This window comes from Ovis canadensis, chromosome 14 (assembly GCF_042477335.2).
Source record: "Ovis canadensis isolate MfBH-ARS-UI-01 breed Bighorn chromosome 14, ARS-UI_OviCan_v2, whole genome shotgun sequence".
NCBI classification, from domain to species: domain Eukaryota; kingdom Metazoa; phylum Chordata; class Mammalia; order Artiodactyla; family Bovidae; genus Ovis; species Ovis canadensis.
The window spans coordinates 63,146,000-63,247,378 of record NC_091258.1 but is presented as its reverse complement, the minus strand read 5'-3'; the positions used below and the strand labels follow the sequence as shown (position 1 = coordinate 63,247,378).

Genomic DNA, 101,379 nt, shown 5'->3' with positions numbered 1-101,379 from the left:
AACAGAGGGCATGCAATGGCCAGCATGGTCTGAGGTGACCTGGCTAATGAGTGGAGAATTGAGATTCACACTCTGGGTCCCTGGCTCTTGAACCTAAACTCTTCACACAGCTCCTTTCTGTCCCCGAGACAGAGTTTAAAATGAAGATGAAGTTCATGTCTTGTAACTAACCAATCTCAAGTGTATAACAAGGTGGCACTTGGTTCATTCACCGTCATCTAGTTTCAAACATTTTCCTCACCCAGAGGAAAACCTGGTACCCCTTAGTAGTCATTCCCCATTTTCCCTTGTGCTCAACCCCTGGCAAAACCAAATGCTTGCTGTCTCCATGAACTTGCTATTCTGCACATTTCATATAAACGGATCATACAATGTGTGTTCCTTCGTGTCTGGATTCTTTCACTTAGTGTGGTGTTTTTGAGGTACATCCATGTTGTAGACCATGGGTTACACAGAGCGGTCCTCTTTCTTATTTATCTTCCTGCTTCTCCCGCCTCCCTCCTCCCATGAAGGACCTCAGCCCACGGCCGCTGAGCTGTGTGGCTCTATACAAGGGTCTTGGATTCCCTGACAACCCCCCTCCAATGCCCCAAGCTGCAAATAAACGTCAGAAGCCTGACATCCCTGGGTCCGGTGGTGATCCCTGCCAGCTTACAGATAACTCATTGATTGTCAGATCACTGGAGATCGTTCCAGAAGGTGAGAACTGCTTCATCTCAATGCTTGTTCCTTGAGGGAAAACCTATTGTCTTGTTTAACACTCTACTGCGGAGAAGGCAATGGCACCCCACTCCAGTACTCTTCCCTGGAAAATCCCATGGGTGGGGGAGCCTGGTAGGCTGCATTCCATGGTGTCGCTAAGAGTCGGACACGACTGAGCAACTTCACTTTCACTTTTCACTTTCATGCATCGGAGAAGGAAATGGCAACCCACTCCAGTGTTCTTGCCTGGAGAATCCCAGGGACGGGGGAGCCTGATGGGCTGCCGTCTATGGGGTCGCACAGAGTTGGACACAACTGAAGCGACTTAGCAGCAGCAGCAGCAGCAGCAACACTCTACCGTCAGCACATGAGGCAGTGTGTGGTAGGTGACAGGTATCTACAATATTTGCTGATGGATGAATGAAAAAAGCAATGAACCCCTAAACCCAGACCACACGGAGTTAGGTCTTCCATCAGACCCCGCCTCCTCCTCTACACCTCACGCTTCACAGATGCGCAGTCACAGCCCTGTCTCCAGTGGGCACAGGACGCCCGCTTCTGCTGGCCAGCTAAGCCTAATCTCTTATGTTGCAATGCCACTCACTGATAAAATGTCTGAGAGCCACCCTTGTAGGGCCCCCAACCTAAGTGCAGCCTCCACAAGTTCCTTCAGCTGGCACCACCCCTCTTCCGTGGGGGATGTACTCTCTGTTCAATGGCATCGCCCACCAAGACAACTCCAGTCCATCAGAGGCCCTTGGGGAGCTGGCTTGGGATCTGCTGAGATGATAAAACCTCGTGGCCTCTGCAACCCCTGCAAACTTTGGGCTCTCTGTTGTCTCTGGAAAGTTAGCAGGAGTTCTGCCAAGGCAGGATCCTGGTACAACCTCCACACCCATCGGACAAAGTAACAAAGAACAGAGACACCTAAATTTTTAGAGGAACATCGGACGGAAGGCAGGCATGGACCATGGCTCTCTCTGCCATCCTGCGCCTCATTCTCTTCATTGGCCTCCTGCTCCTCTGGGGTGCCCTGCCTCCCAGGGCTGCCTTCCAGCTGGACCCTGGCCTCTGCCCTTCCCGGGAAACGTTTTGCAAATGAACCCCAAGGATTTACTCAAGTTATTGCAGGCGATGAGATGGAAGGGGCACCAGGAGGTGGAAAGCAAGAGGTGGGGTGAATGGGAAACAGCTCCCAGTTAGCAAGGGAGCTGGGAAAGGCAGGTCAACTTTGGATGGGATTCCCCAGACTCCCTTGGGAGCTGTCTTCTTCCAGCCATGATCTGGCCCTAGATATGGGATAGAGAAGTTAATAGAATTCCTATGAGGAGTGGAGGATGGGTTGAGTGAAGAGAGAAGTACTTTTTTTTAAATTAAAATAGTTTATTGGAGCATAGTTGATTTACACTCTTGTGTTAGTCTCAGATGTACAGAGAAGTGATTCAGCTAAACATATATATTCACTCTTTTCAAATTCTTTGCCCATATAGGTTATTACAGAATATTGAGTAGAGTTCCCTGCTGTATAGAGGTCCTTGTTGATTATCTGTTTTATATTAATATATAGATGGGTATGTATGTTAACCTCAAACTCCTAATTTATCCTGTCCCACCTCCCTGCCTTATATTTTCTTCTCAGTAACCATAAACTGCAGGTGACACTCCGCAGAAAGAGAGAGGCAGTGGAACTTCCCTCAGCAAAGCCGAGGGGTCCCGAGGAGAGGTGAGCCTGCTGCCCGCCAACCCAGCCCCTCAGCGAGCAAGAGACAATCAGACACGACAGGTGTTCCGTCTGAGCAGTTCTGCTTTATTGCCAGAAACTCTTGGTTTATATAAGGCAAGCAGGGGGGTTTTGTGAGGAACTTTCCATAGTTGCACCATGTTAAAAGTCAAATCGTCAGGTACCATAGTTGCACCAATCACGTTAAAGGTCAAATCGTAATATGCCATAGTTGCACCAATCATGTTAAAGGTCAAATCGTCATGCGCCTTCATTATAACAGGAGTCTATGGTGATCACACGCTGTCCACGTGCACAGAAATCAAGAGAGCCAATCAAAAACTTTAACATAGACCATGCCCCTCTCTCTTCCCCAAGGCGCCATCTTAGTTTCCCACTGCAAAGCTAACCCATCTTTTTTAAGGTTTCCCATTTAGGGCCCCACAATAAACTTGTTTTCTACATCTGTGACTCTGTTTCTGTTTTGGAAATAAGTTCATTTGTATCATTAAAAAAAACTGTATTCCACATATTGACAACATCGTAAGATACTTGTTCTCTTTCTTACTTCACTTTGTAAGTGAATAATCTAGATAATGGATAATCTAGGTCCATCCATGTTGCTGCAAATGGCATTATTTTGTTCTTTTTTATGACTAAGTAATATTTCACTCTATACATACACCATATCTTCTTACCCAAGCCTCTGTCAATGGACAAGTACGTTGCTTCTTCTTCTTCCTTATTTCGAATAGTGCTGCAATCAATATTAGGGTTCAAGAGTCTTTTCTTTTTTAAAAAATACTTTTAACACAGTTCCCAGTACAGTTTAATAACAAGTGCCAAATGGGTTTTCAAAACGTAGTCATAGTAAGGATAGATAATGATCATTAGTACTTTGGAAGGTGCAGTGAAAGAGTTGCTCCTTAAGGCCTTCTTTTTTTAAATAAATTTTTAAATTTTTGGTCGAGCTGAGTCTTGAGGCTGCTTGTGGGCTCTCTAGTTGCAGAGAGCAGGGGCTCCTCTCTGGCTCAGGTGTGTGGGCTCCACGTTGTGCGGGCTTCTCTTGTTGAGGGGAACAGGCTCTGGGCACGTGGACTTCAGTGGTTGTGGTGCATGGACTTGGCTGCTCTGTAGCTTGTGGGATCCTCTCGGTCCAGGGGTCAAACCCGTGTCCCCTGCAGCGGCAGGAGGATTCTTATCCACTGTACCACAGGGAAGTCCTGTCTTGTTTCTCTAATCACTGTATGTTGGAGTCTAGTTGATTTGGAATGCTTTGTTAGTTTCTGCTGGCTAGCAAAGTGGATCAATTATACATGTAGATGTATCCCCTCTTTTTATGGGCTTCCCTGATGGCTCAGACAGTGAAGAATCCGTCTGCAATGTGGGAGACCCAGGTTCAATCCCTGGGTTGAGAGATCCCCTGGAGAAGGGAATGGCAATCCACTCCAATATTCTTGCCTGGAAAATCCCAGAGACAGAGGAGCCTGGTGGGCTACAGTCCATGGGATCACAAATAGCTGGACATGACTCAGTGACTAACACACACACACTCTAAGATTCTTTTCTCATATAAGTCACTGTAGAGTATTGAGTAGAGTTCCCTGTGGTGTTCAGTAAATTTTTATTAGTTATCTATTTGATGTATATTAATGTACATGTGTTAATCCCAGTCTCCCAAGTAATCTCTCCCTTCTTTTATCCTTGGTTACCGTAAGTTTGTTTTTTGTGTTTGTGACCATTTCTGTTTCACAATTTTAATTACTTTTTTATTGGAGTATAGTTGATTTCTGATGGCGTGTTGGTTTCTGGTGCAGCAAAGTGAGTCAGCCACACACGCACATATATACCCACTCTCTTTTAGGCTCCATCCCCACATAGGTCATTACAGAGAACTGAGCAGACTTCTCTGTGTTATGCAGTAAGTTCTCATCAGTTACCTATTTTGTATATTAGCCTGAGTATATGTCAAACGAGTCTCCCAAGTTACCCTTCCCCACTTTCCCTCTAGGTAAATAAGTTTGTTTTCTACATCTGTGACTCAATTACTGTTTCTAGATAGGCTTTCTGGTACCATTTTTTTAGACTCCACGTATATGTGACACCACATATTTGCCTTTTCCATCTGCCTTCCTTCACTCGGTTTGCCAGGCCCACGTCCATCTGTGTCAGTGCAAACGGCGTCACTTCATTCTCTTTCATGCTGGGTGATTGTCCATTGGATATATGGGCCACACCTTTTTATCCACTCCTCTATCGATGGACATTTAGGTTGCTTCCACGTCCTGGCTTTTGTAAATAGTGCTGCGATGAGCACTGGGGTGCATGTATCTTTTTGAATTATGGTTTTCTCCAGACATATGCCTAGGAGTGGGATGGCTGGGTCACACGGAAATGATTTTTAGTATTTTTGAGGAACGTCCATTCTATTCTCTATGGTGGCTGCATCATGGTGGCTACACCAACAGTGTAGCAGGGTTTCCTTTCGAGAGAGAGATTCTGATAGACTTGAGACTTTGAGCTGTGGTCCTGTGTGGGTTGAAAAGGAGAGATTCCATAGCTTGGATGTGGGGAGTCTCTGTAATTCTTAAAAGCAAAGCTGGGGTGGGGGGGCTCTTGGAAAAGCCAAGAGAGGAGGATGCTGGGGGTCAGGTGATATATGTGAGGCTCGGAGAAGACCACAGAGTTCCAGCCTCTGCTCTTCCCTGATGGGGCTGCAGCCTGCAGGGTAGGCTAGCTGGGAGGTGTGACGCAGGGGTGAGGTGGAGAGCCTTCTCTTGAGTCAGAGCGTGAAACCTGGACTCTGCCCCCACAGCTGCGAGAGAAATACGGGGATGTCTTTACCGTCTACCTGGGGTCTAGGCCTGCTGTCATCCTGTGGGGGTATGAGGCGATGAGGGAGGCCCTGGTGGATCAGGCTGTGGCGTTCTCTGGCCGAGGGCACGTCGCCATCACTGACCCTGTCTTCCAGGGAACAGGTGAGTGGGGGGACGAGGATGAGGATTAGGGAGAGAGGGAGGGACTATCCCATGTGCCTTCAAAACCTTCCCTCCATGCCCCACCATCGGGTGTGGGTTTGCCAGTGGAATATCTTGGAAGGTTCTACAGCAATTCTCTGTGACCACAATGAAGGACTTGGGATGGGGAAGCGGAGTATTGAGGAAGGAATCAAGGAGGGGCTCAACGTCTGGTGGAGGAGCTGGGTGAGTGCGGGCTGGGTGGAGGTGGGGATGAGATGGGGTGAGAGAGAGCAGGAGAGAGAGATGCAGAGACAGGTTCAGGAATAGAGAGAAGGGATAGACAGGAATAAACAGAAAAACAGAAGATGGTAGAGAGAGAGAGACAAAGTGAGACCAGCAGAGGCAGAGAGAGAAACAGGCAGAGAAAGCAGCCAGAAGCACAAGAGACCAGAGGCAGAGAGAAAACAAGAGACAGAGAGATGCTGAGGCCACTGAATGAATGAGTGAGTCCGGGAGCAGAAGCTGCAAGAAAAAGCCGTACAAAGATAAAGGTAGAGAGATACAGAGTCAGAGGAACATGGAATGCCAGTGAGGTCAAGGAGAGGGGCCATGAGGGTAGATGGGGAGTTGGAGAGAGAACAGAGGAGAAGGGGTGAGCCTGGAATAAAGAGTCAAAGATAAGACCAGAGAAAATCAGCCCAAGACAGAGAGCAAGAAAAACTACAAGAGACACAGAGTGGACATTCTGGGGAGACAGAGGAACAATGAAAGCAAAGAAGAAAAGAGGAAAACCATCAAACAAGCTACGCTGGCACCAGTCAGGTCAGTCTCCTAGAAGGACACTGCAGGGGACCCCCACGACAGACCTCTCCTCCTCAGGGGCTCATCTGGATCCCCACTTCCTCTTTAACTCCATCACTGCAAACACCATCTCCTCCATTGTCTTCAACGAGCACTTTAATTACCAGGACCCTCAATTATTACAGCTCCTACATTTAATGAAGAGGGCTCTGTCATTGTCAGCTCCTTCTATAGCCAGGTGAGGCTAAAGATTCCATGGTGGGCCAGGAATCAGGGTGGGTAGACCCTGGGAAGAGGTCAGATGATTTCTGTCCTGATCACCAAAGGCAGAAGGCATCGAGAGATCAGTTTCATGTGCGCACTCCAAGCCCTGACCCCTCCCAGGTGAAGCCATCCGTCAGTCTGGGTGTCAGAATCAGGCCTTGGACAAGGATGGGCTTCAAGAGAAGAAACCTCAGCAGATGAGACAGTGACTGGGGCTGGATGCAGAGGTCCATGCAACAGTGTGTGTGTGTGTGTGTGTGTGTGTGTGTGTGTGAGTGTGCTCAGATGGGAGCCACACCCTCCAAGTCTGCAGGGTAAATAATAGCCTTTGGATGTTGCTATATGTGCAGCTCAGAACATCAACACTCACAGAACCAGTCCAGCGAGTATAATGGGTTCTGGGGCCTTGTCTGCCACCCTGTAGGAATTTGAAATCTCCCCGGCATCTTGAAAACACTTTCCTGGCACACACACGTGCTTGTACAGCATGATCCAAGAGGTGAAAGATTTATCACTGAGAACATGGAGAGGCGCCAGAAGACGCTGGATCCCAGTTGCCCTAAGGACTTCAAGGATTCCTTTCTGCTTCACATGGACAAGGCAAGACCTGGCCCAGATGGGCGCTGGGGATGGGAAATGGAGTGATGGAAACCGTACTGACATTGAACTAATATCTTTGGGTGTGATTACATGTTTTTTAAATGTTGAAATATTTCCCTAAGGATTAAAAGAAAGCCACGATCCACAGTCCCCCACCGTTTTTTCCTATGCCTCCCCAAGCCTTCCTCCCAGCAGCCTTTAAAGAGCTGGTAATTAAGCAGTTAACATGTGTCCAGTAAGCTTTCTCTGAGACACAGCTCCCTTCTTCCCCAGTTCTGACAGTCAAGTCTGTTCTGATTGGTCAGGCTACTCATATATTCAGACTGATAGAGACCAATGTCTGTTCTGATTGGTCGGGCATGTGCCATGTGCTGTGCTGTGTTTAGTGGCTTGTCGTGTCCAACACTTTGTGACTCCATGGACTGCAGCCCACCAGGCTCTCTGTCCATGGGGCTTCTCCAGGCAAGAATACTGGAGTGGGTTGCCATGCCCTCCTCCAGCGGGAATCTTCCCAACCCAGGCCTCCAGCATCGCAGGCAGATTCTCTACCAGCTGAGCCACCAGGGAAGCCCAGGAATACTGGAGTGGGGAGCCTATCCCTTCTTCAGGGGATCTTCCCTACCCAGGAACCCAAGTGGGCTCTCCTGCATTGCAGGCAGATTCTTTACCAGCTGAGCTACCAGGGAAGCTTGGCAAGTGCCATACCAGTTGTTAAATGTCTTCATTCGCATCCCTGGAATGTCAGCTGCAAGGGCCAAACAGGAGTGCAACGACACCCAAAGACAGGAAAACAACAACACAAGAACAACAATGTTAGCAATTGAAACTCTACATTCATTGGGCTGGAAAGTAAAAGTGTTAGTCGTTCAGTTGTGTACAACTCTTTGTGATCCCATGGACTGTAGCCTGCCAGGCTCCTCAGATTGGAATTCTCCAGGCAAGAATATTGGAGTGTGTTGCCATTTCCTTCTCCAGAGGATCTTCCTGACCCAGGGGTCAAACCCGGGTCTCCTGCATTGCAGGCAGATTTTTTACCATCTGAGTTACTAGGGAAGCCCATTGAGCTTATTATACATTATATCACGACAACCCACGTGATGAACTAAGCACATAGAATTTTTATTTCTTGCACAAAGATACACAGTTAGTACATGGTAGGACCTGAGTTTGAAATCCAGAGCTTTGGCTCCAGAGCTCACCCTCTTAGTATCTTATAGGCCTTGGCCAGAGAAAAACAGATCAGGAAAAAGAAGGACGGGCACAGAGGAACATGGTGCTGGTACAGAGGGAGGAAGACCCTAAAAAGTGAAATCTTTGCAAGGCGAGACCTTAGGAAGTGCCCATCGCTGTCTCTCAGAGCGCTCAGATCCTGAGAGTGAGTTTCACCAGAAAAATCTCCTTAACGCGGTGCTCTCACTGCTCATTGCTGGCACAGAGACCTCCAGCGCCACTCTCAGCTATGGGTTTCTACTCCTTCTTAAAAATCCCGATGTCTTCAGGTGAGCTGGGCTTATGGGAGGTGGCGACGATGGAGGGGTGAGTGTCCCTGAGGCCGTACGGGAAGGTGGTTGTCTGATGGGCTAAGACAGATAACTTTTGTCCTGGGTAGTCTGAAAAATAAAAAATCACTTCTATTGGGACTTATAATAAAAGCACAAAACATTTGAAGTGGATTTTGCCAGTCTATGAAAGTACATGGGTTTTGAGTTTGACCAAAAAACTTGACTTTTTGAAGTATATTGCCCATTTCAGTTCAATTCAGTTCAGTCGCCCAGTCATGTCCGACTCTTTGCGACCCCATGAATTGCAGCACGCCAGGCCTCTCTGTTCATCACCAACTCCTGGAGTTCACTCAGAGTCGCGTCCATTGAGTCAGTGATGCCATCCAGCCATCTCATCCTCTGTCATCCCCTTCTCCTCCTGCCCCCAATCCCTCCCAGCATCAGAGTCTTTTCCAATGAGTCAACTCTTCACATGAGGTGGCCAGAGTACTGGAGTTTCAGCTTTAGCATCATTCCTTCCAAAGAAATCCCAAGGCTGATCACCTTCAGAATGGATTGGTTGGATCTCCTTGCAGTCCAAGGGACTCTCAAGAGTCTTCTCCAACACCACAGTTCAAAACCATCAATTCTTCAAAGCTCAGCCTTCTTCACAGTCCAACTCTCACATCCATACATGACCATTGGAAAAACCGTAGCCTTGACTAGATGGACCTTTGTTGGAAAAGTAATGTCTCTGCTTTTCAATATGCTGTCTAGGTTGGTCATAACATTTCTTCCAAGGAGTAGCATCTTTTAATTTCATGGCTGCAGTCATCATCTGCAGCGATTTTGAGCCCCCCAAAATAAAGTCTGATACTATTTCCACTGTTTCCCCATCTATTTGCCATGAAGTGATGGGACCAGATGCCATGATCTTCATTTTCTGAATGTTGAGCTTTTAGCCAACTTTTTCACTCTCCACTTTCACTTTCATCAAAAGGCTTTTTAGTTCCTTTTCACTTCCTGCCATAAGGGTGGTGTCATCTGCATATCTGAGGTTATTGATATTTCTCCCGGCAATCTTGATTTCAGCTTGTGTTTCTTCCAGTCCAGCGTTTCTCATGATGTACTCTGCATAGAAGTTAAATAAGCAGGGTGACAATATACAGCCTTGATGTACTCCTTTTCCTATCTGGAGCCAGTCTGTTTCAGTCTGTAAATTGCCCTTTTCCTAGTCTGTAAATTGCCCATTTACAACTAATTAAAGAGCCTCTCTGTTCAAGTTAATGGTCTGCAGATCTGACTTGGAGATGCTCTCACCTGGTCAGACATGTTATTTCCCAAGAATGAATTTAAGGCCAGAGTGGGGAGTGACATATATAAAATTACATAGCATGTGAGTGGGACAAAAAGAGATGACACCCGTTTTACCTGCAACTCATTTTTAGCTGAAAAGAAAAAAAACACATCCTGAAGTGTTGAATGAATTTCCACCCACCCATCTTTATCCAAGTTATCCTCATGTTGTAACTAGAGTGGAAACACCACACAAGACTTCCCTCAAAGAAGCTTCTAACTTCCTTTTTGATGCTTTCATTAAGAAGGAATGGTAGCTTAACATCTTTAGTAAAGAATTTACAAGATCCTCCCATCAGGCTGCAGGTCATTTTTAGGTCACTTGGTTGAGTCCACTGGTATGAATATTTATCGACATACCCTCCTCCCACCCTAACCATTCTCAGAGGAAGTCCAGGCAGAAATCGACAGAGTAATGGTGCACCCCGTCTCCCAGCACTGGAAGAGCGGGTAAATATGCCTTATACAGATGCCGTCATCCGTGAGATTCTGAGATCCAGTGACTCTGTCCCACTTGGCCTACCCGACTCTGCCATCAGGGACACTCGCTTCCGGGGATATTATCTCCCAAATGTGAGACCAGAAGGGCCAGAGAATATTGGTTGGAAGGTGCTGGCCACCCCCAGTCTTATGGTTCATGTCTGGTTCGTGACTATAAGAAGAATTCTTATTTCCAGATTTTTGTGGGAGGGAGGGAGATTTTAAAAAGAGAAAAGTCCTCTCCCTTTTGTTCTTTTTTTTTTTTTCCTTAACCTTTACAAAATGTTACATTTGCTGAAAAAAGTACCATGTACTTATTGAAACTTGTTATACAGCTGACTGGTTTTATAATCTGTGTTCTAATCTCTCCTTTGTATGAACCCATATGTTTATATATACCTATATACACAATGATTGGGCCCTACTGCATCTGTTACTGTGCAATTTATGTGCCCAGCGTTCATGTCACCTTCCCCTCTGGTCTTTATGTCCATACCGATACAATTTGCAATTTGTGTGTGTGGCTTTCATTTTGAAATATAACCATACTCTGTAGATATGAACAGTATCAAATTGCCCAGTGAACAGCACTGACCCGATTATATTCAGGCCCCAGTCCTGGAGTCAGCTTCCTACAGGGCTCTGTTGAGTCAGATGTGAACCTTTCCGTCGACGGATCATAAAGAAGACCCGGGGTCTTGGGGAGGAGGAATCAGGGTGGTTGGTGAGGATACCTGGAGGGATGGGACACTATTGACCAAATAGGGCAGAATGGTTTCAACATTCCTGCCACCAACTGTAGAGCCACACAGCAGGTGAAGCTCCTTATCTGCTGAGGATTCAGCCGCTCTTTGTTGATGGCCATTTGGGCCCGTTTGTCTTTGACGTCCTCTTAGGGCATTCCTGTGTACTCCATCCTGAGTTCTGCCCTCCATGACCCACGCCACTTTGAGAAGCCAGATGCCCTCTACCCTGGCTGCTTCCTGGATGCGCAGGGCAAGTTCAAGAAGCCACAAGTCTTCATTCCATTCTCCATAAGTCAGTCATGCTCTCTCTCCCCCGTGGGCATGTCTGCTCACTCCCACTCTGCATGTGACTCCCTCTCTTGATCCAGCTCCAAGCCCTGTGTGAACAGTTTGGGAAACGATGAGGAGTCTAAAGGGAAGAGAAAGCAAGACATCTTCAGAGATAAGAATAGTGTGAGGGGGAAGGATAGGGATGAGGTATGATGGGGAAGGAAGACGGAGACTCAGTCAGCGATGGAGATAAAGTGAGAGGCAGAGAGACATGCTTGCACACAGAGAACAGGCAAACCAAGGGTCCAGTGCTGAGCACCTGCCAGGCGGCGAGAATGGGGAAAGGCGTTTACAACTTTCCTTTCAAGATTAAATAACGACATTTCTCTCATTTTCATACAAAAAGTGAAGTATGAAGTAAAGGTGAAAATCATCCGTAATTCACCACTAAACCTGACCTATTAGTACTACAGAGGATGGCCTTTACTGGTTCTATTAATATTTGCTCACACACAAAGGTAGGTGGTGGGTAGGTAAATAGATAATAGGTAGGTAACTTAATTAAAAATAACAGGAAAGGAAGGGATCAGAAAGGAAGAAAAAGAAAGAAAACTCCTTAATTTGTTTCTTGTTAGCTGGTTTCATATTTAAAAATACAAGCAAGACTAGAGTGAGATATATGAGACACTTAAGGCACAGAAATGTGAGGAATATTCAGTCCTAGGTTAACCCTGATTCAATATGCATTCCTAGGGTTATTCTGTATTCATCACTTATGAAATAATTCAGTTTTAGCCACTGACTTGAAATTCATCATATTTGAAGTGGTTATCCTCCTCAGGTCTATTTCTGTTTTGGAGTTCTTTTTTTTTTCTTTGGTTATAATCCATATTCACACTGATTTTCCAATCTGTCTTTTTCAGCTATATCATATTCTTTGAATTATTAATATTATACTTGTACATATATTTTAGTGTTTTCTAGGGGACATTACTCTTCCTTTTTTTGTTTGTAACACATTTTATTTTTCTTGAGTGTATTTTAGAATTATTTTGTCAAAGTCCCAAAATATCCCACTGGGATTCTACTAGGATTAATCTAAATTTGTATTTTGATTCTGATGCTTTGCCAAATCTCCATTTTTGATAGTAATGGTTTAGTCGCTAAGTCATATCTGACTCTTGTGACCCTATGGACTGTAGCCTGCAAGGCTCCTCTGTCCATGGGATTCTCCCGGCAAGAAGACCAGAGTGGATTGCCATGTCATTCTCCAGATCTTCCCGACCCAGAACCCAGGGATCTAACAGGTGTCTCTTATGTTTCCTGCATTGGCAGACGGATTCTTTACCATGAGCACCACCTGAAGCCCATTTTTGATATGTCCTAAGCAGCAGCAGCAGCATAAAAGGCAGTGTGTTCATTTCGTCCTTGTACCACTGGTGGCATCTTGAACTTTTCTAAAACTAGGTTTTGCATATTTTTTGCTAAATTTATTCCTAAGAAATACGGGAGAAGATTTTGGCTACTGTTTGTAGGACCTCTTTGTCAGCTCAGCTGTGGGCTGCTGTAACAAAATGCCATAGACGGGGTGGCTTAAACAAAAGAAATTTATTTTCTCACAGTTCTGGAAGCCACAAGTCTGCGATCAGGGAGCCAGCATGGTCAGGTTCTGGTGCGGTCTCTTCCTGGTTTGCACATGGCCGCTACCTTGCTGTGGACTCGCATGCAGCCTGGGGACCATGGACTCACTTCTTCTAAGAACGCTCTCCTCTCAGGGACCCCACCCTAATGAACTAATTTAAATTACCTAATTACCTCCCAGATTCCTTCTTAAAATACCACGGTGGGCATCAGGACTGCAACATATAAATTTTGGGAGCACAGGCTTCAGTCCAGAGCACTCTTCTAAAGGCATTTCAAATTGTTTTACTAAGTATATCAGAAATCCACTCATCTTTTCGGGTGTGTATTTCTGTCATAATTGAACAAATTCCCTACATTACTTTTATACCTAACAATGTTTCATTTTATTCTCTTGGATTTTCCTAATAACTGATGTTAGCAGCTGTAAATGATGATATTTTGACTTAATTGTTTCTTATGTTAAGGTCACATGTCATGTTTTCCCTAATATCGAGGACTAGCACTTCTGGAATCATGTGAAGGAACAGCATTGATAGTAAGCAATCTTGTCCCAGTCCTACCTTTAAGGAGAATATTTTTATTTTCTCTATGAAGCTGAATGCTGGCTATTGCCTATTCCAGATATTTTACGGCTACTCTACCATATATTTTTCTCAACTGTAAGTCTAACTAAGGAAATGTTTTTTTCTCCCTATTTTACAGTAAATTCTTTTTAAATTTTTAACCAAGATATTACACTGAGTATTCTCAATAATCTTTTCAGCTCTTGTCAAGAGGATCAAATTGTCTTCCTCCTTTGATCGCTTAAAAAATAGTCGCTGTCTCAGTGTTGAATGATTCTCTGTTGTCAAAGTGGAACAGGAGAGGGTGGCTGGGTGGGCAGTTTACTTGCTCAAGGCCGGGTAGGAAGTCATGTTCTGTAGAGGTCAGGGTGGGGCTAGGTTGTAATAAAAAATCTGAACATCTCAAGAACTTAAAAGGTTATTATTTTCCTGCTCATGCAACATGCCCATCCCTGACCATAACAGTCATGAAATGGGGGCTAATGGGGACTCTTTCCTGATATATGAAGAAACAGGGGAAAATGCATGACATGCACAAGTTTAGACCTCATTTCACCAGATGAAGGAAATCCCATCCAAGTTCGATGTGGCAGAGAAGTTTATGGACCAAGAAATGTACTGGGAATACTTAATGAACGAACAGTAGTGAACTTTGCCACACACACAAGGCAGCTCTCTGGGCTCCTTTCCTTCCCACGAGACTGTGGGTCAACAAGATGCAGATGAAACTCTTGCTCAACCCAGGAACATGCTGGTCCTTCTGTTGGTTACTCCAGTGGACACAGCCTGTGTTGAAGTCGGTCGAGGATATTCAGGGCTCCACCTACATGGTGGACCCATTGGTGATAGTTGACCCCGTGTGGCAGGACGATGTGAGGAGTGGTCATGAGAGTCAGAAAAATGGGTGTAAAGGTGGGCAGGGTGTTATTTAAAGTCTCTGTCAATCATGATGTGAGCATGACTAGACAGTACCTCCATGGGTTGGGGTGTAGGGATTGCGTCTGGGAGGCTGACTCTGTTGACTGCTGATGGTGGGCAGGACCAGGGGGCTGGCAGGAGGGTCAAAATGACCAGAAGAGTGCGGACACTCAGAAGCTTAGAGCAAGGACTGCGTATCCACTGAGCAGAGTAGGTCAGTATTTGATCAGCCAAGTCCCTGCCTACCCCAGGGTAGGCCAGAGGTTTCAGCTCCCTTCTGCCCCTCTCTGGGAAGGTCCTCTGGAGGAGGAAATGGCAACCCACTCCAGTACTCTTCCCTGGAAAATCCCATGGACCGAGGACGGTGGGGTTGTGAAGAGTTGGACACAACTTAGCAACTAACCATCACCAACATAGAATCAGAAGTACTTACATGTAAATCTATGTAAATGAACATGCAAATATCCTTAGATTTTCATGGTGGGGCAACCAAGTGCTCTGCAGGGCTCCCCTCCTTGACACTCTCCCTTACACCCACAGGAAAATGCCTCTGTCTGGGTGAGAGTTTGGCCCGCTCCCAGCCCTTCCTCATCTTTACCTCCTTGCTGCAGAACTTCTCCTTGGGGTCTCACAAGGCCCCTGAGGACATTGACCTTGCACCAAGGGTGAATGGGCTGGGGTGCCAGGGTCTAGCCCCTGCAGGATCCGGGGGAACCCTCAGGAGAAATGGCATCGGCGAATGATTTAGAGAGAGACATTGAGAAAGCGAAGATCATTGCATCCAGTCCCATCACTTCATGGGAAATAGATTGGAAACAGTGGAAACAGTGTCAGACTTTATTTTTTTGGGCTCCAAAACCACTGCAGATGGTGACTGCAGCCATGAAACTAAAAGACGCTTACTCTGTGGAAGAAAAGTTATGACCAACCTAGATAGCATATTGAAAAGCAGAGACATTACTTTGCCAACTAAGGTCTGTCTAGTCAAGGCTATGGTTTTTCCAGTAGTCATGCATGGATGTGAGAGTTGGACTGTGAAGAAGGCTGAGCGCCGAAGAATTGATGCTTTTGAACTGTGGTGTTGGAGAAGACTCTTGAGAGTCCCTTGGACTGCAAGGAGATCCAACCAGTCCATTCTGAAGGAGATCAACCCTGGGATTTCTTTGGAAGAAATGATGCCGAAGCTGAAACTCCAGTACTTTGGCCACCTCATGCGAAGTGTTGACTCATTGGAAAAGACTCTGATGCTGGGAGGGATTGGGGGCAGGAGAAGAAGGGGACGACAGAGGATGAGGTGGCTGGATGGCATCACTGACTTGATGGACATGAATCCGAGTGAACTCCAGGAGTTGGTGATGAACAGAGAGGCCTGGTGTGCTGCGATTCATGGGGTCGCAAAGAGTTGGACACAACTGAGCGACGGAACTGAACTGAACTGAATTGAAAGAAAGAATGTTGAAGATAAGAAAATAGAGGAGAGAAAGAGGCTGATATTCCTTTGTTTACACAGAAAGCCAGTAAAGCCCTGAGACAAGGAGCTTGCTCTGTTCACAGAGGCCACAGGTGCCCTCCTGGTCTCCTGAGGGAGTGAAGACGCAGAACACCTTCCCGTTCAGGTCTTAGAAACCCAGGCAGATAAGTGAACACAGAGAGCCTCTATGCTCCAAGAGATCAGCCTGAAAAAGAGAGTAACAGAGAGAACGCAAGAAAGAAAAAAGAAAGACACAGGGTGACCAAGCTTCGGTGAGCAAGGCCCGTTACTTTATTTTCCTTTGATCATTATGTAGTGGCCTTCTTTGTCTTTTTTCACACCCTTTGTTTTAAAGTCTATTTTATCGGATATGAGTATTGCCACTCCTGCTTTCTTTTGGTCTCTATTTGCATGGTATATCTTTTTCCAGCCCTTCACTTTCAGTCTGTATGTGTCCCTTGTTTTGAGGTGGGTCTCTTGTATGCAGCATATAGAGGGGTCTTGTTTTTGTATCCATTCAGCCAGTCTTTGCCTTTTGGTTGGGGCGTTCAACCCATTTACGTTTAAGGTAATTATTGATAAGTATGATCCCGTTACCATTTACTTTATTGTTTTGGGTTCGGGTTTATACACCCTTTTTGTGTTTCCTGTCTAGAGAATATCCTTTAGAATTTGTTGGAGAGCTGGTTTGGTGGTGCTGAATTCTCTCAGCTTTTGCTTGTCTGTAAAGCTTTTGATTTCTTCTTCATATTTGAATGAGATCCTTGCTGGGTACAGTAATCTGGGCTGTAGGTTATTGTCTTTCATCACTTTGAGTATGTCTTGCCATTCCCTCCTGGCCTGAAGAGTTTCTATTGAAAGATCAGCTGTTATCCTTATGGGAATCCCCTTGTGTGTTATTTGTTGTGTTTCCCTTGCTGCTTTTAATATTTGTTCTCTGTGTTTGATCTTTGTAAATTTGATTAATATGTGTCTTGGGGTGTTTCACCTTGGGTTTATCCTATTTGGAACTCTCTGTGTTTCTTGGACTTGGGTGATTATTTCCTTCCCCATTTTAGGGAAGTTTTCAACTATTATCTCCTCAAGGATTTTCTCATGATCTTTCTTTCTGTCTTCTTCTTCTGGGACTCCTATAATTCGAATGTTGGAGCGTTTCATGTTGTCCTGGAGGTCTCTGAGATTGTCCTCATTTCTTTTAATTCGTTTTTCTTGTTTCCTCTCTGATTCATTTATTTCTACCATTCTATCTTCTATTTCACTAATCCTATCTTCTGCCTCCGTTATTCTACTATTTGTTGCCTCCAGAGTGTTTCTGATCTCATTTATTGCGTTATTCATTATATTTTGACTCTTTTTTATTTCTTCTAGGTCCTTGTTAAACCTTTCTTGCATCTTCTCAATCCTTGTCTCTAGGCTATTTATCTGTGATTCCATTTTGATTTCAAGATTTTGGATCATTTTCACTATCAATATTCAGAATTCTTTCTCAGGTAGATTCCCTACCTCTTCCTCTTTTGTTTGGTTTGGTGGGCAACACTCCTGTTCCTTTACCTGCTGAGTATTCCTCTGTCTCTTCATCTTGGTTATATTGCTGCGTTTGGGGTGGCCTTTTTATGTTCTGGGAATTTGTGGAGTTCTCTTTATTATGGAGCTTCCTCACTGTGGGTGGGGTTGTATCAGTGGCTTGTCTAGGTTTCCTGGTTAGGGAGGCTTGTGTTGGAGTTCTGGTGGGTGGAGCTGGGTTTCTTCTCTCTGGAGTGCAGTGGAGTGACCAGTAATGGGTTATGAGACATCAAAGGTTTTGGAATAATTTTGAGCTGCCTGTATATTGAAGCTCAGGGGAGTGTTCCTGTGTTGCTGGAGAATTTGAGTGGTATGTCTTGTTTCAGAACTTGTTGGCCCTTGGGTGGAGCTTGGTTTCAGTGTAGGTATGAAGGCATTTGATGAGCTCCTATTGCTTAATGTTCCCTGAATTCAAGAGTTCTCTAATGTTTTCAGGCTTTGGATTTAAGCCTCCTGCTTCTGGTTTCCAGTTTTATTTTTATAGTAGGCTCTAGACTTCTCCATCTATACAGCACCAATGATAAAACATCTAGGTTAAAGATGAAAAGTTTCTCCACATTGAGGGACACTCAGAGAGGTTCACTGAGTTACAAGGAGAAGAGAAGATGGAGGGGGTAGTTAGAGGTAACTGGAATGAGATGCGGTGAGATCAAAAGAGGAGAGAGCAAGCTAGCCAGTAGTCACTTCCTTATGTGCACTCTATAGTCTGGACCGCTCAGAGGTATTTACGGAGTTATATGGGGAAGAGGAGAGGGAGGAAGTAGACAGAGGTGACCAGGAGGATAAGAGAGAGGAATGAGAAGGGAGAGACAAATCCTGCCAGTAACCAGTTCCTTAGGTATTCTCCACCATCTGGAACACACAGAGATTCACAGAGTTGGATAGAGAAGAGATGGGGGAGAAAAGAGACAGAGGCCACCTGGTGGAGAAAAAGGAGAGTCCAAAGGAGGAGATAGTGGTCAAGCCAGTAATCTTGCTCTCAGGTAAACTTGGGTAGTGAAGTTTGGGTTTTTAAATGTACAAAATTGACAACAAAAACCTAAGAGCAAAGATTAAAAATCTAGAGTAGAGGTTGGATTTTCAAAAATACAATATTAAAGAAAAGAAGCAGAAGGAAAAAGGAAGAAAGAAAAAAAAACAAGAATTATTAAAAACAAACAAACAAAAAACAAAAAACAAACAAAAAAACAAACAAACAAAAAACCACCAACAACCATCCAAAGACTATATATGGTGTTTGCCTTAAAAAACAAAAAAAAAAAGTCTTTTTTTTAAATAGTAATAGTAGGTTATAGAAATAAAAGTTAGAGGAGAAATAGAAGACTTAACAATTAAAAAAAAGTTAGAAAAAAACACAAAAATACAAAAAAACCAAAACAAAACAAAAAGGAATGATTTTAAAAATAGTAAAAATATTTCTGGCCCTTCTCTGATGTTATGGGCCATGTGGGATTACTTCCAAGGTGGTTCCCTCTGTTTAACTTCTTCTTTATGCTGGTTTTTTAGGCTCACTAGTTCAGTCGCGCTGTGGGGAGGGGGGATGCTGCAAACAAATAGCACTGTCGTGTGCACACAGTTTCTCAGCCCCGCTTGACCTGTCCCTTCTCGCGGCGCACAAACCGCTCCGGCTCTACGATGCTCAGCCGGGAACCGTCTGGGGCCGGCCCTAGGCTGCGTGCACTTCCCCGGTCCAAGCCGCTCAGGTTCGGTGCTCAGGCAGCCCTCAGAGGCACAGATTTGGCTGGGACTGCGCTTTGTGCCCTTCCCAGGTCCGAGTAGCTCAGGAGTTTGGCGAGCGCGATCGCCGCGGCTTGTCACCTTTTCTGCCGCTGCTGCTCAGCTTTCTGGGTGGACCGCTGGTGCACCCCGTGAGGCAGATGGTGACTGTCCAGCACCCCCAGAAGTCTTAGCAAAGAAGCCTGCTTGCAGTTAGGTAAGTAAAGTCTCTCTGGGTCTGCAATTGCCCCTTTCCAGTCCTTACGGCTCTGGCTGCCTGTCCCCGGCGGGGGATGGTCTGCAGCCGGCTTTTTCTGTTCCGTCCTTTGTTCTGTGCTCGGTCCTGGCAGTGTCTTATGTTCGAGCTTTTCGCGTGGTAGCTGTCCCACAGTCTGGCTTGCTAGCCCCAGTTAGATCGTTCTGGTTGCGCGTGGGGCGTTCCTGCCCGATTCTTACAAAGCACTGCAGCCCGCGCCTCCCGCGCGTCCCTGCCCTGCCCCCACTTCCCAATGGCGGATGCAGGCGTCTGTGCTGCTTTTCCGCTGGGGGAGTTACTGTTGGGCTTGTAATCTCTTGGTTTTAATTATTTATTTATTTTTCCCCTCCTGTTATGTTGCCCTCTGTGTTTCTAAGGCTCACCACAGACTCAACAGGGAGAGTGTTTCCTGGTGTTTGGAAACCTCTCTTCTTAAAATTCCGTTCCCGGGACGGGCTTCCCTTCCCGGACGGAGCTCCCTCCCCACCTCCTTTGTCTCCTTTTTCATCTTTTATATTTTTTCCTACCTGTTTTTGAAGACAATGGTCTGCTTTTCTGGTTGCCTGATGTCCTCTGCCAGCCTACAGAAGTTGTTTTGTGGAGTTTGCTCGGTGTTGAAATGTTCTTTTGAGGAATTTGTGAGGGAGAGAGTGGTCTTCCCGTCCTATTCCTCCGCCATCTCCGTTACTTTATTTTCAAAAGGGACTTTTATACCTTCACTTGTACATAGAGGGAAATGAAAGATGCAAGGTCATGCAGAGTCAGCCCAAACACTCCAGCAGTTTTGCCCTTATTGAAGCCAGTATTTTTTCTGCATACCTTTCCCACAAATGATGTTGTGTAGATTATCTTCTGGCCTTGGAGGCCTGTGGACATTATATGACCCTCTTTTGATAAAGGCTGCTCAACCAGAAAACTGATTTTCCCTCAAAGTGTTTTTTCTTTATATTTCTAATCTATGTCAGCCTCAGAAAATGCTAAACAGAGTTACATTTCTCATGGAGCAAAAGTGCAGTGAGTTACAAGAACCAATTAGCTCAAAGATCTGATGTGGTTCATTTCAAGGCTACACTTGTTTTTCTTACATTCCAACTATGTTAACTAATGCACTCCCAGGTGCACAGTGGATAAGAGATATGGGAACTTAGCAACAAGCATTGGCCCAATAATGAAATCTTACCCCAGCACTACTCTAATAACTTTTAACTCTTTGAGAGGCTCTATGTTTTAGGCTTCCCATGCCTCTCACAGCTGGGAGGCTGTGAACAATCATATGTGTAGCTGCAAGAGTCTGGATAAACCTGCCAAGCAAGCTAGAATGCTAACAGAGGGGATTTGATTTGAAATATTCCTCTCATGTCCAGGAGACTTTTTAGCTAGAGCCCTAAGTTGATTTTCTCCAGAGAAAGGTGGTCAGGGATAGCCCCCTGTTAATGTCAGGAGAGTTGGTGAAAGCCACAAAATAGTAAGACAGACAGATTCTGGTTTTGGGGTAGATGCTCAAGCTGGTCTAGGGAGCCCCTCGAGTCCTGAAGCCTTGCTTATCAGGTCTCTTCTGCATGACTTTGTCATGGCTGGGATGGCCCGTGCTGGCTCCTGGCACTGGGGAGACTGCCCCCTGTGTTCCAGGTCAGCTTCCTGCCCTGTAGGGAAGGGGGAAGGCAAGAAGAGGCTCAGATCCCCTCTGAGTCCTTGCATGCAGCCCCTCTCTCTGTCCAGAATTAATGTGTGCAGGCTCCTGACTCCTCCCTGTTCACTCTCTCCTGTGGAAAGTCCCTTCTGTGGTCTCTCCATCATTCAGCCTGCTGTAGTCACCACTCATCCCCAGATGGCTTGTATTGTTGACTGAGGATATTTCAGGATCAAGAAATACCTGCAATATATTAGTGTTACCACCCTGCTAGCACAGTCTGGATAACTGAAGCCACAGAGGACGACAAGATTTAGACCCAAGCTTACCCAGAGCAGCAGCAGCAGCACGAGGTTCACTGCCTCCCCTCCTTGTCTCATTTACTCTGCTCACCCTTCCCCTCCTCCTATCTCCTTGAACTGAAATGGCTGGTTCAGCTCTCAGTGCTGTTTTCCTGTGTGACTTCAAAATATCTCCCTCCCCTCTCTGATTTTATCCTTTAAAACCGGTGAGACCAAAATAAAGTTCTGTTCTCTTTGGCCAATAGCTGTCTGTGCTTCCTTTGCTCTCTCGCTCTCTTTTGGGTAAATTCACATATCTTGACATTAACTATAACAATTTTAAGGTGTACACTTCAACGGTATTTAGTACAATCATGTTGTGTAACCATCAATTCTATCTATTCCAAAACATTTTCATAAAAAACTCCATGCCATTAAGATGTCAATTCCCATTCTCTCCTCCAATTGATCCCTGATAACCACAACTATGTTTTTGGCTTTTATTTTTCAGATGAATTGATCAGTTCTGGAAATTTCATATAAATGGTATCATACATGAAGTGATTTTTTCGGCTTTTTCATTTAGCTTAATGTTTTCAAGGTTCATTCACATTTTAGCAGGTATCAGTACTTCATTTCCTTCATGGCTGAATAGTATTGTGTTATATGGAAATACCACTTTTATGTATTCCTTCATCAGTGGATTGATGTTTGTTTCCACATTTTGGCTATTGTGAATAGAGTTGCTAGGAACATTCATGTACACGCTGCCCCATTTTTGTTTCACTCTTTATTGGGGTAATAGAAGGGAGGTGTTCTTCTATTTTTTTTTTCCAGCAAGGCTTTACTGGGACTCCTCCTGCATATGGGGAACTGGGAACAAGTAACAGGTTCCCTTGATGAACTGCTGACTAAGGGGGTGAGCTTGTTCCTTATATGGGGTAAGGGTAGGGGTGTGTCCAGGGGTTAGGTTGTAGGGTTGGTTTAGGTGGTTTTCCAACCCCTCTGGTGAGAGTTGGATCATAAAGAAGGCTGAGGGCTGAAGAATTGATTCTATTGAATTCTGGCACTAGAGAAGACTCTTGAGAGTCCCTTGGACAGCAGGGAAATCAAACCAGTCAATCCTAAGGGAGTGAAGTGAAAGTCACTCAGTTGTGTCCAACTTTTTGTGACCCCATGGGTCGCATTCCATGGGTATACATTCCATGGAATTCTCCAGCCCAGAATACTGGAGTGGGTAGCCTTTCCCTTCTCCAGGGGATCTTCCCAACGCAGGGATCGAACCCAGGTCTCCTGCATTGCAGGGGATTCGTTACTGGCTGAGCCACAAGGGAAACCCAAGAATACTGGAATGGGTAGCCTATCCCTTTTCTAGTGGATCTCCCCGACCCAGGAATCAAACTGGGGTCTCCTGCATTGCAGGTGGATTATTTACCAACTGAGCTATCATGGAAGCCCAATCCTAAGGGAAATCAACCCTGAATATTCATTGGAAGGACTGATGTTGAAGCTCCAATACTTTGGCCACTTGATGCGAAGAGCCAACTCATTGGAAAAGACCCTGATGCTGGGAAAGATTGAGGGCAAGAGGAGAAGGGGGTGTAAGAGGATGAGATGGTTAGATAGTATCATCAACTCCATGGACATGAGTTTGAGCAAACTCCCAGATAGTGAAAGACAGGGAAACCTGGTGTGGTGCAGTTCATGGGGTTGCAAAGAGTCAGACATGACTTGGTGACTGAACAACAAATAGTTTGCATTTTGTTGCTGGAGGAGAGGTGTGCCCAGGTGCAAGCCCTGAGGTGAAGCATCCCAGATCCCAGGTCGTCCTCATCTCCCCTGACACACTCTAAACTGTTGTTCTTAATGGGTCAGGGATTGACTGTCTCCTCTTCTGAAATTTCTTCCTTCTGGAGAGACCCTAGCCTTCCCTAGCTGTGTAGAATCCCTTACTGAGTATTCTAGGACCTGTAGGGACCTGGACCACTCTGCTGGAATGGGTTGATTTCCTTGAGTCATCATGAGGTTTAGTTCCAACTATTGGAGCCTAGAAGACACAAACTTAACCAAACCTTTAAACAAACAGGGGCTGAAAAGGAGAAGAACAACAATACCCTTGAAGGGTCTAGAAAGGAAAGGAACCACATTAACATTGGAAGGGCTTCCTTAACTGTTGACCAGATGGGGAGGCAATGTCACCCCTTTCAAGAAGCCACTCTGCTTTGGTATATATTTTTGTTAATCTCGAGATTCAAGTTTAATATGTTTCTCTATTTTTATAATGGAAGTTCTGGACCTATTGGTCCCAGATGTCCTTACTGGACCAAAAATTCTTAGTCATAGGTTGACCACAGTAGGGTAGATAACAGAGCGTGAGACATACGTAGTATGAATCTGTATGACTGGGGAAAAAAAGGGTTTAAGAAAACGAAAACCTCCTGCCAGCAAGTTTGTTAAACCTCATAGGATACTAGAGAACAAAATAGAGAATCAGTTTTTAATTTTCTATCCTATATTAAATAATAGGATTGGTGGTTGTTTGTCTGCTGAAGCCTAGCAGCTTGTTGTCAAATTTTCTCCATGTTTGTTTCCACTGATATCTGGGTCGGGAAGATCCTCTGGAAAAGGATATGGCAACCATTCCAGTATGCTTGCCTGGGAAATCCCATGGATAGAGGAGCCTGGAAGGCTGCAGTCCATGGGGTCTCAAAGAGTTGGACTCGTCTCAGCAACTACACACACACACACACACACACATCTTTAATGGTCATCAGGTCTGTGGCTGTTTTCTTTGCCTCCCGATTTGCCCTGTTTTTTGTTCCCCTGGGTAATTTGTGAATTTTCCTTTTGGTGCCCACAGCAGGGAATAACTACTAGAAGTTTTGGCTCTTGATCCCTTTCTATGAGCTGTAAAATCACAGGTCCATATTTTACAGGGGAATTTTTTGCATATAAAAGTCCTCTTTCTTTTCAGATAGTAATGGACATGAGTTTGGGTGAACTCCGGGAGTTGGTGATGGACAGGGAGTCCTGGCGTGCTGCGATTCATGGGGTCACAAAGAGTCGGACACGACTGAGCAACTGAACTGAACTGAACTGATGTCTTTAAAAAAAAATTCTCCTGAGGACTTCCCTGGTGGTCCAGTGGTTAAGACTCTGTGCTTCCACTGCAGGGTGCCGGTTCAATCCATGGTCAAGGAACTAACATCCCATACAAAATTTTCTCCCAGATTATAAAGCAACATGCTCCTCTTTTAAGGCAAAATAATAGGGACTTCCTTGGTGGTCCATTGGTTTAGAATCCACCTGCCAATGCAGGAGACATGCATTCAATCCCTGTTCTGGGAAGATTCTTATGCCTTGGGGCAACGAAGGCGGTGTGCCACAAGCGACCACTGAAGCCAAGTTCCTGGAACCCGTGCTGCACAACAAGAGAAGCCACCACAATGAGAAGCCTGAGCACCGCAACCAGAGTAGCCCCAACTTCCCGCAACTAGAGAAAAGTTGGTGCACAGCATGGAAGACCCAGCACCACCAAAAATAAATAAAGAAATAATAAAAATAAAACAGAGTAATAAAGCTTCTCTTTCTCAACTAACCTGGAAATACCTCTGTGGTACATTAAGCCAAAAGGTAAACTTGCGAAAAGTCTGACTGGCTGTTGTTCTCAACTGGGAGTGCGGGCCAGAGTCACATGAATGAATGTCACAAATACAAATTCCCGTGACCTCCTAGCGGACAGTCAGATCTGGAAAAGCTGGAAGGACGTTCAGGTGAGTATTTGCACAAGGCCAACACAGGGTTTCATTTTTCTCCTCTCACAGGGAATCAAAAGTCTGGAAGGAGATCTGCCAAACAGTTAACCATGGTTATCTCTAGGACAGGTGAAGGAGGAGTTTTACCTCAGACTTTATACAATTTTGCTTTTTGTGTGTGTGTGTACAATTGTTGACAAGTTAGGTATTATATTTCTCTGTAAGCCAAATACAGAGATATGCTCTTAAATACATAAATCATCTTAAGTAGTCAGCAAATTTATCCTGTGTAACCATTATGTTATCAACATCTGACTCAGCAAAGAAGATGCTAGAGGTGGAAAGAGACAGAGAGAGGGGCAGGGCAGAGGGTGGATGAGAAGGAGACACAGGGAGATGAGGAGAGGTGGAAAGGAGAGGAAGAGAGGCAGGGCAGAGACCAACAAAAAGACATGAGGAGAGGCGGAAAGATGCAGAAAGAGAAAAATGTGAGAATAAGAGATCAAAGGAGACACAGAAGCAGTGAGTGAGGAACTCAGAGACACCGAGACACAGAGGGAAACACAGACATAGAGAGACGGAGACAGAGACAGAGAGATGGAGAGGGAGACAGAGGGAGACAGAGATCTCTTGTGAAGGTTCTGGGGGCCAGGAGGGCTGCCCTCCCTGTGACCTGCTAGCTCAGCCCCGGGAGGACCTCATGGCCCCTTCTCTTTCGCAGTGGTTCAAGCTCTACTCTGGCTTCTTGAAGTTCCTTCCTGGCGCTCACAGGCAAGTCTACAAAAACCTGCAGGAAGTCAACGCCTTCATCGACCACAGTGTGGAGAAGATCCGTGAAACCCTGGACCCCAATGTGCCCCCCTACTTCCACCCTGCTCCTCCCAGACTTCATCGACTCCTACCTGCTCTGCTTGGATACAGCGGGATTCAGGAGAGGCAATGGGGGGGCGAGAGGGGAGGAGAAAAAGACGCGGGGTGAGAAGGGAGGAGAAAGGAGTAGAAGAATCGGGTGAGGGGAGATTCTGAAGGGGAAAAACATTAGCAGCTGGTGAAGAGTTACAGAGGCAGAAAGAAGCTGAGAGAGGAAGGGGGACAAATACACCGAAGAGATGGAGAGACGGATTGAAACCAAGCAAGGCTGAGGCGGGAGAGAGATGGTTGAGCACAGAGGAAAGGAAAAAGGGCCAGACGACGTGAGACCCAGAAAGAGGTGGAGGAACCCAGAGACATGTATGTGCAGCAGGGCCCCAGTCTCTCCTGATGTGAACCTTGCGCTCCTGGACCCAGGAGAAGTCCAACCCCAACAGCAAGTGCCAAGAGCGCAACCTCATCATCACTGCTCTGTCGCTCTTCTTCCCTGGCCCTGAGACCACCAGCACCACACTCCGCTATGGATTCCTGTTCATAGTCATATACCTCCACATTGCAGGTGGGCGGAGGGGGGACAGCCACTTGGGGGAGGGGCGTTCTGACCCCTCTGGGGGCTGCAGAAATGGGTCTAGTGGTCTTCTGTGAACCAGAAAGTCAGTGTTCCCCTCTTATACCAGGAGCACTGTAGGGTTTCCTTCCCTCTTTGGCCGTACCCTATAGCAAGAGAATCATATTTTCCCCACCAGGGATTGAACCCATGCCCCCTGCGTTGGAAGCTCAAAGGCTGAACTACTGGACCACCAGGGAAGTCCTGGAGCACTGTAGGTTCTGAATGACTCCAAAACTAAGCCAGCCTAATTGGTGGATGAATGAATGAAGAGTCTGCCAATGTGGGGAGTTCCTTGGTGGTCCAGTGGTTAGGACTCAGTGCTTTCATTGTCTTGGCCCCAGGTTCAATCCCTGGCAGAGGAACTAAGATCCTGGAAGCAGAACAGCAAGGCTAAAAAGAGAGAGAAGCTGTCAATGTCTTTTTCTCCATCACTTAAGGATGGACCCATCCATTTATCCATCTGTCTATTCTTTCATTCATCAGTTAAACTAATTCAACATCAGATTCTTTCATCTATGATTCATCTAAGGACATGAACTTCCATTCTTTATTTGGGTAAATTGATTCCTCTGTTGACCTTTTAAAATAATTATTCACTGAATGAATTGTCATCGATACATTGGTCCCTTTATTCATTTATTCATCCACATAGTTTTCTAAAACTAGGTAGCATACCTTAATCCTTCTGTCATCCAGTTTTTCAATTCATCCTTCGTCCAATCTTTCTTTTGATTTATGTACTTAGCAATTGACTCCTTTATTCACCCTTTGTTTATATATCTATTATTCAATCCATCTAACCACCCACTTATTCCTCTTATTTATTCCTTTAAAACAATTCATTCACTTTATTCTTCCATAAATTTAACCATCCACCATTCATGTGGTTTACTGGTTAATCATGTTCATTTATTTATTTGTCTATGGATCATTAATTAATAAATGACTAATTAATTGATCTTTGATAAGGAAATATATCCATTCATTAACATTCTTCTATTCATCAGTCTTTCCATTTATGAATTGACCCACTGCTTGACTGATTGATGTATTCGTTTATTTTTCCAATTGTTTGTGGGTTAATTCACTGATCTGTTTTATTATTATATTCCTGAGGACCTAGCACATTGGCACATCTATAATATGCGCATGATAAATCTTAGTTCTTCTTAGAGGAGGAGTTTCAACAGGTTCATACCTTGAGTTCTCAGTCTGAAATTCTGAGCAAAACTGGGCTGCACATGTGTGTGCACGCTTGCCTGTGCATGTTGGGAGTGTATCCATAGCATTCATTAGATATCAACGGGTGAGAAATCTTACAGTTTTCCCACTTCGCCTCCTGCCACAAGCTCGTTACTCAGAGGGGTGTCAATGATCTAACAATCTCCTATAGGTTTTTCTGGTTTCATTGGCCTGGAAATGAATGGGCCAATGTTCTGTGTTCCAACATAGAAAGCAGTGTTCCTGGAGAAATGTCTCTATAAACAAGGTTCATTGGTCCCACGCTTCTGTGCAGAGAGAATCCACAAGGAGATTGATCAGGTGATGGGCTCATATCGCCCTCCAGCCCTGGATGACAGAGCCCAAATGCCACACACGGATGCAGTCATCTATGAGATTCAGAGATTTGCAGACCTCATCCCCATTTGCGTGTCCCACATGGTCACTAAAGACGCTCTTTTCCGAGGGTACATCCTCCCGAGGGTACAGCACCTTACTGGGCTCCCATATCTCCTTTGTGTGAGCCTCCTACAACAACTCTTTTGGTGGATCGCTCATTCTTGTTTCATTATGTCTGGGGGTGGGTTGGAGAGGAAATGGAAGTATCTTTAATCTTGTGACACTCCCCTCAGGGCACAGCAGTCTATTCCATCCTGAGCTCTGCTCTCCATGATCCGGGTTACTTTGAAAAACCAGATGCCTTTAACCCTGACCACTTTCTGTTTGCTTGTGTTTGTTTCTTAAATTTTTGGGCCACTCTGTGGGGCATAAGGGATCTTGGTTCCCTGACTAGGGATTGAACTGGCGCCCCCTGCATTGGAAGTATAGAGTCTTAACCGCCAACGTGGTCCCCCTGACCACATTCAGGATGCCAATAAAAGTAGGCTGGACCTTCATTCCAGGGTACAGGTGCCATGGTCTCCTTGAGACAAACAGAGGTCTTAGTTCATGGGGCAGTTAGCTTACACCAGTTGCTTTACCTGTATTCACCCATCTCACCTTCACTACAAGCCTAGAGGGGGCTAGAGAAGTGAGATCACATCCAAAGGCACATCTTGGGAAGATAGACCTTGGGCAATTATTTTTAACCTCTTGATTGGTGGGTTGCCATTTTCTCCTCCAGGGTATCTTCCAGACACAAGGATCGAACCTGCGTCTCTTCTGCATTGGGCAGGCACATTCTTTATCACTGAGCCACCTGGGAAGCTCCACACACATTGGTATCAAATATCTGTTGAGCACTATGCTGATCCCAAATATTTTATTGGGGTTTAAGGGTAGTGCAGCAGATAAGTCACACAGAAGCACAGTTTTTGCCCCAGGAAATTTACAGTCCAGTAGGGAAGATGAGCATAAGTCATGGTCACAAAATAACATAATTAAATGACTGCTTGCAATATGCTTAAAACTGCTTGGCTAAAGTACGTGCTCAGAGGGCAACTCTTTTTTTTTTAACTTTTCATTTTTTTAATAATAATTTTCTTTCTTTCTTTCTTTTTTTGGCCACGCTGGGTCTTCTGTTGATGGCCAGGCTTTTCTCCAGTTGCAGCGAGCAGGGGATAGCTGCAGTACTTGAGTTTCTCATCGTGGTGGCTTCTCTTGTTGCAGACCATGGGCTCTAAAGTGCATGGGCTTCAGTAGTTGCAGCACAGTGGGCTCAGTAGCTGTGGCTCCTGGGCCCTGGAGCACCAGCTCAGCAGTTGTGGTGCATGGGCATTGTTGCTCCGAGGCACGCGGGATTGTCCCACATCAAGGATCGAACCCATGTCTCCTGTGCTGGCAGGCAGATTCTTTACCAGTGAGCCACTAGGAAAGCCCAAGGGCAACTCTTTTTCAGATAATTAATCGTAATTATGAAAAGTGCTCTAAAGCTGGCTTTGGGAACATAAAATAGGAAATACTTACTCCCCCTGGTGGGTCGGTGAAGGAAAGCTTACCTGAAGCAGGGGCTTCTAAGCTATGACATCATGGGGGAGTATCAGCCAGCCACCGGAAGGCGTGTTCCTTCAGAAGGAGAAGCAAGGGCAGAGCCTGTAGGTGGACACGGCATGGCTCATCTTAGAAAGCAGAACTCTGGAAGACCCGGTTACAGAAGTTGTGTCCGACTCTGCGACCCCATGGACTATAGGCTACCAGTCTTCTCCGGCCGTCCATGAAATTTTCCAGGCAAGAATACTGGAGTGGGTTGTCATTTCCTTCTCCAGAAGATAGCAGTGAAGAGCTCAGCTGGCGGGGCCTTGACACGGGGAGGAGTCTGGATGTGTCCTGCCTGCCAGGGAGGGGTTGGAGGGGGGGGCTGTTTGGGGGGGGGAGTCGGGAGGATCTTGACCTGCTCTGGCTTCTCTCTCTCCCCATTCTCCACTCTTTGACCCCATCCCTTGAGAAAATTCCAATGCCCAGAGTCCTTCTTCTTGGGGAGAAAGGTAGACCCCAGCATCATGTCCCTAATCTGGAATTGCACAGGTGACTTCAGTGACCTGGGACTCCTAGCTTCTTGCAATGCAATGGCCTCTTCCCTCATTTCATCTTCATGAGAGTCAGGCAACACGTGGGGTGGGGGAGCTGAGGGCCAATTTCTCCATCCATGAGTCCTTTCTGAAGTTTAGAGAATGACAGATGTGGCAACTAAACAGACACAGACAGATAAGGACAAAGAGGTGAGGAACACAGAGAAAGACAGGAGAGATGATGGCAGAAAGAGAGTGAATGTGAGATAATAGAAGAAGGTGGAGGGTGAAGTGAAGCAAAGTGAAAGTCGCTCAGTCGTGTCTGACTCTTTGTGACCAGTCCATGGAATTCTCCAGGCCAGAATACTGGAGTGGGTAGCCTTTCCCTTCTCCAGGGGATTTTTCCAACCGAGGGATCGAACCCAGGTCTCCTGCATTGCAGGCAAATTCTTAACCGGCTGAGCCACAGGGGAAGCCCAAGATGGAAGGTGGAGGAGGGATAAAAGGTAGGGAAACAGAGTAAGACAGAGAGAGGAAAAGAGAAAGTGATATAAGGAGCAATGAAGAAACACTGACCGAGAGAAGAGGGAACTACACAGGAATACTGAAAAATGAGAGAGCACTGCAGAGAGGATCAGACCTGGACAGACAGACAAAGGGAGTTAAACAAGATTCGCAAGGACAAGGAAGAGGAACAAGGAAGAGAAAAAGAGAAGACAGACAGAGGAACAGTGCCTGGCAGGAAGTATAGCCATATAAAAATACTGCGGAGATCGCCATGGGCAGAGAGAAAGAGCCAAAGGGTGTCCAGTTGCAAAGCCCCAGGGATGGGGAGGACCGACTGGGAGGAAGCAGAAGTCAGGCTGTTTTGGGAGAGCCTGGTTGCAGAACCAGTTACTGGAGATGAATCAGCTGGGAGCTCCATTCCGAATATTCATAAGCTTTTGTATCCTAACCTGTAAATGTGCCTAGAAGATGTGGGTTAAGTGTAACTTGAAAAATTTTAACAAGCACTAACTTCTTCACCTTCACAATAGCCCTGCAAGATAGGTGCTGTTCTTCGCACGTTAGGCATGGCAGGCATCAAAAATGTCAAGTCCGAAATACGCACCTGCCTATATGTGGAGGCTTCCCAGGTGGCACAGTGGTAAAGAATCAGCCTGCAAATGCAGGAGATACGAGGGATGCAGGTTTATCCCTGGGTTGGGAAGATCCCCTGGAGTAGAAAATGCAACCTGCCATTTTCTTTTTTTCTAAAATTAATTTATTTTATGGAGGCTAATTACTTTACAATATTGTAGTGGTTTTTGCCATACATTGACATGAATCAGCCATGGGTGTATCTATGTTCCCCTTCCTGAACCCCCCTCCCACCTCCCTCCCCATCCTACCCCTTAGGGTCATCCCAGTGCACCAGCCCTGAGCACCCTGTCTCATGCATTGAACCTGGCGATCTGTTTCACATATGATAATATACATGTTTCAATGTTATTCTCTCAAATCATCTCACCCTCGCCTTCTCCCACAGAGTCCAAAAGTCTGTTTTTTACATCTGTGTCTCTTCTGTTGTCTCACATATAAGGTCATCGTTACTATCTTTCTAAATTCCATATATGCGCATTAATACGCTGTATTGGTGTTTTTCTTTCTGACTTACCTCACTCTGTATAATAGGCTCCAGTTTCATCTACCTCATTAGAACTGATTCAAATGCACTGTTGTTTTTTTTTTTACATTTTTTTTAGTTTTTTATTTTTTTTAATTTTAAAATCTTTAATTCTTACATGCATTCCCAAACATGAACCCCCCTCTCACCTCCCTCCCCATAACATCTCTGTGGGTCATCCCCATGCACCAGCCCCAAGCATGCTGTATCCTGCATCAGACATAGACTGGTGATTCAATTCTTACATGATAGTATACATGTTGGAATGCCATTCTCCCAAATCATCCCACCCTAAACGCACTCTTTTTAATAGCTGAGTAATATTCCATTGTATATATGTGCCACAGCTTTCTTATCCATTCATCTGCTGATGGACATCTAGGTGGCTTCCATGTCCTGGCTATTATAAACAGTGCTGCAATGAACACTGGGGTACACATCTTTTTAAATTCTGATTTCCTTGGTGTGTATGCCCAGCAGTGGGTTGCTGAGTAATATGGCAGTTCTATTTCCAGTTTTTTAAGGAACCTCCACGCTGTTCTCCATAGTTGCTGTGCTAGTTTCCATTCCCACCAACAGTGTGAGAGGGTTCCCTTTTCTCCACACCCTCTCCAGAATTTATTGTTTGTAGAGTTTTGGATAGCAGCCATTCTGACCGGTGTGAGATAGTACCTCATTGCGATTTTAATTTGCATTTCTCTGATAATGGGTAATGTTGAGCATCTTTTCATGTGCTTGTTAGCCATCTATATGTCTTCTTTGGAGAAATATCTGTTTAGTTCTTTGGCCCATTTTTTGATCGGGTTGTTTATTTTTGTGGAATTGAGCTGCACGAGCTGCTTGTATATTTTTGAGATTAATTCTTTGTCAGTTGCTTCGTTTGCTATTATTTTCTCCCATTCTGAAGGCTGTCTTTTCACCTTGCTTATAGTTTCCTTCGTAGTGCAAAAGCTTTTAAGTTTAATTAGGTCCCATTTGTTTATTTTTGCTTTTATTTCCATTACTCTGGGAGGTGGGTCATAGAGGACCCTGCTGTGATTTATGTCAGAGAGTGTTTTGCCTATGTTTTCCTCTAGGACTTTTATAGTTTCTGGTCTTATGTTTAGATCTTTAATCCATTATGAGTTTATTTGCTGGGGTCCTTTTAATGGACCGGGACCTGGTGGTCCAGAGGCGACGATAAGAGAGTGAAAGAGAGAAAGAGGCTGAGACTCCCTGGTTTATGCAGAAAACCAATAAAGTCCTTGACACAGGACTTGCGTCTCTCACGAAGGCACCGGGCACCCTCTCAAGGGTGGGATGGTGAAGGCACAGGGCGCCTTTTAGAGAGAGTCTTAGAAGCCCGGGCAGGAGAGTGAGGCAAGACAGGTCTCTGCGTTCTAAGGAATCAGCCAAAGAGAGTCAGAGAGAGAGAGAAAGAAAGAAAGAAAGAAAGACATGGGGACCCAAGCTCTGATGGAGCAAAGGTGCTTTAATGATTTCTCTGTGAGTATATAAAGGTTGTGGTACAAGAAGTTTCTTTCGTCAATGATAAAGATCAGAAAATCAAACGTACAGTAACCGTTACCAAGGGAACAAGGGATGATGATGGTCACAAGGTCAGGAGACAATTCGTATCTCAAGAAAAGGGATCAAAACTAAGCAGTTTTGTCATAAAGAGAATGTTTACTAAAGGAGATTCAAGCCTGTCTCACACAATGACCCCCGTTCCTGGGAGCAGCATGCTGTTCCACTTAAAAAGAAACAAAGAACTTGTGAGAAACAGCACGAGGAATCCTCCTGTTAAACATTCCCAGACATTTATTTTTGTATATGGTGTTAGAAAGTGTTCTAGTTTCATTCTTTTACAAGTGGTTGACCAGTTTTCCCAGCACCACTTGTTAAATAGATTGTCTTTTCTCCATTGTATATTCTTGCCTCGTTTGTCAAAGATAAGGTGTCCATAGGTGGGTGGATTTATCTCTGGGCTTTCTATTTTGTCCCATTGATCTATATTTGTGTCTTTGTGCCAGTACCATACTGTCTTGATGACTGTAGCTTTATAGTATAGTCTGAAGTCAGGCAGCAACCTGCCACTTTCTAATGATATTCATGCCTGGAAATGAAATGGTATTCATGCCTGGAAAATCCCATGGAGAGAGGAGCTTAGTGGGCTACAGTCCATGGAGTTGTGAAGAGTTGGACATGACAGAGAATAAGCACACACACCTATGTGCAGGCAGATGTGTGTGCATGCACAGGCACACACACACACACACACACACACACACAAGCAGCAATATCTTGTTATATTCTGTGGGGCCGCAGAACTCTTTGGAAATTGAACAGAAGCTACAAACTCTGTCCTGGAAAAATGAGCAAGGTACATCACCCAATGACTTGCAACTGCTTTCAAAGGATTTGGGAGTCCTCTACCAGTCTACTGTAACTGGAAGTTAAAGGCTAATCCCATACAAATCTATGGCAATGGACAGAGATGTCTGGGCTTTGGGGTGTGACAGGGCAAAGAACATGCATGCATCCTGTGCCCACATTGTGAACTTCTGTTCTGTGCTAGTGAAGGCATTGCTTGCACAGACTTATTCCTCTTCTTCACCATCACCCTCCAGAACTTCTCTGTGGCCAGTCCCATGACCTCTGAGGACATTGACCAAACTCCCCAGGAGAGTGGAGTGGGCAGAGTGTCCCCAGTCTACAAGATCCAGTTCCTGCACCATCAAAGGAAGGAAGGTGATCAAGGATACCAGGGTCATGTGTGTTCCCACTTCTGCAGAGAGTGGCTGCTGGACTCTCTCCCTGTCTTCCTGCCTCTGAGGAGCCTGTGCTGTGATTCAACATCCCTCCTCTCCATGGATGACACCTCCATGGCGAAATCCCATCTACATCTCCCCTCCTTCTGTCTTTCTGCAACTTGGCTCAGGATCTCTCTGCACTTCTGTCTCCAAGGCTACAGCTCACCCTGAGTGACTTCTCCCCTCTTGAGAATAGCCACAGCCTCCCTTTCTCAGCTCCTTGGGCTCCATGATCTGTGCATCCATGAGTTCACTTGAGTCCTTTCAGTAGCCGCATGCAGTGGATAAAGTGATCATGCCCATCATACAGATGAGTAAACAGAGGCCATGCAATGGCCAGCTTGGTCCAAGGTCACCTGGCTAGTGATTGGAGAAGTGAGATTCACACTCTGGGTCCCTGGCTCTTGAACTCAAACTCTTTACACAACTCCTTTCTGTCCCCAAGATAGAGTTTAAAATGAAGATGAAGTTCACATCTGGTAACAAACCAGTTTAAAGTGTATAATGAGGCGGCATTTAGTTCATTCACAATCCTGGCCATCACCAGCCCTATCTAGTTCCAAACATTTTCATCACCCAGAAGAAGACCCAGTACCCATTAGTAGTCAATTCCCATTTGCCCTTGCGCTCAGCCCTTGACAGCACCAAATGCTTACTATCTCCATGGATTTGCTATTTTGCACATTTCATATAAGTAGATCATGTGGTCTTTCATGTCTGGCTTCTTTCACTTAGTGTGGTGTTTTTGTGGTACATTGACATTGTAGACCATAGGGGTACACAGAGTGGACCCCCCACTTATTCATCTTCCTGCCTCTCCCACATCCTTCCATCCATGAAGGCCCCATCAGCCCATGCCCCCTGAGCTGTGTAGCTCTATATAGAGATCTTGAGTCCCTGTCAGTTCAGTTCAGTCGCTCAGTCGTGTCTGACTCTTTGTGGCCTCATGGACTGCAGCATGCCAAGCTTCCCTGTCCATCATCAACTCCCGGAGCTTACTCAAACTCATATCCATTGAGTCAGTGATGCCATCCAACCATCTCATCCTGTATTGTCCCCTTCTCCTCCTGCCTTCAGTCTTTCTTATCATCAGGGTCTTTTCCAGTGAGTTAGTTCTTTGCATCAGGTGGCCAGAGTATTGGAGCTTTAGCTTCAGCATCAGTCCTTCCAATGAATATTCAGGACTGATTTCCTTTAGGATTGACTGGTTTGACCTCCTTGCCTATATTTCCCTCCTAATGCCCTGCCACCCAAATAATCTGAAGCCTGACATCTCTGGGGTAGGTGATGATCCCTGCCAGCTTAGCTGTGAACCATTTATTGTCAGGTCACTAAAGAGCCTTGAAAAAGTGAGAATTCTCTTTCACACCTCCACGCCTGTTCCTTGAGGGAAAACCTGTTGTCTTGGTCATCACTCTACTCTCAGGACCTAGAGAAGTGTGTAACAGATGACAAGCATCTAAAATATTTACTGAGTGGGCTTCCATGGTGATCCAGTGGCTAAGATTCTATGCTTCCACTCTAGGGGACTGGGTTACCCCCCTGGCTGGGGAAAATCCCACATGCCATGATGTGTGGCAAAATAACATAAGGTAAAATAAAATAAAATTTTCCATGGGGAAAAAATGAATGAGTCAAGAAACCCATTGGGGCTTCCCTGGTCCCTCAGTGGTAAAAGAATCTGCCTCCCAATGCAGGAGACGTGGGTTTGATCCCTGGTCCAAGGAGATCCCACAATCTTCTTGGTGGAGTGATAAGCCTGTGCATTGCCGCTATTGAGACTCTGTTCTAGAGCCCAGGAGCTTCGACTACTGAACCCACGTATCGCTGCTACTGAAGCCTGCATGCCTCGAACCCAAGCTCCCCAACAAGAGAGGACACTGCAGTGAGACCCCTGCACTGCCACCTCCGCTCCTCAGCCCTTGCCCCTGCTCTCTGCAACTAGAGGAAAGAAGTGCAGCAACGGATCCAGCACGGCCAAAAATAAATAAATAAAAAAAATCATATATGTAAAAAAATACAACCCTCCCAACCCAGACCACACGGAGTTAGGTCTCCCATCAGATCCCACCTCCTCCTCCACACCTCACTCTTCACAGATGCCCATCCTCAGCGGGCACAGGACACCCCACTTCTGCTGGCCAGCTAACCTCCGTCCCTCATGATGCAATGCCACAAACCCATAAAACTGTCTGAGAACTGTCCTTGTGATGCCACCACCCTGTACCCAGCCTCCACACGTTTCTGGAGCTGACACCCCCTCCCACCACCTTGGGGGATGTGCTCCCCGTTCAAGGGCATCACCCACCAAGACACCTCCAGCCCGTCAGGGGCCCCTGAGTAGCTGGCTTAGGATCCGCTGAGATGATAAACTTCATGGCCTCTGCAGCCCCTGCAAACTTTGGGCTCCCTCTTGTCTCTGGAGAGTTAGCAGGAGCTCTGCCAAGGTAGGATCCTGGTACACCTTCCCCACTCATAGGGCAAAATAACAAACAGTGAAGCAGACTGCCTTTAAGAGAGACAGCAGGATCGAAGGTAGGCACGGACCGTGGCTCTCTCCACCATCCTGCTCCTCATTCTCTTCATTGGCCTCCTGCTCCTCTGGGGCCCCGCTGCCTCCCGGGTCCACCTTCCCCACCTCCCCCGGGACCCTGGCCTCTGCCCTTCCTGGGAAATGTCTTGCAAATGGACCACAAGGGCTTCCTCAAGTCATTGCAGGCAGTGAGATGGAAAGGGCAGGTGGGGGGCGGGAGGAAAAGGAGGTGGGTGGATGGGAAACAGCTCAGAGGCAGCAAGGGAGCTGAGGGTCAAGTTCGGGTGTGACTTCCCAGACCCCCTTGGGGACTGTCTTCTTCCAGCCGTGGTCTGGCCCTAGATACACAATAGAGAAGCTACCAGGATTCTTATGAGAAGGAGTGAAGGCAAGGTTGGGTGGAGAGAGAAATTAAAAAAGAAAATTTCTTTTAATTATTTATTTTTGTTTGGAGGATAACTGGTTTACAATATTGTATTGATTTTATTTTAAAAATTTATTGAAGTAGAGTTGATTTATAGTGTTCCATTAGTCAGGTGTACAGAAAAGTGATCCAGTTTTATATATATATATATATGTATATATATATATATATATACACACACACACATATATTTATTCTTTTTCGATTCTTTATCCGTATAGATTATTACAGAATACTGAGTCGAGTTCCCTGTATTACACAAGGAGGTCTTTGTTGATGATCTACTTTGTATATAATAGTGTATATGGATGTATTTTTTAGTGTGTGTATATTAATCCCAAGCTTCTAATTTATCCCACCCCACCACCCATGTTTCCTCTTCAGTAACCATACATTTGTTTTCTACATCTGTGACTCTGTTACTGTTTGTAAATAAGTTCATTTGTATGATTTGTTAAAAAAAACTAGATTCTATATGAGTGCTATTATACATTTGTCTTTCTTTGTCTAACTTCACTTACTATGATAATCTCTAGGTTCAACCATGTTGTTGCAAATGGCATTATTTCTTTTTTCTTAATGGCTGGGTAATATTCCACTGTATATAAGTAATATATTTTCTTTACCAATCCTCCATCAATACACATTTAGGTTACTTCCCTGTCTTGGCTATTGCAAATATTGCTGCAATCACATTGGGGCTCATGTATCTTGTTCTTTTTTTTTTTTTAAAGACTTTTAATATAGTCCCCAGTACAGTTTAATAATACATGCCAAATGAGTGTTGAAAAGTAGTCATAATAAAGATAGATGACAGTAATTATCAATACTTTGAATGGTCTGGTGGAAGAACTCGTCCTTAATGCCACTGCTGCTGCTGCTGCTAAGTCACCAGTCGTGTCCGACTCTGTACGACCCCATAGACAGCAGCCCACCAGGCTCCCCCGTCCCTGGGATTCTTCAGGCAAGAACACTGGAGTGGGTTGCCTCTTGTGCAGTATTTTGTAATTAATTTTTATTGAAGTATAATTGATTTATAATGTTGTGTTAGTTTCTGCTGTACAGCAAAATGAATCACTTACGCATACACATATATCCACTCTTTTTAAGATTTTTTTCCAAATAGATTAGGTTATTATGGAGTATTGAGTAAAGTTTCCTGTACTCTATAGTAGTTTCTTATTAGTTATCTATTTTTTATACTAGTGTGTATATGTTATATTTTATTGAGTATAGTTGACTTACAATGTTTCAGGTGCACAGCAAAGTGATTCAATTATACAGATACACATATACTGCTTTTGAAATTATTTTTCATCATTGGTTATTACAAAATATTGACTATAGTTCCCTATGCTATACAGTAAACTTTTGTTGCTTCTTGCAATCTATTTTTTTTTTTTTGGACCACACTATACATACAGTTTTTAATCTTTGTTTTTCATTTAACATTATATTGTAAATGTTTTCTCTGACATAAAATATTCTTTAAAAAATAATTTCTAGTGGCAAAACAGCTCATACAATCTTTACTTAAATTTTCAGTTAAACAGCTATTTAACCTATGTAGCTAAGGATCTCTTTATCAGATCTAGAGTCAGAACAGGTCTGAGTAAGCTTTCATTTCTGGCTTTTCCATATTAACTGCAAGAAGACTGCAGGGCACCACCAGGGGTCAGTGCAGAGCTGCCTAGCATGTCTTGATGCAAACAAACTGGTTTACAGAATTCACAGTAACAAATCCTATCTATTAGATCAGAGGACTGTTCACATGAGTAACCAAGTTCCCTTCTCGAGCAGGCTTCCTTAGTACAAGACTACTCATGTCAGAAATGATCACATTTCTCCAAATTCATCTATATTCAACATTCACAAAACAGAGCTATTTTATAAACCAAGGTCTATGAACGCAAGACAGAGTTTTTCACCTGCTTGGTATGAGATCATCTGTGCATAAAATACTTGGGCTGACTATTTTATACGTTTGTTTTGAAAGTCAAATAAATAAAATATGAAAGTATCTTGTAAATTAGGACGTGGCATTTAAACTTTATGTTACCCTGTTTTAATGATATGCTATTCAGATATTTAGATGAGTTATCTCCTATAAAAACTAAAAATCCCAGGTAGTACCACCATTATGAAATGAGGTATAAGAGCACATGCCTTGGCACCACAATGGATTATTTAATTGATTTTCTTCCCCCAGGCTTCACTCTCCAGCTGTTGAAGTCATCATGGAATTAGTAATCTGTTTTTCCTAGAAAGTGAAGCTATCACTTAGAGCCAATTTGGTTTTAGTTCTTTCCCATCCTAATTTACCTAAGGCTCCTTCAGGAAAATTACACTGAGCTCAGAACTGCCTTAACCAACTTATAAGAAGGTGAATAACAGGGACCAAAAAGCTACTCCAGGCCCCACATACTTGACGGGCTCCAGCACAGGTGGTTGGCACTCCTGGTGTGTCTAAACCTAGAAGTGACTCTTTGGAGCAAAAGGCACCATGACTCCTATTTCCCATCTGGCCAGGCTCCTGACTCAGCTCTTCACCCTTCTTTCTGTTCTCATTTCCTTTCCAGTTCCCAGTGCCCCATCATCCAACTGGCATCAGGGATCAAGAGGGGCCAGAGTCAGAGTCAGGCATTCTGGGCATCAGACAGCTTTCAAAACCAGCATGGTGTTTCTTTTCCTGAGTGCAGCCCACTGATAGGTTCACTCAGCAGTGAAAGCACTCAGGACACAGAGGGACCTGGACAAAGCAAGGCCTCGGAGTCCCTTACATTGGCACCCTTTGTTCTAGAGCCTTAAGCTCTCTGGCAGAAGAAGGATACAGAGGCCACAGGAAGAGAACAAGGATGCGTGCACAGCAGTTCACATTGCCCTCGGACAGCTCCAGGAGAAAGAGATCCTGTGTCTTCTCCCTGAGGTCCAATGTCTTAGAGCAGATCCAGCACAAGGCATCAGTTGAACAGCTTGTAAGTACAGTTCCTGGTACACAGTAGGTGTTTGATTGATATTAGGTATGTGAAAGAATGAGATTCTAGACCAGCACTAGAACACAAAGCACCTGGAGGGAGTCACGTGTCTATGGTCAATCAAAAAAATACAGTCTTGGGACTGGAGTACTGGAACTAAGCCCACAGACTTAAAGTCAAGAGGGTCCCACCAACTGGACACAAACCCAGGAAAACTCAAGTCACACAACAGCAGGGCAGCTATTCGGTCAATAATTACTGTTATCATTGAAGAGTAGTTTCTAGTACATGGGCCCTCAGGGCGCCTACGGTTTCCACAAGGGCCGGATTCCTGAGATCAGAGCTTGACTAGCTGACTGGCCACACCCCCCACATCGAGAAGGACGCGGGGGACTCACCGAGGAGGGCCCAGACACCAGCAGAGCTGACAGAGAGGCTTCACGGACATGTAGCGAGTCAGCTGACCGCAAAACCGCAGGTCTATGCTTGCTAACCGGCTAGGCAAACCAGCCCCCCACCCCCGATCTGCTTGAGTCTCAGGGGACCCTGCAGAAGCTTGTGCTACAGAATAGGCTGCCTGGGGGCTCGTACAGTCTGGCTACTCAATGTTGTCATAGACATGGATCACGTCATCGTGGTTGCCGAGCGCCTGGATGAGATGGGCAGCCTGCTCCAGGTCGGGGTCAGCCAGCCGCACCTTTGTGTTGGGGATGAACTCTAGCGTACAGGACACAGAACATAGGCCCAAGGAGTCCAGTTTCTTCCTCACTTGATGCAGTGAAGAGGCATCACAAATAAACTAGGGACAAAGCAAAGTCAGGAGGTAAGGAGCCAGGAGATAACACGACAAAGCTGGACAGAAGTCTGTAAACACCTGCATGAAATTCCCGAAATGTATCACTGGGTTTAAGTCTTCACTGGCAGAAACAGAGTGTTCAGGCTTCTGAATCCTTCTCGTCCTCAGGAGAGTAAGTCCTATCCAGTATTCACTTAATAAATTATCTGTGCAATATGTGAGCTCTTTATTTCACCTGTCCCCCAGACAGAAGAGACTGAGAGAAGAATACTTAACACGTCTATCAGGGCCCTCTCAGAAGTCCACCAGACACCATGGCTACTACTCACTTTAAAAATGTTCTTTTCCTCTTCGTCTTCGATCTCCTTGACATCCTCAGCTCCTGCTTCTATTGCCAGCTCCAGGGCATGCTCTAAGGTCACAGGTTTCTTCTCTCTGTCCTCCTCTCCAACCACAATCACCCCCCTTTTTGTCAAAGGAGTGCCGAGCTCCTTCGGCCATCATTCCCCTACCCATTCTTGTTCAGGATATGTTTGATGTCCGAGTGGCACTTGGAACTACTGTTAGATAACGCCTCAATGAGAAGAGAAGAGCCACCGGGGCCTCGGCCCTCATACAACAAATACATGTCCTTGGTTTTCTCCATTTTCAGCGCTGCCTCAATTGTTGACTTGGGCATGTGCTTGCTGCGACACACTTCTAGGATGCTGGCCAGGTTGCTGTTGAGCTCAGGGTTGGCGCCTCCTTCTTTAACCGCTAAGCGAATGCTCAAGCTGAGCTTGGAGAAGATGCAACTCCTTTCTGCGTCTTTGGGACCCTTGATGTGCCGGACTTTGGACCACTTGTTGTGTCCCGCGGGGACTTCGGCCGTGAGGTGCAGCGTCCGACCCCCAGCGGCGCTACAGCACGGGGGCTCAGGCTGGAAGGCCAGGGCGGCGCACAGAAGAGCCACCCGGACCCTGGGGCCTCGAGGCCACAAGCACTGGGCAGCGACCCTGCTCAAGCTGATAACAGCCCAAGTTGCCATCGGCTCCGACTCTGGGCCAAGGTCAGTCTGCCACCGAAACGAGCCCGTCCAGAGCCGGTAGCCTCCTCTGCCCGTCACCGGAGACCCAAAGGCTCAGGCCCGCCCAGGACAGTGAGAATGCCCAGGACAGCGAGAACGCCAAGGACGCCGCATTGTCCCCCGCAATCTATTTTTTAATTAGAAATCTAGCATTCTATTCATACTAAGTCAAACAAGTAGAATCAAAATGCCATAATTTTTTAGCTTAGGCAAAAAGTCACAAGTTTTCAAAAACATATATATTATACATATTATACAGATATACATATACATACAAAAGCTTTTCTACTACACTTGATAAGCTTTGAGAAAAAAGATTAAAAAGGAGATGCAGAAATTGAAGAACATAAATGAAATGAAATGGGAGCACTGGATATGAAATAGAAAAAGTGAAACAAATTAGATAAAAGTAGATCATCATAGAGTCCAGTTGTTTTTAAACATGACTGCTCATTAGAAGCATTTATCTAGAGTAGTGTGTATATGTTAATCCTAGTCTCAATTTATCCCTCCCACCCATTATTCCTTGGTAAACATATGTTTGTTTTCTATATCTGTGACTCTATTTTTGTTTTTCAATTTTAATTAGTTTTTTTGAAGTACAGTTGATTTGTACAATGTTGTATTAGTTTCTGCTGTACAGCAAATTGAATCAGCCATATATATACATATGTCCACCCTCTTTTAAACTGCAATGTCATATAGGTCATTACCAAGTATTCAGTAGAGTTCCCTGTGCTATACAGTGTGTTCTTATAAGTTATCTATTTTGTATCTGTTGTTGTTCAGTTGCCAAATAGTGTCTGACTCTGCGACCCCATGGACTGCAGCATGCCAGGCCTCCCTGTCCCTCATTATCTCCTGGAGTTTGCCCAAGTTCATGCCCATTGAATCAGTGATGCATCCAACCATCTCATCTTTTGCCACCCTCTTCTTATTTTGCCATTGATCTTTCCCATCATCAGGGTCTCTTCCAATGAATTGGCTCTTTGCGTCAGGTGGCCAAAGTATTGGAACTTTAGCTTTAGCATCAGTCTTTCCAATGGATGTTCAGGGTTGATTTCCCTTAGGATTGACTGGTTTCATCTCCTTGCATTCCAAGGGACTCAAGAGTCTTCTCAAGCACCACAGTTCAAAAGCATCAATTCTTTGGGGCTCAGTTTTCTAATGGTCCAACTCTCATATCCATACATGACCACTGGAAAAATCATAGCTTTGACCATACAGACCTTTTTTGGCAAAGTGATGTCTTTGTTTTCTAATACGCTGTCTAGGTCTGTCATAGCTTTTCTTCCAAGAAGAAAGCATCTTCAAACTTCATGGCTGCAGAGGCCATCCACAGTAATTTTGGAGGCCAAGAAGAGAAAATCTGTCACTGCTTCCATTTTTTCCCCATCTATTTGTGATGAAGTGATGGGACAAGATGCCATGATTTTAGATTTTTGAATATTGAGTTTTAAGCCTGCTTTTTACTCTCTTATTTCACTTCCATCAAGAGGCTCTTTAGTTCCTCTTTGCTTTCTGCCATTAGGGTGGTATCATCGACATATCTACGGTTATTTATATTGAAAGGTTGTTGCTGAGCCGTGAAAGATGCTGGGATTCTTGGCCTCTGGAGGAGAGGAATTCAATCGGGGCCAGGGACAAGGCTTGATCACTCAGAGCTTTTGTGTAATAAAGTTTTATTAAGGTATAAAAGAGATAGAGAAAACTTCTGACATAGACACCAGAAGGGAGCAGAAAAAGTGTCTCCATGCTAGTCTTTAACAGGAAGTTATACACCTACTGGGCTTCCCTTGTGGCTCAGCTGGTAAAGATTCCACCTGCAATGTAGGAGACCTGGGTTTGATCCATTGGTGGGGAAGATCCCCTGGAGAAGGGAAAGGCTACCCACTCCAGTGTTCTGCCCTAGAGAATTCCATGGACTGTAGTTTATGGGGTTGCAAAGAGTCAGACACGACTGAGTGACTTTCACTTCACTTCACTTATATACCTACTTAGCTCAGTTCAGTTAGTTCAGTCACTCAGTAGTGTCCGACTCTTTGTGACCCCATGAATCGCAGAACATCAGGCCTCCCTATCCATCACCAACTCCCGGAGTTTGCTCAAACTCATGTCCATTGAGTCGGTGATGCCATCCAGCCATCTCATCCTCTGTTGTCCCCTTCTCCTCCTGCCTCCAATCCCTCCCAGCATCATGGTCTTTTCCAAGACCCTGGTGTCCATGAACTGGACATGGAACAACAAACTGGTTCCAAATAGGAAAAGGAGTACATCAAGGCTGTATATTGTCACCCTGATTATTTAACTTATGTGCAGAGTACATCATGAGAAATGCTGGGTTGGAAGAAGCACAAGCTGGAATCAAGATTGCTGGGAGAAATATCAATAACCTCAGATATGCAGATGATACCACTCTTTTGGCAGAAAGGATGGCCAAAGTATTGGAGGCCCAAAGTATTGGAGTTTCAGCTTTAGCATCAGTCCTTCCAATGAACGCCTAGGACTGATCTCCTTTAGAATGGACTGGTTGGATCTCCTTACAGTCCAAGGGACTCTCAAGAGTCTTCTCTAACACCACAGTCCAAAAGCATCAATTTTTCGGTGCTCAGCTTTCTTCACAGTCCAACTCTAACATCCATCCATGACTTCTGGAAAAACCATAGCTTTGACTAGATGGACCTTTGTTGGCAAAGTAATGTCTCTGCTTTTTAATATGCTGTCTAGGTTGGTCATAACTTTCCTTCCAAGGAGTAAGCATCTTTTAATTTCATGGCTGCAGTCACCATCTGCAGTGATTTTCGAGCCCCCCAAAATAAAAGTCTGACACTGTTTCCACTGTTTCCTCATCTATTTCCCATGAAATGATGGGACCAGATGCCATAATCTTCGTTTTCTGAATGTGGAGCTTTAAGCCAACTTTTTCACTCTCCTCTTTCACTTTCATCAAGAGGCTTTTTAGTTCCTCTTCACTTTCTGCCATAAAGGTTGTGTCATCTGCATATCTGAGGTTATTGATATTTCTCCCAGCAATCTTGATTCCAGCTTGTGCTTCTTCCAGCCCAGCATTTCTCATGATGTACTCCGCATAGAAGTTAAATAAGCAGGGTGACAATATACAGCCTTGACGTCCTCCTGTTCCTATTTGGAACCAGTCTGTTGTTCCTTGTCCAGTTCTAACTGTTGCTTCCTGACCTGCATACAGATTTCTCAAGAGGCAGGTCAGGTGGTCTGGTATTCCCATCTCTTTTCGAATTTTCCACAGTTTATTGTGATCCACACAGTCAGCAGAAGTAGATGCTTTTCTGGAATTCCCTTGCTTTTTCTATGATCCAGTGGCAATTTGATGTCTTGTTCCTCTGTCTTTTCTAAACCCAGCTTGTATATCTGGAAGTTCTCAATCTTTTTGACTTATGTTTTTTCTGGACAGTTGTCCAAGAATGGGATTGTTGGGTCATATGGTAACTATATTTTTTGTTTTCTAAAGAACATCCATACTGTTCCCCATACTGGTTACACCAATTTACATTCTCTCCAACAGTGTAGGAGGGTTCCCTTTGGAGAGAGACATTCGAATAGACGTAGACTTTGAGCTGTGATGCTGTGTAGGTTAGGAGGGAGAGATTCTATAGCTTGGATGTGGGGAATCTCTGTAATTTTTAAAAGCAAAACTGAGAGGTCTCAGGGCAAAGCCAAGAGAGGGGGATGCTTGGGGTCGGTGGTATGTGAGGCTCGGAGGAGACCACAGGGTTCCAGTCTCAGCTGTTCCCTGTTGGGGCTGAAGTCTGAAGGTTAGGTTAACTGGGAGGTATGAGGCAGGGTTGAAGTGGAGATCCTTCTCTTGAGTCAGGAGTGAGACCTGGACTCTGCCCCCACAGCTTCAGGAGAAATACGGGGATATCTTTACCGTCTACCTTTACCGTCAACAGTGGTCTCAGCCCACTGTCATCCTATGGGGATACGAGGTGATGAGGGAGGCTCTGGATCTCTGGCCGAGGGCACATCGCCATCATTGACCCTGTCTTCCAGGGAACAGGTGAGTGGGGAACGAGGGTGAGGATTAGGGAGAGGAGGAGGGACTATCCCATGTGCCTTCAAAACCTTCCCTCCACGCCCCACCATCAGGTCTGGGTCTTGTCAGTGGGAAGTCATGGAAGGTTCTACGGCGATTCTCTGTGACCACCATGAAGGACTTTGGGATGGGGAAGCAGAGTATTGAGGAACGAATCAAGGAGGAGGCTCAGTCTCTGGTGGAGGAGCTTCAGAAATCCCAGGGTGAGTGCAGGCTGGGTGGAGGTGGGGATGAGATGGGGTGAGAGAGAGGGAGAGGGCATGTGACTGATAATGAGAGATCCAGAGACAAAGACAGAGGCAGAAACAGGTTCAGATAAAGAGAGGAGAAGGAGATAGAGACAGAAAAAGAGAAAGAGAATGAGGAAAACCAGAGAAATAGAGACTAGCAAAGAGAGAGGGAGAGGCAGAGAAAGTAGACAGAAGCACAGAGAGCATAGACAGAGAGAAAGACAGCAAAAGCAAGACAGAGAGATATGGAGAAGGTGACACAATAAATCTAGGAACAGAAACTGCAGGGAAAAGTGAAAGCAAAAAGTAAAGGGAGTAGGGAGTTATTGAAGTCAGGGGAACACGGAATGTCAATGAGGTTAAGGAGAGGGGCTACAAAGATGTGGCAAGAGAACAGAGAAGGAGTGAGTCTGAAAGAGTGAATGAAAAGACCAGAGAAAGTCAGCCCAAGACACAGACCAAGAAAATCAACAAGAGACCCCGAGGTGGAGACCTTCAGAAAGAAATCTTAGAAACCAATAAAAGCTGAGTCAACCAAGAGAAAGACAAACTAATCAAAGGAGCTAGGATGACATGGCACCAGCCAGGTCAGAGCCAACCAGAAGGACTGTGCAGGGGACCCCTCCCCCATGACAGACCTCTCTCCTCAGGGGCCTACCTGGATCCCCACCTCCTCTTTAACTCCATCAGTGCCAACATCATCTGCTCCGTTGTCCTTGGTGAGCACTTTAATTACCAGGGCCCTAGATTATTATGGCTGCTACATTTAATAAATGAAATCTTCATCATTCTCTACTCCTCTTATACTCAGGTGAGGAATCAAATGAATGGTGGGCCAGTAATCAGGGTGGGTGGACCCCAGGAAGAGATCAAATACTTTCTGTCCTGAACACTAAACACAGAAGGTACAACACTTGTCCCCTCCCAGGTGAGGCCATCCATCAGTTCAGAGGTCATAATCAGGCCTTGGACAAGGACAGGCTTCAAGAGAAGAAACCTCAGCAGATGTGAGAGTGACTGGGTGCAGGGATCTATGCACTGTTTGCGTGTGTGTGTGTTGGGGTGGGTGTGAGTGTGTGTGTGTGTGTGTGTGTGTGTGCACTCAGGTAGGAGGTACACCCGCCAAGTCCACAGGGTGAATTATGCCCTTTGGATGTTGCCGCGTGTGCAGCTCAGAGCATCAACACTCACAGCACCAGCCCAGTGAACACAATGGATTCTGTGCCTTGTCTGTTGCCTGTAGGTGTTTGAAATCTTCCCGGGCATCTTGAAACACTTTCCTGGCATACACACCCACTTGTACAGCATGACTGAAGAAGTGAAAGATTTTATCACTGAGAACAGGGAGAGGCGCCAGAAGATGCTAGCCTTCAGTGGCCCTAAGGACTTCACTGATTCCTTCCTACTCTGCATGGACAAGGCAAGGCCTGCCCCCAATGGGCATTGGGGATGGGAAAGACAGTGATGGAAATCGTACTGACATTGAACTAATATCTTTGAGTGTGATGTACATGTTCTTTAAATGTTGAAATACTTCCCTGAGGATTAGCAAGAAAGCCAAAGATCCAACCTCTCAGCAGAGCCCCCTACCATTCCTTCCTATACCCCCTCAACACTTCCTTCCAGCAGCCTCTAAAGAGATGGTAAGCAGTTAACATGTGTCCAGTAAACTTTTTCTGAGACACAGCTCTCTCCTTCTCCCAGTTGGGACAGAGTCAAGTCTGTTCTGATTGGTCAAGCTCCATGTATATTCAGATTGATAGAGGCGAATGTCTGTTCTGATTGATCTGACAAGTGCCATACCAGCTGTCAAATATGGACAAGGCAAGGGCTGCCCTGGACTCGGGGGGAGTGGGAGCCAGAAAGAGACTGATGGACACACTACTGACATTGAGCTGGTATCTTTATGAAGGATGTATGTGTTCTTTAAATGTTGAAATACTTCCCTAAGGATTAGCAAGCAGTCCGTGGTCCAATCCCTCCCCTCTATTCCTTCCTAATCCTCTCGAAGCCTTCCTTTTGGAATGCCTTTAAAGGGATTATGACAAAGTTAACACATGGTCCAGTAAGCTTACTCTGGGATGGATCTCACTCCTTCCCCCAATTCTGACAGGCACAGATCCGAGTTTGTTCTGATTAGTCAGAGGCCTATGTCTGTTCTAACTGATGGAGGCCAACATCTGTTCTGGCAAGTGCTTCAGTTCGGTCGCTCAGTCGTGTCCAACTCTTTACCACCCCATGAATTGCAGCACGCCAGGCTCCCTGTCCATCACCAACTCCTGGAGTTCAATCAGACTCGCGTCCATTGAGTCAGTGATGCCATCCAGCCATCTCATCCTCTGTCGTCCGCTTCTCCTCCTGCCCGCAATCCCTCCCCACATCAAAGTCTTTTCCAATGAGTCAACTCTTTGCATGAGGTGGCCAAAGTACTGGAGTTTCAGCTTTAGCATCATTCCTTCTAAAGAAATCCTAGGGCTGATCTCCAGAATGGACTGGTTGGATCTCCTTGCAGTCCAAGGAACTCTCAAGAGTCTTCTCCAATACCACAGTTCAAAAGCATCAATTCTTTGGCACTCAGCCTTCTTCACAGTTCAACTCTCACATCCATACATGACTACTGGAAAAACCATAGCCTTAACTAGACAGACCTTAGTCGGCAAAGTAATGTTTCTGCTTTTGAATATGCTATCTAGGTTGGTTATAACTTTTCTTCCAAGCAGTAAGCTATTAAATATCTTCAGGATCATCCCTGGAATGTCAGCTGTAAGGGCCAATCAGGAGTGCAATGACACCCAAGGACAGAGAGAATCAACAACAGAAAATCAACAAAATCAACAAATTAACCTCTAACTTTCATTGAGCTTATCATAAATTATCAAAATAACTCCATGAGGATGCAGTAAGACACTGAGAGATTATATTCCTCACCCAAATACACACAGCTGGTAAATGTTAGGGCGAGAATTTGAAGTCCAGACACTTTGATTCCGGAGCTCACACTTTTGGTACCTTGTTGGCCTTGATTAGACAAAAAGAGGTTCAAGAAAAAGAATAACTGGCACAGAGGAACATGGTGTTGGTAGGGAGATAAGAAGACTCAGAAATGGGGAATTTCTGCAGGGGGAAACGTTAAGAATCACCCATCCCCATCTCTAGGAGCGCTCAAATCCTGAGAGTGAGTTTCACCAGGAGAATCTCATTCACATGGCGCTCTCACTGTTCTTTACTGGTACAGAGACCTCCAGCTCCACACTCTGCTTTCGGTTTCTACTCCTTCTTAAGAACCCCGGTGTCTTAGGTGAGCTGGGCTTATGGGAGGTGGGGGCGGGGGAGGAATGAGGGTCTCTAAGGCCATGATGGGAGGCTGATATGCTAAAACAGATAACTTCTGTCCTGAGCAATCTGGAAAAAAAAAAAATCACCCCTAGAGGGCTTCCCTGGTAGCTCAGCTGGTAAAGAATCCTCCTGCAATGGGGGAGACCTGGGTTGGATCCTTGTGTTGGGAAGATCCCTTGGAGGAGGGCATGGCAACCCACTCCAATATTCTTGCGTGGAGAATCCCCATGGACAGAGGAGTCTGGTGGGCTATAGTCCATGGGATTGCAAGGAATCGTATGTGACAGCAACTAAGCACAGCACACAGGCATTTGTAACTCTGGTGGCTCAGATGGTAAAACGTCTGCCTGCAATGCAGGAGACCCGGGTTCAATCCCTGGGTCGGGAAGATCCCCTGGAGAAGGAAATGGCAACCCACTCCAGTACTCTTGCCTGGAAAATTCCATGGACGGAGGAGCCTGGTAGGCTACAGTTCATGGGGTTGCAATGAGTCGGACACGACTGAGCGACTTCACTATCAGTGACAAAACTCTTTGAAGTTAACAGAGCACTTTAGGATTTACTTTACAAAGAATTTTTCACACAGGCAAGCACCCTCTGGTGTAGAAGGTGTTTGTACTCATGCAGTGTTTTGCAATCTGCCCTGAGTGATGGTAAGGTGCCTTCTGGTTTTCAAAGAATGCTCCTGACGTAAAGCATTACCTTTTGCAGTGCATTTTGCTGTCTACTAAAGTACAGGATTCTTGCCAACTACTCTTTCAAGTGGACTAAGAATTTGACTTTTTAACATATATTGCTAATTTACATGGAGAAGGAAATGGCCAATTTACAACTAATTAAAAAGCCCCTCCATTGGTTCTCAGTTGATGTCTGCAGATCAGACTTGGAGATACTCTCACCTCAGCAGACTCCATTCTTTCACTGGAATGAATTTAAAGCCAGCCTGAGGGAATGACTTATCTAAAATCACATAGCAAGTGAGTGAGACAAAAGGAGATGACACCAGTTTCAGCTACAATTCATTTTTAGTTGGAAAAGCAAAAAGCACCATTAAGTGTTGAATGAATTTCTACCCACCCATCCTTACCCAGTTTACCCCCTGTCATAACTCATAACTAGAGTAAAAATAACAGATAAGACTTCTTCACAAACAAGTTTCTAACTTTCTTTTTTGATGCTCTCATTGAGAGGAACGATAACCCAACATCTTAGAAAAGAATTTATAAGACCCTTTCATCAGTCTGCAGGTCATTTTCAGGTCACTTGGTTGAGTCCACTGTTATGGGCATTTGTTGACATACCCTCCTCCCACTTGAACTGTTCTCAGAGAAAGTCCAGGCAGAAATCGACAGAGTGATTGGTGCACACCGTCTCCCAGCTCTGGAAGATCGGGCAAAAATGCCTTATACAGATGCTGTCATCCACGAGATTCAGAGATTCAGTGACCTAGTCCCTCTTGGTGTCCCCCACTCTGTCATCAAGGACACTCACTTCCGAGGATATTACCTCCCTAAGGTGAGACCAGCAGGGTCACAAATCTTGATTGTAGGTGCTGTCTGCCTCCAGTCCTATGGTTCATATCTGGTTGTTGGACTATGATAAGAATTTTCATTTCCAGATTTCTATGGAAGAGAAGAGATTTTACAAATATACTGAAGTCTTCTTTCTTTTGTTCAGTCATATTTATTACCTTTACAAGACATTAGGTTTGCTGGAGAAAATAGAATATATTTTTGAAGCTCGTTATACAGTAGAGTTGGTTTTTGTAAACCTTTTAAAATCATTTCATCTTAATGTTTATATGAATCCACGTGTTTATATATACCCATACACACAATGATTGGCTCATACTGTGAGAGTCAGTTTGCAACTGAGTGACCTTGTCTTTCCATGCATCTAGCACAATTTGGGAGAAGGCAATGGCGCCCCACTCCAGTACTCTTGCCTGGAAAATCCCATGGATGGAGGAGCCTGGTAGGCTGCAGTCCATGGGGTCGGTAAAAGTCAGACAAGACTGGGCGACTTCACTTTCACTTTTCACTTTCATGCATTGGAGAAAGAAATGGCAACCCACTCCAGTGTTCTTGCCTGGAGAATCCCAGGGATGGGGGAGCCTGGTGGGCTGCCGTCTATGGGGTGGCACAGAGTTGGACACGACTGAAGTGACTTAGCAGCAGCAGCAGCAGCACAATTTGCAATTTGTGTGTGTGTGTGTGTGTGTATGTGAGTGTCCTTTTCTTTTTTTAATATAACAGTTTGTTGTAAACATATTGTTCAGGTCAATGACTATGGTTATAACTCATTTTTTGTGTGTGTGGTAGCTTACATTGCTGAGATAGGTGTACCTAGAGGTGATATTCACAGTTTTGAATCACCCAATGGATAGCAGTGGAAGTGAGAAATAGATTTAAAGGACTTCCTCAGCGATCCATGCAAATAAATAGAGGAAAACAATAGAATGCGAAAGACTAGAGATCTCCTCCAAAAATTTAGAGATATCAAGGGAACATTTCATGCAAAGATGGGCTCAATAAAGGACAGAATGATAGACACCTAACAGAAGCAGAAGATTTTAAGAAAGGTGGCAAGACTACACAGAAGAACTCTCCAAAAATGAGCTTCACGACCCAGATAATCATGATGGTGTGATCACTCCCCTAGAGCCAGACATCCTGGAATGTGAAGTCAAGTGGGCCTTAGGAAGCATCACTACGAACAAAGCTAGTGGAGGTGATGGCATTCCAGTTGAGCTATTTCAAACCCTAAAAGATGATGCTGTGAAAGTGTTTCACTCAATATGCCGCAAATTTGGAACACTCAGCAGTGGCCACAGGACTGGAAAAGGTCAGTTTTCATTCCAATCCTAAAGAAAGGCAATGCCAAAGAATGCTCAAACTACTGCACAATTGCACTCATCTCACACGCTAGTAAAGTAATGCTCAAAATTCTCCAAGCCAGGCTTCAGCAATACGTGAACCATGAACTTCCAGATGTTCAAGCTGGTTTTAGAAAAGGCAGAGGAGCCAGAGATCAAATTGCCAACATTCTCTGGATCATTGAAAAAGCAAGAGAGTTCCAGAAAAAACATCTATTTCTGCTTTATTGACTATGCCAAAGCCTTTGACTGTGTGGATCACAATAAACTGTGGAAAATTCTGAAAGAGATGGGAATACCAGATCATCTGACCTGCCTCTTGAGAAACCTGTATGCAGGTCAGAATGCAGCAGTTCAAACTGGACATGGAACAACAAACTGGTTCCAAATAGGAAAAGGAGTACATCAAGGCTGTATATTGTCACCCTGCTTATTTAACGTATATACAGAGTACATCATGAGAAACGCTGGGCTGGAGGAAGCACAAGCTGGAATCAAGATTCCCGGGAGAAATCTCAATAACCTCAGATATGCAGATGACATCACCCTTATGGCAGAAAGTGAAGAACTAAAGAGTCTCTTGATGAAAGTGAAAGAGGAGAGTGAAAAAGTTGACTTAAAGCTTAACATTCAGAACACTAAGATCATGGCATCAGTCCCCATCAGTTCAATTCAGTTCAGTTCAGTCTCTCAGTCGTGTCCAATTCTTTGCGACCCCATGAATTGCAACACGCCAGGCCTCCCTGTCCATCACCAACTCCCGGAGTTCACTCAGACTCGTGTCCATTGAGTTAGTGATGCCATCCAGCCATCTCATCCTTTGTCGTCCCCTTCTCCTCCTGCCCCCAATCCCTCCCAGCATCAGAGTCTTTTCCAATGAGTCAACACTTCACATGAGGTGACCAAAGTACTGGAGTTTCAGCTTTAGCATCATTCCTTCCAAAGAAATCCCAGGGCTGATCTCTCTGCAGTCCAAGGAACTCTCAAGAGTTTTCTCCAACACCACAGTTCGAAAGCATCAGTTCTTTGGCACTCAGCCTTCTTCACAGTCCAACTCTTACATCCATACATGACCACAGGAAAAACCATAGCCTTGACTAGATGGACCTGAGTCGGCAAAGTAATGTCTCTGCTTTTGAATATGCTATCTAGGTTGGTCATAACTTTTCTTCCAAGGAGTAAGTGTCTTTTAATTTCATGGCTGCAATCACTGTCTGCAGTGATTTTGGAGCCCCCAAAAAAAGTCTGACACTGTTTCCACTGGTTCCCCATCTATTTGCCATGAAGTGATGGGACCAGATGCCATGATCTTCGTTTTCTGAATGTTCAGCTTTAAGCCATCTTTTTCACTCTCCACTTTCACTTTCATCAAGAGGCTCTTTAGTTCTTCACTTTCTGCCATAAGGGTGGTGTCATCTGCATATCTGAGGTTATTGATATTTCTCCCAGCAATCTTGATTCCAGCTTGTGTTTCTTCCAGCCCAGCATTTCTCATGATGTACTCTGCATAGAAGTTAAATAAGCAGGGTGACAATATACAGCCTTGACGTCCTCCTGTTCCTATTTGGAACCAGTCTGTTGTTCCACGTCCAGTTTTAACTGTTTCTTCTGACCTGCATATAGGTTTCTCAAGAGGTAGGTCAGGTGGTCTGGTATTCCCATCTCTTTTAGAATTTTCCACAGTTTATTGTGATCCACACAGTCAAAGGCTTTGGCATAGTCAATAAAGCAGAAATAGACGTTTTTCTGGAACTCTCTTGCTTTTTCCATGATCCAGGGGATGTTGGCAATTTGATCTCTGGTTCTCTGCCATTTTTAAAACCAGCTTGAACATCAGGAAGTTCATGGTTCACGTATTGCTGAAGCCTGGCTTGGAGAATTTTGAGCATTACTTCACTAGCATGTGAGTTGAGTGTAATTGTGCAGTAGTTTGAGCATTCTTTGGCATTGCCTTTCTTTGGGATTGGAATGAAAACTGACCACTGCTAAGTTTTCCAGATTTGCTGGCATATTGAGTGAAGCACTTTTACAGCATCATCTTTCAGGATTTGAAATAGCTCAATTGGAATTCCATCACCTCCACTAGCTTTGTTCATAGTGATGCTTTCTAAGGCCCACTTGACTTCACATTCCAGGATGTCTGGCTCTAGATGAATGATCACACCATCGTGATTATCTGGGTCGTGAAGATCTTTTTGCACTGTTCTTCTGTGTATTCTTGGCAAATAGATGGGGAAACAGTGGAAACAGTGGCTGACTTTATTTTTCTGGGCTCCAAAATCACTGCAGATGGTAATTGCAGCCATGAAATTAAAAGACGCTTACTTCTTGGAAGGAAAGTTATGACCAACCTAGACAGCATATTAAAAAGCAGAGACATTACTTTGCCAACAAAGGTCCATCTAGTCAAGGCTATGGTTTTTCCAGTGGTCATGTATGGATGTGAGAGTTGGACTGTGAAGAAATCTGAGCACCAAAGAACTGATGCTTTTGAACTGTGGTGTTGGAGAAGACTCTTGAGAGTCCCTTGGAAGCAAGGAGATACAACCAATCCATCTTAAAGGAGATCAGTCCTGGGTGTTCATTGGAGGGACTGATGCTAAAGCTGAAACTCCAATACTTTGACCACCTGATGTGAAGAGCTGACTCATTGGATAAGACCCTAATGCTGGGAAAGATTGAATGCAGGAGGACAAGGGGACGACAGAGGATGAGATGGTTGAATGGCATCAGTGACTCAATGGGCACGTGTTTGGGTGGATTCTGGGGGTTGGTGGTGGACAGCGAGGCCTCGCATGCTGCAGTTCATGGGATCGCAGACAGTTGGACGCGACTGAGTGATTGAACTGAACTGAATTGAATGAACAGTACCCATCAGGTTATATTCTGGCCCCAGTCCTGGAGTCAGCTCTTTACAGGGCTCTGTTGAGTCAAATGTGAGCCTTTTAGTTGATGGATCATAAAGAAGACCAAGGCGTCTTGGGGATGAAGGATCAGGGTGATTGGTGGGGATGCCTAGAGGGATCAGACACTAGTAAACAAATGGGGGAGTCATTTCAACATTTCTGCCACTAACTATAGAGCCACACAGTGGGTGAAGCTCATTATCAGCTGCGGAGGCACCATAATGGATTCAGCCACTCTTTGTTGATGGCCATTTGAATCCACTTGTCTTTGATGTCCTCTTAGGACATTACTGTGTACACCATCCTGAGCTCTGCCCTCCAAGACCCACACCACTTTTAGAGCCAGTTGCCTTCTACCCTGGCTTCTTCCTGGATGTGCAGGGCAACTTCAGAAAGTCAGAGTCTTCATTCCATTCTCCATGGGTAAGTCATGCTCTTTCTCCCAAGAGGGAATGCCTGCTCACTCATGCTCTGTGTATGACTTTCTGATTCAGTTCAGCCCCAAACACTTGGTGAACATTTTGGGAAAATGTGAGGATTCTGGAGGAAAAAGAAAGCAAAACATCTACAGAGAGAGAGAGAGTGTGAGGCAAAGGGAAGGGATATGGTATGATAGAGGAGATAATGGAGACAAAATCAGTGATATAGGTAAAGAGACAGACGCAGACACACGTTTCTTGCACACACAGAACAGATGAAGAAATGATCCGTTTTTGAGCACCTGCTATGTGCCAGGAATGTTGAAAGATGTTTACAGTTTTTCTTTGAAAACTCAAATAGCTATTCTAATTTTTATATTGAAAACAAGGGGGAATTTTTATAATATAAGTGAAGACAAAAAAGAGTTTCATATTTAAAATATGAGCCAGGTTAGAGTGAGATCCGTTGGTACTCAGGGCACATAAATTTAAGGAATATTCACTCCCAGGGTTGTGCAGTTACCTTGATTTAATCACCTATCAAGTAATTCAACTTTTAGCTACTGACTTGAAATTCCTTCAACTGAAAAAATTTAATCTCCTTAGGTCTACCTCTGTTTGTTTTTTATATTGACTCACCTCTACAGTCATTGTCTAATCTATCTTTTCTAGCTATATAATATTATTTGACTTATTATACCTATATGTATGTTGTAGTATTTTATGGATATCATACTCTTCTTTGTTATTGTAACACATTTTATTGTTCTTCAGAGTATACTTTAGAATTATTTTGTCAAAGTCTCAAAAAAATTCGATTTGGATTTTATTAGAATTCACCAAATTGGTAGTTTGATTCAGATAGCTTTGACAAATCTAAATATTTACTATATCCTAGACACAAGATAGTGTGTCCATTTAGTTCTTGTATTATTGGTGGCATCTTGAACTTTCTTTAAACTAGGCTTTGCCTATTTCTTTCCAAATTTATTCCTAAGGAACATGGGAGGAGATTGTGGCTATTGTTTGTAGGGCCTCTTTTTCAGCTCAGGCTGTGGGCTGCTATTTTAAAAATACCGTAGACTGATGGCTTAGGCAAAATAAATTATTTTCTCACAGTTATGGAAATAATTATTGCCACAAATCACCACAAGTCTGTGATCAGGGATCCAGCATGGTCAGGTTCTGGTGAGGTCTCTCTTTCTGACTTGCACACGGCCATCATCTTGTGTGGCCTCGCATGGCAGAGTGAGGGTTCTGGTATTCCTTCTTCTTCTTATAAGAATCCTCTTCCTTCTTGGAGGCTCCACCCTAATGAAGGCATTTAAACCTAACTACCTTTCAAGATCCCTTCTCAAAATATCACTTTGGGGGTTAGGGCTGCAATGTATAAATTTGGGGAGGACACATTTCAGTATAGAGCATTCTTCTAATGTATTTTAAATTGTTTTAATATGTATATCAGAAATCAACTGAAGTTTTGGGGTGCATATTTCTGTCTTAACTGAACAAATTCCTTATATTATTTTTATAATTAACAGTTTTTCATTTATCTCTTGTCTTTTCCTAATAAATAGTGTTAACGTCTGTAAATGATGATATTTAAATGTTTCTTAGACTAAAGTCACATACCATGTTTCCCTAACACTTCTGGATCATGAGAAGAAATAATACTGATAGTGAGCAATCTCCTCTAATTCCTAACTTTAAGGAGAATGTTTTTATTTTCTCCATTAAGCTTAATGCTGGCTATCATGTATTCTAAATATTTTATGGCTATTCTACCATGTGTTTTTATCAATTGTAAATCAAATTAAGGAAATATCTTGTTTCTATTTTACAAGTTCTTCTTTTTAAAATTTTTTACCAGGGTGTTATATTGAGTATTACCAATAGTTTTCTCAGCTCCTATCAAATGATCAAATTATTTAAGTGGTCAAAGGAAAAAATAATTTGATCATTTGATAGGAGCTGAGAACAAGAGAGACTTCAGGGGACAGGGGACTGGCTCAAGGCCCCATAGGAAACCATGGTCTATGGAGGTCAGGGTAGGGCTAAGGTATGATAAACACTCTGAACATCTCAGTGACTTAAAATCAAAAGGTTATTTTCCTGTGCATGCAACATGCTCATCCCAGGCCTTGAGAGTCTTATAGAATGGGAGCTAATGAAGGTTCTATCCTACATAGTAGACACAGAGAAAACAGCATGACAAGCAAAACTGAGCCCTTGCTTCACTGGACAAAGCAAATACCATCCAAGTTCAATGTGGCAGAGATGTTTATGCACTCAGAGATGAGCTATGAATACTAATGAACAGTAATTAACTTTGCCACACACACACACAAGGCAACTCTTTGGGCTCCTTTCCTCCCATGAGACTGTGGGTCCACAGGATGCAGGCGAAACTTTAGCCCAGCCCAAGGACACATTGCTCTCACCCTTGGTTATTCTGGGGGACATAGGCTGTACTGAAGTCAACTGAGATACTAAGGGCTCCACCTGCATGGATGCTTTTGTGGAAGTTGAACCCATCTTATAGGGAGATCTGAGGGGTGGTTTTGACAGTCAGAACCGTGGCTCTGACTCTCATGTCAATGTATGGCAAAACCACTACAATATTGTAAAGTAATTAGCCTTCAATTAAAATAAATCAATTTATTTAAAAAAAAAGAAAGAAAGAAAAGAAAGATGGGGGCAAGAGTGGATGTGGTCCTGGTCTAAGTTTTTAAAGCATGAGGTGGGCATAAGCAGTCAAAATCTCCACAGGTTGGGAGGCCATGGGTCTGGGCATGGATCTGGGAGGCTTATTTGGTTGATTGCTGATTGTGGGCAGGACCAGGGGGCTGGGAAGAGGGTCAAGGTGACCAGAAGAGTGCGGACACTCAGAAACTTAGAGCGAGGCTGTGCATCCACTGATCAGAAGTAGGTCACCATTTGAACAGCCAAGTGCCCACCTACTCCAGGACAGACCAAAGGTTTCATCTCCCTCTACCTCTCTCCCATGGTCCTCATACCCAGGGCACGCTGCCACAGATTTCTCCATTGTTTTCCCATTTTCTCATAAATTGGCTTAGTTGAGATTATAGTTAACACATAAAGGCACACACACAGAGACAGAGAACTCCAGAAGGGAAAAAACTAGGTTCCAGGAGGAACAGAGGAGGGCGCCATATGAGACAGGCTGAGAAGAGGAAGGACTTAGAACATATAGATACCCCTCCAGCGCGGAGGCAAACACACACACACACACACACACACACACACACACACACACACAGAGGTGTGTTAGTATTGAGGACAATAGGATCAGAAGTACCTCACATGTGCTGCTAAGTCACTTCAGTCGTGTCCGACTCGGTGTGACCCCATAGATGGCAGTCCACCAGGCTCCTCCATCCCTGGGATTCTCCAGGCAAGAACACTGGAGTGGGTTGCCATTTCCTTCTCCAATGCATGAAAGTGAAAAGTCAAAGTGAAGTCACTCAGTCGTGTCCGACTCTTAACGACCCCATGGACTGCAGCCCACCAGGCTCCTCCATCCATGGGATTTTCCAGGCAAGAGTACTGGAATGGGTTGCCATTGCCTTCTCCAACCTCACGTGTAGGAGTAAGCAAATACCTCAGAATTGTGGGGGTGGAGCAACCAAGTGCTCTGCAGGACTCCGCCCACTGACTCTCCCTCCCTTACACCCTCAGGAAAACGCTTCTGTCTGGGTGAGAGGTTGGCCCCCTCAGAGCTCTTCCTCTGCTTGACCTCCCTCTGCAGAACTTCTCCTTGGATTCTCCCAAGACCCCAGAAGACAATGATCTCATACTGGGCAAATGTGGCAGGGAGGCCACCCTCTGTGTTTCAGGTCTGCTTCCTGCCCCGCAGGGGAAGGGGACAGTGAGAAGCAGAACGAGTCCTTCCATCCAGCCCCTGCCTCTGTCCAAAATTAACACGTGCAGGTTCCTGACTCCTCTCTGCTCCCTGTGTTTGTGGAAGTCTCTTCTCTGGTCTCTCCTTCATCTCCTGCTATAGTCACCACTCCTCCCCAGATGGCCCACTCTGTTGACTGACAATATTTCAGGGTCAAGAAATGTCTTCAAAACTTAGTGTTACCACTACCCCTGGGCTTCCCAGGTGGCACAAGTGGTAAAGAACCCACCTGCCAATGCAGGAGACATAAGAGACTGAGTTTGATCCCTGGGTTGGGAAAATCCCCTGAAGGAAGTCATGGCAACCCGTTGCAGTATTCTTGCCTGGAGAATCCCATGGACAGAGGAGGCTGGTGGGCTACAGTACTTAGGGTTGCAAAGAGCTAGACATGCTGAAGCAACTCAGCATGCAAGCACTATCGCCCCTAGCACAGTTAGGGTAACTGAGGCACCAAAGGAGGGCAAGATTTAGATCTAAGCTTACTGGAGAAGGAAATGGCAACCCACTCCAGTACTCTTGCCTGGAGAATCCCATGGACAGAGGGGAATAAGTGACTATCTCTGGCTCTTTCATTTACCATAATGTTTTCAAGGTTCATCGACATTGTAGCAGATATTAGTATGTCATTTGTTTAATGGCTGACTAATATTCCATTGTGTGGAAATACATTTTGTGTCTTCTTTCATCAGTTAATTGACATGTTGATTGTTCCACCTTTTGTCTGCTGTGGAGAGGTATGTCCACACGCAAGCGTTGTAACACTGCAGTGAAGGGTCCCAGGTTCCACATCTGTTTCATTTCCTTGCTGAAACACTTTCCACCTTTATTCTTTTTTTTTTTTTAACTTTTTACTTTGTATTGGGATATCCCTGGTGACTCACAAGATGAAGAATCTGCCTGCAGTGTGGGAGACCCAGGTTCAGTCCTTGAGTTGGGAAGATCCCTGGAGAAGGAAATGGCCACTCACTCCAGTATCCTTGCTTGGAGAATTCCACAGGCAGAGGAGCCTGGAGGGCTACAGTCCACAGAGTCGCAAAGAGTCGGACATGACTGAGTGACTAACACTTTCAATTTCACATAGCCAATTAACAAACAAACAAGATTGTGATTGTTTCAGGTGAACAGTGAAGTGACTCAGCCATACGTGTACATGTATCCATTCTCCAAATTTCTGTGCCATCCAGGCTGCCACATAACTTTGAGCAGGGTTCCTTGTGCTATACAGCAGGTCTTTGTTGGTTATCCATTTTAAGTATAGCAGTGTGTACATGTAGGTCCCAAACTCCCTAAGTATCCCTTCCCTGCATCCTCCTCCTCAACCATGAATTCATTCTCTGTTCATCCAAGCAGAAGTCTGTGAGTCTTTTTTTGTTTTGTAAGTTCATTTGTATCATTTCTTTTTAGATTCCACATATGAGGGGTGTCATCTGATATTTCTCCTTCTCTGACTAACTCCAATCAGTATGACAATCTCTAGATCCACCCATGTTGCTGCAAATGGCATTATTTCATTTTTTTTAAAGCTAAGTAATATTCTATTGTATATATACACCATGTATTTCTGGGGTTTTATCTTGTTCATTCATCTGAGGCATAATCCTCTGCCTTTTCATTTTGTTTAGTTTTCTGTGATTGTGGTTTTCATTATCATCAAGTCCCTAGTCTTGAATTTTACCAATGACTTCACTGACCCAGGAACCCTAGCTCTGCCCAGTGCAATGGCCTCCTCCTTCAATTGATCTTCAGCTGGGGGCACATGTGGGTTGATGCATGAGAGTCAGTTTATCCATTCAGCAGTCCTCTTCTAAGCTTAGAGAGAGGCACAGATGTGGCAAGTAAAGAGAGAGACAGACAGATAAGGATATAATGAGAGAAAGACAGAGACAAGACAGAGTCAGAGAAAGACAGGAGAAATACTGGCAGAAAGATTGAGAGAGATGTGGGGTAACGCAAGTAGATGGAGGAGAAGGATGAAGAGGAAGAGGAGGAAGAAGGAGAGAAACAGGGTAAGACAGAGAGAGAAAAGGAGAGATTGACATAAATAGCAAAGAAGAAACACTGAAGCAGAGAAAAGGGAACTCAATAGGGAGACTGAAAAATGAGAAAGCATTGCAGACAGAATCAGACTGGCATAGACGGAGAAGGTGAGTTAAATAAGATTGAGGAAGACAGAACAAGGAAGAGGAAAAGAGTATAGAAAGAAACAGTGCCTGACAGGAGGTATAGACAGGAAAAAGGATTGAGGCAGATGACCACGGGCAGAGAGAGCCCAAGGGTGGCTGGTTGCAGAGCCCAAGGGATGGGGAAGACTGGGTGGGAGGAAGCAGAAATCAGGCTCTTTTGGAAGAGCCTGGTTGCAGAACCAGTTACAGAATAATCACATGGGAGCTCTTCCCTGAGTGTTGCTAAGTTCATGTGTCCTAACTTCTAAATGGGCCTAGATGTGGGTCAAGTGTTATTCTAAGAATTTTAACAAACATTAACTTCTTTTACTTCATAATAGCCCTACAAGATAGGTACTGTTCTTCCCATATTAGACATGAAAGACAGCAAAAATGTCAAGTCAGAAATATGCCCATACCTCCATGTGGAAGCACACACACTCACACACACATCCAAGGAGAAGTAGCTCCTTACATTCTGTGAAGCCACTGAACTCTTTGGAAATCAAACAAATGCTACAAACAGTGACATGGAAAGATGAGAAAGTTACATCCACCCAACAAAACACACCTACTTTTACAGGATCTGGGACTTGGCTAGGAGTCAACCTTGAATGGCAGGTTAAAAGTCAATTTCACACAAATATACTGCAATGGACACAGGTGTCTGGGCTTTGGGGGGTGACAGGGCAAAGAATACGCAAGCACCTGTTGTCCACATTGTGAACCTCTGAGCTCACAGGAAAGCCTATTTGTCTCAGCAAAGGCACCTCCCACACAAAATTACTCCTCTTCTTCACCACCATCCTCCAGAACTTCTCCATGGCCAGCCCCTAAACCTCTGAAGACATTGACCTCACTCCCCAGGACAGCGGGGTGGGCAAAGTTCCCTTGATGTTCCAGATCCACTTCCTGACCCATCAAAGAAGCTGAGGGAAGGTGATCAAGGATGCCAGGGTCACGTGTGTCTCCACCTCTCCAGAGAACTGCCCCTGGACTCTCTCCCTGTCTTCCTGCCTCTGATCAGGCTGTGTTGTGAGCCAGCATCTCTCCCCTCCATGGATACCACCTCCATGGGAAAGTCCCATCTGCAGTCTCACCTCCTTCCATCCTTCCCCAGCTCTTCTAAACTCAAGAAGGTGTTTTTCTTTCTCCATGTATAGAATTTCAGCAGTGTTCTATGTGTAGAAAATAGGACTAAATGGGAAAATATGGCTCAGTATCTCTCTCCACTTCTGCCTCTGACACCACAGCTCACCCCAAGTGACTTCTCCTCTCTTCAACACAACCACAGCTTCCTTTTCTCATCACCTTGTACTCCTTAATCTGTGCATCCATGGGCTCCCTTGAGTCCTCCTTCCAGTAGCTCCTTGAAGTGGGTTCAATTGATTTTGCACACGTTACAGATGAGTAAACAGGAGCTAGGCAATGGCCAGAGTGCTCCAAGGTCATCTGGTTAGTGAGTGGAGAAATGAGATTCACACTCTGGGTCCCTGGCTTTTGAGCTCAAACTTTTCATTCAGCTCCTTTCTGTCCACAAGATAGTTTAAAATGAGGCTGAAGTTCACATCATGTAACTAACTAATTTAAAGCGCATAATTTGGTGGCATTTAGTTCATTCACAAACCTGACCATCACCACTACTCTCTCTAGTTCCAAACATTTTCATCACCCAGAGGAAAACCTGGTACCCTTTAGTAGTCATTCCCCATTTGCCCTTCCCCTCAGCCCCTGATAACACCAAATGTTTGCTGTCTCCATGGATTTACCAGTTCAGCACATTTCATATAAATGAATTATACAATCTTGGTCTTTCATGTCTGGCTTTTTTAACTTAGTGTGGTGTTGTCCAGTTACATCCATGTTGGAGATCATAGTTGTACAGAGTGGTCCTCCCTCATCTTCAGCTTCTTGCCTCTCCCTCCTCCTTCCCTTCAAGAAGGGTCTCATCAGCCCATGGCCCATGAGCTGTGTGGTTCTATAATGGGGTCTTGGATTCCCTGATATTCCCCTTCCAGTACCCTGAGCCACAAATAAACATCCTATATCTGACATTCCTGGGGCAGGTGATCCTAGCAGGTTACATATGACTCATTTATTGTCTAATCACTAGGGATCTTTTGAGAGGTGAGAATTCTCCTTCCATTTTTGCATGAAATGTTCCCTTGGTATCTGTAATTTTCTTGAAGAGATCTCTAGTCTTCCACCATTCTATTGTTTTTCTATATTTCTTTATGTTGTTCACTTAGGAAGGCTTTCTTATCTCTCCTTGCTTTACTTTGGAACTCTGCATTCAAATAGGTATACTTTTCCTTTTCTCTTTTGCCTTTAGCTTCTCTTTTGTCTTTCTTTCAGAGCTTTCTGCTTTGCCCTTTCACTCATCTCACACCCTAGCAAAGTAATGCTCCAAGCCAGGCTTCAACAGTACATGAACTGTGAACTTTCAGATGTTCAAGCTGGATTTAGAAAAGGCAGAGATACCAGAAATCAAATTACCAACATCTGTTGGATCATCAAAAAAGCAAGAGAATACCAGAAAAACATCTACTTCTACTTTACTGACTATGGCAAGCCTTTGACTGTGTAGATCACAACAAACTGTGGAAAACTCTTCAAGAGATGGAAATACTGGACCACCTTACCTTCTTCCTGAGAAATCAGTATGAAGGTCAAGAAGCAACATTAGAACTGAACATGGAACAACTGACTGGTTCTAAACTGGAAAAGGAGTATGTCAAGGCTGTAAATTATCACCCTGCTTCTTTAACTTATATAATGCAAAGTACATCATGCAAAATGCCGGGCTGGATGAAGCACAAGCTGGAATCAAGATTGCCAGGAGAGATATCAATAACCTCAGATATGCAGATAACACCACCCTTTTGGCAGAAAGCGAACAGGAACTAAAGAGCCTCTTGATGAAAGTGAAAGAGAAGAGTGAAAAAACTGGCTTAAAATTCAACATTCACAAAACTAACATCATGGCATCTGGTTCCATTACTTTATGGCAAATAGATGGGGAAACAATGGAAACAGTGACAGACTTTATTTTCTTGGGCTCCAAAATCACTGCAGATGGTGACTGTAGCCATGAAATTAAAAGATGCTTGCTCCTTGGAAGAAAAACTATGACTAACCTAGACAGCATATTAAGAAGCAGAAACATTACTTTGCCAACAAATGTCCATCTACTCAAAGCTATGGTTTTTCCAGTAGTCATGTATGGATGTGAGAGTTGGACTATAAAGAAAGCTGAGCACCGAAGAATTGATGCTTTTGAACTGTGGTGTTGGAGAAGACTCTTGAGAGTCCCTTGGACAGCACTGAGATCCAACCAGTCCATCCTAAAGGAAATCAGTCCTGAATATTCATTGGAAGGACAAATGCTGAAGCTGAAGCTCCAATACTTTGGCCACCTGATACCAAGAGCCAACTCATTGGAAAAGACCCTAATTCTGGGAAAGATTGAAGGCAGCAGGAGAAGGGGACAACAGAGAATGAGATGGTTGGATGGCATCACTGACTCAATGGATGTGAGTTTGAATAAGCTCCAGGAGTTGGTGATGGACAGGGAGGCCTAACGTGCTGCAGTCCATGGGGTCATAAAGAGCTGGACACAACTGAGCTACTGAACTGAATTCTCCTTCCCCTCAATGCCTGTTGCTTGAGGGAAAACATACTGTCTTGTTCAACACTCTACTCTCAGTACCTGGAGCAGTATGTGGCAGGTGACAGATGTCTAAAATATTTGCCGAAGGGACTTCCTTGTTGGTCCAGTGATTAACTCCAAGCTTCCACTGCAGGGGCACGGGTTTCTACCCTAGTTGGGAAAGATTCCACATGTCACACAATGGGGCAAAATAAAATGATAAGATAAAATAAAATAAAACACTTGCTGTGAAATGAATGAATGAATCATCTCAGACCACATGGAGTTAGGTCTCCCATCAGACCCCACCTCCTCCTCCACACCACACTCTCCGCAGATGTGCAAACAAACCTCAAGCCCCAGCGGGCACTGGAAGCCCATTTCTGCTGGCCAGCTAACCTCAGTCCCTCATGATGCACTGCCACTCACTGACAAAACTGTCTGAGAGCTGCCCTTGTGGTGCCAACACTCTAAACACAGCCTCCACAAGTTCCTGGAGTTGACACCACTCTTCTTCCTTGGGAGACATGCTCTCTGTTCAAGGGAACTGCCCACCAAGACAATTCCAACCCACAAGGGCTTATCAGAAGCTGCTTGGGATCCACTGAGATGATAAACATCGTGGCCTCTGCAGTACCTGGTCCTTTGGACTCCCTCTTGTCTCTGGAGAGTTAGCAGGAGCTCTGCCAAGCAAGGATCTTGACACACCTATTCCACCCATAGGGCAAAATAACAAACAACAAAGTAAGCTACCTTTAAGAGGGACAGCTTGATCAAAGGCAGGCCCAGACCGTGGCTCTCTCCGCCATCCTGTTCTTCATTCTCTTCATTGGCCTCCTGCTCCTCTGGGGCCGCCCTGCTTCCCGGGGCCACCTCCCTCCTGGACCCTGGCCTCTGCCCTTCCTGGGGAATGTCTTGCAAATGGACCAGAAGGGCCTCCTCAAGTCTTTCCAGGCGGTGAGATGGAAAGGGCAAAGGGGGTGGAATAATTAAAGAAGGGATTGGCTACCCACTCCAGTATTCTTGTCTGGAGATTTCCATGGACAGAGGAGCCTAGCTGGCTACTCCCTGAGAACACAAAGAGTTGGACACAACAGAGTGACTAACACTTTCGTTTTATATATAATATATATAAATAATTTTATATTTATATTATATTATATTTTATATAATATATATATATTAATCCAAATTCCCCAATTTATCACATTCCCTTTCCCCACTAAGTAACTGTAAGTTTGTTTTCTATATCTGTAATTCAATTTCTGTTTTGTAAACAGGTCCATTTGTACCATTATTTTAAAGATTCAATGTATATGTGACACCATATATTAGTTTTTCTGTCTGACTTACTTTACTCAGGATGACAATTTCGAGGTCCACCTCTGTTGCTGAAAATGACATTACTTCATTGTTTTTTATGGCTGAGTAATTTACCACTGTATGTATGTACCACATCTTTTTTACCCACTCCTCTATCTATGGGCATTTAGGTTGCTTCCATGTCCTGGAAGCTATTGAAGACAGTGCTGCAGTAAAGACTGGGGAGCATATATCTTTTTGACTTATGGTTTTCTTTGGATATATGCCCAAGAGTGGGATTCCTGGGTCATAAGGCAACTATATTTTTAGTTTTCGGAAGAACATTCATACTGTTCCCCATACTGGCTCAACCAATTTACATTCTTACCAACAGTGTAGGAGGGTTCCCTTTGGAGAGAGACATTCGAATAGACGTGAGACTTTGAGCTGTGACACCGTGTGGGTTGAGAGGGAGAGATTCTATAGCTTGGATGTAGGGAGTCTCTGTAATTCTTTTTCTTTTTTTCATTTTAAAAAATTTATTTATTTTAATTGGAGGGTAATTACTTTACAATGTTGTAATGGTTTTTGCCATACATTGACATGAATCAGCCATGGGTGTATATGTGTTCCCTATCATGAACCCCCTCCCATCTCCCTCCCATCCCATCCCTCTGGGTCATCCCAGTGAGCACCCTGTCTGTTTTGCATATGATAATATACACGTTTCAGTGCTATTCTCTCAGATCATCCAAGCCTCGCCTTCTCCCACAGAGTCCAAAAGACTGATGTATACATCTGTGTCTCTTTTGCTGTCTCACATATAGGGTTATCGTTACCATCTTCCTAAATTCCATATATATGTGTTAATATACTATATTGGTGTTTTTCTTTCTGACTTACTTCACTGTGTATAATAGGCTCCAGTTTCATCTACCTCATTCGAACTGATTCAAATGCATTCCTTTTAATAGCTGAGTAATATTCTGTGGTGTATATGTACCACAGCTTTCTTATCCATTCATCTGCCGATGGACATCTAGGTTGCTTCTATGTCTTGGCTATTATAAACAGTGCTGTGATGAACATCAGGGTACATGTGTCTCTTTCAAGTCTGGTTTCCTCGCTGTGTATGCCCAGCAGTGGCATTGCTGGGTCATATGGCAGTTCTATTTCCAGTTTTTTAAGGAACCACCACGCTGTTCTCCATAGTTGCTGTACTAGTTTCCATTCCCACCAACAGTGTAAGAGGGTTCCCTTATCTCCACACCCTCTCTAGCATTTATTGTTTGTAGATTTTTGGATAGCAGCCATTCTGAGTGGTGTGAGATGGTACCTCATTGTGGTTTGGATTTTCATTTCTCTGATAATGAGTGATGTTGAGCATCTTTCCATGTGCTTGTTAGCCATTTGTATGTCTTCTTTGGAGAAATGTCTGTTTAGTTCTTTGGCCCATTTTTTGATCGGGTTGTTTATTTTTATGGAATTGAGCTGCATGGGCTGCTTGTATATTTTTGAGATTAATTCTTTGTCAATTGCTTCGTTTGCTATTATTTTCTCCCATTCTGAAGGCTGTCTTTTCATCTTGCTTATAGTTTCCTTCGTAGTGCAAAAGCTTTTAAGTTTAATTAGGTCCCATCTGTTTATTTTTGCTTTTATTTCCGTTACTCTGGGAGGTGGGTCATAGAGGACCCTGCTGTGATTTATGTCAGGGAGTGTTTTGCCTGTGTTTTCCTCTAGGAGTTTTATAGTTTTTGGTCTTACGTTTAGATCTTTAATCCATTTTGAGTTTATTTTTGTGTATGGTGTTAGAAAGTGTTCTAGTTTCATTCTTTTACAAGTGGTTGACCAGTTTTCCCAGCACCACTTGTTAAAGAGATTGTCTTTTCTCCATTGTATATTCTTGCCTCCTTTGTCAAAAATAAGGTGTCCATAGGTGCATGGATTTATCTCTGGGCTTTCTATTTTGTTCCATTGATCTATATTTGTGTCTTTGTGCCAGTACCATACTGTCTTGATGATTGTAGCTTTGTAGTATAGGTTGATTCCTCCAGTTCCATTCTTCTTTCTCAGGATTGCTTTGGCTATTCAAGGTTTTTTGTATTTCCATACAAATTGTGAAATTATTTGTTCTAGTTCTGTGAAAAATACCATTGGTAGCTTGATAGGGATTGCATTGAATCTATAGATTGCTTTGGGTAGTATACTCATTTTCACTATATTGATTCTTCCAATCCATGGACATGGTGTATTTCTCCATCTATTTGTGTCCTCTTTGATTTCTTTCATCAATGTTTCATAGTTTTCTATATATAGGTCTTTTGTTTCTTTAGGTAGATATATTCCTAAGTATTTTATTCTTTTCATTGCAATGGTGAATGAAATTGTTTCCTTAATTTCTCTTTCTGTTTTCTCATTGTTAGCATATAGGAATGCAGGGGTTTCTGTGTGTTAATTTTATATCCTGCAATTTTACTATATTCACTGATTAGCTCTAGTAATTTTCTGGTGGAGTCTTCGGGGTTTTCTATGTAAAGGATCATGTCATCTGCAAACAGTGAGAGTTTTACTTCTTCTTTTCCAATCTGGATTCCTTTTACTTCTTTTTCTTCTCTGATTGCTGTGGCCAAAACTTCCAAAACTATGTTGAATAGTAGTGGTGAGAGTGGGCACCCTCTTCTTGTTCCTGACTTTAGGGGAAATGCTTTCAATTTTTCACCATTGAGGATAATGTTTGCTGTGGGTTTGTCATATATAGCTTTTATTATGTTGAGGTATGTTCCTTCTATTCCTGCTTTCTGGAGGTTTTTTTTTTTTTAATCATAAATGGATGTTGAGTTTTGTCAAAGGCATTCTCTACATCTATTGAGACAGTCATATGGTTTTTATCTTTCAATTTGTCAATGTGGTATATTACATTGATTGATTTGCAGATATTAAAGAATCCTTGCATCCCTGGGATAAAGCCCACTTGGTCATGATGTATGATCTTTTTAATATGTTGTTGGATTCTGTTTGCTAGAATTTTGTTAAGGATTTTTGCATCTATGTTCATCAGTGATATTGCCTGTAGTTTTCTTTTTTTGTGGCATCTTTATCTGGTTTTGGTATTAGGGTGATGGTGGCCTCATAGAATGAGTTTGGAAGTTTACCTTCCTCTGCAATTTTCTGGAAGGGTTTAAGTAGGATAGGTGTTAGCTCTTCTCTAAATTTTTGGTAGAATTCAGTTGTGAAGCTGTCTGGTCCTGGGCTTTTTTTTGCTGGAAGATTTCTGATTACAGTTTCAATTTCTGTACTTGTGATGGATTTGTTAAGATTTTCTATTTCTTCCTGGTTCAGTTTTGGAAAGTTAATACTTTTCTTAGAATTTTTCCATTTCTTCCAAGTTGTCCATTTTATTGGCATATAGTTGCTGATAGTCGTCTCTTATGATTCTTTGTATTTCTATGTTGTCTGTTGTGATCTCTCCATTTTCATTTCTAGTTTTGTTGATTTGATTCTTCTCCATTTGTTTCTTGATGAGTCTGGCTAATGGTTTGTCAATTTTATTTATCTTCTCAAAGAACAGTTTTTAGCTTTGTTGATTTTTGCTATGGTCTCTATTGTTTCTTTTGCATTTATTTCTGCCCTAATTTTTAAGATTTCTTTCCTTCTACTAACACTGGGGTTCTTCATTTCTTCCTTTTCTAGTTGCTTTAGGTGTAGAGTTAGGTTATTTATTTGACTTTCTTCTTGTTTCTTGAGGTAAGCCTGTATTGCTATGAACCTTCTCCTGAGCACTGCTTTTACAGTGTCCCATAGATTTTGGGTTGTTGTGTTTTCATTTTCATTCATTTCTATGCATATTTTGATTTCTTTTTTTATTTCTTCTGTGATTTGTTGGTTATTCAGAAGCATGTTGTTCAGCCTCCATATGTTGGAATTTTTAATAGTTTTTTTCCTGTAATTGACATCTAATCTTACTGCATTGTGTTCAGAAAAGATTCTTGGAATTATTTCATTTTTTAAAAATTTACCAAGGCTAGATTTATGGCCCAGGATGTGATCTATCTTGGAGAAGGTTCTGTGTGCACTTGAGAAAAAGGTGAAATTCATTGTTCTGGGGTGAAATGTCCTATAGATATCAATTAGATCTAACTGGTCCATTGTATCATTTAAAGTTTGTGTTTTCTTGTTAATTTTCTGTTTAGTTGATCTATCCATAAATGTGAGTGGGGTATCAAAGTCTCCCACTATTATTGTGTTATTGTCAATTTCCCCTTTCATACTTCTTAGCATTTGCCTTACATATTGTGGTGCTCTTATGTTGGGTGCATATATAATTATAATTGTTATATCTTCTTCTTGGATTGATACTTTGATCATTATGTAGTGTCTTTCTTTGTCTCTTTTCACAGCCTTTATTTTAAAGTCTATTTTATCTGATATGAGTATTGCTACTTCTTTTGGTCTCCATTTGCATGAAATATCTTTTTCCAGCCCTTCACTTTCAGCCTGTATGTGTCCCTTGTTTTGAGGTGGGTCTCTTGTAGACAACATATATAGGGGTCTTGTTTTTGTATCCATTCAGCCAGTCTTTGTCTTTTGGTTGAGGCATTCAACCCACTTACATATAAGGTAATTATTGATAAGTATGATCCCATTGCCATTTACTTTATTGCTTGGGTTCAAGTTTATACATCCTTTCTGTGTTTCCTGTCTAGAGAATAACCTTTAGCATTTGTTGAAAAGCTAGTTTGGTGGTGCTGAATTCTCTGAGCTTTTGCTTGTCTGTAAAGCTTTTGATTTCTCCTTCATATTTGAATGAGATCCTTACTGGGTACAGTAACCTGGGTTGTATGTTTTTCTCTTTCATCACTTTAAGTATGTCCTGCCATTCCCTTCTGGCCTGAAGAGTTTCTATTGAAAGATCAGCTGTTATCCTTATGGGAATCCACATGTGTGTTATTTGTTGTTTTTCCATCACTGCTTTTAATATTTGTTCTTTGTGTTTGATCTTTGTTAATTTGATTAATATGTGTTTATCCTGTTTGGGATTCTCTGGGTTTCTTGGGCTTGGGTGACTGTTTCCTTCTCCATTTTAGGGAAGTTTTCAACTATTATCTCCTCAAGTATTTTCTCATGGCCTTTCTTTTTGTCTTCTTCTTCTGGGACACCTATGATTCAAATATTGGGGCATTTAGCATTGTCTCAGAGGTCTCTGAGGTTGTCCTCATTTCTTTTAATTCTTTTTTCTTTTTTCCTCTCTGCTTCATTTATTTCTACCATTCTATCTTCTGCCTCACTTATCCTATCTTCTGCCTCCATTATTCTACTGTTGGTTCCCTCCAGAGTGTTTTTGATCTCATTTATTGCATTATTCATTGTTGATTGACTCTCTTTTATTTCTTCTAGGTCCTTGTTAAACATTTCTAGCATCTTCTTAATCCTTGTCTCTAGGCTATTTATCTGTAACTCCATTTTGTTTTCAAGATTTTGGATCATTTTTACTATCATTATTCTGAATTCTTTTTCAGGTAGACTCCCTTTCTTCTCCTCTTTTGTTTTGTTTGGTGGGCATTTATCATGTTCCTTTACCTGGTGAATATTTCTCTGCCTTTTCATCTTGTTTAGACTGCTGTGTTTGGGGTGGCCTTTCTGTATTCTGGCAGTTTGTCGTTCCTCTTTATTGTGGAGATTCCTCCCTCTGATGGGGTTGGACGAGTGGCTTGTCAAGGTTTCCTGGTTAGGGAAGCTTGTGTTGGTGTTCTGGTGGGTGGAGCTGGATTTCTTCTCTCTGGAGTGCAATCAAGTGTCTAGTAGTGAGTTTTGAGATGTTTATGGGTTTGGTGTGACTTTGGGCAGCCTGTATATTGAAGCTCAGGGCTATGTTCCTGCGTTGCTGGAGAATTTGCATGGTATGTCTTGCTCTGGGACTTGTTGGCTCTCAGGTGGTGTTTGGTTCAGTGTAGGTATGGAGGCTTTTGGATGAGCTCTTAGCGATTAATGTTCCCTGAGTCAGGAGTTCTCTGGTGTTCTCAGGTTTTAGGCTTAAGCCTCCTGCCTCTGGCTTTTCAGTCTTATTCTTACAGTAGCTTCAAGACTTCTCCATCCATATAGCACTGATGATAAAACATCTAGGTTAATGGTGAAAAGATTCTCCACAGTAAGGGACACCTAGAGAGGTTCACAGACTTACATCAAGAAGAGAAGAGGGAGGAGGGAGATAGAGGTGACCAGGAGGAGAAGAGGGGAATGAAAAGGGGAGAGAGCAATCTAGCTAGTAATCAATTTCCTATGTGCTCTCCACAATCTGGAACCCTCAGAGAGGTTCACAGAGTTACATAGAGAAAAGAGGGAGGAAGGAGATAGAGGTAACCAGGAGGAGAAGAGGGGGAATCAAAAGGAGAGAGACAGATCTAAGCAGTAATCAGTTCCCTAAGTGTTCTCCACATCCCGGAACACACAAAGAGATTCACAGATTTGGGTAGAGAAGAGAAGGGGGAGGGAGGAGAGAGAGGTGACCTGGGGGAGAAAAAGAGAGTCAAAAGGGGGGGAGAGTAATAGAGGACTTAAAAAAATTTTTTTTAATTTTAAATTTTTTTTTAAAAAATTTTAATGATAATAGTAATATATCTAGGAATTTCTCTGGAGTTGTTGCGGGCAGTGTGGGGTCAGTTCAGTTTCAGATAGTTTCTTGCTTCAGCTTATTCTTCTCAAGATCTATAGGCCCCTTCCAATGTAGTCGGTGCTAACTACAGGGCTTTAATCTGTTGCACCTGTCACTTCCAAAGCAGTTCCCTCTGTTTATTTTGGCTTCTTCTGTTTGCAGGTCTCTTCAGTGTCTAATTTCCACCCTGACACAAGGGGGTGAAGGTGGTCACTTATTTAGGCTCACTTGTTCAATCGTGCTTTGGGGAGGGAGGAACACTGCAAACAAATATCACTGGCATGTGTGGGGAGTGCTCGCAGTATCTCAGCCACACTGGGTTTGCCCCCACACATGGCATGTGTGCTTTCCCAGTCTACGCTGCTCAGGCTCCAGGTTGCTCTGCAGGGGAACTGTCTAAAGTGGGCCCTGGGTTGTGTGCACTTCCCAGGTCTAAGCCACTCAGGTTCAGGTTCTCAGGTATTCCACAAAGGCACAGACTCGATTGGGCTTGCGTTTTGTGCCTTTCCTAAGTCCTAGCAGCTCAAGGACCATGTGCTTGGAGAGTGCACTCTCCCCAGGTAGTGGGTGTGTCTTATTGCCTCCCCTGTCCCAGCCACTTGGTTTCCTGGGTACACAGCAGGCGCGCCGTCTCAGGTATACCGTGTGTCTCTTCTGGGGAGCTGATCTCTGGCTGCGACCCTCCCGGTGGATGTCAGCTGTCCAGAATCCCAGGAAGTCTTGGTTAGCACCTGGGAACCTGCTTGCAGTTTGGTAGAGGATGCCATTTCTGGGGCTGAGATTGCCCCTTTCCAGCTCTGGCTGCCACCTGCCTGCCTCCCTGCCTCCGGCAGGGGATGGGCCAGTCCACAGCTGGCTAGCTCTCCTCTGGTATTAGCTTAGTCCTTTGTTCTGTGAGGGGGCTCTGCAGTGCCTTAGGTTAGGACTTTTTGCGGGATAGTTCTCTTTCTCTCTCTCTCTCTTTTTTCCCCTCACACTCTCTCTGGCTATCCTGCAGTTTGGGTTGCTACCTCACATTGGCTCCCTCAGATTGCCCTCAGGACATTCAGACCTGGTCCTTACCCTAAGCAATGCAGCCCGTGCCTCCGTGTTCAGCCTCTGCTTGCTGGTGGCGAGCATCTGGGCTACTTCTCTGTGGGGAGTTGCCATTAGGCATGTAATCTGTGGGTTTTATTTATTTATTTATTTTTCCTCCTGGTTATGTCGCCTTCTGAGATTCCAAAACTCCCCACAGACCCGCCAGTGAGAGGGTTTCCTGGTGCTTGGAAACCTCTTTTAAGACTCCCTTCCTGGGATGGGTCTCCATCCCTAACTCTTTTGTCTTTCTATCTTTTATATTTTGTCCTACCTCCTATTGAAGACAATGGACACCTTTCTTGGTGCCTGATGTCTTCTGCCAGCGTTCAGAAGTTGTTTTGTGAAATTTTCTCAGTGTTCAAATGTTCTTTCGATGAATTTGTCAGGGAGAAAGTGGTCTCCCTCTCCTATTCCTCCACCATCTTAGGACCATGCCCTCTGTAATTCTTAAAAGCAAAGCTGGGAGGGCTCAGGGTAAAGTCAACAGAGGCGGATGCTTTGGGTCAGGTGATATATGTGAGGTTCAGAGGAAACCATAGAGTTCCAGTCTTTGCTCTTCCCTGATGGGGCTGTAGCCTGCAGGGTAGGCTAGCTGGGAGGTGTGATCCAGGGGTGAGGTGGAGATCCTTTTCTTGAGTCAGAGAGTGAGACCTGGACTCTGCCCCCACAGCTGCGGGAGAAATATGGGGATGTCTTTACCGTCTCTCTGGGGTCTCGGCCAGCTGTCATCCTGTGGGGGTACGAAGCAACGAAGGAGGCTCTGGTGGATCAGGCTGAAGCGTTCTCTGGCCGAGGGTGCATCACCATCATTGACTCTCTCTTCCAGGAACCAGGTGAGTGAGGGGATAGGGGTGAGGATTAGGGAGAGGAGGGACTATCCCATGTGCCTTCAAAACCTTCTCTCCACTCCCCACCATCAGGTCTGGGTCTTGTCAGTGGGAAGTCATGGAAGGTTCTACGGCGATTCTCTGTGACCACCATGAAGGACTTTGGGATGAGGGAGCGGAGTATTGAGGAATGAATCAAGGAGGAGGCTCAGTCTCTGGTGGAGGAGCTTCGGAAATCCCAGGGTGAGTGCAGACTGGGTGGAGGTGGGGATGAGATGGGGTGAGAGAGAGGGAGAGGGCATGTGACTGATAAAGAGAGATCCAGAGACAACGACAGAGAGAGGCAGAAATAGGTTCAGATAAACAGAGGAGAAGGAGATAGAGACAGAAAAAGAGAAAGAGAATGAGGAAAAACAGAGAGAGACAGAGACTAGCAAAGAGAGAGGGAGAGGCAGAGAAGGTAGACAGAGCACAGAGAGCATAGACAGAGAGAAAGACAGCAAAAGCAGGATGGAGAGATATGGAGAAGGTGACACAATAAATCTAGGAACAGAAACTGCAAGGAAAAGTGAAAGCAAAAAGTAAAGGGAGTAGGGAATTAAAGTCAGGGGAACACAGAATGTCAATGAGGTTAAGGAGAGGGGCTACAAAGATGTGGCAAGAGAACAGAGAAGAAGGAGTGAGTCTGAAAGAAAGAGTGAGTGGAGTTAATGAAAAGACCAGAGAAAGTCCAGAGAAAGTCAGCCCAAGACATAGACCAAGAAAAGCAACAAAAGACTCAGAGGTGAAGACTTTCAGAAAGAAAATCTTAGATACCCAATGAAAGCCCAGTCAGCCAAGGGAAAGACAAAGAAACTAATCAAAGGAGCTAGGATGAGATGGCACCAGCCAGGATGAGATGGCACCAGTCAGGTCAGAGCCAACCAGAAGGACTGTGCAGGGGACCCCTCCCCCCAGGACAGATCTCTCTCCTCAGGGGCCTACCTGGATCCTCATTTCCTTTTTAACTCCATCAGTGCCAACATAATCTGCTCCATTGTCTTTGGTGAGTGCTTTAATTATCAGGACCCTAGACTATTACAGCTGCTACATTTACTTAATGAAATCTTAATCATTCTCTCCTCCTTCTATACCCAGGTGAGTCATCAACTGCATAGTGGGCCAGCAATTAGGGTGGTGGACCCCAGAAAGAGATCAGATACTTTTTCTGTCCTGAACACTAAACACAGAAGATTTAATGGCCCTCCCAGGTGAGGCCGTCCGTCAGTTTGGGGGTCTAAATCAGGCCTTGGACAGGACGGGCTTCGAGAGAAGGAACCTCAGTAGATGTGAGAGTGACTGGGGCTGGGTGCAGAGGTCCAGGCACCACTGTTTGTGTGTGTGTTTGTGTGAGTATGTGTGTGTGTGTGAGTGCATGCACACTCAGTTGGGAGGCACACCCTCCAAGTCCACGGGGTGAACGATGCCCTTTAGATGTTGCTACGTGTGCAGCTCAAAGCATCAACACTCACAGAACCAGCCCAGTGAATACAATGGGTTCTGTGCCTTGTTGGCTGCCCTGTAGGTGTTTGAAATCTTCCCGGGCATCTTGAAACACTTTCCTGGCAAACACATCCGCTTGTACAGCATGATTGAAGACATGAAAGCTTTTATCACTGAGAACGTGGAGAGGCACCAGAAGATGCTGGATCCCAGTGGCCCTAAGGACTTCATTGATTCCTTCCTGCTTCGCATGGACAAGGCAAGACCTGCCCCGGATATGCATTGGGGATGGGAATCAGAGTGATGGAAACTGTACTGACATTGAACTAATATCTTTCGGTGCGATGTATGTGTTCTTTAAACGTTGAAGTAGTTCCTTAAGGATTAGCAAGAAAGCCAAGATCCATAATCCCCCACCATTTTTCCCTATGCCTCTCCAAGCCTTCCTCCAAACAGCCTTTAAAGAGCTGGTAACTAAGCAGTTAACATGTGTCCAGTAAGCTTTCTCTGAGACACAGCTCACTCCTTCCCCCAGTTGTGACAGTCAAGACTGTTCTGATTGGTCAAGCTCCATGTATATTCAGATTGATAAAGACCAATGTCTGTTCTGATTGGTGCAGGCCAATGTCTGTTCTGATTGGTCTGGCAAGAGCCATACCAGTTGTTAAATATGGACAAGGCAAGGGCTGCCCTGGGGGAGCCAGAAAGAGACTGATGGACACACTACTGTCATTGAGCTAGCCTCTTTGTGTGGGATGTACGTGTTCTTTAAATGTTGAAATACTTCCCTAAGGATTAGAAAGCAGTCCATGGTCCAATCCCTCCCCTCTATTCCTTCCTAATCCTCTCCAAGCCTTCCTTCTGGAATGCTTTTAAAGAGATTAAGACCAAGGAGTTAACATGTGACCCAGTAAGCTTACTCTGAGATGGATCTCACTCCTTCCTCCAATTCTGAGAGGCACAGAACTGAGTCTGTTCTGATTAGTCAGAAGCCCACATCTGTTCTAACTGATTGAGACCAATGTCTGTTCTGGCAAGTGCCTCAGTTCAGTTCAGTTCAGTCGCTCAGTCACGTCCGACTCTTTGTGACCCCATGAATCGCAGCACACCAGGCCTCCCTGTCCATCACCAACTCCCGGAGTTCACTCAGACTCATGTCCATCGAGTCAGTGATGCCATCCAGCCATCCCATCCTCTGTCGTCCCCTTCTCCTCCTGCCCCCAATCCCTCCCACATCAAAGTCTTTTCCAATGAGTTAACTCTTTGCATGAAGTGGCCAAAGTACTAGAGTTTCAGCTTTAGTATCATTCCTTCCGAAGAAATCCCAGGGTTGATCTCCTTCAGAATGGACTCGTTGGATCTCCTTGCAGTCCAAGGGACTCTCAAGAGTCTCCTCCAACACCACAGTTCAAAAGCGTCAACTCTTCAGCGCTCAGCCTTCTTCACAGTCCAACTCTCACATCCATACATGACCACAGGAAAAACCATAGCCTTGACTAAACGGACCTTAGTCAGCAAAGTAATGTGCCTACTAGTTGTTAAATATATTCAGCAATATCCCTGGAATGTAAACTGCAAAGGCCAATCAAGAGTGCAATGACACCCCAGGACAGAGAAAATCAACAACAGCAATGACATCAAGAAATTAACCTCTAATTTTCATTGAGCTTATCATACATTATCAAAATAACTCCATGAGGACGTGCTAAGGCACAAAGAGATTATATTCCTTGCCCAAATACACACAGCTGGTAAATGTTAGGGCCAGAATTTGAAATCCAGACACTTTCACTCTGGAGCTCACCCTTTTGGTACCTTGTTGTTGGAGAATACTCTTGAGAGTCCCTTGGACTGCAAGGAGATCCAACCAGTCCATTCTGAAGGAGACCGGCCCTGGGATTTCTTTGGAAGGAATGATGCTTAAGCTGAACTCCAGTACTTTGGCCACCTCATGCAAAGAGTTGACTCATTGGGAAAGACTCTGATGCTGGGAGGGATTGGAGGCAGGAGGAGAAGGGGACGACAGAGGATGAGATGGCTGGATGGCATCACTGACTCGATGGATGTGAGTCTGAGTGAACTCCGGGAGTTGGTGATGGACAGGGAGGCCTGGTGTGCTGAGATTCATGGGGTCACAACGAGTCGGACACGACTGAGTGACTGAACTGAACTGAACTGAACTGGCCTTGATTAGAGAAAAAAAGGTTCAAGAAAAAGAAGAGGAACATGGTGTTGGTAGGGAGATAAGAAGACTCAGAAATGGGGGAATTTCTGCAGGGGGAAATGTTAAGAATCACCCATCTCCATCTCTAGGAGCGCTCAGATCCTGAGAGTGAGTTTCACCAGGAGCATCTCGTTAACACGGTGCTCTCACTGTTCTTTGCTGGTACAGAGACCTCCAGCTCCACACTCTGCTTTGGGTTTCTACTCCTTCTTAAGAACCCTGGTGTCTTAGGTGAGCTGGGCTTATAGGAGGTGAGGGCGGGGGAGGAATGAGTGTCTCTAAGGCCATGCTGGGAGGCTGATAGGCTGAGACAGATAACTTCTGTCCTGAGCGATCTGGGGGAAAACAAAAAAAATCACCCCTAGAGGGCTTCCCTGGTAGCTCAGCTGGTAAAGAATCCTCCTGCAATGGGGGAGACCTGGGTTGGATCCCTGCATTGGGAAGATTCCCCTGGAGGAGGGCATCGCAACCCACTTCAATATTCTTGCCTGGAGAATCCCCATGGACAGAGGAGTCAGGTGGGCTATAGTCCATGGGACTGCAAGGAATCATATGTGACTGAGCAACTAAGCACAGCACACAGGCATTTGTAACTTGTAATAAAAGTTTGCTAGGGACAAAGCTCTTTGAAGTTGACAAAGTACTTTAGGATTTATTTTACAAAGAATTTTTCATGCAGGCAAGCACCCTCTGGTGTAGAAGGTGTTTGTACTTATGAAGTGTTTTGCAATCTGCCCTGAGTGATGATAAGGTGTCTTCTGGTTTTCAAAGAATGCTCCTGACGTAAAGCATTACCTTTTGCAGTGCATTTTTCTGTCTACTAAAGTACAGGATTCTTGCCAACTACTCTTTGAGGTGGACTAAGAACTTGACTTTTTAGTATATATTGCCAAATTACAACTAATTAAAAAGCACCTTCACTGGTTCTCATGTTGATGTCTGCAGATCAGACTTGGAGAAACTCTCACCTCATCAAACTCCATTGTTTCATAAGAATGAATTTAAGGCCAGCCTGAGGGAATGACTTATCTAAAATCACATAGCAAGTGAGTGAGACAAAAGGAGATGACACCAGTTTCAGCTACAATTAATTTTTAGTTGGAAAAGCAAAAAGCACCATTAAGTGTTGAATGAATTTCCACCCACCTGTCCTTACCCAACTTACCCCCTATCATAACTCATAACTAGAGTAAAAATAACAGATAAGACTTCTTCACAAACAAGTTTCTAACTTTCTTTTTTGATGCTCTCATTGAGAGGAACGATAACCCAACATCTTAGAAAAGAATTTATAAGACCCTTTCATCAGTCTGCAGGTCATTTTCAGGTCACTTGGTTGAGTCCACTGTTATGGGCATTTGTTGACATACCCTCCTCCCACTTGAACTGTTCTCAGAGAAAGTCCAGGCAGAAATCGACAGAGTGATTGGTGCACACCGTCTCCCAGCTCTGGAAGATCGGGCAAAAATGCCTTATACAGATGCTGTCATCCACGAGATTCAGAGATTCAGTGACCTAGTCCCTGTTGGTGTCCCCCACTCTGTCATCAAGGACACTCACTTCCAAGGATATTACCTCCCTAAGGTGAGACCAGCAGGGTCACAAATCTTGATTATAGGTGCTGTCCGCCTCCAATCCTATGGTTCATATCTGGTTGTTGGACTATGATAAGAATTTTCATTTCCAGATTTCTATGGAAGAGAAGAGATTTTACAAATATACTGAAGTCTTCTTTCTTTTGTTCAGTCATATTTATTACCTTTACAAGATATTAGGTTTGCTGGAGAAAATAGAATATATTTTTGAAGCTCGTTATACAGTAACGAGTTGGTTTTTAAAAATCTTTTAAAATCATTTCTTCTTAATGTTTATATGAATCCATGTGTTTATATATATCCATACACACAACAATTGGCTCATACTGTGAGAGTCAGTTTGCAACTGAGTGACCTTGTCTTTTTATGCATCTAACACAATTTGCAATTTGTGTGTGTGTATGTATGTGAGTGTGCCTTTATTTTTTAAATATAACAGTTTGCTGTGGATATATTGTTCAGGACAATGCCTATGGTTATAACTCATTTTTTGCAGTAGCTTATGTTGCTAAGTATAGGTGTACCTAGAGGTGATATCCACAGTTTTGAATCACCCAATGAACAGCACCCATCAGGTTATATTCTGGCCCCAGTCTTGGAGTCAGCTCTTTATAGGGCTCTGCTGAGTCAGATGTGAACCTTTTAGTTGATGGAACATAAAGTAGACCAAGGGGTCTTGGGGATGAGGGATCAGGGTGGTTGGTAAGGAAACCTGGAGGGATGGGACACTAGCAATCAAATGTGGGAGAATCATTTCAACATTCCTGCCACCAACTATAGAGCCACACAGTGGATGAAGCTCATTATCAGCTGTGGAGGCACATTAGCAGATTCAGCCACTCTTTGTTAATGGTCATTTGGGTCCAAGGTCAGAGAAACCCCAGTAAGATGGTACGTGCTGGGAGAGGGCATTAGAGGGCAGACAGACTGAAACCACAATCACAGAAAAGTAACCAATCTAATCACATGGACCACAGCCTTGTCTAACTCAATGAAACTATGAGCCATGCAATCAAAGGCAACCCAAGATGGATGGTCATGGTGGAAAATTCTGACAAAATGAGGACCACTGGAGAAGGGAATGGTAAACCACTTATTCTTGCCTTGAGAGCCCAATAAACAGTAAGAAAAGGCAAAAAGATAAACCACTGTAAGATGAATTCCCCAGGTCGGTTCAGTTCAGTTCAGTCACTCAGTCGTGCCCGACTCTTTGCGACCCCATGAATCGCAGCATGCCAGGCCTCCCTGTCCATCACCAACTCCCAGAGTTCACTCAAACTCACATCCATCGAGTCGGTGATGCCATCAAGCCATCTCATCCTCTGTTGTCCCCTTCTTTTCCTCCCCCAATCCCTCCCAGCATCAGAGTCTTTTCCAATGAGTCAACTCTTCACATGAGGTGGCCAAAATACTGGAGATTCAGCTTTAGCATCATTCCTTCCAAAGAACACCCATGACTGATCTCCTTTAGAATGGACTGGTTGGATCTCCTTGCAGTCCAAGGGACTCTCAAGAGTCTTCTCCAACACCACAGTTCAAAAGCATCAAAAGTCTTCAGCGCTCAGCTTTCTTCGCAGTCCAACTCTCACATCCATACATGACCACAGGAAAAAACATAGCCTTGACTGTCGGAGTCCAGCTCCAGCAGCCAGGGAATAAACCTGAAGAGATGGGTGGTGTCGGCAAGAAATGACCCAGCCTCTCAATTTTCTTGGACTGCATAACTTTACTTCAAGCTTAAGATTCTTTTTATACTTTAACAAAAGCGTTAGGTCAGAGGTTTGACAGTTTCAATTTCCCCTCACCCAGATTTATTGTTTCCATAAATCACTGTTGCCCTTCAAACAGAGTTTCTGCTCCAGCAGTTCTCTCAGAATAGTGTTTACTTTAACTCATGATTACATTGTAACTTGTGCATAACACAAACCTCAGCTTATTTCTTATCTAAGTCCTGTTTGCCCCTAGTATCCTAAGCTTACTATTTCTTAAAAAGGGCTTCTAGCTATTAATATCTCTTAAGTTCCTAATCTTTATAAGCTATAGTAGAATATGCTAACATTACAACATTCCTTAAATCTTTAGCTTCTAACTATTTTAATTATTCCTAAACCCTAAATTCAGCAAACTCCTTTGCCATAAACACTTTCCTCACAAATAGGCTTCAGATAGCAATCCCTCCCATGGCCATAAGCTGCAGCCTACATGCTCACCCTGGAACACTCTTTTGTAAAAGTCCTTGAACAAATGTCAATGATTAACTTTATGAATTATTCTCTGAGCACAGCTGCAGAAGGCTTTGTGCCTTCTCATGCTCCTCTCAAGAACAATAAGCACCTTAATATTCTTTTCAGTCAACTCAGGTGAGGAAAGGAAAAAACAAGTCAGAATCACAAAGTCTAACTCCTTCATCCTGGGTCCGTGCCTGTGGGACAAAGAGAGGGAGTTGGGGCCATGCCTCCAATTTGTCAGTAATGCCTAACACAGCTCCCGACACTTGACTAGACGAATCTTGTTTGCAAAGTAATGTCTCTGCTTTTCAATATGCTATCTAGGTTGTTCATAACTTTCCTTCCAAGGAGTAAGTGTCTTTTAATTTCATGGCTGCAATCACCATCTGCAGTGATTTTGGAGCCCCAAAAATAAAGTCTGACACTGTTTCTGTTATTTCCCCATCTATTTGCCATGAAGTGATGGGACCAGATGCCATGATCTTAGTTTTCTGAATTTGAGCTTTAAGCCAACTTTTTCACTCTCCTCTTTCACTTTCCCCCTGGAGAAGGAAAATGGCAATCCACTCCAGCACTCTTGCCTGGAAAATTCCATGGACAGAGGAGCCTGATAGGCTACAGTCCATGGGGTCGCAAAGAGCTGGACATGCCTGAGCGACTCAGTCCTGTCCTGTCCTTTCACTTTCATCAAGAGGCTTTTTAGTTTCTCTTCACTTTCTGCCATAAGGGTGGTGTCATCTGCATATCTGAGGTTATTGATATTTCTCCCAGCAATCTTGATTCCAGCTTGTGCTTCTTCCAGCCCAGCGTTTCTCATGATGTACTCTGCATATAAGTTAAATAAGCAGGATGGCAATATACAGCCTTGACGCCCTCCTTTTCCTATTTGGAACCAGCCTGTTGTTCCATGTTTAGGTGCCCAATATGCTACTAAAGATCAGTAGAGAAATAACTGCTAAAAGAAGGAAGAGACAAAGCCAAAGCAGAAACAACAACTAGTTATGGATGTGACTGGTGACGGAAGCAAGGTCCGATGTTGTAAAGAGCAATATTGCATCAGTTCAGTTCAGTTCAGTGGCTCAGTCATGTCTGACTCTTGCGACCCCATGAACCACAACACACCAGGCCTCCCTGTCCATCACCAACTCCAAGAGTCCAACCAAACCCATGTCCATTGAGTCAGTGATGCCATCCAACCATCTCATCCTCTGTCATCCTGTTCTCCTCCTGCTCTCAATCTTTGCCAGCATCAGGGTCTTTTACAATGAGTCAGCTCTTTGCATCAGATGGCCAAAGTATTGGAGTTTCAGCTTCAATGTCAGTCCTTCCAGTGAACTCCCAGGACTGATCTCCTTTAGGATGCACTGGTTGGATCTCAGAGTAAAAGGGACTCCCAAGAGTCTTCTCCAACACCACAGTTCAAAAGCATCAATTCTTCAGTGCTCAGCCTTCTTCACAGTCCAACTCTTACATCCATACATGACCACTGGAAAAACCATAGCCTTGACTAGATGGATCTTTGTTGGCAAAGTGATGTCTCTGCTTTTGAATATGCTGCCTAGGTTGGTCATAACGTTCCTTCCAAGGAGTAAGCGTCTTTTAATTTCATGGCTGCAATCACTATCTGCAGTGATTTTGGACCTCAGAAAAATAAAGTCTGACACTGTTTCCACTGTTTCCCCATATATTCACCATGAAGTGATGAGACCCGATGCCGTGATCTTAGTTTTCTGAAACATTTTCACTCTCCTCTTTCACTTTCATCAAGAGGCTTTTTAGTTCTTCTTCACTTTCTGCCATAAGGGTGTTGTCATCTGCATATCTGAGGTTATTGATATTTCTCCCAGCAATCTTGATTCCAGCTAGTGCTTCCTCCAGCCCAGCATTTCTCGTGATATACTCTGCATATACGTTAAATAAGCAGTGTGACAATATACAGCCTGACATACTGCTTTTCTTATTTGGAAGCAGTCTGTTGTTCCATGTCCAGTTCTAACTGCTGCCTCCTGACCTGCATATAGGTTTCTCAAGAGGCAGGTCACGTGGTCTGGTGTTCCCATCTGTTCCAGAATTTTCCAGTTTATTGTGATCCACACAGTCAAAGGCTTTGGCATAGTCAATAAAGCAGAAATAGATGTTTTTCTGGAACTCTCTTGCTTTTTCCATGATCCAGCGGATGTTGGCAATTTGATCTCTGGTTCCTCTGCCTTTTCTAAAACCAGTTTGAACATCTGGAAGTTCACGGTTCACGTATAGCCGAAGCCTGGCTTGGAGAATTTTGAGCATTACTTTACTAGTGTGTGAGTAGAGTGCAAATGTGCAGTAGTTTGAGCATTCTTTAGCATTGCCTTTTTTTGGGATTAGGATGAAAACTGACCTTTTCCAGTCCTGTGGCCACTGCTGAGTTTTTCAAATTTGCTGGCATATTGAGTGCAACAATTTCACAGCATCATCTTTCGGGATTTGAAATAGCTCTACTGGAATTCCATCACCTCCACTAGGAACCTGAAATGTTAGGTCCATGAATCAAGGCAAATTGGAAGTGATCAAACAGGAGATGGCAAAAGTGAATGTCAACATTTTAGGAATCAGCAAACTAAAATATACTGGAATGGGTGAATTTTATTCAGATGACCAATATATCTACTACTGTGGGCAAGAATCCCTTAGAAGAAATGGAGCAGCCATCATGGTCAACAAAAGGGCCCAAACTGCAGTACTTGGATGCAGTCTCAAAAACGACACAATGATCTCTGTTCGTTTCCAGTGCAAACTATTCAACATCACAGTAATCCAAGCCTATGCCCCAAACAGCAATGCTGAAGAAGCTGAAGTTGAACAGTTTTATAAAGACCTACAAGACCTTCTAAAACTAACACCCAAAAAAGATGTCTTTTTATTATGGAGAACTGGAATGCAAAAGCAGGAAATCAAGAAATACCTGGAGTAACAGGCAAATTTGTCTCTCGAGTACAGAATGATACAGGGCAACGGCTCATAGAGTTTTGCCAAGAGAATGCACTGGTCATAGCAAACACTCTCTTCCAACAACACAAGAGAAGACTCTACACATGGACATCGCTAGATGGTCAACACTGAAATCAGATTGATTATATTCTTTGCCGTCAAAGATGGAGAAGCTTTATACAGTCAGCAAAAAGAAGACCGGGAGCTGACTGTTGTTCAGATCATGAACTCCTTATTGCCAAATTCAGACTTAAATTGAAGAAAGTAGGGAAAACCACTAAGCCATTCAGGTATTACCTAAATCAAATCCCTAATGATTACACAGTGGAAATGAGAAATAGATTTAAGTGACTGGATCTGGTTGACAAAGTCCCTGATGAACTATGGACGGAGGTTTGTGACATTGTATGGGAGACAGGAATCAGATCATCCCCAAGAAAAAGAAACGCAAAAAGGCAAAATGGGTATTGAAGAGGCCTTACAAAGAGTTGTGAAAAGGAGAGAAGCCAAAAGCAAAGGAGAAAAGGAAAGACATACCTATTTGAATGCAGAGTTCGAAAGAGTAACAAGGAGAGATAAGAAAGCCTCCCTCAGTGATCAGTGCAAAGAAATAGAGGAAAACAATAGAATGGGAAAGACTAGAGATCTCTTCAAGAAAATTAGAGATATCAAGGGAACATTTCATGCAAAGATGGGCTATATAAAGGACGGAAATGGTATGGACCTAACGGAAGCAGAAGATATTAAAAAGAGGTGGCAAGAATACACAGAAGAACCGTACAAAAAAGAGCTTCACAACCCAGATAATCATGATGGTGTGATCACTCCCTAAAGCCAGATAGCCTGGAATGTGAAGTCAATTGGGCCTTAGAAAGCATCACTATGAACAAAGCTAGAGGAGGTGATGGAATTCCAGTTGAGCTATTTCAAATCGTAAAAGATGATGCTGTGAAAGTGCTGCACTCAATATGCCAGCAAATTTGGAAAATTCAGCAGTGGCCACAGGACTGGAAAAGGTCAGTTTTCATTCTAATCCCAAAGAAAGGCAATGCCAAGGAATGCTCACACTACTGCACAATTGCACTCATCTCACAGGCTAGTAAAGCAATTCTCAACATTCTCCAAGCCAGACTTCAACAATATGTGAACCGTGAACTTCCAGATGTTCAAGCTGTTTTTAGAAAAGGCAGAGGAACCAGAGATCAAATTGCCAACATCCTCTGGATCATGGAAAAAGCAAGAGAGTTCCAGAAAAACATCTATTTCTGCTTTATTGACTATGCCAAAGCCTTTGACTATGTGGATCACAATAAACTGTTGAAAATTCTTCAAAAGATGGGAATTCCAGACCACCTGACCTGCCTCTTGAGTAATCTGTATGCAGATTAGGAAGCAACAGTTAGAACTGGACATGGAACAACAGACTAGTTCCAAATAGGAAATGGAGTACATCAAGGCTGTATATTGTCACCCTGCTTATTTAACTTCTATGCAGAATACATCATGAGAAACGCTGGGGTGGAGGAAGCACAAGCTGGAGTCAAGATTGCTGGGAGAAATATCAATAACTTCAGTTATGCATATGACACCACCCTTATGGCAGAAAGTGAAGAAGAACTAAAAAGCCTCTTGATGAAAGTGAAAGAGGAGAGTGAAAAATTGGCTTAAACCTCAACATTCAGAAAACGAAGATCATAGCATCAGGTCCCATCACTTCATGGCGAATAGATGGGGAAACAGTGGAAACAGTGGCTGACTTTATTTTTCTGGGCTCCAAAATCACTGTGGACGTTGACTGCAGAGATGAAATTAAAAGACACTTGGTCCTTGGAAGAAAAGCTATGACCAACCTTCAGTTCAGTTCAGTTCAGTCGCTCAGTCGTGTCCGACTCTTTGCAACCCCATGAATCGCAGCATGCCAGGCCTCCCTGTCCATCACCAAGTCCTGGAGTTCACTCAGACTCGTGTCCATCGAGTCAGTGATGCCATCCAGCCATCCTATACTTGGTCGTCCCCTTCTTCTCCTGACTCCAATCCCTCCCAGCATCAAAGTCTTTTCCAATGAGTCAACTCTTCACATGAGGTGACCAAAGTACTGGAGTTTCAGCTTTAGCATCATTCCTTCCAAAGAAATCCCAGGGTTGATCTCCTTCAGAATGGACTCGTTGGATCTCCTTGCAGTCCAAGGGACTCTCAACAGTCTTCTCCAACACCACAGTTCAAAAGCATCAATTCTTCAGTGCTCAGCATTCTTCACAGTCCAACTCTCACATCCATACATGACTACTGGAAAAACCATAGCCTTGACTAGATGGACCTTAGTCAGCAAAGTAATGTCTCTGCTTTTGAATATGCTATCTAGGTTGGTCATAACTTTTCTTCCAAGGAGTAAGCGTCTTTTAATTTCATGGCTGCAATCACCATCCGCAGTGATTTTGGAGCCCCAAAAAATAAAGTCTGACACTGTTTCCACTGTTTCCCCATCTATTTCCCATGAAGTGATGGGACCAGGTGCCATGATCTTCGTTTTCTGAATGTTGAGCTTTAAGCCAACTATTTCACTCTCCTCTTTCACTTTCATCAAGAGGCTTTTTAGCTCCTCTTCACTTTCTGCCATAAGGGTGGTGTCATCTGCATATCTGAGGTTATTGATATTTCTCCCAGCAATCTTGACTCCAGCTTGTGTTTCTTCCAGTCCAGCGTTTCTCATGATGTACTCTGCATAGAAGTTAAATAAGCAGGGTGACAATATACAGCCTTGACATACTCTTTTTCCTATTTGGAACCAGTCTGTTGTTCCATGTCCAGTTCTAACTGTTGCTTCCTGGCCTGCATACAGATTTCTCAAGAGGCAGGTCAGGTGGTCTGGAATTCCCATCTCTTGAAGAATTTTCCACAGTTTATTGTGATCCACACAGTCAAAGGCTTTGGCATAATCAATAAAGCAGAAATAGATGTTTTTCTGGAACTCTCTTGCTTTTTCCATGATCCAGCAGATGTTGGCAATTTGATCTCTGGTTCCTCTGCCTTTTCTAAAACCAGCTTGAGCATCTGGAAGTTTACAGTTCACGTATTGCTAAAGCCTGGCTGGGAGAATTTTGAGCATTACTTTGCTAGTGTGTGAGATGAGTGCAATTGTGCGGTAGTTTGAGCATTCTTTGGCATTGCCTTTCTTTGGGATTGGAATGAAAACTGACCTTTTCCAGTCCTGAGGCCACTGCTGAGTTTTCCAAATTTGCTGGCATATTGAGTGCAACAATTTCACAGCATCATCTTTCAGGATTTGAAATAGCTCCACTGGAATTCCATCACCTCCACTAGCTTTGTTCGTAGTGATGCTTTCTAAGGCCCACTTGACTTCACATTCCAAGATGTCTGTTTCTAGATGAGTGATCACACCATCGTGATTATCCAGGTCGTGAAGATCCTTTTTGTACAGTTCTTCCGTGTATTCTTGCCACATCTTCTTAATATCTTCTGCTTCTGTTAGGTCGATACCATTTCTGTCCTTTATTGAGCCCATCTTTGCATGAAATGTTCCCTTGGTATCTCTAATTTTCTTGAAGAGATCTCTAGTCTTTCCCATTCTATTGTTTTCCGCTATTTCTTTGCATTGATCGCTGAAGAAGGCTTTCTTATCTCTCCTTGCTATTCTTTGGAACTCTGCATTCAGATGCTTACATCTTTCCTTTTCTCCTTGCCTTTTTGCTTCTCTTCTTTTCACAGCTATTTGTAAGGCTTCCACAGACAGCCATTTTGCTTTTTTGCATTTCTTTTCCATGGAGATGGTCTTGATCCCTGTCTCCTAGTACAGTGTCATAAACCTCATGCCATAGTTCATCAGGCACTCCATTTATCAGATATAGGCCCTTAAATCTATTTCTCACTTCCACTGCATAATCATAAGGGATTTGATTTAGGTCATGACCAACCTAGGCAGCATATTAAAAAGCAGAGACATTACTTTGTCAACAAAGGTCCATCTGGTCAAAGCTACAGTTTTTCCAGTAGTCATGTATGCATGTGAGAGTAGGACTATAAAGAAAGCTGAGCACCAAAGAATTGATGCTTTTGAACCGTGGTGTTGAAGAAGAGTCTTGAGAGTCCCTTGGACTGCAAAGGCGATTCAACCAGTCCATCCTAAGGGAAATCAGTCCTGAGTGTTCATTGGAAGACTGATGTTGAAGCTGAAACTCTAATACTTTGGCCATCTGATGCTAAGAGGTGACTCGTTGGAAAAGACCCTGATGCTGGCAAAGATTGAGGGCGGAAGGAGAAGGGGACGACAGAAGATGAGATGGTTGAAAAGCATCACCAACTCAATAGAGGTGAGTTTGATTAAACTCTGGGGGTTGGTTATGGACAAGGAGGCCCTAATGTCCATGGGGTCACAGAGAGTCAGACACCACTGAGCGATTGAACTGATGAACTGATGATTCCACTTGTTTTTAACATCCTCTTAGGGCTTTACCGTGTACCCCAACCTGAGCTCTGCCCTCCATGACCCACGCCACTTTGAGAAGCCAAATGCCTTCTATCCTGGCCACTTCCTGGATGCACAGGGCAACTTCAAGAAGCCAGAAGTCTTCATCCCATTCTCCATGGGTAAATCATGCTCTTTCTTCCCCATGAAAATGCCTGCTCACTCACGCTCTGTGTGTGACTCTCTTTCTTGATCCAACTCCAAACACCAGGTGAACGTTTCTGGGAAAAAATGACAATTCTGAAGGATAGAGAAAGACATCTACAGAAACAAAGATAGTGTGAAGGGGAAAAGAAGAGATGAGGTACGATGGAAGAGGAAGATGGAGACTCAGTGATAGAGATAAAGTGACAGCACAGACACGCACTTGCACACTCAAAATAACAGACAAATAAGTGATCCATTACCAAGCACCTGTTATGTGCTGAAATCAGGGAAGGGCATTTTTCACATGTTCTCTGAAAATGAAAATAACCATCATTTTTCTACTTTATACAAAGCAAGAAAGAATAAAATTCAATTTGAAAATCACCTGTAACTTACCACTCAACCACACTTATTAATAACAGAGGATGTCCTTTTTTTAGCATGTATACAAACACAAAGGTTTAGATGGATAGATAGGTAGATAAATAGGTACATACATGGATACACAGATAGATACATAGACAATAGGTAAGAAAATGAAAGAATAGCAAAAAGAAAGGAAGATAAAAGAAGGAAGATTCAGTGATTTATTCCTTGTTTGTCAGTTGTTAATCCAAGCCATGGACTAGCGTGAGGTTCAGAAGGCACTTAAAGAACAGAGATTAAAGGAATATTCGTTCTTGGATTTGCATGTGTGTCCTGATCCAATCAGATTTCCCATGTGGTTCAGTGATAAGAAATCCACCTGCCAATGCAGGAGACACAGGTTCAATCCCTGGGTCAGGAATATCCCCTGGAGAAGGAAAGGGCAACTCACTCCAGTATTCTTGCCTGGGAAATCCCAAGGACAGAGGAGCCTGGTGGGCTACAGGCTATGGGGTCACAAAAGAGTCAGACACGACTGAGCAACTATACAACAACCTAATTCAACCATCTATAAAATAATTCAACTTTTAGTTACTGACTTGAAATTTATCATATCTAAAAAATTTCAATCTGAGTAGATATAAATCTGGTTCATTTACTGATCTGTCTTTCTAGCTATATAATACTGCTTGACCATTTCTACCCAAGAAATATGTTTTAATATTTTACAATTGCTAGTCTCTCTGTATTACTCTTCTTCTATAGATAGTTTTATGGTTATTTTTTAATATATTTTGTTTTTCTTCCAAGTATGCTTTGGAATTATTATGTCAAAGTCTCAAAAACTCCCCCTGGAATTTTATTAAGATTAACCTGAATTTGTAGTTTACATTGAATAACTTTGACAGCTTTACAAATTCAAAAAACTTTGACAGCCCAGTCAAGAAGAAGGGCTTCCCAGGTGGCTCAGTGGTAAATAATATGCCTGCCAATGCAGGAGACATGGGTTCAATTCCTTGGTTGGGAAGATCCCCTGGAGGAAGAGATGGTAACCCACTCCAGTATTCTTGCCTGGGAAACTCCATGGACAGAAGAGCCTGGCAAGCTACAGTCCGTGGACTCACAAAAAGTTGGACAGGACTGAGCACACACACAGTCAAGAAGACAGCATTTCTTTGAATCACCTCTATATCAGTTGAATTTTTTTTTAAACTAGGTTTTGAATACTTCTAGCTAGATTTATTCCTAAGAAACACAAGAAGAGATTGTTGCTATTGCTGATAGAACCTCTTTGTCAGCTCAGGCTGCCATAATAAAAGGCTGTAGACTGGGTGGCTTACACAACAGAAATTCATCTCCTCATATTTCTGGAGGCTGGAGGTCTGCTCTCAGAGAGCCAGCATGGTCAAGTTCTCGTGGGGTCTGTCTTCCAGCTCACACACAGCCGCCGTCTTGCTGTGACCTCACGCGGTAGAGTGAGGGCTCTGGTATCACTTCCTCTTCTTATAAGAACTCAATCCCTTGGAATTGTTTTTACCACATGAGAGCATTCTTTCTCCTTGCCTCCCTCCATTCCTTCCTTCCTTTCTTCCTCTTTAGTACCTTTTTCTTCTGATTATAAAGCTAATGTATTGTTGAAAGTTTAGAGAATACAAAACGGTATAATTTTTAAACAAACAAAAAAGAACACTATTCCCTCATGGAGGCCTAAGGAGCTTTTCTTTTTTTTCTTTTTTTTTTTATTTTTTTTTTGTTTTTGTTTTTTTTTTTATTTTTAGTTTTTTATTTTTTACATTTTAAAATCTTTAATTCTTACATGCATTCCCAAACATGAACCCCCCTCCCACCTCCCTCCCCATAACATCTTTCTGGGTCATCCCCATGCACCAGCCCCAAGCATGCTGCATCCTGCGTCAGACATAGACTGGCGATTCAATTCACATGATAGTATACATGTTAGAATGTCATTCTCCCAAATCATCCCACCCTCTCCCTCTCCCTCTGAGTCCAAAAGTCCGTTATACACATCTGTGTCTCTTTCCCTGTCTTGCATACAGGGTCGTCATTGCCATCTTCCTAAATTCCATATATATGTGTTAGTATACTGTATTGGTGTTTTTCTTTCTGGCTTACTTCACTCTGTATAATCGGCTCCAGTTTCATCCATCTCATCAGAACTGATTCAAATGAATTCTTTTTAACCGCTGAGTAATACTCCATTGTGTATATGTACCACAGCTTTCTTATCCATTCATCTGCTGATGGACATCTAGGTTGTTTCCATGTCCTGGCTATTATAAACAGTGCTGCGATGAACATTGGGGTACATGTGTCTCTTTCAATTCTGGTTTCCTCGGTGTGTATGCCCAGAAGTGGGATTGCTGGGTCATAAGGTAGTTCTATTTGCAATTTTTTGAGGAATCTCCACACTGTTCTCCATAGTGGCTGTACTAGTTTGCATTCCCACCAACAGTGTAGGAGGGTTCCCTTTTCTCCACACCCTCTCCAGCATTTATTGCTTGCAGATTTTTGGATCGCAGCCATTCTGACTGGTGTGAAGTGGTACCTCATTGTGGTTTTGATTTGCATTTCTCTAATAATGAGTGATGTTGAGCATCTTTTCATGTGTTTGTTAGCCATCCGTGTGTCTTCTTTGGAGAAATGTCTATTTAGTTCTTTGGCCCATTTTTTGATAGGGTCGTTTATTTTTCTGGAGTTGATCTGCAGAAGTTGCTTGTTTATTTTTGAGATTAGTTGTTTGTCAGTTGCTTCATTAGCTATTATTTTCTCCCATTCAGAAGGCTGTCTTTTCACCTTGCTTATATTTTCCTTTGTTGTGCAGAAGCTTTTAATTTTAATTAGATCCCATTTGTTTATTTTTGCTTTTATTTCCAGCATTCTGGGAGGTGGATCATAGAGGATCCTGCTGTGATTTATGTCTGAGAGTGTTTTGCCTATGTTCTCCTCTAGGAGTTTTATAGTTTCTGATCTTACATTTAGATCTTTAATCCATTTTGAGTTTATTTTTGTGTGCGGTGTTAGAAAGTGATCTAGTTTCATTCTTTTACAAGTGGTTGACCAGTTTTCCCAGCACCACTTGTTAAAGAGATTGTCTTTACTCCATTGTATATTCTTGCCTCCTTTGTCAAAGATAAGGTGTCCATATGTGTGTGGATTTATCTCTGGGCTTTCTATTTTGTTCCATTGATCTATATGTCTGTCTTTGTGCCAGTACCATACTGTCTTGATGACTGTGGCTTTGTAGTAGAGCCTGAAGTCAGGCAAGTTGATTCCTCCAGTTCCATTCTTCTTTCTCAAGATTGCTTTGGCTATTAAGGAGCTTTTCTAATGAACTTATCTAAACCTTATGGGCTTCTCAGGTGGTGCTAGTGGTAAAGAACTTGCCTGCCAATGCAGGAGAGGTAAAAGACACAAATAGATTCGATCCTTGGGTTGGGAAGATCCCTAGGAGGAGGCCATGGCAACCCACTCCAGTATTCTTGCCTGGAGAATCCCATGGACAGAGGAGCCTGGCAGGCTACAGCCCATAGGTCGCAAACAGTCCAACACAACAGAAGTGACTTAGCAAACATGTATGCAAAGCTAATAACCAGACTTTGCTGGTGGTCAAGTGGTTAAGACCCCGGACTACCACTGCAGCGGGCATGGATTCCATCCCTGGTCCGGGAGCTAAGATGTCACGTGCCGTGAGGGGTGGCCAAAAAGAAAAGATCAACCCAATTACTTTCTAAGATCCTTTCTCTAAATACCATTGCATTGGGAGTTAGGGGCTGCAACATATAAATTCTGAAAGGACATGATTAAGTTCACAGCAATTTTTTGATGTAGTATTTTAAATTTTTAGAGTAGGTATATTAGAATAGGTATATCAAAAATCCACTGGTATTTTGAAATGTATATTTCTGTCAAAACCAGACAATTTCCTTATATTACTTTTACAACTAACCATTTTTCATTCTCTTGGGTTTTCCAAATAATTGGTGTTAGCATCTGCAAATGATGATATTTTGACTTTTTGTTTCTTGTGTTAAAGTCACATGTTTTCCCGAATATCATGAGCTAGCACCTCTGGAATCATGTGAAGTAATAGTAGTGACAGCAAAAGTAGTGACTTCTAACTTTAAGGAGAATATTTTTATTTTCTCTCTTAAGCTTAATGATGGCTATGATCTATTCCAGATATTTTATGGCTATTCTAACATATTTTGTTATTCAGTCAATAAGTCATGTCTGACTTTTTGTGACCCCATGAACTGCATCATGCCAGGCTTCCCTGTCCTTCACTATCTCCCAGAGTTTGCTCAAACTCATGTCCATTGAGTCAGTGATCCTACCATATATTTTCTCAATTCTATTCTCTTTTTTTGGCCACAACGCACATTTTGTGGGCTCTTAGATCTCTGACTGGGAATTGAACATGGGTCCTCTGCAGTGAAAATGCAGAGTACTAACCACTGGACTGCCAGAGAAGGTCCCAATATTTCTCAACTCTAAATGAAATTAAGGAAAGATCTTTTTAATCTCTATTTTACAACAAGCTTTTATTTTTTGAAAAATTTGATCAGGATGTTATATTGAGTATTAATAATCTTTTCAGCTCCTGTCAAGATGATCAAATTGCTTTTCTCCTTTGATGTCTGAGTGTTGACTCATTCTCTGTCTTGTAGAATTGGAAAAAGAGAGGCTCAGGGTTCAGGGGACTTGCCCAAGCCCCTGTATAGAGTCATGATCTACGGAGGTCAGGGCAGGGCTAAGGTGTGATAAACTCTCTGAACATTTCAGCAACTTAGAGCCAAAAGATTGTTTTCCTGATCATGCAACATGCCCATCCCAGACCATCACAGTCATGTAGAAAAGGGAGTTAACGGGGATTCTATCCTGAAACATGAAGACACAGGGAAAACAGCGTGACACGCATAAGTTTAGCCCTCACTTCACGGGACTAAGAAAACCCCATCCAAGTTCAATGTTTCTGAGATATTATACACCCAGAGATGATCTATGAATACTTATGAAGCATAGTGAACTTAGCCACACACACAAGGCAGCTCTCTGGGCTCCTTTCCTTCCCATGAGACTGCAGGTCAATAGGATATAGTGGAAACTCTAGCCCAGCCCAGGGACACGCTGGCCTCACCCTTGGTTATTCCAGTGGACACAGCCTGTGCTGAAGTCAGTGGATACTCAGGGCTCCACCTCGATGGGACAGTTTGTGGTGGTCAACTTCATCGTGCAGGAAGATATGAGTAGGTGTTATAAGAGTCAGAAAAACGGGGGCGAAGGTGGACAGAGTGCTATTCAAGTCTTTATAAGCATTAAGTGGGCATGGCCAGTCAGAACCTCCACAGGTTGGGGCGTGGGGATTGGGTCTGGGAGGCTGGCTTTGTTGGCTGCTGATCGTGGGCAGGACCAGGGGGCTGGGAGGAGGGTCAAGGTGGCCAGAACAGCGCAGACACTGAGAGGTTTAGAGCAAATGATCAGATGTAGGTCGATATTTGATCAGCCAGGTGCCCGCCTGCTCCAGGACAGGCCAGAAGTTTCAGCTCCCCTGAATCCCTCTCTCATGGTCCTCATCCCTAGAGCATACTGCCACAGATTTCTCCAGCGTTTTCACATTTTTTTTCTCATAAATTGGCTTAGTTGACAGTATACTTAACCAGAGACACACCAGGAGGGACAGAGGAGGGCACTGTACTGGATAATCCCAGAGGAGGCAGAACTGAAATATAACTGAGATAGAAATGTGCGAACACAGCTCACTCTATGCCCGCCCCCACTCTCAGCCCCTACTAATGTTGTTGGTGTTGTTGGTACTGAGGACAAGAATAGGATCAAAACACCTCGCATGTAAATCTATGTAAATGAACATGCAAATATCCTGGGGTTTCGGGGAGTGGGGCAACCAAGTGTTCTCAAGTTCAGCTTCATGTTGATAAACTTTTACTTTTTGCTTATCACCATCTACTTTGTACACTCCTGCCCTCCTCCTTCTTTAAGTTGAAATAGCTTATTCAGCCCTCAACTTCTGTGCTGTGTGACTCCAAAATAGCTCCCTTAACCTCTCTGATCTTATCCTCCAATGATACTCCCTCCCTTACACCCTCAGGAAAACGCCTCTGTCTGGGTGAGAGCTTGGCCCCCTCAGAGCTCTTCCTCTTCTTGACCACTCTGCTGCAGAACTTCTCTTTGGGGTCTCCCAAGGCCCCTGAAGACATCGACCTCATGCCCAGGGAGAACGGGCTGGGGAGACCACCCCCTTTGTTCCAGGTCCGCTTCCTACCCCGCAGAGGAGGGGGAGGGCAAGAAGAAGCACAGATGTCCTCTGAGTCCTTGCATCCAGCCCCTGCCTCTGTCCAGAATTAACATGTGCAGGCTCCACCCTGCTCACTTTCTCCTGTGGAAAGTCCCTTTTGTGGTCTCTCTATCCATCCTGCTGTAGTCGCCACTTATCGCTAGATGGCCTGCACTGTTGACTGAGGATATTTCAGGGTCAAGAAATATGGGCTGGACTTCCCTGGTGGTCCAGTGGTAAAAAATCCACCTACCAGTGCAGAGGACATAGATTCAGTTCCTGATTTGGAAAGATTCCACATGCCACGAGGCAACTGGGCCTGTGTGTCACAAGTGCTGAAGCCCTTGCTCTAGAGCCTGTGCTCCGCAACAAGAGAGGCCACCTCAATGAGAAACTCGAGCAATGCAATTAGAGAGTAGTCTCCAATTGCCACAACTAAAGAGAAAGCCCACATGCTGCAACAAAGATCCAAGTGCAGCCAAAAACAAACAAATAAATAAAATTTTCTAAAAAAGAATTACCTTCAATAACTTAGTGTTACCACCATCCCTAGAACAGTTAGGGTAACTAAGGCCCCAGAGAAGGGCAAGATTTAGAGCCAAGCTTACCCAGAACAGCAGCATCAGCACCAGATCTCCTGCCTCCCTTCCCTTGTCTCCATCTACTCTGCATACCCCTGCCCTCCTCCTCCGTTGAATTAAAATGACTAATTCCGCCCTCAACTTCTGCACTGCATAACTCCAAAATAGCTCTTTTACCTCTCTGATCTTATCCTCCAAAATCAGTGAAACCAAAATAAAGTTCTGTTCTTTCTGGACAAAGGCTATCTGTGCTGCCTCTCTCTCTCTCTCTTTTTAGGTAAAATTTGCATATTGTAACATTAACCACAGCTATTTTAAGGTGTACATTTCAATGGCACTTAGTCCAATCATAATATTGTGTAAGGATCAATTCCATCTATTTCAAAACATTTTCATCATCCCATAACAAAACTCCATCCTGCTAAAATACGTCAGTCTCCAGTTCGCTCCTCCCACTGACCCCCAACAACCGTTAGTGTGCTTTTTTTTCACATGAATTTACCTATTCTGGAAATTTCAAATAAATAGCATCATACAGTAAGTGATTGTCTCTGGGTCTTTCATTTAGCTTAATGTTATCAGGATTGAACCATATTGTAGCAGGTATCAGTACATCATTCATTTTATGGCCAAATAGTATTCCATTGTGTGGAAATACCATACAATGTGTATTTTCTGTATTCATTCATCAGTTTATTGACATGTGGGTTGCGTCCACCTTTTGGGTGTTGTAAATGGAGCTGCTAGGAACATTCGAGAACAGGGATGCCCTATTTTTGTTTTACTCTCTATCAGGGTAATGGAAGGAAGGTGTTCTTCACCTTTCAATCTCTTCCCTTTTGGTTTGATGATTTTCTTTTGGGTTGTGCTTATATTCCTTTCTTTCTAGGTTTTTTTTTTTTTGTATCTAATATAGACTTTTAATTTATTGTTATCATGGAGTTCCTATATGTTGACATATCTATATATACTTATTTCAAACTGATAATTAAGTTTATTTATATTTACATTTAAAAAATGACTTAAATGTTTATATTTAAGTCATTTACGTCCTTTTGCAGTCTAAAAAATCTACCTTTTTTACTCCCTTTCTTCACATTTTACATTTTTCATGCCATATTTTTACATCTTGATATCTATCTCTTAACTCTTTATTGTAGTTAGAGTTAGTTTTACAGGTTTTGTCTTCTAACCTTTTTATAATACTAGCTTACTTAAGTGGTTGATCCACAGCTTTTACTAGTCAGATTTTTTTCCTTCCTTTTAAATTCTTACTTCCTATAAAAAGTTACTCTGTTGTAACCTTTTCTTTTTCACTTAAGACCCTTTAATGCTTCTTGAAAGTTCAGTTTAGTATTGATGAACTCTTCCTTTTTTGCTTGTCTGCAACACTCTTTATCTCTCCTTCAACTCTGAGTGATACCTTACTGGGCAGAGTATCCTAGGCTGCAGTGTTTTCCCTTCAGCACTTTGACCATAGCACATCATTTCCTTCTGGCCTGCAAAAAATCTGCAGAAAAATCAACTGATAGTCTTAAAGTCTCTTGTGACTTTTTGTTCTTCTCTTTCTGCCTTGAAAATTCTTTAATTTTGCCATTTTAACTATGATACATCTTGGTGTGGATTTCTTTGGGTTCATCTTCTTTGGGACTCTCCATGCTTCCTGTACTTGGAAATCTGTTTCCTTCCTCAGCTTCTGGAAGTTTTCCACTACAATGCTATCAAAGACATTCTACCCCTTTCTCTCTCTCTTCTCCTTATGGGACCTCTATTATGTGAATGTTAGTATGCTTGATGTCCCAGAGCTATCTTAAACTATCCTCTTTTTTAAAATTTTGTTTTTCTTATTGCTGTCCTGATTGGATGCTTTCCATTATTCTATCTTCCAGATAGCTTCTGCATTCTTCCATATAACCTAGTGCTGTGATTGGGAGTAAGCAACCCAACCATGCATGCTCTTTAAGAGCAAAGTCTTATAGCCCTCTGGTGAGCCCTGCCGGTTTTCAAACCAGCTAAGGGGACTTGTCTTCCCTGTGTTGGACCCCAGGGCTGGGGTGCCCTTACTCCCCCTACAGATAGACTATATTTCCCATGCTACAGATGTCCAGCTTGGACATATGACTTACTTTGGCCAATGGAATACAAGCAGAAGTGTTGAGTGTTATCACAGTGAAAGCTGTAAGAGCCATTGCATAGTCTGCCATCATCCCTCTTTTAACTCTGTTGCTAGACAAGCAAAATCCCCAATAGAGCCTGTCTCTTCCGCTGAGTCCCCAAATGAAGAAGACGTGCAGTAGAATCTCTTGTTGACTTCCCATAAAAATAAATGCGACCAAGAAATATGCTTAGCTCTTGTAGGCAATTGAGATTCTGGGATTGTTTGTTCAGTCAGTCAGTCAGTCAGTCAGTCAGTCACTCAGTCGTGTCCGACTCTTTGCCACCCCATGAATCGCAGCACACCAGGCCTCCCTGTCCATCACCAACTCCCGGAGTCTACTCAAACTCATGCCCATAGAGTCAGTGATACCATCCAGCCATCTCATCCTCTGTCGTCCCCTTCTCCTCCTGCCCTCAATCCCTCCTAGCATCAGGGTCTTTTCAAATGAGTCAACTCTTCGCCAAGGCGGCCAAAGTATTGGAGTTTCAGCTTTAGCATTAGTCCTTCCAATGAACACCCAGGACTGATCTCCTTTAGGATGGACTGGTTGGATCTCCTTGCAGTCCAAGGGACTCTCAAAGAGTCTTCTTCAACAACACAGTTCAAAAGCATCAATTCTTCAAAGCTCAGCTTTCTTCACAGTCCAACTCTCACATCCATACATGACCACTGGAAAAACCATAGCCTTGACTAGACAGACCTTTGTTGGCAAAGTAATGTCTCTGCTTTTGAATATGCTATCTAGGTTGGTCATAACTTTCCTTCCAAGGAGTAAACATCTTTTAATTTCATGGCTGCAATCACCATCCACAGTGATTTTGGAGCCCCAAAA

The 101,379-nt window shown here is 43.9% G+C and overlaps 1 protein-coding gene and 3 pseudogenes across 1 annotated transcript; 3 read left to right on the top strand and 1 right to left on the bottom strand.

The window, feature by feature from the left end:
- The first annotated feature begins 1,672 nt into the window (after nt 1-1,672).
- LOC138419542 (cytochrome P450 2B11-like) lies at nt 1,673-36,932 on the top strand (annotated as a pseudogene).
- Nucleotides 36,933-37,061: 129 nt separating this feature from the next.
- Nucleotides 37,062-63,432, top strand: LOC138419541 (cytochrome P450 2B4-like; annotated as a pseudogene).
- LOC138419454 (translational activator of cytochrome c oxidase 1-like) lies at nt 40,809-42,638 on the bottom strand (annotated as a pseudogene).
- Nucleotides 63,433-66,757: 3,325 nt separating the features above from the next.
- On the top strand, nt 66,758-97,879 carry LOC138419540 (cytochrome P450 2B4-like). The gene is given in 10 exon segments (XM_069552417.1): nt 66,758-66,781; nt 66,932-67,105; nt 75,847-76,009; nt 76,097-76,246; nt 76,980-77,140; nt 77,568-77,744; nt 79,799-79,940; nt 81,106-81,293; nt 90,963-91,104; nt 97,623-97,879. Coding segments are annotated over 10 exon segments (1,578 nt in total).
- Nucleotides 97,880-101,379: the final 3,500 nt, after the last annotated feature.